Source organism: Balaenoptera physalus (assembly GCF_965194825.1).
Source record: "Balaenoptera physalus genome assembly, contig: HAP1_SCAFFOLD_1260, whole genome shotgun sequence".
NCBI classification, from domain to species: domain Eukaryota; kingdom Metazoa; phylum Chordata; class Mammalia; order Artiodactyla; family Balaenopteridae; genus Balaenoptera; species Balaenoptera physalus.
The window spans coordinates 8,087-152,265 of NW_028125536.1; the positions used below are offsets into that span (position 1 = coordinate 8,087).

At 38.5% G+C, this 144,179-nt stretch overlaps 1 protein-coding gene and 1 long non-coding RNA gene across 4 annotated transcripts in view; one reads left to right on the forward strand and one right to left on the reverse strand.

The window, feature by feature from the left end:
• The window catches only part of LOC309653823 (inactive ubiquitin thioesterase OTULINL-like), a gene marked incomplete at its 5' end in the record, with an annotated part of 10,196 nt that extends 3,170 nt beyond the window's left edge, over positions 1-7,026 (forward strand). The window contains 4 exons of the mRNA XM_082478622.1: positions 1-23; positions 2,251-2,379; positions 3,290-3,559; positions 4,396-7,026. The exon at positions 1-23 is cut by the window's left edge and continues 127 nt beyond it. Of these exons, the coding sequence (XP_082334748.1) occupies positions 1-23; positions 2,251-2,379; positions 3,290-3,559; positions 4,396-4,569 (596 nt within the window). The 3' untranslated portion in view covers positions 4,570-7,026. The remainder of the gene's footprint in view (positions 24-2,250; positions 2,380-3,289; positions 3,560-4,395) is intronic.
• Positions 7,027-9,253: 2,227 nt separating this feature from the next.
• On the reverse strand, positions 9,254-55,319 carry LOC309653822. Of its 3 annotated transcripts, none has more exons than XR_014259533.1 (4): positions 55,138-55,319; positions 46,021-46,124; positions 42,181-42,305; positions 9,254-9,627 (listed from the first exon to the last, which is right to left on the reverse strand). It is a non-coding gene; the product is annotated as an uncharacterized lncRNA (long non-coding RNA). The 3 variants fall into 3 exon arrangements; XR_014259534.1 differs by lacking the exon at positions 9,254-9,627 and adding an exon at positions 41,433-41,978; XR_014259535.1 differs by lacking the exon at positions 9,254-9,627 and having other exon boundaries at positions 41,433-42,305; positions 55,138-55,313.
• Between the last annotated feature and the right edge of the window lie 88,860 nt (positions 55,320-144,179).

Consider the following 144,179-nt stretch of genomic DNA (forward strand, 5'->3'; position numbering starts at 1 on the left):
TGAAAGAGAAAGATATTGTGAAGGTACGTTCTCACACCGGAAGTTCGGGAAAGGCCGCACTGACGGGGACTGCAACACAGGTGCTCGGGGTCTTCTGTGGGTGGCTTTGTGCACAGGGCATCAGGAGACTGAAGGTCCTTTAGCCCAGTCCTCTGTCTCTCATGTCAGTTTGCAAACAAATCATCTCAGAAGGATAGTCGCACTCAACTGTGTTTGTTTTTAATGCCGGCATCTTTTCTTGAGAAGGGCATCTGTCCTTTATAAGTTAGGTGGTCTGCTAAAATTCACTTTTCTACTCTATGGTTATTTGAGTGTTGACAAGCACAGTGTGTAACCTCAACCCCAGAGAATCCCTCGTATCCCTTTTTGTCAGTCCTTCTCTCACCCCCAACCCCAGGCAACCACTGATATGTCTTCCGTCCCTTTAGTTTTGCCTTTTCCAGAATGTCACATAAATGGAATTATTCGGTGTGTAGCCTTTTGAATCTGCCTCTTTCACTTAGCATAATGCATTTGTAGTTCATCCATGTTGTTCCATGGATTTGGAGTTCACTCCTTTTATTGCTGAATGGTGTTCCTTGATATGAATATAACATATTTTGTTTATGCATTCATGAGTTGAAGGACATCTGGATTGCTTCCAGTTTCTTTATTTATTTGGTTGCCCTGGGTCTTACTTGCGGCAGGCGGGCTCCTTAGTTGCAGCTCGCAGGCTTCTTAGTTGTGGCATGTGAACTCTTAGTTGTGGCACGCATGTGGAATCTAGTTCCCCGACCAGGGATCAAACCCGGGCCCGCTGCACTGGGAGCGCGGAGTCTTAACCACTGCGCCACCAGGGAGGTCCCCAGATTGCTTCCAGTTGTTGACAATTATGAATAAGGCTGTTATAAATATTCCCATACAGGATTCTGTATGAATGTAAGTTTTCATTCCTTTTGGGTAAATACCTAGGAGTGAGATAGCTGGGTCACATGATAGGTTTATGTTTAACTTTATAAGAACCTGGCAACTCTTTTCCAAACTGGCTCTGCCATTTTGCCACCAATAACGTATGAGTTCCAGTTGCTCCACGTTCTCAGGTTTATTGTTTTGTTTCTTAGCCATTCTAATAGGGGTGCATTTGTGTCATTGTTTTTTGTTTGCATTCCCCTAATGGGTAATGATATTGAGCATCTTTGCACGTGCTTATTTACCATCAACATTACCTCCTTGGAGAAGTCTCCATTCAGATCTTTTGCCCATTCTTTATTAGGTTGTTTGGGTTTTTTTAATATTGAGTTTTGAGAATTCTTTATATATTCTGAATACGAGTGCTTCATCAGCTATGTCATTTGCAAATATTTTCTCCCAGTCAGTACCTTGTTTTTTTTCATTTTCTTAACAGTGTAAAGCAGCACAGTCTTATGAATAACCTTAATTTTTATTTGAAAGTAGTATGCCTAACCACAGATGTACATTTAAGGATGGAGGAGCAAAGAAATATAAAGTATTTGCATATATGTAACTACACACGGTCTACTTCCTTAACATCTTCCGTTTGGAGCTGTTTTTATTGGTAGTTTGATTGCATCTAGCAGTTAAGTGTATGCTGTGTGCCAGCCCTGCTGCTAGTTGCTGAGGACAGAGAACTTAGCCGAGGCCCTGGGCTCCACAAGCTCGGCTGGGTGGGAAAATGTATCAGACACCCACAGTGGATCAGATTCCTACGTATTCTATAATCTTATTTAGTCCCAACAAGAGTCCTGCAAAATGGCTAGTACTTGCATTGATTTCTGACAAGCGTCATTGTCTCCATTACAGTGGAGATGAGGCTGAGAGGTTACATAACCAGTGCTGGTTGAGCAGTCTCTCAGCAGGCGAGTGACAGAGCCAGGTTTGAACCCCAAAGTGCATCCTTCTACAATCCACATTTCCCTGATGTACTATGTCACTCTAACGGTGCTTGGTTAAAAATAATTTCTAAAGGGAGATACCTAGGAAGTTCGGGAAATGTTTTATCCAAAAAGATTGTTTCTGTAGACGTAATCTTCATTTAGGTTTTCATCAGTTGTGAAACTGTGAATTAAGATGATCCAAATCACTTAATCCACAAATCTAAAACAAGACTATACGTTTTTACTTAACTGTTGTTACAGTCTTTTCAAATGAAGATTTCTGAATGAGATAAGATTATCTCCTGTGACATATTCCAAATTGTGTGTCAGACCTGTTGAGATACTGATCACTGTTGGCATCTACTTCCTTTTCAAGCTTCCTGAAAAACTGCTCTTTTCACAAGGTTGTAATTGGATCCAGCAATACAGTTTTGGTCCTGAGAAGTATACAGGTTCGAATGTGTTTGGAAAATTACGTAAATGTGTGGAATTATTGAAAACACAGGTGAGTCTTTAGGGGGGAAAACTAGGAATGAAAGCATGCATCCCACACGCAGCCCCTTTTCTGCATGTCAGGCATGCCCCTTTATGTCCCGCAAGTAGGAAGTGCAGGCAGAAATAGTCTTCTAGTAACTGACCATTTCCTTTCCTGCTCTTCTTTCTCCTTCCAAGTGATGAACGAGAGCAGTGTTGTTCTACGTGATGATTAGACCTATTATGGGCTAAGAGGGCTTTTGTGGACTGGTCAGAAACCTTAACAATCACGTACCTTTGTTGTTTCCCCAGAAAAATGCGGTGCAAGGTCCAGACAAGGCACTGGGAAATGCCCTTCTGAAATGTGCCTATTAGTAACTTGGGGACTAATTTGACTAAGATTTTTTTCCCTGCACTTAATAAACACAGATTTTAGATCATTGAAATGAATCCTCCTTGGGAAATACCATTTTTGTGCCATGGTTTTCTGATCTGTAAAACTAAAATATGAATAGTCTCAACCCTGTACAGTTATTGTAAGGATTTAATGAGAGAATGCACGTAGATTGCTTTGTACCCCACCCTGGCACACAGTGAGTGGTAAAGAAAGAATACTAATTAGTACTGTTCTTCACTGGAATGTCCTTTGTGTAACCCAACACCCTTAGAGGCAGCTTTAGGAAACTGACTTGTTTAGTATTTTACCTAGTAGGTGGTGCTTTTTTGAAAAACTAGTTTAAATGAAATATTTTGTTATTGTAAAAGTAATAAGTACTTAGGGTTAAAAAAATCAGTGTCAAATGATATAAAATGAAAAGTTAAAGTTCGACTCCCCTCTATTAATCTCTGGTTTGTTTTATAAGTACTTTAAAAATTATGCAACAGTGTATGTATTCACCTTTGCCGTTTAAGTTTCACTTTACATCTGTGTTTGCTTTTAGTGGACTGAATTTAGTGGAATTAAAGATTATCACAAGCGAGGAAGCATGTGCAACGCCCTTTTTTCTGATGCTATCCTGGAGTGTAAACTTTACGAAGCTCTGAAGTTCATCATGCTCTATCAAGTCACTGAGGCTTATGAACAAATGAAGACCACAAATGTCATTCCCAGTCTTTTTCGACTCCTGTTTACCCGGGAAACCTCTTCCGACCCTTTGAGCTTCATGATGAATCACCTGAACTCTGTAGGTGACACGTGTGGACTAGAGCAGGTAAATGGGGCAGAAGAATCGTGTGTGTTTGATGAAGGACGGTGCTGGCAACACCTGAGCACATAGGTGTTTGTTTGTTTGTAGTTTGCTTTCAGCCATGATAAATCCAGCTGCAAAGAGGTGGCGGGTGGGTATGAGTGCCCTCAAATGAGGAAACGAAGAGTGATAAACCTTCCTGCCCGGTGCTGGCTGCTGCGTCTTTGCAGCCCTGTGGCTGGCGGGCGGCAGTGCTGGGAGCGTTCCTGACCTTCCCGCTGCCTCTCGGGCGGTAACAGGCTTTCCCACAACAGAGGTTACCCAGGAGCAAGTCCAGCTGCAAACTGAGGCAACATCTGGGAGAGCATTTGGCTACTTAGTGCAGACAAATAGAAGTTATTGAAATTTTAAAAGAAGTCCAGACAATGCTTTTATTTCCCCATAGAAAAGGGCTTTCGTTTTGCTTTGCTTTGCTTTCCTTTCCTTTCCTAGGAGGTGCTCAAAATCATCTGACATTTTAATAAAAATTGATTTAAAACGATAAAAAAAAAAAAACCGTTCGAAAAACAAACAGTGTAACTTTTACTGTAAGCATTCCTTTATTAGTTTTTTTTTCCAGGCAGCTTTCCCTGTGATTTCTTCACGCTACTCCCCAGAGAGAGAAATTTCTCCGCTTGTCCCCTGCCCTCCGCACCGCGGACGTTCGTCCCCAGCCCCGTGCCCACTCCCTGGTCCATGTGTGGGTCTGTCAGCAAGTACATCGTCATCTCATGAGCTGCAGAAGAATACTCGCCCTCCGCTGGTGAGAGGTGGGAATTTGGAAATGTGTATCTGTGACCTCTCTTTCATCTCTTCCCCAGATTGATATGTTTGTACTTGGATACTCCCTGGAAGTAAAGATAAAAGTGTTCAGACTGTTCAGGTTTAACTCCAGAGACTTTGAAGTCTGCTACCCAGAGGAGTCGCTCAGGGAGTGGCCGGAGGTCTCCCTGCTGACTGAGAATGACCGCCACTATCACATTCCTGTCTTTTAAGTCTGCCTGGACCGGGCACCAGCTCTCGCCGGTGACAGTGGTCACACTTGCAAGTAATGTTTGTTTCTAGAAAAGCAAAGCTAGTATTGCTGCCACTGGAGGAATCGGGACCTCCCTTTCCAGGATTACAGGTACACTGGACGGAGACCCACGTGCCTTCCCTTTGTTTCCAGTGATTTCCTCCAGAGCCCCTGCACTAATGTATTTGTGGGTTGGTGGTTTGACCTTGTTTGTAAAGGCTCTGGTCATTTCACCCACAACAGAGCACAAGGACATTTAGTTTGGGAAGAACAACAACAGGAAGAAAGCGAGAAGAAAACAAGTAGGGGAAAAGGACTAAAGGGAAGGAATTTCTTTGTCTATAATCTTTATGTTCTTTGTTAAGAATCTTATCTTTGACTGATTTTGGATCTTCATAAACATGGCCTTATTTTATAAGCATTACCTTCCCAGGAATATCTATGGTATATTAATTTTCCAGAACCATTTGATTAACTTTAAAATTGTGTGTGTGTGTGTGTGTGTGTGTGTATTTACACTCACACACACATAAACATGTATAATTTTATATATATATATCTAAACACATATGTACACATAGCCACTACTTTGTAATGTTGTACAATTTGTTTTACATCTTTTTTTTTTTTTTACTATCGCATCTGGCTAGTTTAATATGTTTTATATAGATCAGAGATCAGTTCTGTAGATTAAGGCAGCTGAATGACAATCATTGTACTGTCACAAAAATATTAAACGGTGTATTTAATGTGTATTTACATGTGTATTTAATGTGTGTAGGGAGAATCCTGCCTCCTAATCCCCAGAACCTGTAAATATGTCGGGTCAAATGGCAAAGGAGAACAAGGCTGCAGGTGGAATTAAGGGACTAATCCACTGACCTTGAAATAGGGCGAGTAGTCTGGGTTCTGCAGGTGGGCCCAACATAATCACAAGGGTCCTTAAAGTGGAAGAGGGACTTGGGAGAGTGTCAGTCAGAGGGAAATGTGAGGTCTGGAAGGACAGTCAGAGACAGATGCAACACTGCTGGCGTTGGTTACTTACAGCAGATACAGGAAGGAAGTTACTGCAGTTTCAGGAAGGAGCCACAAGCCAAAGAATGTGGGTGGCCTCTGGAAGCTGGAAAAGGCGAGGGAACAGATTCTCCCCTAGAGCCTCCAGAGGGGAACGTGGCCCTGCCAACACTTTGATTGGAGCCCAGTGGAGCCCGTGTCAGGCCTCTAGCCTACAGACCTGTAAGACAATAGATGATATGCTGTTTAAGTCGCTAAGTTTCTGGTAATGTGTTACACAGCAGCAGTAGACAACTAATATACTCAGGCTAACTAGCTTTTGGTCATCTTTATTTTGGAAATACTTTTTCAGTTTATTTTGGTAATCTTTATTTTGGAGGTACTCTGCTCGTCTGTTTTGAGTTTCAACAAATGTTGAATACAAAATAACCTTTAGAATCTTGGCTAATGATCCACTACTTCACGGTTACACACCCCTTCTAAGAACGTCTTAACGTGTTTGACGCTAACGTTTTCTCACATTTCCATATTTTACTGTAAATAAAAAAGAGGTATGTTAAATGCTGTGGTGTATGAAAATAACAATCAGATTCTTCTGTAATGGGGACGATCACCTGTATAAGCTGTACTGCATAAGCCAGTGCTGTGCCTGCCGTCGTTTTGTTCTCCGGGTGAAGAGCTGCAGAGCAGCGAGCTCAGCTCCAGGGGCTGTGCGTTACCTTGACAGGTGCGCGAAGCAGGAGTTCTCACGTGAGCTCTACAGCCCTTTCCTGCTTGGAGGCATCTATGGCTTTGCATCACCCCAGTCATTTAATTGACACTGTTGCAAGTTATCCCCTTGATGTGTTACTGTGACCAAGAAAAAATGAACTCTCCCCTCTGTGTTCACAAGCAGATATGATGACAGCCTGCAGCAGTTCTCCTGAGACTGACACACGTAGAATTGCTGCTCTGGACTCCTGGCTCCACCTGAGCCTGTCCAGGTATGTACCTGGCACGTGTGTGTTCCCACTGGCCTTGCATCTCCTTATCCAGTGCAATGATTTCCACATCAATCCAGGACTGAAAGGAAGAACTTTTTCACAGGGATGGGCAGCCTATAACTCTGTGACATATCAACCCATGATGTTTATCCTTAACTGTGTTGGGGGGATGGGGCAGGGTGGGAAAAGAATTCTTTAAAAAGAGGGGCAAGACCAGATTGTGAAGAACATTTTGATACAATGAAAGTAAAAAATAAAGATGACTTCTCAGTAATTGCTGTGTTTTGGGAAAGCATCAGAACAGAAGATTTTAAGGGAAGAGGTACTGGGTATTTTTATGTTTTTAATTCAGTTGTATAATCGAATGTAACAAACTAATTAAAAGGAACTGCATATAAATTAGCACCACTTTTAAATGCCAACAATAAATTGGAAGTGAATTTCCTGTGTGATGCCAACATTTAATGTCTCTCTAACCTTATAGGGTTCAAATGATGAGAGGAATTTTAGCAAAAATGAAAATGTATGCCCTTGTCCTTTTTTGATGTTAGCATAAGTTTCTCTCTTAAATTTTGGCCATGTGTGTCCACACTGAGGGGTTGTATGAATATTAGTACAAGACTGACTTTTTTATTGTGGTAAAATATACATAATATAAAATTTACCATTTTAACCATTTTTAAATGTTTAGTTCAGTGGCATTAAGTACATTCACATTGTGCAACTATTACCACCATCCATCCTTAGAACTTTTATCTTCAAGACTGACTTTTTTGATAAGCAAGTTTAATTCCCCTGCCTGGTACCTGGATTTCTTTTCCTTTTCACATTATCTTTCTATCGTGCCCTTCTAATCTCAGTATTTCCTCCAGCCTTAAAAGACCCTCAATGTAAAGTCCAACGTGAGGGAGGTTTAGGTGACCAAATGAGTCATGCAAATTATGTTTTGCTTTGTCTCCAAAGTAAAGAAATAACTACAGATGGCTTCTGGTTTCATCCTAGGAACACTATCATTTGAAAGGTCCCCAAGAAACTGTATTAGTTCAGGGCCACCTTAGTGACTTGAATTTCTTGGATGTGGGCCTTCACAGCCCTGAACCAAAGTCATTTCCACCCACGGGGGAGCCAGGGGAAAGCCCCAGGGCCTTCTCTGGTGTACGGGAGAGCCCCAGACAGAGCTAGCATAGGTTCAGCCCAGTCTCCAGGAGAGAAGAGCAGCTCAGATCAGGGGCATTCCTGTTAATTTTCCAGGGACTTTCTGCAGATGAATTTTGGATGGAAATATTTGTTTTTGTTATATATCAGATGATTTTCTCATATTTTAGTGAGATCTAAGAAAGACCATTTTAATTCTGTCCAGGCAGGCCTTGGGGAGGAAGAAAAAAATCTAATTTATGAGTACTCTGAAAATGTTGGGAATCCACATTAAAGAAGGTATATGTTTTTTAACTGATAACTGACTTGATATGTGAAAACCTATACAAATAGGAATAAAGGAATGACTAATTCAGAATTAGTTCTCTTAAATAGCAAGTTTCTAAAGCTGCATGATTCTTTTTATAAGAATGTGTTTCACACTGCTTAAGACTATGTAAATTGTTACTGTGTAAATTTTAAATATATATATTTTTATAGATCTAAAACTTTAATGGTCTATTGGGTTGCTTGTCATAAGTTGAATATTGTTTCATTACCTTAGTATTGACTATACTTAGGTATACTTTTCTCTATAGTCACTCAGTTTCCTTCAAATCCTGTTTGTCACAGTGTTTGTTTTATAGTCAGACACAAAATTAAGTGGGTCCAAATGGTACAATCACTTCTATATTATTTGCTGAAAACAGTTGAGTCGTCCCTCAATTCACTTTGGTTTTAATCCTGTCATACTCCTCTAGGCTAAGAAAATGAAAGCTTATCTGGACTACATTTATGCTTAATATCAACATGGTTTATAAGTGATAGAACAACTACTCACATATTCAATCAGCCCTGGACCAGAAGGCTGTGTAGAACCACCAGAAGTGCATGCTGTCTGTCTGCACTGGAAGACCATAGAATGCGCTTGAGGAAACAAGAGCTCAGCGTGGGATGAGTGTGATTCAAAGCCAGCGTGGATGAGTGGACCACATGTGGGACGATCAAGTTATATTCCTATCCGGTGTCTCTGGAGAAAATACCACTCTCTGTTTTAAAAACAAAAAAACCCAAGTTCTGAATATAATTGATCCATTGGTCCTCATAGTCAACGTCATCAGGTCTCAGATTATTTAAGTCATTTTGCTGCCACCAGTGTCACTTAGTCACTTGGAAAATTTAGTCAAGACAATTTCCTAAAATTTTTTTTAAATGCTCGCTTGAAGTATTTTCAACTTAGTCTAGATGGGTTGTAAAACCCATTTCTGTACAAGTAGTTTACTTAAATAAGGAATGTGTCCTAAGAAGCATTCCTGAGGTACAGAAATATTTTTTCCATTGAAATAGCCTATTCGTAAACAAAGACTATTTTCTTATTTCTAACTTATAAAACCTCAGACGGAACATCTAGACAGAACCATATAGAGGATGGTAGTTAAAACTATCAGCATAGCATTTTACTATTCTGTTTTACTCATCCTCGAGTTTGAAAAGGTGGGGTGAAGGTCAAATCAGTAATGCTAGAAGGCCTCATGGACAACGTATAACTTTACTCCATTGCTCCTTACCATACATCAGCACCTTTATAAGGACAAACACAAAAGCCTGAGACTTTCCTGGCCCCATGTCTTTTTATCACTGTCATCCCCAAAGACAGAATCTGGGAAACAACTTGGGATCTAGTTCACGTACCTTCAAGTCTCGGCTTTTGTCCACTGCTCAGTGTGTACATGGACTTCCTTTGGGTGCTGGCTTCTCTGTTGGACCGAGCTTCATGGGAAGGACACCAGGGCTAGGTGATGAGAAGCAGCTGGTGCAAACTGACAGTGGGGGCGAAGACCTGAAAAGCTGCATGAATGTTCTGGAACTTTCCGTATGTGATTCCAAGTAGACACATTTATGACTCCCTTAAATAAAAAAGGAGCAGAGATGAGGTGATACCTGGTGAAAATGATGTTTATTATAAAATATTCGTATCATTATAGCTAAATAGGAAAGATAAATATATGTTTATATCTCTTATCAGAAGCTACCCTTAGCTATAATTAAGCATGCTGAATAGATTAAAAGAAAAACTCAGCACTGGTGTGTATTTGATCTATGTTTAAATTCATTAGTCAGAAAGTGGTAAATGAGAAATTAATTTTTCCACTTGGCTTATATTTCACAAGATAATAAGAGTGGACACTTCAGTCTGCTTGTGAGGCCAGTTGTATTACTGGTTGCATTTCAGCTGTCCCTCCTGTGTGTCTTTCAAGGTGCTAGCAGACTGGAAGATACTCCATATACTGTACAGGAAAAGGAAATGTCACAGGATTCTCTTTTTAAAGGAGGAAGTAGAGTGGCTTTTTCCCTTTGAAAACTGTGACAGAACAGTGCTTATAAAACTATCCGTGGTGAATCTGTGGTGATGGACCCGTTCTTAAAATTTCCAATTCTTTGCAGACTGGCACTTTTGTAAAATTAAATTAAAATGTTACACTGAGATCAAACTGCTGTAAAAGTTTCTAAACACTTGCTCTCAGTTTCTGTACACATTCTTGCAGAGGGGCAGAAAGAGTTTGCTATGTGGCACTGGTCTGTAGAGCACCCTTTAGTAGCAGTGAAACATGAGTTTCAGGCAAGGATCAATAGCTTCTGTTGTTATCTGGGAGTTTGGGATTTTGCCCAGAATGGGAGGGCAGTGCTTTTGTTTTGTTGTTTTGCTATTGGTCCAACTTTTGTGTAGAATTGTCCAGTACGCGCCTTGCTCAGGGCACCTGACTGAGGAGGTGAATGGGGGCTGGGATCGCTCCTCTGAGTCGTACCCTCTGCTTGGCGGAGGTCCTTGGATCAGCCATCAGATAGTCCCAGTTACATTTGCTGCTTTTTTGAGACGCCTTCCATAGGTTTCTACATTCTCTTAGCGGAAATCAGCAAGAACCTCCTTTTGATTTCAGTTCGTTATGCTTAACAAAAATCTTCATCACATCTATTTCTTTACTGGATTTCAAGCTCCTGTGGGAAGGAGTGTGGGTCTTACATTGTTGTGACTAGAACAGTGCTCATACTAATATCAAATGAATTCCGAATCACAGGTTGATAGTGAAAGCCATGCTCAGCTGTTAACCTTCTTGAAGAAGCAAAGAATCTCATAGTGTGATGATTTTCTTCCTTCTTTTTTATTGATCCAGGACTTGAAGAGACCAAGTTTTTAGATGTAGTCCTGGGGAGAGAAGCTTCCTGAAGTTAATGATACCCCGACATATTCATCCAGTCAGAGAGACCTATGGAATGGCCACAATAGACATAAGAGGTCAAACCGAGTATTGTTAACATTTTATCTCTAGTGAGGTTAAAATTAACCAAGGACATTGAGTTCACCGAGAAACAGCTTCTTAAACAAATATAGCTCATGAAAAAACATTACTTATTGGGGTCACGGACTCCTAAGAATGAACAGAACCTTAATATGTCTGGGGAACACACGTGCCATGTTGCACTGCTGGTGGAAGAGGCCTGACCCCGGCCTGGACTCTGCAGAGCCTCCTGGCAGGTCGCAGGTAGGGTGTAGGGTGGGGCTGGTGTGGCAAACAGGGAAGCAAGGGCATAGCAGCCTGAGACCACCTCAAAGTCAGAAGCAGAAGGACACACCCCTTGGCGTGCACAACTGACGTCAGGAAAAATGAAGGCCTGGAAGCTTATCACCAACACAGAGGAAATAACTTTGGTGGCAAATGGGACAGGAGAGAGTTCTTAAACAACAGGTGGCTTGTAATGGTCTCTTCTCCACCAGACGCATCCATCACGCCTTGGTTCCTGAGGGTCTTCACGCATCTGAAAGGCACACTGTGTTTGTTTGACCCTCACAGGCCGCGTCGATGGTGGCCTGAAGAGGGGGCACGGGCTCAACGTCTGTAATAAGGAAGAGTTTTGAGCAATTCCATGAATTCCAATTCTGTGTGGGATTTTAGTGTGAATGACAAATGTTTATGAGCCCAAGTTACTGTTTTATGATTAATATGAAATATTGCCTGAGCCTAAAAGCCAGTCTTGCCAGAAACGCAAGAAGTATGTTTCTAACATATTTTGGGTTCTGTTCAAGCAGTTAGTTTGTGAGGATAGAAAACCACTTAAGTCAGTTCCATAAGGAGCATCCCACAGACCGACAGGGCAGGAAGTACAGCCAGTCCTCCTGGAAGGCACCTGGGACCTAGAGAGCCAAGAAGTAAAGCTTCCAGCAGCGTCTCTCATGATCCACAGAGAGATGGTCTCATCGCTCAAGATTTCCCCGCCTCACTCTGTACATGATCTCCCTTTCTTTCCCTTCCTCTCTTTGTCTCTCTCCACCTCCATCTCCCACTCTTCATCCTCTGGGCACACAAGGGTGCTCCTGCCACTGAAGGAAGCTGCATCTTAGTTCACCAGTCCGAAATCCTGAGAAGTAGAATCTGATTGGCTCAGCCGACCTACGGTCCTTGAACCACGTGCACAACTCTATCCAATCATCTGTGGCCAGGGCATGGGGCCCGGGTGCCTGCAGCACAGATTCAAAGTTTCTGGGAAGCAGGTGTGTTCAGGGCGTGCCTCAAACCATATCAAATACATGTGGAGTTTTCACAGCTCAGGTGCACACATGAGTGACCTTCAGCGAAGGAAGAAGAATCAGCGTAGTTCAGAGCACCTCGTAATTAAGGTTGGTAATCATCCAATTAGCATCCTCACCAATAGAAAATGTTAGAATTCATCAGAGAAGAACAAAGACAAATGCAGGTGACATCAGAGCTTTAGGGTAAGAGTCACACAAGGTTGCCCTCATGAGGCAGTTTTCTTAGTGGTCGGAGGGAAGATAGGAAGAAAAAAGAGTTACAGGTGTCCGGAGTAATTCCCTTCGTGTGCAGGTTTGTTGCTGTTGATCTGCTTAAATAGCCTAGAAGACACACATGTGCTGTTTCTAAAATGCAGACCGAAGTCCTGCGAGCTTTCCTGCAGCTTTTTGATGGAAAGGGGATTTACAGTTCTGTCCTCTAAACCTCAACTACGTGTGTTTTCAGCCCCATTTTTGGCCTGTGGTTGGCTAGCTCTGTAAAGTGCTCTGGCTCCAGTACTTGAACTTCATGTTGCAAAGGGTAAATTTGGCGTTGTCTGCTTCCTCCAAGTTCCATGACGACTTCCTTAATTTGTTGTTCTCTTTGTGCCCTGGGTAGTAAATTCTTACCGACAGTGGAGATTGGCTCCTGCACTCTTAAGCCTAAGCACCAAGGTTGTCTGGAACCTTATGCACAGTATTCCCAACAGCTCTATCACAGGTTAGTTTAATGTTCACTGTAATGAGGTATTGTTTTCCCTATGCCTCTTATTCCTTCTACAGGATATTATATTTGTTGAGATACAGCCTGGAGCCAGGGAACAGAGCAGAGAACCCAGGCCCTTAGAAGGGTAAACCTGCTGGTTGTTCTCAGCCGTCAGGTTACATTTGTGGCTTTCTAGACACTAAGTAAATAAAAACAACGGGAAATCTTTGGAGAGCCTCATGGTGGATATCAGAAAAGATAGTTTGGTGTTGTATATGAATATTCACTAAATCTATTTCTGGGTCAGCCTGTGTTGGGGACATTAAAATTACCTACATTTCAAAGGTTAACAATGCAACTAAACTAAGCCAATGTAAGTTTAGGCTTAAACATACAGAGAAGAGGAACTATTTCCCACAAGCTAATGGTCGGCAAGACCTAATGGAATGAGTACATGTGTTGAACAATGCTGTAAAAATCACAATAACAAAAGCAGTCAGACTTAAAGCTTCATTTTACTAACCTCAGACACCAAGTTGAATATCCATGTGGGAAGAAGCAAACACCTTATAAATAGATATTGTTGGTGCTAAACCTATACTTACCCCAGCTCAGGGAAAAAGAAGTAAATAGATATGGTGAAATGATTTCAAATGGTTCCAAGCCATCTCCCTTACTTTACTCTTAAACCATCCCCAGATAATGAGATTTTCTAAGTCAGTTATTGTGTTGAACAAAGGACAGTGATGAAAAATAGTAACCAAAGGCATTTTCAAATGAGTGAAACAAGATATGCTTCTTCAAATATGAAGAAATCTCTCAACATAAAACCATTTAACAACTTTTATAAAGTTTAGGAATTAAGCAAAGACATGTGGTAAAGGACAACTGCTTCAAAATTGTAGCAATGCCTCAAAGTTCCTATTTGTAGGCTGATGGTCCTAAGGAGATACATTAGGACCTCGTAGATTAATGCAATCTTCAGTGCCATTTAATCCTAACAGGGACCAGGAAGTTTAGCATTATCTATGTAGCAGGCCAAAAAGCTGCCAAGTCCTTGTATACAGAGAGAATCAAGTATCACACTGAATTACTGACCTGGTAGTTAATGATCCACTATCCGCCAGCCACTTTTCTTTACAGGAGCATTCTAACTGTTTCTCAGCATCCACCCATACGTTTGGTCCCTCTATGCAACTGTAGGCAACCTCAATTCCATGTTCCCTCACAGCAACTCTTTGGTCTCAAGCTGTACCATGTGGAGAGAGGATTTTATGAATCTCTTGCCAAGGATCTTTCAGGTCAAGGTCAAGCCATGGATCTTTCACACTATGCCTTCAAGAGACCAGCATCCAAAGTGACTGTTCAAGAGACCCAGAGGGTCACACCTTAGTAGTAGAGCTAAACTAGCTCAGAATAGAGACTACTCCAGATATACCCTTAAACACTTCAAAAGAAGCCATGAAAGGATCAAACCAATCTGATCTTCCAGGACTTTAACTACCTTCCAGAACAAAACCAACATTCTTTAAAGGAGGATAGCTAAGTTCAGATACTCAATGACCTAACAACTCCATGTTCAGGATCCAAAAAAAATAACTAGACATGCCAAGAATCAGGAAATATGACCCATAACCAGGAGGAGAAAAAGAGTCAATAGAAAAAGACCCACCAATGACAGAGATGGTGGAATTAGTATTCAAAGACAATGAAATAGCTATTACAAACATGCTCAACATGTTTAAGGATCTTTAAATAATATGAATATAATCAGGAGAGATAGTGAAGACATAAAGAACCAATTGGAACTTCTAGAGATGAAAATTAAGATATCTGAAGTGAAAAAATACACTTGGTGGGACTAACTGCAGCTTAGACATGGAAAAAGACCAGTGAACCTGAAGATGTAGCAGTACAAACTATTCAATCTGAAACATTAACTAACTAACTAACTAAATCAGGCCTCAATGACCTGGGGATAATATAGAGTGGTTCATTATATGTTTGACTGGAGTCCCAGAAAAGTGTGTGTTGGCAGGAGGAGAGGAGAGGGAGACAGAAAGATATTTGAAGAAATAATGGCTGGAAAACTTCCAAATTTAATAAAAACTATGAACCCACAGATCTAAGAACCTTAAGGAACCTGAAGTAGCACAAATACACACACACACACACACAATAACATCAAAGCACATCAAAATCAAATTTCTGAAAGACAGTGATAAAGAGAAAATCTTAAAATCAGCCAGAGGAAAAAGGCACATGGTGAACAGAGGAATAAGGATAAGAATGAGGGCAGATTTCAGAAATGATGCAAGTCAGACGACAATGGACATCTTTAAATTGTAGAATGAAAAAAAAAATACTGTCAACATAGAATTCTATATCCAGCAAAAATCTTCTTTAAAATTTTTACCTTAAGGTGAAATAAACACTTATTAAGACAAACAAAAGCTGAGGGGCTTTGCCAGTTAAAATCACTATAAGTATTGTTAGAGGAAGTTCTTTAGATAGAAGAAAAATAAAACCAGATGGAAACTTGGATCTAACAAAGGAATGAGGAGTACAAGAAATGGTAAATATGTGGGTAAATATGAAAGTATTTTTTCATTTTTAAATTTCTTCTATGACTAATTAACTATACAAAGCAAAAATAACAAACATGTTGGGTTCATAACTTATGCAGAAATAAAATGTATGACAACAATAGCACAAAGGATGGAAGGGGAAAATGGAAGTATATTGTTATAAGGTTATTATACAATAGTCAAATATTATTATTTAAAGTAGACTTGGTAAGTTGAGGATATGTATTATAAACATTAGCACAACCACTAAAATCTAAAAGGTAGAGGTATAGCTAAGAAACCAATAGCAGGAAATAAAGGTAAAAAATAAACAGAGAACAGATGGGATAAATAGGGAACAAACATCCAGATGGTAGATTTAATCACAACCATTACATGTAAATGGTTACAAACACTCGAAATAAAAAGAATGAATTAGATCCAGCTGACTGGAGGGAATTCCTGATGCCCTGTGAAGTGGAAAAACAACATACAGAGTTGCTGTTAGCATTTGTTTATCTATGAGTAGTAGGAGGGAGAGGTGAGGGAAAAACAGAAGGAGACTGACAAAATGGAAACATATGCATGATAAAATAACAAGAAGTGTTAAATAGAATCTATGACAGTGTTGTTGATAATAAAAATGTGTTCTGAACATAGACCAGGACTAGAAGATGACACGAACAAGTGAAAACACTGAATTGACCTAGGATGTGATTGTGGTTAATTTCATTCTTAGATTCTCGACCTTCCGTATAGCTTTTATAACAAAATATTAAAATTTAAAAATAAATGTATGAAGTTTGAAGATACAGAAAATCATGACCCAAATTCCTTTTATAGTGAGTGGTTCTTTGACTCTCTAGTTTCGTGGAAGGAAAGTGAGTGAAGACCTTTTGTGCAATAATTCTCCCAAGATAGTTCCAGCCCTGTAAATGCTTTAGCATCTTATCTGGTATTAGCACAGGGCACTGGCTGTTGTTGTAGGTAGTCATTAAACATGGCAAGAAACTCCACCTGAAGCGAGAGTCGGTCAGAGTTCTTTGGTTGCAGGAAGCAGGAACTGGCTTTGGCTGACTTAAAGAAAATCATTGGGAAGACCAGAAAATTAGTCTTGGAATTGAGGCAGCTCCAGAAGGAGGAAGCAGAATTCCAGGGACGGTACATAGCAGCCGCAGTCTGGTTGGGTTGCTTCCACTGGAACTAGTGAATTCCAGTCTTACTTCAAACTTACATCAGTGGCGCAAGTGTCAAAGTCCCAGAAAAAAGCACTGGACTCATCATGTGCTCACTCTCTAGATACACTAGGACCTACTAGGAGGTGCTCAGGACCCTTTAGGATCTTGGTAGCAGGAGGGCTGCTTCCTGTAATCACAGTTCTACCAAAATCACATGCACATAGAGAGGGAAGGCTGTTTCCCCAAAAGAATTCAGGGTGTTCTAAGGAAGGGCTCATGGACACTGGGTGACCAAAACATACCTTTCTTGGTACTGGAAAAAGGAAGAGGAATCATGGGGAAATTTTCACAGGGTTGAGCGTCATACCAAGAATGTGGAGTCTACCTGCAACACAAGATCCCACTGCATTCCTGAGTCTGGGGTCCAAACCGAGGAGGGCAAGGTTTGCAAATGCTTTTGTGCTATGAATCTGTGGGAATTGAATTTATGATCCAAAGCCCAATATAATAGACATGATAAGGCTTGCCTTTAGCCTGAAGGAATTTGATATAGTGGTTTGTGTTGGTGGCTTATTTATAAATATTATATGAATTTTTTCAATATAAATTTCAGTTTCAGTCTCCCATCTCAAGTGCTCCCATAAGTATGTATTAATTATTATGGGTTGGGTTTTTTTTCTGATGGGGCTCTAAAACTGACCGGAAAGAAACCACATTAATACATTTGGGGAAAAGATATTCTAAATATAATAAATGTTGCTGGGTGATATGAAATGATATGGCACGTTTAAATTAAACCTTGAAGAAGAGTATAGGCAGGTGGGCGAGTCAGGAAAATCATTAAGGAAACAAAGCAAACTGTTGAAATTCTGTGCACCACAAAAGAATAGCCATCTTGCAGATGGGCTTATAGTTGAAGAAAGCAATAAATAATCACTGAAGGAGAAAGTAAGGGTTAAATAAAGAATAAATGAAATGGAAATCGGAAATGTTTGCTTTTGAAAACATTTGGACTCAAGATCCATCCCCAGCTTCTCAGAATGATAGGGGCTCCTGTGTGTGCCTGCTCAGAGCGATGCACTTTTCCTCAGAAAGAGAAGTACTATTTACGACGTTTGTGTTAAGAAACTCCAGGGCTCCTACGGAAATGTACTCTGACCTCTTACACAACATTTTTACTTAAGCCAGAGCAAAGGAAATAATGGACGTTGAGAGATCAAATGACTGCCTTCCACTCTGTTCCCTTTAAAGATCAATAATTTTTATGAACTTCTTTTTCTTCTTAAGGAAGCAGCATCTGGCTTCATGGAATTTGGCAGAGTTAAGCATCCTGTTCTAGTTATGTTGATTTTTAAATACAAATAAGATTGGTAAATGGCAGCTAAAGTTGAACCATCTGAGTAAGAATGAGAATAATGAAAGCCAGTGAGACTGAACCATACATTTTTAGTTAGGTCTTTGTAGGTCATCTTTTCCCTCTCCCACCCGCACTCATACAGATGAAAACATGACGTCACATGATTTGACACAATTTTTCTGTTCAAACATTTGTGGGAACTTTCCATATAATTTCATATTTTGAAGTGCTATTTTTTACACAATTCTTTTATAACAGTGTTGTATGAGGTTAGAATTAACATCTACCATACAGATAAAGTCTGTTATGACAGGACTGATCACATGCAAATATGTGTAGGGGACATGTAGCTGCAATTATGTGCTGAAGTTAATCTTTGGACTAAATTTAGAAAGGTGAAGGATTGGATACTTAGCTTTTAATCCTTTCCTCATCTTTAGAAAATGGGCCCATTTCGAGGCCAGGGCCAGGGTTATGTCTTAGAAATTTGCGCCCATGTGAAGCATGCTTAAGAAGATGATTCTTACCATGAAGGCTCTTAACAGAATTAATCTTAAGCCTGAGTATGACCCAGACATTAGTCTGGGCTTCTAGTGTCACAGGATATTACGTGCACCCAGAATAAAGTAAATTGCTTAATAATGCAATGGGATGATTTGCTCAACAATTCAGTAATAAAAATACCTTTCATGAATACAAGTCATATGACTTATTTCACAAATATTGTCTTAGTTTATCATTCATGTATAATTATTCACAAGGTTTAGATAAGAAAATGAAGCTAGTAGAGGCAAGTCACTTGTCTAAGATCTCATGCTGAGTGAGTGCCTGGCACATAATGATATATTTTGCTAAGTGGATTAATGTTGTAGCAGATCCTTTGTCTTCTGGTCAACTGCTTATGAAATGTACAAATGAAGGCAAGCATAGCTGCCATAATATACAGCAGTGTTGAAAAGAAGAAAAGCATAATAGAAATGTCACTTTTAGAAAAGTTTTGCAGGACTTTGGTAGCCTTTTGTAAGCTAGTTTTGAAAAGATGGCAGGCAGGGGAGCTGTCCTTGGTGCTGAACTTGCCATGAGGCGAATAGGTCAGAGGATGGCCTTAACCAGTTTTCCTACATATTTTCTTCTGGGCTTCTATTACCAATGACAATACTATCAATAAAAATTATATTTATAAAAAATTTTCCGTTTTAAATATTTTAAGGACTTTATAATATTTTTAATTATAGCTTTGTTGAGTTATTATTTAAAAAGGTAAATTTAATGCTATAATTCACTAGATTTTAGTATAGTCACAAAGTTGCGGAATTATCACCACTATGTAACTTCAGAATATTTTTATTACTGCCAAAAAAAAAAAAAAAAAAACCCACAGAAACCCCTCTCCTCAGCCTCTGGAACCAGGAATCTACTTCCTGTTTCTATAGATTTGCCTATTCTGGACTTTTCACATAAATGGAATCATACAATATGTGGCCATTTGTAACTTACTTCTTTCACATAGCATACTGTTTTTGAGGACTATCCATGTTGTGATATGTATCAATACTTCATTAAGTTTATTGACAAACAATAATCCATTGTATGAATATACCACATTCTATTCATCAGTTAATGAACATTTAAATTGCTTCTCCTTTTGGGCTATGCTGCTGTGAACATCTATGTACAAGTTTTTTTGTGTGGATATATGTTTTCAGTTCTCTTGTGTGTATACCTAGGAATGGAACTGCTGGGTTATATGATCATTTTAATATTTTGAGGATCTGTCAAACACTTTTCCAAAGCAGTTGCCACCAGCAATGTATGAGTATTCCAAATTTTCCACATCCTTATCAACAACTGTTATTGTCTGTTTTTTTAATATTAGTCATCCTAGTGGGTGTGAAATTGTATCTCATTGTGGTTGACTTGCATTTCTGTAATGACTAATGATGTTGAGCATCTTTTCATGTACTTATTGGACACCTGTCATCTTCTTTGGAGAAATGGCCATTCAAATCTTTTGCACATTTTTAAAAATTTGGGTGGTTTTTCTTTTTATTGTTAAGGTGAAAGAGTTTTTTATATATTCTGGATGCAAATCCTTTATCAAATATATCATTTAGAAATATTTTGCTCACACTGTGGGTTGTCTTTTCACTTTCTTGATAGTGTAAATGACTGTTTTCAACACAGTGATCCTTCTCTGATGAAATATTAGTCAGCCATAAAAAAGAATAAAATAATGCCATTTGTAGCAACATGGATGGACCTAGAGATTATCATACTAAGTGAAACAAGTCAGACAGAGAAAGACAAATATCATATGATGTCACTTATATGTGGAATCTAAAAAACAGTGCAAACAAACTTATTTACAAAACAGAAATGGACTCACTGACATAGAAAACAAACCTATGGTTACCAAAGGGGAAGGGGAGAGGGATAAATTGGGAGTACGGCATTTACAGATGCACACTACCACATATAAAATGGGTAAACAACAAGGATTTACTATATACAGGACAGGGAACTATATACAATATCTTGTAATAACCTATAATGGAAGAGAATTTTAAAAAAGGATATAGATATATATATACATATGTATAATCAAATCACTTTGCTGTACACCTGAAACTAATACAATATTATAAATCAACTATACTTCAATTTAAAAATTGTGGAAAAAGAACAACAGAAATACAAAAAAAAAAAAAAAGAAAAAAAAAATTCCAGCATCTATGCTCTGAGTAGCTCATTATGAAGGAAGGAACTCATTTACAACATAATTGTTGGCAAATATTATATGAAAGAAAAATTTTAGTGGTTCTCTGGTAAAAGGCTTGCTTATAAAACTGGACGATGCAGAATGTGTGGCATCTGTTCCCTGCAGGAGAAGAGGTATGCCTTACTATAACACTGTACTTTTCTCATTGTGTGGAACCTACTCTCCTCTCAATAAAACAAACTCTGCTTGAAAATGATAGCCAGGGGAAAAAATAATGGAAGCATAGAACTGTTTTATATACTAATAAGTATTAAACTCCTGTTTTCAAATTTTATTCTTTGGCAATAAAATATATTCCTCTCACACAATCAGAGAAAGATTAAACTATTTTTTAATTAGAAAATATTTACATCGGCAAGAGCTTTTCCCCCTTATTGGAAAGCAGAATAAGAAAAAGAGTCTAGTGAGTTAACTGAGATCAATTTTATTCCTTTAAAAAGTTTCAAGGTTGAGAGATCAAGATGGTGTAATAGAAGGATGTAGGGCACACCTCCTCCCACAGACACATCAAAAATACATCTACATGTGGAACAATTCCCACAGAGTACCTACTGAATGCTGGCAGAAGATCTCATACAACTAAAACTACAAGAAAAATAACTATTTAACCAGATAGGGTGAAAGAAAAAAAAAAAAAAGGAATTAGGATGGTACCTGTGCCCCTGGGAGGGAGCTGTGAAAGAAGGCTTCCCTCACCCTGGGAACTCCCTTCACCAGTTGGGAGATCATTTGGGACATATAGGGAGCTTCAGAGGCTCACAGGAGAGTGCAGCAACTGGCTTATGGCAGGCAGAACAGAGACAGACCAGGACAGACGGTCCTGGACACCTCACTGCTCTCCCCAGCCCGAGATGTGCATCTGCTGGTGTGTGCAGGATCTTGGTGCTGAAACTCAGGCTTCAGTGGACAGACCTGGGGAGAGGACTGGGGTTGGCTGCAGGGAGATGGCTCGAAGGAGCTGGAGTGTGGTCCAGGTCGCAACTGGGGGTGTGCTCAGGACAGAGCCCAGGTCTGCCATAGCAGCCCCATTGTTAACATGTGCAGGAAGTGAGGGGTAGGGCCCTGACAGAGCAGCCTCATTCTGTGTGTGCCTACAGCAGGCATGGCTCTGCCTCTACAAGCTCTGGGAGCATGCAAGTGCCAGTGGGTTGCCAACACGCAGAGGTGGGGCTGAAGTCTGAGCTGATCCCTGGGTCCATGTGACTTTGAAGCAGGGCTAAAATCTGCAGAGCCATATCCCGACAGCTGTATGACATTGGTGATTTACACCGCCAGGGCCTTTGTAAACTTAGCACCTATTGGACATCCAAGTGGATTACTGGTGCTCCCATGGCTAGGGTGGGTCTAGTGTTAGCAGCTGCAGGCTTTGCAAGTCTAAGCATGCAGAGGTGCAGCTGGGGTATGGGCTGATTCCGTAGCACCAAGGGGTAGAACTATGGTGGGTTGCAGTGCCTGACCAACATATCTGTGCTGGTGGCTTTGTGAGCACGGAGCCTAAGGGACATCCAGGTTGGTTGCCAGAATTCCCACAGCTGAGGTGGGACCAAGGGCAGTATACTTTGTGAGCATGCATGGGTGATAGGCAACCCTAGAGAGCACACTTCCAGGTGGAAAGCTCTTATGAAGGAATACTCAGTGGCTCCTCTTGCAGTGGAAGTACTCCAGTACCACCGACCTCAAACTGCAGCTCAGAAACAGATCTGAGAGCTAATACTTCAACAAATAAGGAGCACACCCTGCCCCTGCTGTGACAACCACAGAGCAAAGAGGAGGCCCCACTCAACATCCAGTGCAGGCTGTCGTCACCACAACACCAATCAAGCCCCCTATGAAGGAGACAACACTCAGCACACACTGAGGAAAGATGTGGAAGGCATCCATACTAAAAACAGTCTTCACACCAAAAATATAAGACTCATGCAGGTTACACAGGGACGCTCCCACACCCTCAAGAACACAGTAGGTAAATTCAGAGTCAGAGAAATATAAGAAAAATGAAGAAGCAGAGGAACCAGTCTCAATTAAAAAAACAAGAGAAATCCCCAGAAAGAACAAACAGTGAAACAGACCTCTCCAGCCTACTGGATCACAAGTTCAAAATGGAGGTAATAAAAATACTGAAGGAATTAAGAAAGTCTATAGATAGAAATGCAGATCACGGTAACAAGGAGCTAGAAACTATAAAGAGGAGTCAAGAAAAATTAGAAAATTCATCTGCTGAGACAAAAGCCAAGCTAAAGGCAATAAATAGCAAACTAGATAATATAGAACAATGAATAAGTGATCTGGAAGATAAAATAATGGAAATCACCCAATGAGAACAGCTGACAGAAAGACAAATGAAAAAAAAAATGAAAGCATTGTGAGACCTATGGGACAATATAAAGCAAGCCAATCTATGCATAATAGTGATCCCAGAAGGAGAAGAAAGAGAAAAGGGGATCAAAAGTGTATTTGCAAAAATTATGGCTGAAAACTTCCCAAACCTAAAGAAGGAAACAGATATCCAGGTACAGGAAGCACAGAGGGTCCAAAACAAGATGAATCCAAACAAACCTACACCAAGACATATTATAATTAAAATGGCAAAAGTTGAAGGTAAAGAGAAGATTCTAAAGGCAGCAAGAGAAAAACAAAGAGTTAGTCACAAGGGAATCCCCATAAGGCTATAAGCTGATTTCTCTACAGAACCATTGCAAGAGAGAAGTGGCAAGATATATTCAAAGTCCTGAAAGGGAAAAACCTGCAACCTAGGATACTCTGCCCAGCAAGATTATCATTTAGAATAGAAGGAGAGATAAAGAATTTCTCAGACAAGCAAAAACTAAAAGAAGGGGAATGTAAAAAAACAATCCCTTTAAAAATCGTATCCAAAAAAATAAAATACTTATGAATAAGCCTGACTGAGGAGGTGAAAACTTATATGCTGAGAACTATAAAACATTAATAAAGGAAACTGAAGATGATTTAAAGAAATGGAAAGATATCCCATGCTCTTGGACTGGAAGAATTAAAATAGTTAAAATGACCATACTACCCAAAGCAATCTACAGATTTAATGCAATCCCTATCAAATTACCCATGACATTTTTCACAGAACTAGAACAAATAATCCTAAAATTTATATGGAACCATAAAAGACCCAGAATTGCCAAAGCAATCCTGAGGAAAAAGAATGAAGTAGGAGGCATAACCCTCCCAGACTTCAGACAATACTACAAAGCTCCAGTAATCAAAACACCATGTTACTGGCACAAAAACAGACATATGGATCAATGGAGCAGAATAGAGAGCCCAGAAATAAACCCACACACCTATGGTCAATTAATCTTCGATAAAGAAGGCAAGAATATACAGTGGAGAAAAGAGTCTCTTCAGTAAGTGGTGCTGGGAAAGCTGGACAGCCGCATGTAAATCAACGAAGTTAGAACACATCCTCACACCATAACAAAAATAAACTCAAAATGACTTAAAGACTTAAATATAAGACAGGGCACTATAAAACTCCTAGAAGAGAACATAGGCAAAACATTCTCTGACATAAATCATAGCAATGTTTTCTTGGTCAGTCTCCCAAGGCAACAGAAATAAAAGCAAAATTAAACAAATGGGACCTAATCAAACTTATAAGCTTTGCACAGCAAAGGAAACCATAAACAAAATGAAAAGTCAACCTACACACTGGCAGAAAATATATGCAAATGATGCAACTGACAAGGGATTAATTTCCAAACTATACAAGCAGATCATACAACTCAACAAAAAAACAAACAACGCAATCAAAAAATGGACAGAAGACCTAAACAGACATTTCTCCAAAGTAGACATATAGACGGCCAAGAGCACATGAAAAGACGTTCAACATCACTAATTATTAGAGAAATGCAAATCAAAATTACGAGATCTTACCTCACACCAGTCAGAATGGCCATCATCTTAAAAGTCTACAAATAACAAATGCTGGAGAGGGTGTGGAGAAAAGGGAATCTTCCTACACTGTTGGTGGGAAAGTAAATTGGTGCAGCCACTATGGAGAACAGTATGGAGGTTCCTTAAAAAACTAAAAATAGAGTTACCATATGATCCAGCAATCCCACTACTAGGTATATATCCAGAAAAGATGAAAACACTAATGTGGAAAGATACACTCACCCCAGTGATCATAGCAGCACTATTTACAACAGCCAAGAAACGGAGGAAACGGAAGTGTCCACTGATGGATGAATGGATAAAGAAGATGTGGTATATATATATATATATATATATATATATATATATATATATATATATATATATACACACACACATATATACACACACACATACACACACACACATACATACACACACACAGATACACAATGGAATATTACTCAGCCATTAAAAAGAATGAAATAATGCCATTTATAGCAACATGGATGGACCTAGAAATGATCATACTAAGTGAAGTAAGCCCAACAGAGAAATACAAATATCATATATCACTTATATGTGGAATCTAAAATATGATACAAATGAACTTATTTTCAAAACAGAAATGGACTCACTGACATAGAAAACAAACATATGGTTACCAAAGGGGAAAGGGGGTGGAAGAGGGATAAAGCAGGAGTTTGGGATTAGCAGATACAAACTACTATATATAAAATAGATAAACAACAAGGATTTATTGTATAGCACAGGGAACTATATCTTGTAATCACCTATAATGGAAAAGACTATGAAAAAGAATATATATATATATATATATATATATATATATATATAAAACTGAATCACTTTGTTACATACCAGGAACTAACACAACATTGTAAATCAACTGTACATCATTAAAAATAAAATAAATTTAATTTTAAAAACTTTCAAATATAGCATTGATCCAATACCTACACTGAGTTGAAAAACATCTTCTACCTCTCATATCCCTGAGCTAAAAATATATTTTCCCTCCATGGGTAGTTTTCCATTATTTGTTTCAGTTAAGGGAATGTTCTTCCTCCTGCTAAAAATCAATAATTGCTATCAATATAATTGTAGAATCATTCAAACATTCAAAGTTTAATATGTTCATAAGGGTAAATGATATTTATTAATATTTATTTTTAAATGCTTATTTTGTTGGACAGAAATGAGAGTTATCTAATAGTTAAATTTACAAACATCTGAAATTCACTATTAATTTATTTAGCTTTCAAAGTGTTTTCCCCTAGTATCTTAAAGTCATTACAGGGCCATCTGAAGTACTTTTTACATTTTATCCAAATAATTCCTATGTACATTTACTTTAAAAAATAAATACATACTGGGAGTCAGAAGACCTGAGTTCTATTTTTGATGTCACTGTGATCTCTAGAAGATAGTAAACTGCTGGTTTAATTTTTCATCTTTTGAGGATGCTATATGAATGATTAAAATTGGCTTTGAACTTTTCTCTGCTGATGTCACCAGAATTACAGTAAAGCAAGAATTTTTTTTTTTTATTTTGCTTTGGGTTTTTTTGATTTTGGTTTTTGTCTTTAACCACTGTTCACTACTGGGTTATGGAGAAGACATAGTCTACAACAAAAATCCTCATATAAGAGTCTTCTCAGTCAAGTCACCACTTCAGTTATTACCCTGCCCTAGATAACGTCAGAAAGATGAGAGCTTTACAAAAACACGGGCTCTGTCAACCTCCACCCTCTCCTTTGTCAAGAATTTCAGAGTGCATGCAGAACTGACAAGCTCACCTGGAGTTCACAAAGCTAAATTCTGGGAAGGACTCACTAGGAATTATTATGACACCTGGGGAACAAAATTTCCTATCACCTGGTGGTCTAGATAATATCACTCTGCTGGGATGTCTCCAAGGGCAACAGTTATAAAGCTCTGGATAATCAGGTAACAATTAGACACTCTGAAATTCTGCCAGAGCTAGCTTCTACTGGAAGAAGAAGAAAATTTAATTTCAATAGAAATTTTTTTTTGCACTTCAAACGAACCAAGCAAATATTTACTTGTTACTAACTCTGTGCCAGGAACCAGGCCAGGTGTGGGGACATAAAGAATGATGGTATAGTCTTTACCCAAAGGAGATCATATTATAATTGAGAGACTAATGGAAAACAAATATTGATAAAGCTGTTTTATTCCTATCTACATTTGGAACCAATATAGGTGGAGAAATTAATTCTCACAGGCAACTGAAGAGTGTAGATGTTATAGTTTAGAAGGTAGGATGGACCAAATCATGAAGAAAGTGGAACGTCACATCAATAATCGTCAATAGGAACAGTCATTTGAATTTTAAAAGAATGACTTGGATGGAAGCATGGAAAATGGAGTGAGATGGAGGAGAGACACCAGGGGCAGGGAGAGCAATGGCAGGGCTTAATGACCAATTGGACACAGGAGGTGAAGAAGGGAGAGGAATTTAATAAAACTGGGACTTTTCTGATAACCTATATAAAATAGCATATTTTGTCATTCACTATCCCTTTACTCTGCTTTATTTTTTTTCCCATAGAGCTTGACACTAACACACACACATGCACACGTGCGTGCACACACACCCCCCTGTGTGTTTTACCTAGTGCCCATTTCACCAGTACAATATAAGATTCATAAGGAAAGGGATTTCGCTGTGTTTACTGTTATATCCCCAGTGCCGACCACCAAAACCTACTTATGAAAGGATGAATTAAATGGCTAACTTAAGAGAATAAGTGACTTGCAATATCATCAACTAGGATAGGAAATATAGAAGGAATGGCAGGTTTGTGAGACTTGTGACAGATTCAGTTTGAGGCATGATGATTTTGAGGTGGAACTTCGAGGTAGAATATATGGTCTGGAACTTGATAGAGAAGATGGGGCTACAGATTGATAGTTGGAGGTCATGGGTGCTCGGGTATCAGTAAAAGAACAAATTTCTAACTGAGGAGACGTGATGTACTGTGTGTGGATCTCAGAGTTTTGTGTGACTTCTGGCCGTCAGAACTATCATCTTAATTATCTGCCTCTGGTTCACAGAATTTGTAGGTATGCTTTACAGATGTTAAGGCCATTGGGAATGCTGTTCCTGTGGCCACACCTAACACATACCTGCCTGGCTATCCCTGTCTACTCTGTCATTGACTCCAGTTTACTTTGGAGGTGACAACTTATATATACATTTTCAATTCTTTGGACAGATTTAATATGGTTGGCTGAGCATGTCTGCTCTCTTCCCATAAGCCACTTGAAATAACTGCTCCATTCCCTAAACACAAAACACACACAAACACACACACATGCATGTGATAAACCTAGAAACTAACAATGAATACAACAGGAATAAGTAATTTGAAAGCTCATAAAAGATGTAATGGCAATGAAGATGTTCTACAGTTCAGTGTTTAAGACTATTTGGCAGGCAGTCATGACATTCCTTATTATTGAGTGTCAACTAGTAGAGGTCATATATTTTTGTTCTTTAAAACAGCAAGGGCATGATGGCCTGTAATAAGTATAACCCATGTCATCTCCCTTCTCATTTCCCAATGTCACTTTAATTAAAAATTACCTGGATGAGATAAGACAGCTCTCAATTTGACTGCCATTCTGCATGTATCTTGAGTTCTCACACTTTTCACAGCAATTTGATGTTTCACATGTTTCATGCGAAAAATAAACTATAGTATAATTTACTCCATTGGTTTTTAAGCAAATCTGAAGGATACAGTGTAGTAACAAGCATTAACAGTTGGATACAGAGTATATCAAATGTAATATTTGTTCTAGGCTAAGACTCATCTGTCAAGGTTCAAATTGGATGAATTATATTATTCAGTTATTAAATACTTTCATTACATTTCATTTAAAATGTAATTATTGTTTCTATGACTTTCAAAATATACTTTCCCAATGACCTTCATTCAGGATTGTGCTCCTTTCAGGAAATGTTGTGACTTTAGGATAGCCACCTCTGTACTTAGATAGAACAGTAGTAGTTCTGAATCAGACACCTCTGACTGTCTTAACTGACTCCTTCCTTCAAAAGACATGGCTGAACTCCTAGACTGTGCCCCCTCCAGCACCACTTTTGCTGCATTTGTCAGACTGGCTGAAGTCTGAGTTAAAGGTCCAGGCTTGGAGTCTCACATGCTGTTTCCCTCCCTAACTTCTGGGTTTGGATGAAATGCTACACCATGCAGAATGGAATCTAGCCTCCTGAGTGGCCACTGAAAGGCTTGATGACACCACACGTGTAATATGGTGAGTTAGCTTTCCATGGGGGTGAACCTTGACTTACAGGAAATAGGAGGCGGGGATGGGGGGTGGGAAGTCAGGCAGGTAGCATCTTCCTACCATGGAATAGTCTGAGATGGAATTCTTTCTTGCAGCCCTTCTGGAAGAGTCCAATGTGCCAAGCAATGACCAGCCTTTTCTTTATCTTTTTTTGAAGTTTTGTATGAAGTGGTAGCCAGCCTGGTTAACACATTATATCACTTTGCCTTGGTTATTTTTCCCCTCACACTCACTGTTTTCAATTTTCACCTCCTGTTATGCGCTGAATTGTGTCCCCTGCCCCAGTCTAAAATTCATAGGTTGAAGCCCTATGACCAATGTGACTGTATTTAGAGACAGGGCCTTTAGGGAGATAAGTAAGGTTAAATGAGATTATAAGGGTGGGTCCCTAATCCAATAAGGTTGGTGGCCTTTTATGATGAGGAAGAACAGAGCAGCCAAGATGGCAAAATAGAAAAACCCTGAGCTTACTTCCTCTCACAAGCACACAAAAATCACAACTATCTGCAGAACAATCATCGATGCAAAAGCCCACCAGAAAAGATCTTCTACAATTAAAGACATAAAGAAGGAACCACGGGACTTCCCTGGTGGTGCAGTGGTTAAGAATCCACCTGCCAGTGCAGGGGACACAGGTCCAAGCCCTGGTCCAGGAAGATCCCAGATGCCGTGGAGCAACTAAGCCCGTGCGCCACAACTACTGAGCCTGCGCTCTAGAGCCCATGAGCCACAACTACTGAAGCCCGCACACCTAGAGCCTGTGCTCCACAACAAGAGAAGCCACCGCAATGAGAAGCCCGCACACTGCAATGAAGAGTAGCCCCTGCTTGCTGTGACTAGAGGAAGCCCGTGCACAGCAACGAAGACCCAATGCAGCCAAAAATAAATAAATAAAACAAAGAAATTTAAAAAAAAAGAAGAAGGAACCACAACGACACAGGTAGGAGGGGTGGACTCACGATATAATTAAATCTCATTCCCTCTGTGTGGGCAACTCACAAACTGGAGAATAATAATATTGCAGAGGTTCTTCAATGGAAGTGAGAGTTCTGAGCCCCATGTCAAGCTCCCCGTGTCAGGTTCAGCACCAGGAAGAGAAGCCCCCAGAGCATTTGGCTTTGAAGGCCAGGGGGGCTTAATTGCAGGAGCCCCACAGGACTGGGGGAAATAGAGACTTCACTCTTAAAGGGGGCATGCAAAATCCCATATGCACTGGGACCCCGGGCTAGGTAATTTGATAGAAGCCTGGGCCAGACCTACCTGCTGGTCTTGGAGAGTTTTCTAGAGAGGCAGGGAGCAGCTATGGCTCACCCTGGGGGCATAGACACTGGTGGCAGACATACTGGGAGACACTCAAACACCTGAACACTGCTGTTGGTGGCTACCATCTTGGTTCATTAATGCCAAGACCTGGCCCCACCCAACAGCCTATAGGCACAAGTGCTGGGACACCTCAGGCCAAATAACTAACTGGGTGGGGACACAGCACTAACCATCAGCAGATAGGCTGCCTTAAGACTTCCTGAGCCCACAGCCATCTCTAGAAATACCCTTAGACATGACCCTGCCCACCAGTGGGCCAAGATCCAACTCCACCCACCAGTGGGCAGGCACTGGCCTTCCTACCAGCAAGCCTGCACTAGCCTCTAGACCAGCTTCACTCAGAGGGCAGACACCAGCAGCAGAAAACTATGATCCCACAGCCTGCAGACTGAGCCTACCAGCAGCAAGCCAGAGCCTACCCTGGAACCAGCTGAACCCCGGCCCTGCCCATTAGCAGGTCAGTGCAATCTCTGGAACATCCTGGACCCCATACACAACTGTGTCAGGAAATTTCCCCCTCCCAACAATCTGAAACAAGCTCTGGGATCCCTAGGCCTGCAGCCAGATTCCAGGAACCAGATCTGCCTGCAAGTAGTTTGGCACTAACTGCAGGATCTGGCTTCACCTGCAAGTGGGTGGGCAACCACCCCAGTCTTTTGGACCCTGACTCTGCCCACCACTGAGCCAACACTAGCCCTGGGGCCACCTAGGGTTCTGCAACCAGCTGCCTTGTAACCAGGCACCACTAAACAGCAGCCAACAGCATCCACAGAAGGCAGGGCCTGGCAACCAACTGGACTAGGGGCCAACCAAACCTACCAGACCGCCCACATAGTCAGCCTAACACAACAGAAGGACCCATGCAGCCCTCTTAGGGGGAACCACCAAGCATATAGCTTGGGTAATGAGATGGGAGTGCACTGCTGGGATGCATAGGACATCTCCTATAAAAGGCCACTTCTCCAAGGTTGAGAAACGTGACTAATCTACCACATATATAAAATACAAATAGCAACTCAGAAAAAATGAGGTGACAGAGGACTATGTTTCAGACAAAGGAATAAGATAAAACCTCAGAAGAAGAACCAAGTGAAGTGGAGATAGGCAATCTACCTGAGAAAGAGTTCAGAGTAATGGGCCCACAGAGCCTACATAGGGAGCACTCCGAGAGCATATAGCTCTGGTGACCAGAGGGGAGTGCACTGCTGAAATGCATAGGACATCTCCTACAAATGGCCACTCATCAAGATTGGGAAAAGTAACCAACCTATAGAAATAAAAACAGAGAATTAGGCAAAATGAGGCAACAGAGAAATATGTTCCAAACAAAGGAATAAGATAAAACCCCAGAAGAAGAACTAAGAGAAATGGAGCTAGGTAATCAACACAATAAAAAGTTCAAAAGTACTGATCATAAAGATGTTCGAGGGACTTCCCTGGTGGTCCAGTGGTTAAAACTCCACACTTCCACTGCAAAGTGCGCATGTTCAATCCCTAGTCAGGGAACTAAGATCCCACATGCTGCATGGCATAGGCAAAAAAAAAAAAAAAAAAAAAAAAAAAACAGAAAGATGCTCGAAGAACTTGGGAGAAGAATAAACAAATACAGTGAGAAGTTTAACAAAAAGGAAAAATAAAGAAAGATGAAATGGAGCTTAAGAATACAATAAGTGAAATAAAAACTACACTAGAAAGAATGAACAGTAGATTAGATGATACAGAGGAATGGATCAACAAACTAAAAGAGAGAGTAGTTGAAATCACTCGAACTGAACAGAAAAAAAGAAAAATGAATAAAAAGAGATGACGACAGCTTAAGAGACCTCTGGTACAATATCAGGCATACTAACATTCATATTATAGGGGTCCCAGAAGGAGAAGAGAGAGAAAGGGGCAGATAACATATTTGAAGACATAACAGCTGAAAACTTCCCTAACCTGGGAAAGGAAACAGACGTTCGGGTCCAGAAATCACAGAGTCCCAAACAGGATCAACTGAAAGAGGACCATACTAAGATACATTGTAATTAAAACGGCAGAAATTAAAGAGAGAATATTAAAAATAGCAAGAGAAAAAACAACAAATTACATACAAGGGAACTCCCCTAAGACTATCAACTGACTTTTCAGCAGAAACTCTGCAGGCCAGAAGGGAGTGATATGATATATTTAAAGTGATGAAACAAAAAACCTATGACCAAGAATACTCTACCCCTCAAGGCTATCATTCAGATTTGAAAGGGAGATCAAAAGTTTTACAAACAAGCAAAAGCTAAAAGAGTTCATCACCTTGAAACAGCCTTACAAGAAATGTTAAAGGGACTTCTCTAAGCAGGAAAGAAAAGGCCACAACTAGAAACATGAAAATTATGAAAGGAAAAATCTCATTGGTAATGACAAATGTACAGTAGTGGTAGTAAATCAATTACTTATAAAGCTAGTAGGAACGTTAAAAGACAAAAGTAGTAAAATCATCTATATCCACAATAAGTAGTTAAGGAATACACAAAACAAAAGGATGTAAAACATGATGTCAAAAACAGTAAACATGAGGACTGGGAGTAAAAATCCCAGGTTTTAAAAATGTGTTTGAACTTGAGAGATTGGCAACTTAAAACAATCAGGTAAATATATAGATTGCTATATATAAACCTCATGGTAACCACAAATCAAAAATCTATAATAATACACACACCAAAAAAAGGGGAAGAAATCCAAACATAACTCTAAAGATAGTCATCAAATCACAAGGAAAGAGAGCAAAAGAAGAAGAAAGGAACAAAAAAGAACTACAAAAATAACCCCCGTACAATTAACAAAATTGCAATAAGTACATACCTATCAATAATCACTTTACATGTAAATGGACTAAATGCTCCAATCAAAAGACAGAGTGGGGCTTCCCTGGTGGCGCAGTGGTTGAGAATCTGCCTGCCAATGCAGGGGACACAGGTTCGAGCCCTGGTCTGGGAAGATCCCACATGCCGTGGAGCAACTAGGTCCATGAGCCACAATTACTGAGCCTGCGTGTCTGGAGCCTGTGCTCTGCAACAAGAGAGGCCGCGAAAGTGAGAGGCCTGCGCACCGCGATGAAGAGTGGCCCCCACTTGCCGTAACTAGAGAAAGCCCTCGCACAGAAACAAAGACCCAACACAGCCATAAATAAATAAATAAAGAAATTAATTAAATTTAAAAATAAAAGAGTGGCTGAATAGATACAAAACAAGACGCAAATATATGCTCTCTACAAGAGATCTAAAGACACACACGAACTGAAAGTGAGGGAATGAAAAAAGCTATTTCATGCAAATGGAAACAAAAAGGAAGCCAGGGTGTAGCAATACTTATTTCAGACAAGATAGATCATAACAAGAGACAAAGAAGGGCATTACAGAATGATAAGGGGATCAATCTAAGAAGAAAATATGATAATTTTAAATATATATGCACCCAACATAAGAGTACCTAAATACATAAACCAAATATTAACAGACATAAAAAGAGAAATTGACAATAACACAGTAATAATGGGGGAATTTAAAACCCTGCTTACATCAATGGACAGATCATCTAGATAAAAAATCAATAAGGAAACACTGACCTAAAACAGCACATTAGACAAAGTGAACTTAACAAGTATACATAGAACATTCCATCCAAAAGCAGCAGAATACACATTCTTTTCAAGTGTCCATGTAATGTTCTCCAGGATAGGTCATATTGTAGGCCACAAAACAAGTCTCAGTAAGTTTAAAAAGATTGACATCCTATCAAGCAACTTTTCTGACCACAACACTGTGAGACTAGAAATCAACTTCAAGAAAAAAGACTGCAAAAGACATAAACATGTGGAGGCTAAATAATACGCTACTAAACAACCAACTTGTCACTGAAGAAACTGAAGATGACACAAACTGATGGAAAGATATATCATGCTCATGGATTGGGAGAATTAATATTGTTAAAAATGACCATACTACCCAAGGCAATCTACAGATTCAATGCAATCCCTATCAAAATACTAATGGCATTTTTCACAGAACTAGAACAAATAATTTAAAAAAATTTCTGGAAACACAAAAGACTCCAAATAGCCAAAACAATATTGAGAAAGAAGAACAAAGCTGGAGAGATCACAATCTCTGGTTTTAAACTATACTACAAAGCTCCAGTAATCCAAACAGCATGGTACTGGCACAAAAACAGACATATAAATTAGTAGAAAAGAAAAGACAGCCCAGAAATGAACCCACAGTTATATGGGCAATTAATCTACAACAAAGGAGGAAAGAATATACAATGGGGAAAAGACAGTTTCTTCAATAAATGGTGTTGGGAAAATTGGTCAGTTACATGCAAAAGAAGCAAACTGGACAACTCACACCATGCACAAAAATAAACTCAAATGCATTAAAGATATAAATGTAAGACCTGTAACCATAAAACTTCTAAAAGTGGGCTTCCCTGGTGGCGCAGTGGTTGAGAGTCTGCCTGCCAATGCAGGGGACACGGGTTCGGGCCCTGGTCTGGGAAGATCCCACATGCCGCTGAGCGGCTGGGCCCGTGGGCCACAGCTACTGAGCCTGCGCGTCTGGAGCCTGTGCTCCGCAACAGGAGAGGCCGCAATAATGAGAGGCCCGCGCACCGCGATGAAGAGTGGCCCCCACTTGCCGCAACTAGAGAAAGCCCTCGCACAGAAACGAAGACCCAACACAGCCATAAATAAATAAATAAATAAATAAAGTGTATAACTTTAAAAAAAAAAAAACTTCTAAAAGAAAAAGTAAGAAGTATACTCTTTGACATTGGTCTTAGTAATATTGTTTTTGAATATGTCTCCACAGGCAAGGGAAACAAAAGCAAAAATAAACAAATGGGACTACATCAAATTAAAAACTTTTCACATAAGGAAACTATCAACTAAATGAAAAGGCCGCCTACTAAATGGGAGAAGAAACTTGCAAATGACATACAGTAAGTCCCCTACATACAAGCCTTCAAGTTTTGAACTTTCAAAGGTGTGAATGTGCGTTCCATCAACATCAGGCATGAGTGAAACTGCAGCTTGCCCTCAGTCTTCTACTGCTGACGATCCTTCAGCTCTACCCTCTCCCACCTCCTCCCCCTCTTCCAGTCAGTAACTCTTCTTGCCTGTTCCCTCGATGCCAGCTGTTGTACTGTACTACTGTACTTTTCAAGGAAACATACTGTAAGATTAAAAATGTTTTCTTTATTTTTTTTGTTTGTTTTTTATGTATTATTTGTGTGAAAGGTACTATAAACCTATTATAGTACAGTACTATATAGCCGATTGTGTTAGTTGGGTACCTAGGCTAATTTTGCTGGACTTACGAACAAATTGGGCTTATGAATGCACTCTCAGAAAGGAACTTGTTTGTAAGCAGGGGACTTACTGTAGCTGATAAGGGGTTGATATCCAAAATATACAAAGAATTCATACAACTCAACATCAAAAAAACAACCCAATTAAAAAATGGACAGAGGATCTGAATAGACATTTTTCCAAAGAAAATATGCAGATGGCCAACAGACACATGAAAAGATGCTCAACATCACTAATCATCAGGGAAATGCAAACCAAAATCACAATGAAATATCCCCTTTATATCTGTCAGAATGACTATTATCAGAAAGACAACAAGTAACAAGTATTGGCAAGGATTGGAAAAAAGAACCCTTGTGCACTGTTGGTAGGAATGTAAATTGGTGTAGCCACTATGGAAAACATTATGGAAATTGCTCAAAAAATTAAAAATAGAACTACCATATGATCCAGTAATTCCACTTCTGGATATTTATCCAAAGCAAATAAAAACAGTAATTAGAAAAGATATATGCAACCCTATGTTCATAGCAGCATCATTTACAATAGCTAAGATATGGAAGCAACCTAAGTGCCCATCAACAGATGAATGGATACACACACACACACACACACACACACACACACACACACACACAGTGGAATATTACTCAGCCATAAAAAGAATGAAACCTTGCCATTTGTGATAACATGGATGGTCTAGAGGGTATTATGCTAAGTGAAATAAGTCAGAGAAAGACAAATTATGATATCACTTACATGTGGAATCTAAAAAACAAAACAAATGAACAAACATAACAGAGTCATAGATACAGAGAACAAACATGTCGTTGCCAAGGGGAGGAGTTGAGGGGGAGATAAGACATAGGTGAGGGGGACTGAGGTACACATTTCTAGTTACAAAATAAATGAGTCATGGGTATGAAATGTACAGTGTGGGGAAAATAGTAAACAATTATGTAATATCTTTGTATGGTGACAGATGGTAACTAGACTTATCGTGGTGATCAATTTGAAATGTATAGAAATATTGATTCACTATGTTATATATCAGGAATTAACATAGTGTTGTAGGTCAATTATACTTCAAAAGCAAACAAACAGACTCATGGAAAAAGAGATCAGATTTGTGGTTACTAGAGGCACGGGTGTGGGTGGGGTATTGGGTGAAGGCAGTCAAAAGTTACAAAACTTCCAGTCATAAGATAAATAAGTACTAGAGATGTAATGTACAACGTGATAAAGATAATTAACACTGCTGTACTATACATATCAAAGGTGTTAAGAGAGTAATCCTAAGAGTTCTCATCATAAGGAAAAAATGTTTTTTCCCTATTTCTTTAATTTTGTGTTTATATGAGATGATGGATACTCATTAAACTTACCATGATAATCATTTCATGATGTATGTAAGTCAAATCACTATGCTGGACACCTAAACTTATACAGTACTCTATGTCATTTATATCTCAATACAACTGGAAAAAAATTAAATTCTAAAAAACTTGTTTGTATTAGTCAATATTGTGTAGGTTAGCATTCTCGAAGTGTGGTCTGGGGACATTTTCCGTGGGTCTATGAGGTCAGTTTCAAAATCAATGATTAAATGCTAAAATGTTATTTGCCTTTTTCATTCTCAATCTCTTATGAGTGTATTGTGGAGTTTTCCAGAATGTGATACTGCAGCTCTTTGAATGCAGAAGCAGACCCCAAAATCCAGCTTTATTCTGCTTAGCGAGACATTAAAGAGATTTGTAAAAACTGAAACAGTGCTACTCTTCTCACAGCTATTTTTTTGTTCTAGAAAATATATTTTTCATTAAGATATTACTATGCTAATGTATAATGGATTCATTTACATATTTTTAAAATTTCTCAGTTTTAATATCTAAAACAGTAAATATCAATATATAGAACCCACATAAACAAAAGCCCACTGAGGTCCTGTTTTAAAATGTTGGCTTTATTATTACTTAGGTATGGTTAGGTCAATAGACCAGGAGATGACTGTCACTAAAGGGAAGTCTGTTCCCAAGAGTAGGAGGCCTGCCATGTCACACAGGGCCGCACAGGGCCACCCGGGAAGCACTAGTCAGTCAGAAGGTTGAAGGAGTGAGGGGAAAGCATGGGTGAGAGCCTTATTGTGGTTTTCGCAGAAAGGAACAGGCAAGGCAGGGTAAGCAGGTTTAGGGTTGGCTAGTTTGAATAATTTCAGCAGGCTCTTAGGTGTAGGGGCTGTCCTAGGGTTTCCTGGATCTGGCCCTGAGGTGACCAGGACAGGTGAGCACAGGCATACCTCGGAGATACTGCTGGTTTGGTTCCAGACTATTGCAATAAAGCAAATGGGGCAATAAGGCAAGTCACACGAATTTTTTGGTTTCCAGTACATATAAACATTATGTTTACACTATGCTGTAGTCTATTAAGTGTGCAATAGCATTATGTCTAAGAAAACAATGTACATATCTTAATTAAAAACTAATGCTGCTGGAAAAATGGCACCAATAGACTTGCTCAATGCAGGTTTTTCACAAGTCTTCAATCTGTAAAAAATGCAGTATCTGTGAAGTGCAGTAAAACAACATATCGCTGTATTGGCCCAAAGTATAAGAGCCCTGTGAGAGCTGGGTAAAGGGGGTGGTAATGGGGGCGGAGGGGTATGGTTTTGGATTGGTTAGCTTGCACATGAAAGGTATATTCACAAGGGGGGAGTTGGTCATCTCTAGGAATTAGCTAGTCCTCAAAGGAGCAGTCTCTCCTGCACTAGCAAGGTCCCAGCTGCCAGAGCATTGAGAAGACAGAAAGTAAAGAAACACAGTCAATACAGGTCCTTAATAGTTTTTAAGAGTGTAAAGAGTGTAGAGATGTTCAGAGACCAAAGAGTTTGAGGACTTCTTGGCTAGGTTATGCACAGTAAAAAAGAAGCCCCAAATCTCAACGTCTTACAGCAAAGAGGGTTGTTCGTTGCTCAAGTGAAGTCTTCACACTTCTGATAGGTGGCATACAGTCATCCCTGGGGATCCTTGGGGGATCTGTTCCAGGACCCCCAAAGGATATCAAGCTCTACGGGTGCTCAAGTCCCTTGTATTAAATGGTGTGGTACAGTCGGCCTTCTGTATCCGAGGACATGGAACCCACAGATGCAGAGGGCCTCCTATACAAAGAATAACAGAACATTTAAAAAAAAGTCATAATTTCAGAACAAAAAATCATTTAAATTGAATTACTTTAGTTTAATGAGAAACTCCCTATATTATCCTTATTTGCTCAACTTTTTATCATGAATTAGTGAGATTTCATCACTACTTAGGAAGAGTTCAGGGACTGGTGCTTGGAAATTTCTGACATCTAGGACAATTATGGATGGAAATGACATGAAGGAGAGGAAAGACCTTACCTTGTTTATATGCTGAAAGGACCCAGCAGAGAGGGGGAAGGCTGAACATACTGGAAAAAGAGACACCTGAGAGAACTCCTGGAGGGGGTGCAAGAGCAAAGGAGGGAGCGGTCTGAAAGAGGAGAGAGAGAGGAACCTCTCCTTCGAAAACTGGTTGGATAGGAGGAGAGGCTTCCCTTGAAGATAAGTTAGTTGAGGGAAGGAGGGAAGCTGCAGGAGTCCACCCCTAACGGCACTGATTTTGTCTATGAATCACAGGTGAGTTTACTGCTGGAGGTGAGCGGGGCAGGGAAGGTGGAGGGTTTAGGCCCATTGCAGGGCCTGGTGAAGGGAGCCGACGAAGCACAAACAACAGGAGATGAAGCAGAACCGAAGGCCCAGCTGAGTTTAGACCTTAAACCGTAACAGCATGAAACACACGGCAGCCTACCTTTCCTAACTCAGCTTCCTAACCCTGGCATTGAGTAGAGGTGGGGTTGGGGTGGGTGTAGGGAACTGATGTTTACTGAAAGGCTGTGTAGGGTGATGGTTAAGGGCACGGCCTTTGAAGTCAGCTGGCCTGAGTCAAAATCCTGTCACTTTCCTATTCAGTAAAATGGGGCCAATAATAGTCTTGTGGTGTTGTTTTACGTGGGTAACAGTGGTTTTGTGGAGTTGTTTCGAGGGCTAAATGACTATATATATGCTGTGGATTTTCTTTCCACATCCCTGCTTCTGGGGGTTAAGGGACCCACCTAGGTTTCCTGATTAGGTGAGTGTAGGACTCTTGAAAAGGGACTGTTGGGCTGCACCCCGCAGGCTTGTAAGCCCAGTGTTTGCCCAGCTTGAAGACCGTAGAAGGACCCCAGAATCAGTGACGGAGACATCAATGGTGTTCATGGATAGGAGGATCTTACCTGTGGGAAGCGAGGTCCGGGCGCGACTCCCCACCCTGTGGGGCAGACAGCGGCCGTCTTCACTACCACGGGGAGAGGGAGGTTACCAGTTACAGGGGGAATTGACGTCAGCGTGGCTCATCGGTTACCAGGGAAACCAGCATGGGAGCCTGCCCCTCACCGCCCCTTTGATGAGCCAGCAAGGTGCGGACGTTCTGATCTAATGAGCGTTCCCAGCTGGGCCGGGGCGAGCATGCAGCCATGTACTGAGGAGGGAAGGTCAGTCAGGTGAGTAGGGGTCGGTGAGGCAGGGACTGGTCAGGCAGGGGACGCACAGCGAGCAAGGGAGCCGCCATCGTGGGGGGCTGACCATACAGGGACAACCCAGCTCCTCCGCCCTCCCTGCCCGTTTCCTTTGAGGCCCCTCCTCCGTGGTCCCCATGATCCTTTCTGCTTGTGGTGGGGAACGGAAGGCAGGTATACCTGGTTCTCCCCTGTTTTGTTTCCAAAGTATACTTTGGCATAATCTCTAGGCCCTACTTTCTTCAGGCCTTTAGTTTTATATCTCAGTTACCTGTTTTAGAAGTAAACTACACCCTGCCTCTCATTTGTGTTTTACTCTAATAATCCTAGCCTACCTAATTCATCCACTTGCCCTCCAGAGAAGGACCTCTGGATCGCAGGGGGAGGTCACATATGTGGAAGAGGCAAAAGATAAAGGCATAAAAATATGTTTTAGGACATCTCTTCTTACCTACTAACTCCCTTAATTCTCCTGTGGGTAGATGTCTTCATCCCCCGAAAATACCCACCGCCGATGCTCAGAGGGGTCAGTAATGTGGGCAGAGTTACTTACGCAGCTGTTTACTGTCAGAGCAATAAAACAATTCTACGCCTGTGCTCTTCCACTTGGCGCTCTGCCCTGCCTCAAACCAAGGGCTGCACTGGTCCCGTGGCGGCCTGAGGGCTGGAGGCCTCGGAGGACTGGGGTGAGGGAGGCGTAGGTGCTGGTGGGAGACTAAAGAGCCTAGGCGAGAAGAGAAAGAGGGGCTCTATGCGCAGAGAAGCGGGGGCTGATGAACAGGGAGAGAAGGAAGACGCGGAGGAGCTGGAATCGCAGTGAAAGGGATGAGCAGGTGGGGAGGGGAAAGGAGGGATGACTTGTGGAACAATGGGAGGTGAAGCTGACGGTTTTACGGGGTTCACTTCCAGGTGATGACGAGTAGCCACAGGACTACTGAAGAGAAGCTGAACACCACTGGTGTGGAGGACACGAAGAAGCGTGAGTTCCAGCTGCTTGAGTGAAAGTTGAAAAACAGATCTGATGTCAGAGTCCTTTCCAGATGCTTGAGGAGTGAGCTTGTGGTTGAAAACAGAGCAGGCAGGGGCCCGGGTAGCAGAGGCCCGGAGCTGGTGCAAGGCACGAGCCTCCCGGGAAGAGGGGCTGCAGAGGTAGAAAGAACCCTGGTTTTTAACTGTAGCACGTGGCAGTTCTCATCCATGACTCTGCATGGTCCTCCCAGCAATCCCATGAGATGCATACGGGGCAGGAAATAGACCTTCTCCGCGAAAACCAGCTGCGAAGCATCGGCACTGGGACGCAGACCACGTCTCCTGACTTGATCCACGCTGTCTGTAGTTTCCCATGAGAGTCCTGATCCTCTGCGTACTATTCACAGTAGGAGATCAACCTCTTAGAGAGAAAACTTATAGTCTCTACATAGAAATGAAAGAACTTTTCTCTAAGTTTTCTTCACCCCAGACTCTATGTTAAAAATCTTCAGGCTGTAAATTGTGAGAAAGAGCTGTTGGACTGTCAGGAATTGGTGCAGGTGAGGTTCTTATGGTGCCATCTAGTGTCCGTGATTGGACTTACAAAACTTTGGCTATAAGTATTCTGAAAAATAATTTATTTAAGGAAATAGCAAGTAACTGATTAATTTTGCAAAAGAATAGACATTAAAACACCTAATATTTTCCTCTCCCTGCCGGGAAGATTTATTAACCTGCCCTCTTGATCACCCCGAGAGCTAGACCAATGCAGTGAATTACTTCATTGCATAACACAGAAATTATGACCTAGTGAAGTCCAAGGTTACCTTATTTTCTTTTCACTATACCAGTTCATCCAAGACCTTAAAGATCATGAAGCTTGGTGCTAGAAGTGTCTGAGGCATTCAGGTCTTCATTCAGTAGAATGATGTATACAGCAGTGCTTCACAAACTATAAAATGTTAAGCAGAAGTATTATATAGAGCTATTATTTCACACATACGATTCCATACCCTTGACACACCTCCCTTCTAAGCCTCATAACATATTTATAAGATAAGAGTTGCTATCTAGACTTTACATCTGAAGAAGCTGAGGCTCAGAGATGTTATATGACTTGCCCAAGGTCATAGAGCTAGTTTTCTCTTTGCTGTACTACATTGCCACTATGACACTGATATAAGGAATTAATATGAATTTATTCAGCAGAAATTTATTAATGCTCACTAGTACCATCCGTTGGGTTAGGAACAAGGTATATAAAGATTTATGACTGTTGGGAACTGAATGTTTGTGTCCAACTAAAATTCGTATGTTGAAGCCCTAGCCCCTAATGTGACATATTTGGAGGTAGGGGCTTTGTGGAAGTAAAGTTAAATGAGGTTATAAGGGTAGGGTCCTGATCCAATAGGATTACGTCCTTAAGGATAGGAAGAGAGACCAGATCCAGATCTTGCTTTCTCTCGGCAGGCACATGCAGCAAGAAGGCAGCTGTCTGCAAGCCAGGAACAGAACTCTCAACAGAACCTGACCATGCTGGCACCCTATCTCACTTTCAGCTCCAGAACTGGGAGAAAATTAATTTCTGTTGTTTAAACCACCCAGTGTATGGTATTTTGTTACGGCAGCCCAGCCCAAGCCAACTAAAACAATGAATATCTACTCCCCCTAAGCTGCTTCCAGCTTTGTTAGGGAAGTCAGTTGTTAGATAAATCACAACCCAACTTGCTGAGATAGATGTATGGACACCTCATATTTCTAAATGATTGCCTTAGAAAGAATCCTGATGAGACTGGTGGTGACAGGCTACCACAGATGTCAGACAGCTCTAAACTCAAATACATTTAAGAGATGACCTCTTACTTAGAGGTACCTTGTCATTAATAAACATGGACTTTCTCTCAGAACCCCGTGTGCCCTCTTTGCGTAGGAGATGGGATGGAGTTGTGGAGCCAGTGACTAAATGTGGCTTTGGGTTCTGGTTCAGGAACAGAACCTGTGGTCCTCAGCTGCTACATCTATCAGATGAGATGGTTTTGACTAGCTGCCATCTGAGGCAGTCATCTGAATCTTTTTGCTCACTTTGTCCCTAGAAGAGTTTTGAAAAACTGTGAAACTGTTTCCACTTTTGAAAGTTGACATCTAAAATTTTCCATTAGAAATGTAGTTTTAAAGAATGTCATTTCCATTATACTATAAATGTTGACATTTTAAAATAAAATCATCACATGACTCTTATGTTTCCAGTACCATCAAAATAACATATTTATTAGAAATTCACTATCATTCATAAAAAAGACTGCCTTTCACATCATTCCTTTTTCTCAATGAAATATTATTTTCACTCCATTCTCCATTCCCAGAATTTTATGTAATGCAGTGTATTTTTATGTTTGAAAGTCTTTTAAAATTAAAATTAAAAATTAAAATTACCTGAAAGTTTTATTATCATAATTATCAGTAGTTAAAATTTGAAACAATATATGATAAATTTTGATAATAATTACACATAATTAGTAAAATTTTATTGGATACATCTCTCAAAATCTATTGATGAATGTTATTTATTGTTAGAAAGAGATACAATTTAATCTAGATTCAATTCCTATTTTGGGGTTTTACAGATATAAGCACTCAGAGACACTGTTCTCATAAATAGATGAAAAGAGTTTTATTATAGTAAAGTCATTCAATTATTTCAACTTCTGAATTGCATGCCAAAAGTATCTCACAGTAATCTCTCATTAAATGTTATTTTAAATCATCAACTTTAGGTTCTCCATCAAATTTGTTGAAAGCAAAGAATTAGAAACCCCCTGAATTACAAAAGGATTGATTATCCAGTCTTTACAGTCAATCTGGGACTACTATAGGACAATCATCTCACTTATAAACACTAATTCTAAGGAAGAGTGCTAAGTAAGGCAGAGAGCCTTGCATGTCACCTGGATGACCTAAGATGCTACCAATGTTTCTTACCTATACTCTGCTTGGTTCTCTCAACACTCTCCCTCAGGAGCAATGCTTTCTTTGAGTAAAATTATCATCACTCTTATAACCACACTCTACATTATATCTGAATGAACATATTGGCCAAACTGCTCCACTGAATACCAAAATACCCACTCTTAAAGAGAAGAAAAGGAAAGACACAAAGCCTGAATGCAAATTTTTGATGCCTTATTTTGGAGACTTCTCTGAAAGCAGAAGTGCCATCCATTAGAAATACAATGTGAGCCATATATGTAATTTAAAATTTGTTTGAAAAGCAAAAAGAAGCAGGTGAAATTAATGTTATATGTAATGCAATATTTCCAAAATATAATCATTTCAACATTCAGTCAATATAAAAAGTTAAAAATGAGGTAGTTTTACATTTTTTTTTTTTTTGGTACTATTCCTTGTAGTATTTTATACAAGCAGCAAATCTTAATTCATACCAGCTACACTTCAGGTGCTCAATATCCACATGTGACTAGTGACTATTGTATTGGGCAACACAGCCCTTGAGAGACACACTGTAGTAAGATTTGGGATGGATAAGAGAGCAGTCTTTTGTTTTTGTAAAGTAAGAACATGGTGAACATAAGCGAAGTGGTCAGAAAGGAAAATAGTCCTATCCATGCCCTCGTACAGCTGTGAAAGGTATCTTTCACCCCAGGGCCTATGCTGCACAGCTGTATGAAGTGGCCCTGGTGTACCTCAAGAGATAGAGGTACCCCACTTTGAAGATCATTATTTTAAGGTGAATTCTAGCTGCCAGGGTCTTTGGAAAATGATGCAATGATAATGAAATTATGCCGCCTTATCTTCTGGAGAAGACCTAGTCAACTATCCTCTAAAATTCTGGAGCAAGTAAAAAGAAAAAATTCATGAGACAATGATTAGCAAAAGATCTAGAAAGCCCTTGTTACTTTGTCAGCAATATCCTGGTATGACTTTTTTAAGTCATACCAAGTATGGTTGACAACCTACCTTATTGCAAGTGGAGAGTTTTTGGTAATAGTAGGGTGATGTTTTCTCCTCTGACTTTGATGGAGACAAGATGAGGTTATATGAAAATCATCAACCTAACATCAGATTACTCTAGGAGGTGAAGATTTCCTATGTTAGGGCACAGAAATGACTAAGAATCTCTTCCTTACCTCTATTTTCTTAGGAAACTTCTACAATTTGTCCCTCTAGCTCTTTCTAAATTCCAGTGTACAGTATGAATGTTGGGCTTCCTTTCCAAAGGAACCCAGATGCTTGTCCTAAAAGGTAAGTATAAAGAAGTACTCTATGATACTGTCTTAGTTGGCTTGGGCTGCCATGACAAAATACCATAGACTGGGTGGCTTAAACAACAGAAATTTATTTTCTCACAGTTCCGGAGATTGGGAAGTACAAGATCAAGGTGCTACCTGATTTGGTTTCTGCTGAGAGCTTTCTTCCTGGCTCTCAGATGGCTGCCTTCTGTGTCCTCCATGGTAGAGAGAGAAGTCTGGTGTCTCTTCCTTTTCTTATAAGGACACCAACCCTGTCAGATTAGGGCCCCACCTTTATGACCTCATTTAACCTTCATCACCTCCTCACAGGTCCTATCTCTAAATGTCTTAGTGAATTCAAGCTGCTGTAACAAACTACCATACACTGGATGGCTTAAACAACAGAAATTTATTTCTTACAGTTCTGGAGACTGGAAGTTCAAGAGCAGGGTGCCAGTACGGTTGAGTTCTGGTAAGGAAAGTTTTCTGATTTGTAGACTGCTGACTTCTCCTTATATCTGCACCTGGCAGAGAGCAGAGAGGAAGAGCAAACTTTCTTGTGACTCTTTTTTAAAAAATTAATAAATGTAATTTATTTTTGGTATTTATAATTTTTTACTGAAATATAATCAACTTACAATGTTTCAGGTGTACAGCAGTGATTCAGTTATATATATATATGTGTATATATATATATATTCTTTTTCAGATTATTTTCCATTATAGGTTACTACAAGATATTGAATATAGTTCCCTGTGCTATACAGTAGTCCTTGTTGTTTATGTATTCTATATATAGTAGTGTGTATCTTTTAATCCCAAATTCCTAATTTATCCATCCCCTCTCCTTTCCCCTTTGGTAAGTGTAAGTCTGTTCTCTGTGTCTGTGAATCCATTTCTGTTTTGTAAATAAGTTCAGTTGTATCATTTTTTAGATTCCATATATAAATGATATCATAGGATATTTGTCTTTCTCTCTCTGACTTACTTCACCTAGTATGATAATCTCTAGGTCCGTGTTGCTACAAACCATATTATTTCATTCTTTTTTATGGCTGAGTAGTATTCCATTGTATAAATATACTACCTCTTCTTCATCCATTCATCTGTCATTGGACATTTAGGTTGCTTCCATGTCTTGGCTATTGTAAATAGTGCTGCTATGAACATTGGGGTGAATGCATTTTTTTGATTTAGAGTTTTCATCTCTTCCAGATATATGCCCAGGAGTGGGATTGCTGGATCACATGGTAACTCTATTTTTAGTTTTTAAGGAACTTCCATACTGTTCTCCACAGTGGCTGCAGTAGTTTATTCCTACCAACAGTGCACAAGGGTTCCCTTTTGTCCACACCCTCTCCAGCATTTATTATTTGTAGACTTTTTGATGATGGCCATTCTGACTGGTGTGAGGTAATACCTCACTGCAGTTTTGATTTGCATTCCTCTAATTATTAGCGATGTTGAGCATCTTTTCATGTGCCTGCTGGCCATCTGTATGTCTTCTTTGGATAAATGTCTGTTTAGGTCTTCTGCCCATTTTTTAAAATAGATTTATTTATTTTTATTTATTTAGTTTTGGCTGTGTTGGGTCTTCGTTGCCGTGTGTGGGCTTTCTCTAGTTGAGGCGAGTGGGGGCTACTCTTCATTGCAGTGCATGTGCTCCTCATTGTGGTGGCTTCTCTTGTTGCAGAGCACGGCTCTAGGTGTGCAGGCTTCAGTATTTGTGGCACTCGGGTTCAGTAGTTGTGGCTCACAGGCTCTAGAGTACAGGTTCAGTAGTTGTGGTACATGGTCTTAGTTGCTCCGCGGCATGTGGGATCTTCCTGGACCAGGGCTTGAACCCATGTCCCCTGCACTGGCAGGCAGATTCTTAACCACTGCATCACTAGGGAAGTCCCTTCTGCCCATTTTTTGATTGGGTTGTTTGTTTTTTGATATTGAGCTGTATGAGCTGTTTGTATATTTTGGAGCTCAATCGCTTGTTGGTTGCATCATTTCCAAATATTTTCTCCCAGTCTGTAGGTTGTCTTTTCATTTTGTTTATGATTTCCTTTGCTGTGAAAAAGCTTTTAAGTTTAATTAGGTCCCATTTGTTTATTTTTGGTTTTGTTTCCATTACTCTAGGAGACAGACCCAAAAATATATTGCTGCGATTTATGTCAAAGAGTGTTATGCTTATATTTTCCTCTAGCAGTTCCTGTACTCCAAAAACTATACGATGAAGATGACACAAACAGATGGAAAGATATACCGTGTTCTTGGATTGGAAGAGTCAATATTGTTGAAATGACCATACTACCCAAAGTAATCTAAAGGTTCAATGCAAACCCTATCAATTTACCAATGGCGTTCTTCACATAACTGGAACAAAAAAATTTTAACTGTGTGTGGAAACAGAAAAGAAACTAAAGAGCCAAAACAATCTTGAGAAAGAAGAACAGAGCTGGAGGAATCACGTGCCCTGACTTCAGACTATACTCTAAAGCTACAGTAATCAAAACAGTATGGTACAAAAAAACAGACACATAGATCAATGGAATAGGATAGAAAGCCCAGAAATAAACCCATGCACTTATGGTCAATTAATCTATGACAACGGAGGCAAGAATATACAATGGAGGAAAGACAGTCTCTTCAATAAATGGTGCTGGGAAAACTGGACAGCTACATGTAAAAGAATGAAATCAGAACATTCTCTAACACCATACACAAAAATAACTCAAAATGGATTAAAGACCTAAATGCAAGACCAGATACTCTTGTGACTCTTATAAGGTACTAATCTCATTCATGAGGACTCCACCCTCCTGACTCATTTGATCCTAATTACCTCCCAATGGCCCCACCTCCTAATACCACCCCATTTGAGTATAGGGTTTCAACACATGAATTTTGGGAGGACACAAATATTCAACTCATATCACCAAATATAGTTACATTGGGGGTTAGGGTCTCAACATATAAATTTGGAGGGGCCATGATTCAGTCCATAGCAGATATTAAGGCACTAAGGGTATGGAATTCCATTTTAGAAGCTCTTCAAATAATTTAAGATAATCAGCTGCCTGAATTATTTGTTTAGGATGAAATTCTGTTTAGCTGGAGGCAAAAGACTCATTTAATATTTTCCAGAATTCCAAGTCTTTTTATAACATCATCCTCTGTCGTCTCCTTATGTATGAAATGGTTTGAATTTCATGATAAAATTTCATGATGACACACTTCTCCCAAGAAAAACTCTTGTGGACAATTTTGGGGGTTTTTAGGTAAACTATTACTAGTGCAAGATATTTTTTAATGAACTATTTCTAATTTTTTCCCTGTAAAGTTATTTCTTCTAGTCTCAGAACTGCAAAGACATAGTAGCTCCCACCCCCAAAGTCCTATTTAAAAATAATGAGCATTCTACAATCAAGAGACATGCTGAAAAGGGGGGGGGGTGTCTTTCAAATAAATACACAGGTATTCCTAGAGTAGTTAATTTTTAAGTGAAACTAGTGATACTTCCTGCCAAGCATGAGTATAGTACATGAACCTGTGAAACTAGAATAAACTAAAAAGTACCTGTGACTACTTTCGAAACTGATGTACGGAATACACTTGTAGTCTATTTTTTATAGCTGTGACATTGGGAAATTCCATAGAGTAAAAATATAGGGTGTTTTAACTTTGCTGTAAAATACGAGTTTTTGGTATTGAAGAGGGAGATATGCATCCAACTTGTACTAAGTTCCTTATAGAGAATTTAAAAAATCAATCATTCCAACAAATAAAAACTGTAATGGCTCAGTAGTATTCTTCATGAACAGTTACTGTAAATAAGGGCTGAAGTATTCAAAGAAAAGGAGCTCAGAATCTTTCATGCATTAACTATTCTAGGCAAGACCATTGAAGAAGTAATATCAGTTTGAGATGGTTCAAAATATGTTACCAAGTCTAAGGACTTACACATTATTATATCACAATTTTACTTTTAGTTATCTAATTTAGGAATGTTTGATTCTAAGAAGAAGCTGGAAACTAACTGGAATTGTCTCTAGCAATGTTATTATATAGGCTTTTACTTAGGCTTATAGATTTTTCTGCTATTTTTTATTCATCTTGACATAACAATAGGCTAACTGTAATTATATCACAGTCCATGGGCTTATGTTTCACAACTCCCTCTTAGAAACTCTGATTTAGTTTGTGACTTATTTAGTTTACACACTTGTTCTCTAATAATTTAGTTCTGTAATGCTGGTTAAAAAATTTTTGGACATTCCCAATATGCACATATACATTAAAAATACACACACATACCTCTGTGTTTATGTACTATGTATACAATAAAACACATACACAATAGCAATTTTAAAGGATTAAAGATGAAATAATTAAATTTAAATCTTTCTATTGAAGTACAAAATAAGAACATGATTTGACATTCTTCCTTATTTTGGAAAGTCTTGGTTTATCATTTTGTGACATGGTGATTTGAGTTTGATTTCTTTCTAATATAATAGACTTTGGGGGGGAATAGTTTTAGATTTATAGAAAAATGGATATGATAGTACAGAGCTCCTATATACCCTGTACCCAATTTCTCCTATTACTAATATCTTACATTAGTATGGTATACTTATTACTTAATGAGCCAATTTTGATCCATTATTGTTAACTAAAGTCCATAGTTTATTCATACTTCTTTTGTTTAACCTAATGTCTTTTTCTGTTCCAGGACCCCATCCAGAATACCACATTACATTTAGCTGTCATGTCTCCTTAGGCTCCTCTTGAGTGATAGTTTCTCAGACTTTTCTTGTTTTTGGTGGCCTTGACAGTTTTGAAGAGAACTGGTGAAGTAATTTTTAGGATGCCCCTCTAATGGAGTTTGCAATTTGTCTGGTGTTCCTCTCATTAGACTGGGGTTATGGGTGTTTGGAAGATCACAGAGGTGCGGTGCCCTTTGCATCCGATCACATCAAGGTTACATACCATCAGTATGATTGATCACTGAGCTCAGGTCGCATTGTAACCTGGCCCATGGGTAAGTATTCATTTCTGCTAAGGTCCGTCAGCAAGCCAAAACTTGTTTCTCACAAGGAGAGTAGTTATCTTCACAGGATGGCAGGGCTTTGCTACAAAATCCTAAAGGTTTGCATTGTGATTCACTTATATGTACTTGCCAAAGACTCCAAATATCTCTATCTGCCACTTCAAGCATCACTGGGTCAACTGAATCATATGACCCAAGTGGAAAAGTAACTTGCACAGCAGCCTGGACCGTTGCAGAGACTTCTCTTCGCTCACTTGGTGTTATGCCTCTTTTTTTTTAACAGTAGGAGGGGCCAGATGTAACAACTTATCCTTCACTTAGAAGTGATATCTTGATATACTCAACTCCAAGGGACCCCTAGAAATTTCACTGAGGTAGAAGGCCTCTGAATTGGGGGGGGGGATTTACTTCCCATCCTCTGACATGCAAATATCTTACCAATATGTGTACAGTAATTGGTACTTCCTGTCTACCAGGACTAATCAGCATATCATCATCAACGTAATAGACCAGTGTGATGTTCTGTGGAAGGGGAAGGGGATTTAGTCTCTGCAGACTAAATCATGACATAGGGCTGGAGGGTTGATATAACCTGTGGTGGGACAGTGAAGGTGTGCTGCTGACCTTGCCAGTTGACTCCTTCCGGTGGTCTTTTTCAACACATATAAAGGAAAAAGCATTTGCCAGATCAATAGCTGCACACCAGGTACTGGGAAATGTGTTGATTTGCTCAAGCAATGAAACCACATCTGGTTTAGCAGTGCAACAGGGATCATTACATAACCGGATTTACAAAAATCCAGTCATGCTCCAAGATCCATCTGTCTTCTGCACATGCCAAATAGGTGAGTTGAAAAGGGATGTGATGCATATCACAACCTTTGCAACTTTCAAGTTCTTGATAGTGGTACTAATCTTTGCAATCCCTCCAAAAATGTGGTATTGTTTTGGTTTACATTTTTATAGGTAGCAACAGTTCTAGTGGCTTCTATTTGTCCTTTCCTACAGTAACAGCCTTCACTCTACAGGTCAGGGGACCATTGTGGGGATCCTGCCAGCTGCTGAGCATGTCCATTTTTTATGCATTCTGGAACTGGGGAAATAACCACAGGATGTGTTCAGAGACCCACTGGGCCTAACATAAGATGAACCTGAGCTAAAATTCCACTGATAATTTGACCTTCACAAGCCCCTACTCTGATAGGTAGATACAGTGATATTTTGGGTTTCCATGAATTAGGTCAAACCCACTGTCTACTAAGCCCCAAAAGTCTGGTTATTTCCTTTCCCCCAATGCACAGTCACTCTTGTTGATGGCTATAGGACCCTGTGGGGTAGGCTGGGGAAAAAATTAACACTATACATTTTTGGCACTGAAGTAGGGTCCTTCCTCAAGAAGACCTGGCCTCCCCTTCATTCAGAGTTCTGGGTATGTAAATTGGCTCAAGCCTGGGAACTGATTGAGGGGCTGTGACTTTCTGTTTTGGTGACACAAGTTAGGGTTTCTGTTCATAGACCTGGAACTCTTCTGCTTATATATTTTTTGGCTGCGCTGTGCAGCTTGTGGGATTTTAGTTCCCTGACTAGGGATTAAACCAGGGCCCTCGGCAGTGAGAGCACTGAGTACCACCAGGGAGTTCCCAGAACTCTTCTGCTTATAAAGACCAAGTAAGAATTTAGTAATTATCCATCTATTTCTTTTCTAGGGACACCATGAGCAACTAGCCGATACCATAGGTCTTTGCGAGTCAGATAATTCTGATAACTGCTTTGGCTCAGCTGTCCGTTACAGCAACCACACTGGTCCCTACCTGCCACCCTGAGATCCCATCATCACCACTGCATTTAAGAATCTGTTTGATGATAACAGATTCCATTGTAAGATACATCTGAATACAGAGAGGAGCAATTGCAGATCTCTTCAAGGTGCTGGGACTCACTTCACAAATTACTTCTCATAGTCATGTTGAAGGGGAATGTCCTCTGGACCCTCCTGAGGTGGGTGAGAAAGTCTTACATGATAAATCAACTCTAAGATTCCCATCTTCCCAAGACTTTGGAGATCTTCCTCTACAGTATCCTAGGCAGTTCTGGCACTTCAACTTCATTTAGTGTAGACACTTTTGGGTGGAAGGAAGTCAGTGATCAATGGTGTTTTTGCCAGTTTCTTCTCACAGTGAGTCCACTGGGCTCTGAAAGCCATCTTGTGGTTATTTTCTTAGTTCCACAGGTACAACTGGAAGAGACATACTCAGCAAACAATCAAACAAACTTAATCTTTTTCTAACCCTTTGAGGTAAAATGTATCTGCTTTGTAGGCTCTTATCAATAAATTCAGCCTGATAGTATTTTACAAGCCTTCATCTTTATCCCTGTATTAGTTTCCTAGGGTGGTTACTGCAAAGTACTACAAACCGAGAGGCTTAAAACAACAGCAATTTATTCTCACAGTTCTTGAGAGGAGATATCTGAACTCAAGTTGTCAGCAGGGCCATGCTTCTCCTGAAGGCTCTTTGGAATAACCTTTGTCTTTTCCTAGCTACCAGCAGCTCCTGGCATTTCTTGGCTTCTAGCTACATCACCCCAATCTCTGCCTCCATCTTCACATATCCTAATTCCTTCTGTGTTTATATATGTCTGCATCCTCTCTTCTTAAATAAGGATACCAGACATTGGATTTAGGACCCACTCTAATCCAGCAGGACCTCATTTTACCTGATTACATCTTCAAAGATTATTTCCAAATAAGGTCACATTGCATTTCCAGTTGGAGAATGAATTTTAGGGGACACTAGTCATCCCACTATAATCCCACACCCTTAACATCCATACAAAATTCGACTGCATATTCTTTTGTATGCTCTGAATTTTTTTAGCATGTGTATTTTACTTTTTCAAATAAAATTAAAGTGGAAAACCCGCCACAGTTCTTTGCCATAAAATGCAAGTATTCTTTCCAGCCAGTTTCTCCCTTTGATGCCCATTACTACATAGTCTCCCTATATTGGTTTCCCTGTCCCTTTTCCAACCTTTTCTCTAACTGCAGACAAAATGACCTTTTAAAATAATCTCCTTCCGATCTTTCAAGGAGGATCAAACACAAGGTTTCCCGTTAGCTGAAGGAGGCTTTTCAAGATCTGGTCTCCAGTACCCTTCTTCCAGGTTCATCTTTCAATAAAACCCCATTATGAACCCATTTTACCCCAGAACCCCTTGTAGGTTTCCGAACTGCCCAAGCCATTCCCTTCCTCCATACTTTGGCCCTGTGCTCTTTGCCCCCTGCACCCATGACTGCTGCTCATCTTTAGCAGCTACTCTGCTATTCCCTCCCTGGACAGGAAACATTTTTGTCTTCTCATCTTTGAAGTCTGTTAATATTTTCCCTTTGCTCTTGCTCCTTCTCAATCAAATTTCCTATTTGGTTTTTTTTTAATAGATTTATTTAATTAATTAATTAATTTATTTTTGCTGCGTTGGGTCTTCGTCGCTGCAGACTTTCCCTAGCTGCGGTGAGCGGGGGCCACTCTTTGTTGTGGTGCATGGACTTCTCACTGCAGCAGCCTCTGTCGTTGCAGAGCATGGGCTCCGGACTTTGGTAGTTATGGCACGAGGGCTCAATAGTTGTGGCTCGCAGGCTCTAGGGCACAGCCTCAGCAGTTGTGGCACGCGGGCTCAGTAGTTGTGGCACACGGGCTCAGTAGTTGTGGCTTGCGGGCTCTAGAGCGCAGCCTCAGCAGTTGTGGCATGCGGGCTCAGTAGCTGTGGCTCGCGGGCTCTAGAGTGCAGGCTCAGCAGTTGTGGCACGTGGGCTCAGTAGTTGTGGCCTGCAGGCTCTAGAGTGCAGGCTCAGTAGTTGTGGCATGTGGGCTCAGTAGTTGTGGCTTGCAGGCTCTTGAGCACAGGCTCAGTAGTTGTGGCTCGCGGGCTCTAGAGCGCAGGCTCAGTAGTTGTGGCTCGTGGGCTCTAGAGTGCAGGCTCAGCAGTTGTGGCAGGCGGCTCAGTAGTTGTGGAGCACGGGCTTAGTTCCTCAGCAGCATGTGGGATCTTCCCAGACCAGGGCTCTAACCCATGTCCCCCGCATTGGCAGACAGATTCCTAACCACTGCGCCACCAGGGAAGCCCCCCAAATTTCCTATTTGAAAGAATGTAGTCCAACAACACACACACACAAGCAGCTACGCTGGCCCACCGGCTGGGTAGGACCGTGTCCCCCTTCTCACGGAGGGGATGGCTGTTAACTCAGCTCTGGAGCGACAAGCGCGGCACCATGCCGAAGGCCAGAGCCCGCCGGGCTCCAGGCTCGGGGCGGGTGGTGACGGCATCGCCCCTGGGAGGCCGGGGAAGCCGCACATCACCCACTCGGACCACATCCCTCGCTCTACAGCCGAGGAAACTCCTCCGGCGGAGGGCGAGGCTCCGAAGCCCAGAGCGACACTGTAAGGCGCCCAAACATGTTAGTGCCCTTCACGCCCCAGGCCGGCCCTCTTCCTCCTCACCGAGGCCGAGTCCCGCCACTTGTCCAGCGCTTTCTCTCTCTCACGCCCGGGTACGCGAGGACGAACAGCTACCGCGAGCCTGAGGTCAATGACCACGCGCGGGGAACTCTGGGGCGGGCCGGCGGCGCGCGGGGGTGGAGCACTCGCCATAGCGCTTCGCGTGGGCGGTCCTCTCGGGCTGCTCGGCCCGCGCAGGCGCATGCGCGTGCGCTTGCGCGTGCGCAGGCGCGTGCGCAGGCGCTGCGCAGGCGCGTGCGCAGGCGCAGGCGCGTGCGCAGGCGCAGGCGCGTGCGCAGGCGCAGCCGCGTGCGCAGGCGCAGCCGCGTGCGCAGGCGCAGGCGCAGGCGCAGGCGCAGGCGCAGGCGCAGGCTCCGCGTCGCAGGACTCCCGGCCGTCGCGGGCCCCGCCCACTCGTCGCGGGTCAGAGGCCGCGGGGCGGGCGGTGGTGACGCGCGCGGAAGCGTCCTGTGCGCCGTCGGTAGCCGGCAGGCAGCAGCGCTGCAGTGGCGGCCACTGCCGGGTGCCCCGACGGGAGGGGCTCCGGATCGCTGGGAGGCGGCCGAACCCCTGCGGCCCCGCCGCCGGCGGAGGCCCCATGAGTCGGGGGACGATGCTTCAGCCCGGAGCGTGGCCGGGGGAGAGCTGTGCTGAGAAGCCGGCGGGGGAGGCGGGGGCCGCGGCGCTGGAGGGCGAGAAAGCGGTGGCCGGGGGGCAGCCGCGAGCCGTGGTGCGGTGCCCGGCTGAGCAGTGAGTGCGGGTCGCGGGGCGGGGACGGCGGGGCGGCGTGGGGCCCCAGGCTCGGCACCCACGGGCGGGCGTGGAGTGGGGTGGGGTGGGCGGAGCAGGAGCCGGCGGAGGGCCCTTCGCCCCCTTGCTTTTAAGTAAGGTCGTCGGTGAAGGCACTTTTGTATCCAATGTGTCCGATGACAAAAGTTTTTCCGGAAGGCGCGTTTTAAAATTCTGGTTATCCAGTACCCTCCCCCGCTTTTATGACATTTCCATAGCTCTAAAGCTAAAGAAATCTCCAGCAACTTGGGAAACAGACTCCAGAAGCATATTATCTTATAACTCACTCCATTAGCGCTTCCCCCCAACCTGTCGCGGGAAGGGACTAAGGTTGTCGCTGTCACAACCCCAGGAAAGCTGAGCCACGCGACCTGTTTGTTCTTGGAAGGCAAGTCTGCGCTTGATGAGCGTCCCACCTGTTGGACAGACTTTGGACGGAGTCTGCCCCAATTCTTTTGCCCGTTAGCTGCTTAACTCGATGTCCCCAACCGCCTTGATTTTCAAATGCGAAAGGCAGTGCTGCTTAGATCAATTCCTTATTGAACTGTAAAGGCGGCTGCGTACATCGGAAGAGTTTATAGTTTCTGCAAGGATTTGGGGGCAGGGGTGGAAGCAGAATATAAACTTGAAGGCTGAAACTTTTCTGCACTTTCAAGTTTTAGTCACATGTAAATGCCTTTGGAATTCCAAAATTGACGAAAGTACTCAGGTAACCAGTTTGACAGAGATCTTAATTGGCCGGAAAGTGTGCTTTTTTCCCCCCCCCATTTCCTAAAAAGGGGTCCTGGGGGAGCTGTTATTGCAGATAATGTATTATAATAATTCTCGCTTGCATGGCTCTTTATCGTGGGCTTTGACCTTCTCATTGAGCACCCAAGCCCCTTGGGATAGTGTTATCCACACTTAATGGGTTAAGATTTAGAGCAGGAGGTCTCAAACTCCTGCCCCCAGGAGCTAGGCAGGTGTCCCATGGGTTCCTGGAGAGCTGAGTCCTATGGGGACAGGGTCCACTAGGTTCCAGCCTATAGAAGATTCCAGATATCCTGACTTTTGTTTGAAATGTCCTGATTTTTATTTTATTTTCAAATTACATCCAGGTGTTTCACTTTTATTTTTTAAAATTTTTTGTCCGTGCCACACGGCTTGCGGGATCTTAGTTCCCCCGCCAGAGATCGTAACCACTGGACTTCCAGGGAATTCCCCTGATTTTTAAATAGTAACCTTTTATTTTATTTTTTAATTGAAACCACTGTGCACGCCCGTGTGTGTGCAGATGTGAGCCCATGTGAGCAGATGTGGCTGCAGTTTTGCTCCCTGGGTTTGAGCCCTACCTGAGACGCTGCAGCGGGTAAAGTTGGGGTGGGCATGGGGGTGGTCTTTGCCTCTGCCCCTTCCCAGCCCGTGCTGGTTCCTGCCTGCAGCTTCCAGGCTGACTGCTGCTACCTCACTTAGGCCCCGGTGGTCTGAGCTGTGCTCCCACCTAGCGGCCCTGGCCCTCAGATGCTGCTTCTCAGCCTCAGCTGTGTCGTGCCCTCCTGGGAGATGCAGAAACTTTGAAGTCCGAACCACGGTCCCCCAAATACACAGAGTTATTTGGCAAGCTTTTCTACTGGAGGTGGTTCCTGGAGTCTGAGCACCTGAGGAAATGGGTCATGGTGCAAAAGGAACACTCTTCCCTGGCGAAAAGGTTTTGTGGCACAGGTGCCTCTTCTCTCTACTGTCAGTAGAATTATGGGCGTGGAGCTGAAGGGAATGTAAACAACCCAGCCTAGGTTTGTCATTTTATCCATTAGGAAACTGAGTTGCAGATTTGATAGGTGCAGCTTGGCCAGGGAGGCACAGGGAGTAGGTTTCAGGGCCAGGTTCCCTGATGCCTGGGTGGGGACCTCCCCCCATGTCTTTCTGGCTTCCTCAGCAAAACTAGGTAGAGGAACATGACATATAATCGTGCAGACTTCACTTTTTTTTTTTTTCTGGAGTAGATATTCCAATTTGCTGTTTATTTACTAGCTTAATTTCTTTTTCTTCCTATTTTTGTTGTCTCTGATGAGCTCATTCTCTTTTAACTCTCATAAGAGAACAAGGGGGAGCCAGGGAAAGGAGGTGAAGATAACTTCAAATATCAGCTTCTGAACATCATATCGTACGTTCTGGGCTTTCCTGTTTATTATATGGGCAGTGGGGCTACTTCTCATTGCACTCTGATATTTTCTTAAGGGCTAGAGAAACTGTACTGCAGCATATAAACATTGCCATTATATAGTTTGCAGTATAATGTGTGCACATCAGTTCTTACATGATGATATATGCAGCCTAATAGTTGAGTGTAGATATAAATAAATAGTGTAATGCCTGAACTAGGTCCTAAAATAGTTTTTGAATCTTGTGCTGTTCTGTCATTGGAGCCAAATCCCTTCTTCCCACCCAGAGAGTTAGGTTTGACGTGCACAGGAATTGAGTAAAATATTTGCATCTGGAAATATGAAACACCATAAAATGCAGATGTTTTGAGATACCCCGCAGAGTCATTTTAATTCATTCAGTGGATAGAAATTACGAATACAAATCACAGCCCAACTTTTGTAGCCATTATATTGTACATTCGGGCTGTGACTCTGAGAGGTGCAGTGAAGGGTAGGGGAAGGGATGGCTCATTTCCTACAGGCTGTACTGTAGGACACCAATTCCTTGTGACTAAGCTCACTGTGTTTTGCAAGGGAGAGAAATAGTGGGGAAGAAAGATGTAAAAATCATATGGATAAGCTACTTCCTAAATCTCTTTCCTTCCTTTCCTTTCTTTCCTTTTTTTCTTAGTTCACTTGAGAGCTGTGGTTGGCTGACATCCCTTGGACAAGCCCTAAGGATGGCTCACAAGATGATTCAGGGTCCCTTTTGAGGAAGTATTAGGTCAGACCAGATTCAGTTGACTTTTTTGGAAATTTCCTCACTCCTCCTATCAGCAGGTCTCCTATACTCCATCCCCTGCTCACCTGACCCACACGGTTGAAACTTATGCTGTGTCACTTCTTCCTCTTAGCTAAGCTAATACTACAGTCCTTGAGGACCAGGATGGTTCTGGGACATGGTTGGTGCAGGCTAGACATGCTTAGGGAATTGAGAAGTGAGACTACTCCATGGTCCTTCTCTGTCTGCCTGACGGTGGGACAGGGTTTGAACCTGGGGTCCACAGGCTGGCTGCGTGTAGAGGGGAGCATGGTGTGTCTGTGTACCCCTCTGAAGTGGAAGGCAAAATTATGCGTGTATGTTTTTCTGGACTTAGGTTCTGAGGAGAGCTGTGGATTCTCAGAAGGGCTGTGAACAACAAGCTGTGAAGCCATTGTCCTCGGGTGTTGCTAAATGTGCTATTGTGCGAATGTGTTTTCCCACCCACCTTAGCAGCCCCGGGGAGCGGGGGGGGCTGTCTTTGATGGGGTAACAGCGACTCCCTCCTGCCCCTTCCCCCTCCTGGGTGTAGAACCTGCTTCAGAGCTGGGATGCCTGAGAAACCTCCTTGTTGAGGGTGTCTGGGTTGTCCCCAGACACCTCTGGGAGTCACGTGGAGTAGCCCGAGCCAGTCATGGAAAGTCCACTTGCAGATCGGAGGTGGAATTTCAGCCTGGGTGCCGGTACTTTCCTGCATTTGATGTGTTGTTCTCTCATCTCTACAACCGCTCAGAGGTGGAGAAAGGCTGGGTTGAGTGGTCTTTGCTTTTCCTGTGCCTGTGTGTTATGGCGCGTGGTGTCACAGTGGTTGACACTTTCAGCAACGCTGCCTGGGCCATTCGTCTTCTAGGACAGGCCAGGTTAAGCATGAACTGCCGCGTTCAAGTCCAGAGAGCTGAGCAGAGTCATACTCAGTTTAGCTTTTTTAGATAACTAAGGGAGGCTTGCTGCAAATGATCCGTACGGGGAGTGGTTAAAGTGCTGTCTGTTAGCTTTGCATCTATGTTAGAGTTCACTTTTTCGTATCATGTGTTTACTTGTATCAGAAATTGAAAAATTGGCTTCACAGAAATGTCTTCTGCTTCACTGAGCCCTGTGTTTTTAGCTTATAGCTTTTGTTTTGGGGAGTAGTGTAATTTTGTCTACGTGTAGTAAGCATTTTAAAATTAAGTTTTCAAACATTTATTGTTATCCAGGTCTTTGAAAAGAGCAAGAGGAAGGTTATAATTTAGTAGACAATGTCATGTAACCTACTCAATGGTATATATTGCCTTAATATTGAGAGTAAAATAATTCATCTCTGAGAGAAAATGGGAGCTTGAAAATACTTTAAAGTAACATTATGCTACTAAACTAATAATTTTCTAAGTAGGAATTATTAGCATTTTGGTTTTAAAATTTAACCTCCATATTGTTCTCCATAGTGGCTGTATCAATTTACATTCCCACCAACAGTGCAAGAGGGTTCCCTTTTCTCCACACCCTCTCCAGCATTTGTTGTTTGTAGATTTTCTGATGATGCCCATTCTAACAGGAGTGAGGTGATACCTCATTGTAGTTTTGATTTGCATTTCTCTAATAATTAGTGACGTTGAGCATCTTTTCATGTGCTTCGTGGCCGTCTGTATCTCTTCTTTGGAGAAATGTCTATTTAGGTCTTCTGCCCATTTTTGGATTGGGGTGTTTGTTTCTTTGATATTGAGCTGAATGAGCTGTTTATATATTTTGGAGATAAATCCTTTGTCCGTTGATGCATTTGCAAATATTTTCTCCCATTCTGAGGGTTGTCTTTTCGTCTTGTTTATGGTTTCCTTTGCTGTGCAAAAGCTTTGAAGTTTCATTAGGTCCCACTTGTTTATTTTTGTTTTTATTTCCATTACTCTAGGAGGCGGATCAAAAAAGATCTTGCTGTGATTTATGTCAAAGAGTGTTCTTCCTATGTTTTCCTCTAAGAGTTTTATAGTGTCCAGTCTTACCTTTAGGTCTCGAATCCATTTTGAGTTTATTTTTGTGTATGGTGTTAGGGAGTATTCTAATTTCATTCTTTTACATGTGGCTGTCCAGTTTTCCCAGCACCGCTTATTGAAGAGACTGTCTTTTCTCCATTGTATATCTTTGCCTCCTTTGTCATAGATTAGTTGACCATAGGTGCGTGGGTTAATCTCTGGGCTTTCTATCTTGTTCCATTGATCTATGTTTCTGTTTTTGTGGCAGTACCATATTGTCTTGATTACTGTAGCTTTGTAGTATAGTCTGAAGTCAGGGAGTCTGATTCCTCCAGCTCCATTTTTTTGCCTCAAGACTGCTTTGGCTATTCGGGGTCTTTTGTGTCTCCATACAAATTTTAAGATGATTTGTTCTAGCTCCGTAAAAAATGCCATTGGTAATTTGATAGGGATTGCATTGAATCTGTAGATTGCTTTGGGTAGTATACTCATTTTCACAATGTTGATTCTTCCAATCCAAGAACATGGTATATCTCTCCATCTGTTGGTATCATCTTTAATTTCTTTCATCAGTGTCTTATAGTTTTCTGCATACAGGTCTTTTGTCTCCCTAGGTAGGTTTATTCCTAGGTATTTTATTCTTTTTGTTGCAATGGTAAATGGGAGTGTTTCCATAATTTCTCTTTCAGATTTGTCATCATTAGTGTATAGGAATGCAAGAGATTTCTGTGCATTAATTTTGTATCCTGCAACTTTACCATATTCATTAATTAGCTCTAGCAGTTTTCTGGTGGCAGTTTTAGGATTCTCTATGTATAGTATCATGTCATCCGCAAACAGTGACAGTTTTACTTCTTCTTTTCCAATTTGTATTCCTTTTATTTCTTTTTCTTCTCTGATTGCCGTGGCTAGGACTTCCAGAACTATGTTGAATAATAGTGGTGAGAGTGGACATCCTTGTCTCGTTCCTGATCTTAGAGGAAATGCTTTCAGTTTTTCACCATTGAGAATGATGTTTGCTGTGGGTTTGTCATATATGGCCTTTATTATGTTGAGGTAGGTTCCCTCTATGCCCACTTTCTGGAGAGTTTTTATCAGAAATGGGTGTTGAATTTTGTCAAAAGCTTTTTCTGCATCTATTGAGATGATCATATGGTTTTTATTCTTCAATTTGTTAATATGGTGTATCACATTGATTGATTTGCGTATATTGAAGAATCCTTGCATCCCTGGGATAAATCCCACTTGATCGTGGTGTATGATCCTTTTAATGTGTTGTTGGATTCTGTTTGCTAGTATTTTGTTGAGGATTTTTGCATCTATATTCATCAGTGATACTGGTCTGTAATTTTCTTTTTTTGTAGTGTCTTTGTCTGGTTTTGGTATCAGGGTGATGGTGGCCTCATAGAATGAGTTTGGGAGTGTTCCTTCCTCTGCAATTTTTTGGAAGAGTTTGAGAAGGATGGGTGTTAGCTCTTCTCTAAATGTTTGATAGAATTCACCTGTGAAGCCATCTGGTCCTGGACTTTTGTTTGTTGGAAGATTTTTAATCACAGTTTCAATTTCATTACTTGTGATTGGTCTGTTCATATTTTCTGTTTCTTCCTGATTCAGTCTTGGAAGGTTATACCTTTCTAAGAATTTGTCCATTTCTTCCAGGTTATCCATTTTATTGGCATAAAGTTGCTTATAGTAGTCTCTTAGGATGCTTTGTATTTCTGCAGTGTCTGTTGTAACTTCTCCTTTTTCATTTCTGATTTGATTGATTTGAGTCCTCTCCCTCTTTTTCTTGATGAGTCTGGCTAATGGCTTATCAATTTTGTTCATCTTCTCAAAGAACCAACTTTTAGTTTTATTGATCTTTGCTATTGTTTTCTTTGTTTCTATTTCATTTATTTCTGCTCTGATCTTTATGATTTCTTTCCTTCTGCTAACTTTGGGTTTTGTTTGTTCTTCTTTCTCTAGTTTCTTTAGGTGTAAGGTTAGATTGTTTACTTGAGATTTTTCTTGTTTCTTTAGGTAGGCTTGTATAGCTATAAACTTCCCTCTTAGAACCGCTTTTGCTGCATCCCATAGGTTTTGGGTGGTCGTGTTTTCATTGTCATTTGTCTCTAGGTATTTTTTGATTTCCTCTTTGATTTCTTCAGTGATCTCTTGGTTATTTAGTAACGTATTGTTTAGCCTCCATGTGTTTGTCTTTTTTACGTTTTTTTCCCTGTAATTCATTTCTAATCTCATAGCGTTGTGGTCAGAAAAGATGCTTGGTATGATTTCAATTTTCTTAAATTTACTGAGGCTTGATTTGTGACCCAAGATGTGATCTATCCTGGAGAATGTTCCGTGCGCACTTGAGAAGAACGTGTAATCTGCTGATTTTGGATGGAATGTCCTATATATATATCAATTAAATCTATCTGGTCTATTGTGTCATTTAAAGCTTCTGTTTCCTTATTTATTTTCATTTTGGATGATCTGTCCATTGGTGTAAGTGAAGTGTTAAAGTCCCCCACTATTATTGTGTTACTGTCGATTTCCTCTTTTATAGCTGTTAGCAGTTGCCTTATGTATTGAGGTGCTCCTATGTTGGGTGCATATATGTTTATAATTGTTATATCTTCTTCTTGGATTGATCCCTGGATCATTATGTAGTGTCCTTCCTTGTCTCTTGTAACATTCTTTATTTTAAAGTCTATTTTATCTGATATGAGTATAGCTACTCCAGCTTTCTTTTGATTTCCATTTGCATGGAATATCTTTTTCCATCCCCTCACTTTCAGTCTGTATGTGTCCCTAGGTCTAAAGTGGGTCTCTTGTAGACAGCATATATATGGGTCTTGTTTTTGTATCCATTCAGCCAGTCTATGTCTTTTGGTTGGGGTGTTTAATCCATTCACGTTTAAGGTAATTATCGATATGTATGTTCCTATGACCATTTTCTTAATTGTTTTGGGTTTGTTTTTGTAGGTCCTTTTCTTCTCTTGTGTTTCCCACTCAGAGAAGTTCCTTTAGCATTTGTTGTAGAGCTGGTTTGGTGGTGCTGAATTCTCTCAGCTTTTGTTTGTCTGTAAAGCTTTTGATTTCTCCATCAAATCTAAATGAGATCCTTGCCGGGTAGAGTAATCTTGGTTGTAGGTTCTTCCCTTTCATCACTTTAAGTATATCATGCCACTCCCTTCTGGCTTGCAGAGTTTCTGCTGAGAAATCAGCTGTTAACCTTATGGGAGTTCCCTTGTATGTTATTTGTCGTTTTTCCCTTGCTGCTTTCAATAATTTTTCTTTGTCTTTAATTTTTGCCACTTTGATTCCTATGTGTCTCGGCGTGTTTCTCCTTGGGTTTATTCTGTATGGGACTCTCTGCGCTTCCTGGACTTGGGTGGCTATCTCCTTTCCCATGTTAGGGAAGTTTTCGACTATAATCTCTTCAAATATTTTCTCTGGTCCTTTCTCTCTCTCTTCTCCTTCTGGGACCCCTATAATGCGAATGTTGTTGCGTTTAATGTTGTCCCAGAGATCTCTTAGGCTATCTTCATTTCTTTTCATTCTTTTTTCTTTAGTCTGTTCCGCAGCAGTGAATTCCACCATTCTGTCTTCCAGGTCACTTATCCGTTCTTCTGCCTCAGTTATTCTGCTATGGATTCCTTCTAGTGTAGTTTTCATTTCAGTTATTGTATTGGTCATCTCTGTTTGTTTGTTCTTTAATTCTTCTAGGTCTTTGTTAATCATTTCTTGCATCTTCTCAATCTTTGCCTCCATTCTTATTCCGAGGTCCTGGATCATCTTCACTATCATTATTCTGAATTCTTTCTCTGGAAGGTTGCCTATCTCTACTTCATTTAGTTGTTTTTCTGGGGTTTTTTCTTGTTCCTTCATCTGGTACATAGCCCTCTGCCTTTTCATCTTCTCTCTCTTTCTGTAACTGTGGTTTTTGGTCCACAGGCTGCAGGATTGTAGTTTTTCTTGCTTCTGTTGCCTGCCCTCTGGTGGTTGAGGCTATCTAAGAGGCTTGATGGGAGGCTCTGGTGGTGGGATAAGTCTTAAGACTTATTGATATTCACTCTATCTCTGATTCCCAAACAACAATAGGAGGATTTCAAGATTTCATTTTGCAGCATGATTTTTGTATTTAGTTTCTGTAAACTCCAAAAATCTTATGCTTGAAGAAAAAATATTTTTTCTCCAGGGTCTGGTGGAGACTTGTGCAACTGGACAATGTCATGACAAATGACTGTTAAGTGGACTAGTTTCTGCAACCCTTTTTCATCTTCAAAGCACTCAGCAAAATCTGCTTTATTTTAGTGTTATTAAAGGACTTCAGAAAACATTTCAGAAGAGCTGAAAATAACACCTGTCAAGCTGAATTGGGGGATGGGGATATCTGGATAGATTCTCTAGACAGATGATCCTGAAGAAGTTGTCTGTGCTGGAGCCCTGGAATCCTCAGAGTTCACAGAGGTGACTCACCAGTCCTTCCTAGTGAAAGCTAACAGTTTATGCCTGACAGAGACCACTGTAGTAGCCTCTCTCACAAGGGCAACAGGTGACCACCTTTCCTCGAGAGATTCATTTCTTCTCCCGTGGGTCACAGGCTGGGAATTAACATTAAATTGCAACCTAATCCAACTGGAATGTGTTGATAAGAAAGAGCATACACACTTATAGAGGAGATATAAGAATTAGCTTATATTAGCAGGAGTTGAAGGAATGACCCAGGGATTGCACTTTGGGGGTACTTGCTGAGTAGGCCAGAATATAAGACTGCATAAGCAAGAATTCTCAGGACATGAGGATTTAACACTCAGGCAAGGGCCCCAGAAAATAGAGCTATCTCAACACTCTAGAAGAATGAAGAAAGAAATGTCCCATGTTGAGCAACAGACATAGCTGAGTTGCCATGACAGAATAAAGAGGCTACAGGAAGAGAGAAAGCTGGATAGAATAAATTACGTGAGTCCAGAAAACCTACCAGAGGAGAGGTTTTCAGGAGGAGCCAGAATACATACCATTCGCCAGGGCCATCCAAACTGCATTGATGAGCGGCATCGGCAACACAACAGGTTAAGTGGTAGCGCTCTTCCGTAAGGCTGAGTTGATGACAAGGGAGGCAGTAACAAACTTGGAATTGTTAATCTATGGATCTCAAAATAACAGGAGTGACCTCCAATGTCAGAAAAGCAGCTAAGGTTCATGTGACCTAAAGGTGGTGGTAAAGATAGTGAGCATAGTGTTCCAAAGGGCAAAAGAGACAGGCAGCCAGCTTGGGTGCTGTTAACGTCTTACAGCAAGAAAATGGCACGCATGGCGGAGCAGAAAGAGAACAGTAGTCACTCCAGTAAAAAGTCATAATTCTCTACTCAGTTTCTGGAACTGTGTCTATTTGAAGATCCATAGCTCATTTATTGGTGAAGAGCCAGATAGCTAGAACAAAGGGTTTTTTGCAACAATGCAGTCAGTACATATGACAAGGATTTCTTCAGTTCTTCCGCAGAGAGACATATGGCCTTTTCCTTAGGTGACAGTAAATTAAGGAGAGAGCTACAGTTTGATTCTGAAGGCTGTCTGCTGGCAGAATTCCCTTAAGAGGCTAATTAGCTATGGCCCACCCATATTATAGAGGGTAATCCGTTTTACTCAAAGTTTACCGATTTAAAGGTTAATCTCATCTAAAAAATACCCTCACAGAAACATCTAGAATAATATTTGACCAAATATCTGGTTGCCGTGGCCTAACTAAATTGATACAGAGAAGTAACTATTCCTTTATGTAATATTTTTTCTGTCTTCATTTTCTCCTTCCTCTTCTCTCTGTTCTCTTCTTTCTCCTTCTCCTTCTTCTTAATATCCTTATGCCTTTGTTTGTGTAGAAAGGAGATTAAGAGGTAATAACCAAGAAAGATACATGCAAACACTAATCAACTGCATTCTTATGGTAACCTATAAAGATCAAACTGTGAGAAATCATGATTATTATAAAATAGTGTTATTAATCATGACACAGAGGTTTTGTGTGAAATGAATATTTTGATTTTATATTTTTCACATGCTGATTCTTAATTTACTTCCCAATTAACTTACAAAGTTTTTCAGTTTTTGACGGCAACGATGATTTTTTTTTAAAAAAGTGTTACTCATAGTTTTCCTGACAGCAATATGCAAGAAAAATGCTATGTTTGATAAGTCTGAAACTTACTTAAAAGATTGCGATCTTTACTTCTGTGTTCTCTGTTAAATGTCAGCTATGTTTGGCCATTTACTTAGAGCTAAAATGAGTAGTCAGTTAACCTGATAAGATATAATTCACAGTGCATTTTTCAAGATGATCTGAGGGAGAGTCAGGTGAGGTCCCCAAAGCAAGTTGTGCATTCCATCCTGTTGTTTCATATACTGAGAACTGTTGTTTCGTGAAGAAAAATTCAATCTACGCTTTTTATTATTTAGTTTTCTTGTTATGTAAAGACATGCAATAATATTTAGAAAGGGCTAATTTCTACTTCATGCACTTCTTTGGAAAAGAAGAAGTATGGAATGACAAAACCCTAAACTTTTAGCTAGTTGGCATAACTTACTGATGGGAAAATCTTGATACATTCATTTAACTAAGAAGTATTTTTTGTGTATACTAACTATATCAGGTCAGGCACTGTGCTATACAATGAAATTATTATGGTAAATATAAGGTACATTGTGTGCTTCCTCTTAAAGCTTGTAGACTATGGAAAAGAGATAGAAATAAAAATGTCAAAACCATTATTATAGAATGGGAAGTACGGGGTGTTATTCCCTGGGCCCCTAATTAAGAGTCAGGGAGCTTGATTTATTCAAGTATAGTGGAATATTTAGAAGACAGGAAGAAGTATTCCTGTATCAATTGGTAGAGCAGTCACTAGTATTTTTGTGTCTAGGAGAAAATGCAAACTATCTTTTGGATTACCATTCTTTTTCAGACTTTTCCATGGCCTGGCCCCTTCTCAGTGATGCTGACTGAAAGGGATTAGGGATCTTTTTGCCCCAGAAAAAGTTACAACAGTGGTGGCAATAGCTAGAACAGATAGTGTTGCATCCTGTTGCAGATACTCCTTGAGAGGAGGGGATGATGTTATCACAGATTATGAACCTGGTATCTTCTCTTTGGACGAAAAACATGATTAGAGCCTCTTTCTAGATTGTCCAGAATGAAGTCCACTCACATTAAAGGCTCCAAAGACCTCAGAGGGGAACTCACGAGGAAGCAAGAGGGCCTCTTTATTTGAGATCCAGAAATATCTCCAGGACCTGTTGGTTTGTCTAGATTATTCCTCTGTGGTTATGTTTTGAGTCTTTGCAGCACCAGCCACCCAGGCACAGTGGCAGACCCCCAAAACAGAGACTGGATGTGACTGTGCATAAGAGTTCTAGCCTTGGACAATAAGCGTGAGCCTTTGTGGGACCCTAGAGAATCTTTCCAGGAATATGACTCACTGGATGAATCATCAAAATAGAGACCAAGATTCACTAGAGTGTGCTAGACATTTTTTTTCCAGTTAAGGTTTATTGGAACTCTGTGGTCTAATTTACAATGCTCCAATCTTCCAGCAGTCAAGGAAAATTTTTGCAACTGATATTTTTGTAATTTGGAGCTTCCGGCAAAGGGAGGCAGCTTCCATCCAGACGTGCCCCTTGGGGTTTTGGACTCCCTGGGGTTTTAATGACCCTGACATAACTAGTCGGTACGTTGCTTTTATTTTTTGTTTTGTTTCTGTTGTTTTGGTTGTTGTTTTGTTTTGAAGACAAGGTGTTAGAAACCACAAACACTTTTTTGTTTAATTTTTGTTGAAAGAGGGTAAGATTTAACTGGGTTGGAGATATACACTATCCATTGGGGTGGGAAAAATTACTTTAAAGTTTTTTAATATAATGTATATAGATATACATATGTATAGATATATAGACACATACATACTACTGTATTTGAGGGAGATCTGATTATTGTTATAGTAACCTCTAAATACCTGATCAAGTATTTCAAAATGATTTGCTCAGTGGTCTGTTTAAAATTGTAATTTGAGTTTTTCTTTATAATGAAAATTCCCTGTAAATATTTCCCCTATGTCTGTATTTAGAAAGTGTTATTTCTGAAAATTAATTATACACGAGTAGACCTGTATGTTTATGTTACCTGAAAGATTGATTATAGTAGGTCTATCTATACATTAGACTAAGCATTGAGGGGATGAATATCCTTGTCTGAAGTTTCCAAATCACATCAAAGAAATAGAGCAAAAAATATATATGTAATTAACAATGATACAAAAATATTGGTCACTTTTTACATTTCATAAAGAATCATGGCTACAGATGATTTTAAAGTATTATTACTATTTTTAATTTCAGGCAGTTTTTTTTTTTTATTGGAGTATAGTTAATTTACAGTGTTGTGTGAGTTACAAGTGTAGCAAAGTAACATTTTTTTTGTAATACAGTTTATTACAAAATATTGAGTATCGTTCTTTGTACTATACATAGGTCCTTGTTGTTTATCTATCTTATATATATATAGTAGTATGTATATGTTACTCCCAACTTCATAATTTATTCCTCCCCCCCACATTTCCCCTTTGGTAACCATAAGTTTGTTTTCCCCTTTGGTAACCATAAGTTTGTTTTCTTTATCTGTTAGTTGGTTTCTGTTTGGTAAATAAGTTCATGTGTATCATTTTTTCTTTTTTTAAGTTCCACACTCTAGTAATATCATATGGTATTTGTCTTTCTCTGTCTGACTTAACTTCACTTAGTATGATTAACTCTAGTTCCATCCATGTTGCTGAAAATGGCATTATTTCATCTTTTTCATGTCTGAGTAGTGTTCCGTTTTATATATATATATATATATATATATATATACACACATATATATATACATATATACATATATACGTATATACATATACATATATATATACATATATACATATATACACACATATATATTTATATATATATATATATATATATATATACACACACACATATATATATATACCACATCTTCTTTGTCCATTCATCTGTCGATAGATATTCAGGTTGCTTCCATGTCCTGGCTATTGTAAATAGTGCTGCAGTGAACACTGGGGTGCATGCATCTTTTTGAATTATGGTTTTCTCTAGATATGTGCTCAGAAGTGGGATTGCTGGATCATATGGTAGTTCTATTTTTAGTTGTTTAAGGAACCTCCATACTGTTCTGCATAGTGGCTGTACCATTTTACATTCCCACCAACCGTGTAAGAGGGTTCCCTTTTCTCCACGCCCTCTCCAGCATTTATTGTTTGTAGACCTTTTGATTATGGCCATTCTCACTGGTGCGAGGTGGTTCCTCATTGTAGTTTTGATTTACCTTTCTCTAATAATTAGCGATTTGAGCATCCTTTCATGTGCCTGTTGGCCATCTCTATGTCTTCTTGGGAGAAATGTCTATTTAGATCTCCTGCAATTTTTTTCATTGAGTTTTTCTTTTTATATTGAGCTGTGTGAGCTGTTTGTATATTTTAGAGTTTAATCCCTCATGGGTTACATCGTTTGCAAATATTTTCTCCCATTCTGTAGGCTTTTTTCGTTTTGTTTATGGTTTCCTTTGCTGCGCAAAAGATTTTCAGTTTAACTAAGTCCCATTTGTTAATTTTTGTTTCCATTTTCATTGCTCTAGGAGGTGGTTCCAAAAAGATTTTGCTACAATTTATGTCAAAGTGTCTTCTGCCTATGTTTTCCTCTAGGAGTTTTATAGTATCCACTCTTACATTTAGGTCTTTAACTCATTTTAAGATTATTTTTGCGTATGATGTTAAAGAATGTTCAATTTCATTCTTTTACATGTAGCTGTCCAGTTTTCCCAGCACCAGTTATTGAAGAGGCTGTCTTTTCTCTACTGCGTATTCTTGCCTTTGTTGTCATAGATTAATTGACCATAGGTGGTTGGGTCTACTTCGGGGCTCTCTTTCCTGTTCCATTGATCTATATTTCTGTTTTGTGCCAGTACCATGTTGTTTTCATGACTGTAACTTTGTAGTATGGTCTGAAGTCAGGAAGTCTGTTACCTCCAGCTCCGTTTTTCTTTCTTAAAGTTGGTGTGGCTAATAGGGGTCTTTGTGTTTTCATACAAATTAAAAAATTTTTTGTTCTAGTTGTGTGAAAAATGCCATTGGTCATTTGATAGGGATTGCGTCGAATCTGTGGATTGTCTTGGGTTATATGATCATTTTAACAATATTGATTCTTCCAGTCCAAGAACATGGTATATCATCCAACTGTTTGTGTCATGTTTAATTTCTTTAATCAGCATCTTATGGTGTTCAGAGTACAGTTCTTTTGTCTCCTTAGGTAAGTTTGTTCTTAGGTATTTTATTTCTTTTGATGTGATGGTAAATAGGATTGTTTCCTTAATTTTTCTTTCTGATCTTTTGTTGGCTTTAAGTGGGCTTTAAGGCTTCAGTTCCCCCCTATACTCCTGGTCCAACCACACACCTGGGGGGGCCTTCAGGCAGATTTTTTTAAAGCTATTTGAATGTATATTCAAGGGCAGCAACAAATCTCTCATCCTTGGATTTAATACATCTTTTTATTGCATTATAGATGAATTTACTTTACAAGATAGTTACTTACCTTTGCTCTGATAGATTCACCAGTTCTTTTATAATAAGTTTGGTTCAGCTCAGCATCTAAATTCTACAAAATTAGTCTTGCTCATTTCCATTTAGATGAGCGCCTGATTAAAGTACAATGGCACTCTGACTTCTTAATATAAACCTTTACATTTTTTTATAGGAAAGTTTTACACAGTTTAACACAATAAAATTTGATGCCATTCAAGCACTATATATTTGTCTTAGTTCATGTTTTCATTATGATGTGCTTGAGTTCTAAGGTTTGTGTAAGTGTATAAAGATTTCTAGTAACATTTTCCCCAGAATAGTATTTTAATTTTTATAAGGAACTTGAAAATTAATAGTTAGTATATGAGGAGAAACATGTGAAGAATAAAGAGGTGAATAAAGATGAAAAATTAAAAATTGAGGATAATAATGAGGATGTGAACTAAAACACTGGCTGCATTGTCTTCTATGAATAATTTTCCAGACTTTACTGAGTATATCCATGTTTTCTCATTCTTCTCAAACATTGGAAGGGCTTTCTTTCTTTTAAATCTCTCAGTAATTATTCTTGTTATCCTCTACTAGTGACTTATGAAAGAAATTTCTCCTGCCGTTACTTGATTTTCTCTGTTTCCTTAATCTCTTCCTGTGTATTGGATCATCACATCAACATTCAAATATGCTCTAGAATCTCTTACCTCAAATAGAAAAAAAAAAAAAAAAGACAGTAAAAATATTAGTTAGATCTCTGAAATAAATGTCTGGTCCAGAAAATAACTTAATGATATGAATTCTGGCACAGACATCACCTTCTTAAGTCCAGAGAAATGTCTTTCTTTTATTTTTTCCTCCTCTAACACATTACTGTGCATTGTCTTATTGGAACAAGCTACTAAATCTCTCCAACCCTTCAACGTGTCATTGAATTCATATTCTGCAACTTCCTGTCCCAATAATGTTAATCTCACCATTTCTTTTATCCCTTGTTTGATTATCTAGAAAGTAAAGATAATATCTGTAGCAGACATAAGTGGTTGCCTACCTCACTTTCAATCTCCCTACTTGGTTATTTTGTTCATGTTTTTAATTCTCTCCCATAGGACTCACTGTTAAATCCTGCGTACTCTAAGCTGATCATTAAAATCTTATTCTCTTTGCCAGTGATAGATGTAGGGATGATTACGAAACTTTGATCCTACCCTAAAGATAAAAAATATATTTTAATCATGGTTAAATTTGTATTCATCTTCATTTACATTTGGAGAAGTCTGCTGGAAAGAGTCTGGGGAAAGTTTCCCCTTTAAAAAAGAAAACTCACACAAGAAGAGTTACCCACATTTTCTACTACACGTTCTCATGCTTACACACAGAGTCATAACCATTTTACTCTCATGAAGGGAGGAAGGCTGAGAACAAAGGTGCTGAGGAGGGCAGGTCAGAAAATAACGAAAAGAGCTGGGTTCTTGATGACATCATTCAGCCACTGAATTAAACAACCCTGGGGGTGCCTGACCTTTAGAGTCTTTGCTATATGAGGTAATAAATTTTTCTTACTGAATTGGGATTTTCTATTTTTTTCAGGCAAAAGAATCTTATATAGTGTAGTACTTACCCACAAGTCTGGTGAGATGATTTAATAAGTTAATTCACATATACCACATAGCAGAGAGCTTGGGACATAAAATACTTAAAAATGGAAATTATTACAATTGAATTTTCCCCTCTTCCTCTCCTTCTTCTCCTTCTTCTTCTCATAGTATTAGTATTAGTAATAATTAGTACTGTTTTATTTTACGATTTCATGCGGTCTAAGTAAATTTAATTTCCCCAATAGCAGTACCATGCATCTTTATGAAAGAAAACAAGAAACACTATCAAGCAATTAGATAAACACATAACATTTTCTGTAGTTTAAGAATCATCTTTTGGCTTACAAGATTTTCAAATGTAGGGGATTTTAAATGCCTCCTCCGTTCTTCATTACCTGCTGAGTTATCCATGACCTAAATATATGCCTCATCCTTATATTTTTACCATTAGACTCATATGCCTCCTTCAGGGGTGATGCATTCTACTCAATAATGACAGATAATGATATAAAATTTAAGCAAATAGTAATGTTATAAATGGACCTTAATCATTTCAAATCTTATGTTTCTCACTCAGAAAGGACCAAGCTTTCCAAAATAGTAGTGGACCAGATGGAAGAAATGTAATATTCAAAGGCAAATCTATATACGTTACTTCAGATATATCAAGTAAAGGTAAAAATGGATATTTGTTTCTGAAGAGAGATGAAACACCTTGCTAATTTTCATTAAGTACTTAGTCTTAATGAATTTCACTTAAATCATACGTAATTTTTAAATAGATCTTTATTGGAGTATAGTTGCTTCACAATGCTGTGTTAGTTTCTGCTGTACAACAAAGTGAATCAGCCATATGCATACACGTGTCCCCATATCCCTCTTGAGCCTCCCTCCCATCCTCCCTATCCCACCCCTCTAGGTCATCGCAAAGCACCGAGCTGATCTCCCTGTGCTGTGCTGCTTCTTCCCACTAGCAAACTGTTTTACATTTGGTAGTGTATGTATGTCAATGCTACTCTCAGTTTGCCCCAGCTTTCCCTTCCACCCCAATATCCTCAAGTCCATTCTCTATGTCTACATCTTTATTCCTGCCCTGCCACTAGGTTCATCAGTACCATTTTTTTTTTTTTAGATTGCATATATGGAATCTATTCCATATATGCGTTAGCATACGTATTTGTTTTTCTTTTTCTGACTTACTTCACTCTGTATGACAGACTCTAGGTCCATCCACCTCACTACAAATAACTCAGTTTCGTTTCTTTTTATGACTGAGTAATACGCCATTGTCTATAGGTGCCACATCTTCTTTATCCATCTAGGTTAGTTCTATGTCCTGGTTATTGTAAATAGTGCTGCAGTGAACACTGTGGTACATGTCTCTTTTTTGAATTATGCTTTTCTCAGGGTATATGCCCAGTAGTGGGATTGCTGGGTCATATGGTAGTTCTATTTTTAGTTTTTTAAGGAACCTCCACACTGTTCTCCATAGTTGTATCAACTTACATTCCCACCAACAGTGCAGGAGGGTTCCCTTTTCACCACACCCTTTCCAGCATTTATTGTTTCTAGATTTTTTGATAATGGCCATTCTGACCGGTGTGAGGTATCACCTCACTGTAGTTTTGACTTGCATTTCTCTAATAATTAGTGATGTTGAGCATCTTTTCGTGTGCCTCTTGGCCATCTGTATGTCTTCTGGGACCTAATTAAACTTAAAAGCTTTTGCACAGCAAAGGAAACCATAAATAAGATGAAAAGACAACCCTCAGAATGGGAGAAAATATTTGCCAATGAAACAATAGATAAAGGATCAATCTCCTAAATATACAAACAGCTCGTGCAGCTCAATATCAAAAAAAACAAACAATCCAATTAAAAAATGGGCGGAAGACGTAAATAGACATTTCACCAAAGACATAAGTAATTTTTTGATTGACTTGAATGCCGGCTTTATATTCAGAGTGGTCAAGTTCAAATAATTTTTGGGAGAACTGAGCACACATGCAACAAAATGTGAGGACATTAATCGAAATTTAAGGACTATAAACTTTCCAAATAACTCTAACATAAAATCAGTGAAAAAATTTAAGCAATATATAATACTGACATAACTGTTGCTTCAGTCTTCTTGTAAATTAAATAGAAATAACACCGATAAGTAAATTTTCTTATATGGGTTTAATAAAAAATGGTTCTTGAAAACTAAAAAAGAGAAAAATTAAGTACATAATTACATTGGAGTCAAAGTACATTTTATTGTTGTTGTTGTGATAACAGTTGCTAATTTTCAACAATACAGGAATTGTTGCCTAACTATAGTTTTCTTTGTTCCAAATAGATTTTTCAAAGTAAAAATATGACATAAATTTTGCCCATAAGATGATTAGACAAAACTGGCATTGGGATGGAAAGTCATGTGTTTCAAGACCCTTCACACCAAGAGATATTTAGGCATTATTACTTAGATTAATTGAGCTTTTATTAAAGCTAATTTTCTAGTATTCACACTTCAAAATACAGATGGAAATAAAATATATAGTTCTCAGTTTGGCAGGAGTGTACTATACAATTTATAATAAAGTTGATTTATATTAATTGCTAGAAAATTTATGGGCAACAGATTTATTTTAATGGAGTCATTTATGGTCCTAATTTGTTTTATTGATATTAGGATCCGGACATCTTGCTGTTTTAAAAAGATACTCAAGCACAGGGAGATCAGCTCCGTGCTTTGTGACCACCTAGAGGGGTGGGATAGGGACGGGGGAAGGGAGAGGCAAGAGGGAGGGCATCTGGGGCTATATGTATATGTATAGCTGATTCACTTTGATATACAGCAGAAACTAACACAACACTGTAAAGGAATTATACTCCAATAAAGATGTTAAAAAAAAAAAGTTAACAAACAGCAAATTAAAAATGGATGATTTTTTTAATCCATTTACAATTAATTAAATAGTACATTTTGTTTTCTTTTCTTTTTTCTCCTTATGATTGTTGTTTTTCATTGTCGCCCCTATGTCCTTATGCTAATAAATAAAGTTGGTTTCTGCTAAATACAGTATTGAAAATCAAGAAGGAAATACACTATTCTCTTATTCTCCTTTAATTTGAAAATATGTGTATTGGCACCACTATACTGCTTTCAGTTAACGTTAATTTGTGTGTACTTTACATTTTTTTATCAGTCTTGCTAAGGGTTTCTCTTAGTTTCCTGTTGCTGCTGTACCAAATTAACACAATCTTAGTGACTTAAAACACCACAAATTGATTATTTTACAGTTCTGGAGATCACAGTTCAAAATAGGTCTAGCTAAGCTACAGTTAAAATGTTTACAGGACCCCATTCCTTCTGCACATTCTGGGAATCCAGTTTCTTGCCTTTCTCAGCTTCTAGAGGCTCTCCCCAATCCTCAGCTACTGGCCCCCTTCCATACTTACAGCCTGAAATGAAATCATTCTCACTTTGCTTCCACTGTCACATCTCCTTTTCTGACTCCGACACTTCTGCTTCCCTCGTCTACTCTTTTTCAAAATAAGGACCTTTGTGATTACACTGGCTCACCAGGGTAATTCAGGAAACGCTATGGAGATCCTGACTTAACTGCATCTGCAATGTCTCTTTGCCATGTAAGGGAACATATTCCCAGGTTCTGGGAAATAACACTTATACAACTTGGGAGGGGGTATTATTCTACTACTACAGAGTTTATCAATTTTATTAAACTTTCAAAGATTAACGCTTATGGCTTTGTTATTTTTCTCTATTTTATATCTTTGATCTTTGTTCTCATCATTCTACTTTTTATCCTTCTTCTTCCTCTGGGTTTTAAATTTCCCCTTTTCCTTTTTAGAATCTTGAGATGGAGGCTTAGCTGATTGATTTTTTAAACTTTCATATTTAAATGATAAAGTATAGCCAAAGACTGTTTTGCCTCAATCATATAAGTTTTGATAAGGTACATTTCTATTTCCATACTGTCAATAATATATTTTAAATTCCCATTGCATTTTTTTAAACAAGTGTTCATTTAGACACGTACTGCTAATTCTCAAACACATAAGATTATCTCATTATTCTTCGTGAAAGCATTTATTCATTTATGTATGTTCACAGAACATATGATCCTTTGTGACTTATTGAGACTTGTTTTATAGCCCCAAAGACTATGTATTTTAGCTGCCAGATGTAGTATTCTATAAATTTCTGTTAGGTAAGTTAGATAATAATATAGTTTAAAACTTTTATATCTAGAAGAGATACAGCAGAGGAGAAGGGGTTGAGAGGTGGGCAAAATGGGTAAAAGGGATCGACTCTGTGGTGATGGATGATAACTACACTTTTGATGATGATCCCGTTGTGTATTGAATTACAGTGTTGCACACCGGAAACTTTTATAATGGTATACATCAATTTTACTTCAATAAAAAATAAAGCTTTTATAGCATTACTGATTTTTTTGTTTTTAATTATGCGAAAATCCTGTTTGAAATAGCTGTGGTTCATTGTATATTTTTCTGTAACTCCTGTTAATTCTGTCAGTGTTTTAAATGTATGTTGCTTTGTGTTATTACTGGTTATTTTCTAAATTCAGCTTTTTAATCTTTACCTTTTCAAAGTGACTTAAATTATGCCAATTAGCCATTATTGTAAGTAAAATACCATGTATTGTTGTTTTGTCCTTTGTACTTTAGTTGTCACTCATTCTCCTTCTATTATGTGTTATGTATCCACAGTGTAGTTTTTTCTTTAAAGAGTTAGTAACTATTTAATATATTTTATAAATATTATTTTATAGTTAAATTCACAATTTCCCTTTCCGGTGCTCTTCGTTTCTTCCTGCAGATACGTACATCAGTAAATTTGTGCTCATTTTTGTTTGTTTGTTTTGGTTTGGTTTGGTTTTCTTTGTCTTATCTGAAGAGCTATCAACAGTATTCCTTGCAGTCTGGTTCAGCTAGCAACAAATTCTGCCTGTTCTTGTTTATTTGAAAATTTCATTATTTAACCTTAATTTTGGGACAAAATTATTAGTAGAGATAAAGTTTGGGGGTTACACATTTTTCCTATAATTTCATTAAATATATGATTTTATTATCTCTGGCTTCACTTGTTTCTGATGATGTTAGCTCTCATTCTTCTTATTGTTGTGCCAGAATATAATGTATCTTTTTATTTTCTGGTTAAATATTATTTTCATTTATGATGTTTGACTATGATGTGACTTTCTTTGAATGTATTCTATTTGTGTCTTGCAGAATTTTTTAAAAATAAGTTTTTGTTTTTAGAAAACATTTTAGATTTATAGAAAAATTGAAAGGGTAATACAGACAGTTCCCATATACCCAGCCCCGAGTTACATTCTGCACCCATCCTGGATTCCCCTGACCTCTTAAATGATTTTTTAAAATTTGTTTATATTAATATTTACTATTTGAGCTGTAAAGCTCTATGGAATTTTACAAATGCTTAGTGTCATGTATCTGCAATGAAAGTATACAGCATTGTTTTGAAACTCTGAACATATTCCCTGTGTTTCATCATCATTTCTAGCCCTTCTTTAATCTACTGGCCATTACTGATTTACCATGCCTATAGGTTCTGTCATTTCCAGATGTCATATAAGTGGAATAATTCAGTATGTAGACTTTTGCTACTGGCTTCTTTCATTTTACCCTATACATTTAATATTCATCCATATCCTTTCATGGCATTTTAGTTCATTTATTTTTCTTCATTGAAGAATATTGCACTGTTTGAATGTACCACACTTTGTTTATCCATTCATCTATTTCTCTCTTGATTGTCTTTGTCCCTTGTGAAATACCAGTTGACTGCATTTCTGTGCCTCTCCTTCTGGGCTGTTTCTATGGTTTAATTGATCTATGTGTCTATTCTTGAGCCAATATCATGCTCTCTTGATTACTGTAGCTTTATAGTAATTCTTGAAATCAGGAATTGTTAGCACTACAGCTATGCTGTTAATCTTCTATTATTGTTTTGGCTGTTTTAGGTCTTTCTCCTTTCCACATTAACTTGATATTAGTGTGTCAATATCAAGAAAAGAGCTCACTGGAATTTTGATTGGAATTGCATGGAATATATAGATACAGTTAAGAAGAATAAACATCTTAATAATATTGATTTTTCCAGTCAGTATACACAGAATAACTCTTGATTTGTTTAATCTTTGGTTTCTTTTATCAGCATTTTATAGTTTTGCACATATAGTTCCTATACATATTTTGTTAGATTTATATTTAAGTACTTCATTTTTATGGTACAATATATATGGTATGTTTTTTTTTTGTTTTTAATATTAACTAGAAATTTATTTTATTTATTTTTGGCTGTGGTGGGTTTTTGTTTCTGTGCGAGGGCTTTCTCTAGTTGCGGCAAGCGGGGGCCACTCTTCATCGCGGTGCGCGGGCCTCTCACTGTCGCGGCCTCTCTTGTTGCAGGGCACAGGCTCCAGACGCGCAGGCTCAGTAGTTGTGGCTCACGGGCCCAGTTGCTCCGCGGCACGCGGGATCTTCCCAGACCAGGGCTCGAACCCGTGTCCCCTGCATTGGCAGGCAGATTCTCAACCACTGCACCACCAGGGAAGCCCAACATGGTATGTTTTAATTTCAAATTTCATTGACGTATTAAATGTATGTGTGTTTATGTTTATATGTACGGTATATATACAAAATACATATATATGTATGTATAGCATATACACAAAAATATATACTAAACCATGAATCCTGTGACCTTGTTATGGTCCTTTATTATTTCCATAATTTTCCAAAATTATATTTTTCTGCAGAGACAGTCATTTCATCTGCAAGTATAGACAGCTTTATTTAATCCTTTCCAAGCCAAATACTTTCTCTTTTTTTTTTTTTTTCTTGTTTTAAAGTACTAGCTAAAAATCTCAGTAAAACGGAGAGTAGGAAGAGTAAAAGAGAATATCTTTCCTTTTTTCTGGATTTTAGTGAGAAAGTTTTCAACTTCTTAACATGATATATAAATATTTTTATGTCACGTAATGCTTGTGTCTGGTTTTGGTATTATGGTAATGCTGACCTCATAGAATGAGTTTCCTCAGCTTCTGTTTTCTGGAAGAGATTGTGGTAATTGGCACCCTTTCTTTTGATTTGGTAAAATTCACCGGTGACTATCTGAACTGAAGGTTTCTTTTTTGGAAGGTTTTTGATTATTGATACAATTTTTTTTTTAATAGATATGGGCCTGATCAGATTACCTGTCTCTCCTTGTGCAAGTTTTAAGCATTTGTGTCTGTGAAGAAATCATTCTGTTTCATCTAAATTATAGAGTTCTGCTTGTTGTTCTTTACTGCCTTTTTAACATTCATGAAACAGGTCAGGATGACGTCTCTTTAATTTCTGATACTGGTAATTATTTTTTCTTTTCTTTTCTTTTCCTGTTAACCTGGCTAGAGGTTTATCAGTTTTGCTGGTCTTTTCAAAGAAGTTTTTGGTTTCATTGATTTTCTCTAGTAAAGTTTTCTGTTTCAATAACTTATGCTCACATATGTATTATTTCTTTTTACTTTCTGTTTACACTAATATTAAATTGTTCTTCATTCTCTAGTTTCCTGAGGTGGAGCTCAGATTACTGATTATAGATCTTTCTTCTTTCTGAATATATGCACTTAATTTTCCTCTCAGCACTGCTTTCTCTGTATCTACAATTTTTTTAAAATTTTTAATTCTATATAATTGCTTTTTAAAATTCCTCTTGAGACTTTTCTCTGTGATCCACATGAGCTTGAGAAAAATGTATCTTTTATTGTTGTTGAGTGGAGTAGTCTATAAATGCCAATTATATTAGTTTGATTGCTATTACTGTCCAGGTCAAGTCTATCCTTACTGATTCTGTACCTACTTGATCTATCAGTTTTTGCTTCACATATATTGAAAGCTTGATGTCAGATTCCACAACTTTAGGAGTTTTATGTCTTTTTGGAGAATTGATACTTTTATTAATATGTAATGTCCCACCTTTTCCTTGGTATTTTTAATTAAAAAAAAAAATTTTTTTAACATCTTTATTGGAGTATAATTGCTCTACAATGTTGTGTTAGTTTCTGCTGTATAACAAAGTGAATCAGCTATATGTATACATATATCCCCGTATCTCCTCCCTCTTGCATCTCCCTCCCACCCTCCCTATCCCACCCCTCTAGGTGGTCACAAAGCACCGAGCTGATCTCCCTGTGCTATGCGGCTGCTTCCCACCAGCTATCTATTTTACATTTGGTAGTGTATGTATGTCCATGACACTCTCTCACTTCGTCTCAGCTTACCCCCACTGGAATGGTTTTGACCCAGAAAGAATGTCACCAATAAACAGTCTCAGTATGAAACAAGATAGAGAACAACCCCTCAGGGAGCTGACTGTAAGGCTGGAGGCAAGGCCCCTCCTACACTTTTCTTCACTCCCACATGGAGCAAAAGACTCAGTTATGTGTTTATTCCAAATCTTGTAAAGCAGCACTGGCTGTAGGGGCTAACCCTGCCCTTTGTTTCCAGGTGTCCCAAGCTGATTCTTAAATCAGCTTTGTTGAAATTAATATGCCTACTCCAAAGTTTTTAGTTTAGTATTAACTTCATATGCCTTTCTTATTCCCTTTACATTTTTTGAATTATTGGAATTTATTTTTAGAATAGTTTTGAGCTTGCAGAAAAATTGAGCAGAATGTTCAGAGTTCCCATATACTCCCCCTCCCACTCCTTCCCTTGCCCTCATTATTAACATCTTGCCTTGGTGTGGTAAGCATGTTAAAATTGAACCTACATTGATACATTGTTATAAAATAAAGTCAGTTATTTTAAGGGCTCACATTCTTTGTGATCTACAGTTCTGTGGGTTTTGTCAAAGGCATGATGTTATGTACCCACCATTACCACCACATCATGTGGAATAGTTTTACTGCCCTAAAAATCCTGTCTGCTCTAGCTGTTCATCCTTCCCTCCTCCCCTCCCCAATCCCTGGCAGATTGTTCTTTTTTTCACTGTGAATGTGATAAATTCCAGATTTTCTCCAAATATATTATGGCAGATTATACTCCAACACGTGGAAGGGAAGTATTATCACAGTAGTTTTTTTTCAAATATAATCAGACTGGGTTTATGCCTCTCCTACAAAGATTGATCATAATAAAGTATATTGTCTCTAACACTTGTTCACCTGAGTTTGGATTATATAAGAACTACTGAAATAGGCCACCAATCTTCCAACTCTTGTGCTAGAAAGAGCCTCTTTTTTTTTTTTTTTTTTTTGTCGAAACCATACTAGCCTCTAATGAATTCAGCCAATTAAAGGAACTAAAGGTTTCTTTTCTCATTGTTCCTATGATCTATATACTCTGTGTGCCTACAAGATGCCAGTATTAAGAGTTCATTCCTTGCATATTCTCTGTCCATCACCACTGCCCTATGCTATGAGGAAGTGCTTCTTCTCCACCCCTCACTTGGGTTACAGAAGGATTAGTCTGTATAACCACTTACTCTAGGCTAAGTGAGGTCTTTGAGTGCCTCATAAGGCCTCTTTAGCCATAGTTCTTGATGCTCTGGACTTATTGGCATGTTCATAGGAGTTTTTGTGGAAATGTAGTTACCTGGAAGTGCTGAGGTGTCTGTTCGCTTGTTTGAAACTTGAGTAACGTAAACACCTTGTTCTTCTGCTTAATCCCCAAGGATTGACATGGGGATGGTTCAATTTCTCCCTTTAGTATATTCAGTAGACTAACGCAGCAATGTGCTGTGTTCTCCTTCAATAGTCCTTGTTGCTCCCATTTACTACCCACATGGTAAGAAAGCTGTCCTACATGTTTACCTCAAACTTACATGGAGAAATTTGAGAAGAGTCAATTAGTAGAACCATCCATAATGCCAACTACTAGTAAGGGTCTATAGAGGCAAACATAGATACATATATCCATATCTGTCTGTCTGTCTATCTATCTATCTATCTATCTATCTATATCTCCTCTGGAAATTTTTTTCCGTGATACATTAGTTGGTGGGAACGAATTTTTCATAGAATATGTAAAGGCCATTCTGTGTGTACATGTTTGTATATATTTCATAATTTTCCATGTATATGTAGATAGAAATCTACACACCAAAGTTCTACTTCATTTATGTAATTATTAAGGTTATTTTTATAATGAAATGTTAAGATTTCAAAGAATTTTTATCTCCTAATTTTCTCCCAAATATTAATTTAATTACATAGGGGAACATGTCATCTAAATTCCTAAATAGTTATATCAATATTGATGCTAATTTTCAACGCTTTTTTCATCAAGTGTATATATTAATAAGATGTGTGAAATTTTTTAATTCTAGTGATAGCTTTAGGTATAGATTTTTTTTTGATTTCTATGTGTGTGGTGTGTTTTATTATATATTAGTCTCTTAAATCAAATAGAAAACAAAAAGTGGAGCTACAAACCAAAGTTACAACAGTATTAGCTTTTCTCATCACCCGTCTATCTACTTTTGCCAGAGGTCTTTATTTCTTCATAAGGCTTTGAGCTACTGTGCAGGGTCCTTGACTCCAACCTGAAGAACTCCCTGTGGCAGGCGGGTCTGGTGGTTAAGAACTCTCTCAACTCTTGATTAACTGGGAATGTCTTGATTTCTCCCTCATTTTCGAAGGAAAGTTTTGCTAGATATAGGATTCTTGGTTGACGGTTTCTTTCCTTCAACACTTGAAGTACATTGAGCCATGCCATCTGGCCTCCGAGGCTCCTGATGAGAAATCTGCTCATGACCTTCCTGGCAAATCTTCTCTCAGCTTCATAGAACTTTCATAATGTACCTTATCGTGTCTTATGCAGCAGAACATTTTGTATAGTATCGTGAAGTCAGTTAAGTTGCAACATTATTTTGAGACCAGAATTTAAGGAAAAGGAATTGAATATTTCAAGTGTAGAGATTATGAGGTCTTTAAAATTATTACAGATTTTCAAACGAGAAATAAAAAGGCCACTGAAGTATCCTACAGATTTTAATTTATAACAAAGTGAATACCAATGTCTAATAACACACGTAAAGAAAAATTTCTTTGGGATCCTTTTTCCTAAGTGTAAAGGGGCCTTGAACTCAAGAAGTGAGAAAACCCCTGTGGTTTACCCCCAGCTGTGATGCGTCCATTTCTTGCTCTGACCTCAGAGTGCACCACTGTGATGTACTTCACAGAGCCCTGTAAAAGGGGCAGCTGGGCCCAGGTTTTTGGTCCTTAGAGCCCAGGAAGCTGCTTTTGGTGACCTGACGGCCTTGGACCTACAGTTAGCTTGTTTTTTCCTTGTTGCTGCCATTTTGTTGATTTGTTTTTCTCTTTTCTCTACTCTTTTTTATTTTTCTCATTTTTCTTTCTTCTTTGCCTTCTTCTCATTTTTCTCTCTTTATCATTTCTTTTAGTTTTAAATTTTTTCTTCTCCATTTTTTGGTGTGTCTTTTCCATTTCTTCTGCTTTCTTTTCTTCCTTTGTTCTTTTTCTCATTTGTATCTTAATTTTAGTTAGTATTGCTAGATTAGTACAGTTAGCATAGTCAGTACTGTTGGTATAGTTAGCATAGCTGGTGTAGTTAATACTTGATTAGCATAGTTAGTGTAGTTAGTGCTAGTTAGCGCCGTTGGTACAGTTAGCGTAGTTAGCGTTGTTAGTAGAGACAGCACACTTAGCACTGTTAGTACAGTTAGCATTGTTAGTTAGCGTAGTTAGCGTTGCTAGGTAGTGCTGTCAGTCAGTGTAGTTAGCAGGTCACCACGATGCAGGGCCTCACAGCCAACTCTGCTGACAAGGAGGCTCATATTGATGGCTTTGAGATCCTCCGCACCATTGGTGAAGGCACCTTCGGTAAAGTGAAGTTGGCGCGGCACATTCTGACCGGGACACAGGTGGCTCTCAAGGTGGTTAAGAAAAGGCGTCAGAGCGTCGCAAGTGTCCAGGCACTTTTCCGGGAAGTGTGCGGTATGAAGCTCCTGAATCACCCCAATATTGTAAAACTGCTGGGGGCGATTAACACAGAGGAGGCATTTATTCTGGTGATGGAGTACCTCAGTGGGGGGGACATGTACCACTATTTGAAGATCCATGGCCGTATGACAGAGGCGGAGGCCCGAGGCCCGTTCCGGCAGCTGCTCTCCGCCCTGCAGCACTGCCACCAGAGGGGCATCGTGCATCGGGACCTGAAGCCACTGAACCTCCTCTTTGATTCGAACATGAATATCAAACTTGCAGACTTTGGCCTCAGCAACAAGTGTGATGACTCTGGACAAATGGACACAATCTGCGGCACACCCCCTTACTGTGCCCCGGAAATCTTCCTGGGGCAGAGCTACAGCGGCCCTGCGGTGGACGTGTGGAGCCTGGGAGTAGTGCTCTACGCCATGGTAACTGGGTCCCGGCCCTTTGTGGGAAAAGACTTCCAGGAGCTGCGGAAGCAAGTCCTACAAGGGAAATACCACATCCCACCTTATCTGTCTTTGGAGATAAGGGATCTATTACAAAAAATGATTGCCCTCAACCCCAGTGACAGAGGCACCTTACCTGACCTCATGAGGCATGCTTGGTTAAACATGGGCCAGAAGGAGCCACTCCAGCCACCCTGTGAAGAGGACCTGAAGGTGACAACGGTGACGACTCCGGGCTTGACTTGCGACCAGATCCAGGATGCTGGAACAGGCAGTGTGAGCGCCGAGAAACCCCAGGTAGGGGCCTCCATCGTAACTGTGAGGCCCTTCTGTCGCGGGGACCTCAGCGGCAGTGAACTCGAGCCTTCTCCAAGCCCTGTGGTGTCCCCCCTGAAAAGCAGGTGGCTCTACCAGGGAGAAAACGTGCAGCTGCAGGAAGACCAGCAGGCGGGGCAGAAGACCGGTGAGTCTGCCTGTCCCCCACCCAGCCTGCAGTCGAGGACTGCCACCCCCAGCCCAGCCCCCCAGTGTGACACTGGGACATCCCCCTCCACCAGCAGCAGGATTGGAGCCCCAGAGGGAACCAGCTGCCCCCCGGGTGTGTCCAACACTGGAGGGTCCTCCCACACTGGGCAGCCTGAGAGTGTGTCCTCATCCACTCCCTCTGGCCAGAGCCAGAAAAAGCAAGGGGTGGCTAGGAGAATCTGGAACTTTGTTTTGAAACATCTTTGTTGCAAGCTGCCCAGCATGAGGCGTCATAATAAAGTGAGCCCATGTGAACCCCATGCATGACCGAGGCAGGAAGGTCAGGCCGCCACGCTCCCTGGGGCCCGGTGCAGGGGAAGATGAGGGTGTTCTCTGCGCGGCCTTCAGAAGCATCGTATCCAAGACCCTGGCCAGCTCAGAGGATGGTCCGGAGCAGCCCGGGCGACCGAAGGCGAGGCCACCGTGGCTGCAGGTCTGCCCCTCAACCCCCACCTGGGTGAAACTTCAGAGACTGGACTGTCATTCCTGGGTCACGTCTCCCCTCCCCCACTCTTCTGTCTTCCGTGTTGGTGGGGGAGGGGGATAGTTCTTGTTCCAAGGACTCCTTGGTTCTTCCAATTCTAGTTAATAAACTTGATGCTCGGGCTTCCCTGGTGGCGCAGTGGTTGAGAATCTGCCCGCCAATGCAGGGGACACGGGTTCGAGCCCTGGTCTGGGAAGATCCCATGTGCCGCGGAGCAGCTGGGCCCGTGAGCCACAATTACTGAGCCTGTGCATCTGGAGCCTGTGCTCCGCAACAAGAGAGGCCGCGACAGTGAGAGGCCCGCGCACCGCGATGAAGAGTGGCCCCCGCTTGCCACAACTAGAGAAAGCCCTAGCACAGAAACTAAGACCCAACACAGCCATAAATAAATAAATAAATAAATACTTTAAAACAAAAAAAACTTGATGCTCCAGAAAGACGTATCACACCCTGCTTTGCATCTGCTGTGATGTATAGTGCTCAAGGAGACACCTAGAAAGACAGAAGCTGAGAGATTGGGGTGTGGATGCAAAAATAGAGTTACTAGGAATGGGAGAAGTACAATTTAAACTCAATTAGTGGGGCGCACACTTCCACTCCAGCACAACGCAGTGCTTTACATGTTTACATGGCCCCAAGGTATTATAGGACACATTCCCATTAGCTCTGTTGCTTCTGGGCCGTGCTCAGGAACTAGGTCAATACAGATGCTCCTGGGTGGGGATCCAGCGTCCACGTTGCTCAGTTCCATCCTTTTCCATAAGCCCGAGCTCACCCCCAGCCTCCTCCCCACAAACAGGTGGAGGTCGGCTCACGACTCTCACAATCCTCAGGTTCTTCCAACCTGCTTTTATCCTTGGGGAAAACCAGCCCGTTGTTGGCTTGTCTTTCCCAAAGTTATCATCCTCTTTATTTCTAACGTGGAACACCTACCTCTTTATTCAATTTCAGATTTTATAAAATACTGGAAAAGTCTTTGGCTTTAAGCTGCTTTTTTCTGCTTTCCTACAACAAATGTCCATTGAGAAAGAAAACAGAAAATCATTACCTAATTGAAATTGTAGGAGCAAATATATGTAGAAAAAATATATATACCTTAATACTGTCCCATTTGTATAGGTATTTCTGATCAGTGCCATTTGTATAGCTTCACTATTAATTGTCAATTCCTTTGGGGTAACCTGGAGTCCCTACTGAAATGCAAACATTCTCTGAGAAAACAGCACTGCTATTACCACTTAACTATGCTTTAAGGTAAATTAATTTGTCAGCTTTGTTGGTCTGGCCACTGACAGTCACTAGACTGCAGCTCGTTAAGATTGGTTATAAAATGTGTTTTGCTGGAGGGCGGGGGAGAGGAAGTTTCTGAGCCCAGTTGATATTCTCAGACGAATTCACAGTGTGGTCTTGGGGGCTGTTCCTGTCTCTGGAATAGAAGCGGCCAGAGAGTGAAGAATTACAAGAACATTTACTTCCTTCATTTCCTCTTTAGTTCTAAATACATCTCAATTTCCAAAAATAAAAGGCTATGTAATATATTTCCAGTTTTTCTTTATTAATAGGATCAGTAAATAATTAATAAAAGCAAATTAAAAGTGAACTTGTCACAAAGGGAACAATCCTTTGTCTGACATTAGTGAACAGCCTGGTTTTTAATATAAAATATTTTATAAAGGCAAATTATGCTGAGTTGCACTCAGGGTAATTAACTTTTCAGATGCAGTAGCTTTAAACTATTTATGTTGCTTGAAAATAATCACTTGTAAGCAATTTGTTTCAATTTTATAAACTAGGGCCAGTTATTATAGGTATTACAGAAGCAGTAATTGCTATTCAGCAGGGTGACGCTTTGCTCTGTCCTCTCAGCGACTCCTGGTTGGAGATACGGGGGCCCAGGACGACGGTAGGGAATTTGTAGCTGCTTTGCTTTTAACATCATTGTGTGAAGGCTGCAAGAGACTAGCTTATAAACTATGAGAGTCAGGCAAAGAGTTTGAACCTACACTATAAAATCCTGTAGTTCTACCCTCTTTACAATATCTGGCAAATCATTCATTTCACTAGGTTTATAGAGAGCCATTTAGTAAAATGAAATGGGTATCCTATGGGTAAAGATTTAATGTCTAGTGCAATCTAGGGCATTATAGTGCTACCTTCCAGCTCTTCTCTCCCAGTGTCTTATACTGGAGGTAGTGATGTGCACATATCTATTCATAGTTCCTCATTCCAATGAACTGTAAGGTCTTGAAATTGAAGGCATGACTTAGCAAAACTTTTTTCAAGGAGCAGGCACACAGCATATGAGTGCTGATTACATTTCATAATTAAATTCGGTTTTTTTTCTAATATAAACATTGAATTTCTCCTTAGCTGTCATACTAAGAAGACCTTGCAACTCACAAGATTTGACAAATAACTCACCTCTTTGATTACATGTTTATTTGCATATTACTTTTTACCTGATATGAGAAAGAACACAGCTAAATACAGTTGTACTGGGAGTTTTGTACACATGTGGAGGGATGAAAGAGAAAGGGTGTCGCTAACAATGGATTCTGACAGCAAGAGGGAGGCAGGAGGTCCTTAAGGACAATCCCTATTATTAGTTAGTGGTGGAGCTGAGGGGGGTCTGTATTCCAGTGATGTTTGTTTTTGTTCTGTTTTTATCCTCATAATTGTGTATCTGAGCAGCAACCCCCTGATTGGTTTTGTATTGGTTATTAATTATTTACTAATTACTAATTATTAATACAACCTCTGTATATATTTTGTAAAATTTATCTATATTTTATAAAACATATTTTATGTTATTTATTAGATAAAACTTTTTGTAATCTTGTAAAAAACATTAGCAAGGGTTAAAATGATCATCCAATTTTTTTTCTCTATAGTAAATATAACAGGGACTTTTGGAAGAAAGAACCATTTTAATGTGTGTAATCTTCCTAAACTGTATATGTGGGAATCCATATGAAAATGCCAGGCTGGCCAAACTTACTAGATACATAAATACATACTCGTTAAAATGTTGAATGATGGTTCAAAATCATGGCTCAGTTTGGAACCATGACTAGAAAGAGCTAGGAGAATGGCAGTTAGATAAATACTTAGTATTTCTAAAGGGATGTGGGACACAGTACCTCTTAAACATGGCATGCCCAAGAGTCACATGAAAAGGAATTGTAGTAAAGGGGTTTTGACTTTTCAGTTCTCATTCAAGATTATAAACCAACTCTGGAATCATATGTGAACCATACCTAATCCTTGCTTGTTGCTCAACCTATTGTGTCTCACTCTGAGAAGCAGATTTCAGAGGGACAAAGGGAAAGAAGTTTGCAACACTAGGCCTATGAATTAAGCCCTGCTTAGTTCTCCTCTTTGATTTTACTGTGTACTGATATAGTATACGTCAAAGCATTTTATATAATCTGCACACCAAATAATTCACACTGAAATGTAGTTATGGCACTAAAAATATCTTGCCAAAAGCCATTCTCCACAGAAGAGGAGTGAATGTGTGTTCCCAAACTTAACTTAAAGTGATAACCTTATAAAATCCTTTGAATATCGGATGTGACTGGTGTGTAAACTAGATAGTGTCCTATTCAAAGATGCTTCAGGGTGTTTCCTGAAATAGATGTACTTATTTGGATTGGCTGTATTTTCTGTCACTCCCTGTCTGAATTACAGGAAGCGCTTCATCGTTAGGTGACCTGATTTGACCCCAGTTCCTCTCCCACAACTTCTCTATATGGTAGCCAGAATTGTCATTAACAAACAGAAGTTCAGTCTTTCTAAATTAGCTCCCATTTCACTCTGAATATAAACCAAACTCTTCAAAATGACTTAAAAGCCCCACATGATTACCCCTCCCTTAGTTCTCAGACATCTCACATCACTGAGATGCAGCGGGAGCTCCGGTTCACCTTCTGCTTCTCCGGTGACACTAGCTTCATAGCTTTCTCCAAACATACCAGACAAGTTCCGCATTTAGGATTTTGCTCTGACTCTGAATGGGTCAATTTTCCCCAGATATCTTCATGGGTGAAGTCCCTCACTTCTTCAAATTTTTGGCTCAACTATCTCCAAAAGGAGGTCTACCCATACCTAAGTAGCCTAAGTAAAAGTATAATCCACCCCCAGGCCCCGCCTACAATTGAAAACCCTTTCCTTGTTCTTTCATTCCATAAGGCTCATTGCCTTTTAATGTAAAATATCATTTATGTGTCCATGTTTATCATTATCTGCTGCCCCATCGCTTCTAGAATATAAGCTCCACAAAGGCAGGCATCTTTGTTTGATTCACTAAAGTATCTTTGGAAAGTGAAATAAAACCTGGCTCATTGTGGGCCATCAATACATTTTTTTTTTTAAGTTGAATTAAGTGAAAAGGAGACAGGAACAAATCATGTTTTGGCCTACATGTAAATGATAGCATTAAATTGTCAATTGTCCTTGGAAACAATTGGAGAAAAGTTAGAAAATCTTTTTTTTCCCCCCTTTAAAAATCAGCAAATTGTATAGAATTGAGAATTTACCTTGGAGCAATTTAGAATCCATGTGTTGTTTGAATTTTGACTAAGCAATGTCTTTAAGTTCACCAAATTAATCAAGCAAACAAACCTGAGTCTAAATGCAGACTTCCTTACGAAGTACATATTAAATGATCTTACAAGTATAGGAGGGAACTGCTCCCAGGAGTGGGGTTGACCGGTGTCAGAAGCTAATAAAGGTTTGAATATTAAAATAAATAGAATTAAATTAAATTCAGCATTAATGATCATGAACAATGAAGTAAGTTTCCAATGCTATATATCAGAAAGACCTTCATAAGAAAAAATGTCATTTGATTAGTTTCAATAAGCTTTATTATGCTCAACAAATCAAGGGATGATCTACTTAATTTTTCATATTAAAAGTTTGTAATTTTCATCTAGTTTAATGTTCACAGGCTTTCAGAATTTTTGTTCACTTGATATTTTTTAATTAAATCCTTAGGTTGTGAAGTTTTTCCCTTAAAGTAAAATCTTCCTTGCATTTTACAAATAAAAGTTACCTGTTGCAATATTCAAATAACATATATTATGCCTCTGCTCCATCAGCATATTGACAGATTTGCTGCTGAGACATAATGGGTTGTTCTCTTGGTTAAGTCTTAAACTATACTGAGTATTACATATGAAAAACTGCAAGTAGTGATTTGATAGAATGTCCTCACCTTCTTTTTCCTGTCCTTTATGTTTCATTATGAGGAATTGAAATATAACCCTAAGCAAGACCCCGTTGCAAAATCATTCCTTTCCCTTTTGAGTAATGATTTTCTGGTAGTGAAAATGTGAAATAATGAAAAGGTTAGAATATGCTTTAATTCATTCTTGCAAAGGTTATGATTACATCATTATTTGGGTCAAAATCAAATCATTGCTTCCATTCTTCATATGTTAGACAGATTAGTGTCAGATAAGTACAGCATAGTATTTGTGTCAACACTTAAGGATAATATGTTATTGTAAACCTTTATTAATCTTAATGACTTTCAAATGTACCTCGTGCTTGAATATTTATTTCTTTAAATGTCAACTCACCTTTTAAGCTATTGCTCATGTAAAACAAAAAGCAATCTACCTAGACTCAGGAAATGTTTCTCATGTGGCTGTTTAAACATAGCAACCAGGATGTAAAGAGTTTGAAAATCAATTACATGCTTTCAGAATCTAATCAGCAACACTTGATTGGAAGTATCAACCCACAAGTACGGAAAAAGGAAATCGCTTCAATAAACGTCACTGATATTTCCTAGCATTTTGTACTTCGGTACCAACAGGAAACTAAGAAATGTTGCTAGGATGTTAGCGTCAAATGTTTCAGCCTTCATGACCATTCATTTTAAATATATTTAATTCATTCAAACAAGTAAGGATTAGCGTCATAGTAAACTGTCACCAGTCTATGAATAAGCAAGTACACCTATGTCTCTTACCCCCCTGGGACAATTACACCCTCTACATGGGTCTGTATTATTATCTCTGAAACTTTCCAGTTGCATTACTGTCACCCATGTGCTTGAAAATCCAGGTTTACTGTCAAACCATAATAATACAAAGAGATTTAATCTTTTGAACTGTAAAATATATTAAATCTAATAATAGGCATGAAGAAAAAAATCCACACCACATGTCAATTAAAACTTCCTAATTTGAACATATGTATGGTACATTTCTATTAAATTTTTGTTTTTTTCTCAAAGGATTATTATGTTCTGTATACTTAAATCTAAAATGTTGCTATCTCACAGTCTTAATAAATAATACTCTATGGCTCCTTATTAACTTTAAATGATTTTTAAATTTTAAAACTGATTAAATGTTTAATTTTATTTTTATTACTATTTTTTATCCTGGAGGGACACTTGAGAAACTGGTCAAGTCTCAGAAAATCTCTATGTTAAAAAAAAAAATCTCTATAGAACACTATACATAAGAATGATTAGTAATTGTAGATATCATAGCCTGCAAATAATTTTCAGTGATCTTTTAATTAGACAACATTTTCCTCTAGGTCTGTTTATTTTGGCCAATGCATAAATTCTAGTTTTATATTTAGTTTTCTCTTCTCTTCCCACAAAGAACACCGACTCTAATGAAAATTATTAATGTAGGAATAGGAAATTGCAGCTTCTTCCTCCCTTTTTTCGTTAAAAAAGCTCTGCTCGATACTGTTTCTTTATCTAACTAGGCCTAAATATAACAAATTACTACTATACGATATTCTAGTGAGGTATGTTTTCTGGCATATAACATGTAAAATAGTAGGGCTTTTTGGCTTGATGTAGTTCAGTGATTTAAGTTGAATAAAGAAAAGGTGGATATATTTTCTGGAAAAATAAATATATAAAAAGCAGATACTAGAGGGGAGTTAACACTTAGAAACAGAGAAAACCACAGGGTAAAAGGTGAGTTTCTCATTTGTTTTGCTTTTAGCCTGAGACTACTCCAGAGTTACATCTGACAGGGAGGCTAAAGCTTCAATAGAAATCAGCCTCATTCTTGTGGAGAACTAGAAGACAGAGTTCAGGGCAGTCATAGCTTCTGGAATCTGAAGGTGAAAATGGCAGAAAGTACAGAGTTAGGGAGGAGAAGCCCCAAACTCTGTGTATAAATTTTACCCAAATATCTGACTGACCCCTGAACCAGACAAGCATGGGACTGACTTCAAAAAAGCCAGCTACAGCTCAAAGAAGAGAACGTAAATTTAGCTGCCTCCCATTTCAAAGCAACCATTCAAAGCAAATGGATTTCAAAGCAACCATTTTAACTACTCATCACAATATTCTTCTTCTTCTCTCCAAGTCACATTTTGAGGCTGAGAAGATTCAGAGAAAGGAACCCTTCTTAATCATATACTTGTATTTAAAGGAAGGGGGAAAAAACTGCACAATTTTGTTGGTCAGATCTTCCAGTTGGCTTACAAGTCGTCTTTTTTTTTTTTTTTTCACACACACACAGTATATTTTATTTTTACAAGAGATAAATAGACTGACACCAAGCATTGTACATGGATGACCACAACAAAAGCAACAATGATTGCAATTACCCTACATGAAACACACTCATACTATGTCATAATATTGACGTTCAGTCCAGTAATCCTCCACTGTAACAGCTCCTTTACTTTGCAGTGAAAATTGATTTGTATATTCTTTGCCTCTGAGTCCTTGTGGGATTTTTTTTTTTTTTTAAATTCAGACAGAAAATCACAAAAATTATACTCATCCTCATCAGTTCACTCAGTCCCATGTAATTAATTGTTTTTTTTCATCTTGATCTTTTGTTAGCACTTTTATGTGTTCATCAGTTTTTCATCAGAGTTCTGAAAATGCTTATTCATTCAGTTCAGCAGTACAGTCAGTGACCAGAAACCTGCACTTGTCAGAGTCTTTTCCATGAATTTCTTGAAGATGAAACCCTTTTATAGGAACATATTTGCAAAATCATCAGAGTACACCCAGAACTGTCTGTAAATGACAAAAGACTTAAAAATGACCACAGTAAAAGATTTGATGAAAGTTCATAATAATGCAGTTGACAAGAAAATTAGTTATTTCTGAGATATACATTTTAAAGTAATAACTAGGATTATGACTTATAACATTATACCAGAACATATAAGATTTTTAGAAGTTTCATGTAATGTCTGGAACATTTATATTAACATATTTCCATACATATTTCCATACAAATACAAATATAAGATTTTTAGAAATTTCATGTAATGTCTGGAACATTTATATTAACATATTTCCATACATATTTCCATACAAATACAAATATAAGATTTTTAGAAATTTCATGTAATGTCTGAAACATTTATATTAACATATTTCCATACAAATAACCCAATGAAAGTTTAGTATTAGTTGTATTGTTTGTTTTTTTAAACTGCAGGTTCTTATTAGGCATCAATTTTATACACATCAGTGTATACATGTCAATCCCAATCGCCCAATTCAGCACACCACCATCCCCACCTCACCGCAGTTTTCCCCCCTTGGCGTCCATATGTCCATTCTCTACATCTGTGTCTCAACTTCTGCCCTGCAAACTGGCTCATCTGTACCACTTTTCTAGGTTCCACATACATGCATTAATATATGATATTTGTTTTTCTCTTTTTGACTTACTTCACTCTGTATGACAGTCTCTAGATCCATCCACGTCTCAACAAATGACTCAATTTTGTTCCTTTTTATGGCTGAGTAATATTCCATTGTATATATGTACCACAACTTCTTTATCCATTCGTCTGTTGATGGGCATTTAGGTTGCTTCCATGACCTGGCTATTGTAAATAGTGCTGCAATGAACATTCGGGTGCATGTGTCTTTTTGAATTACGGTTTTCTCTGGGTACATGCCCAGTAGTGGGATTGCTGGGTCATATGGTAATTCTATGTTTAGCTTTTTAAGGAACCTCCATATTGTTCTCCATAGGGCCTGTATCAATTTACATTCCCACCAACAGTGCAAGAGGGTTCCCTTTTCTCCACACCCTCTCCAGCATTTGTTGTTTGTAGATTTTCTGATGATGCCCATTCTAACAGGAGTGAGGTGATACCTCATTGTAGTTTTGATTTGCATTTCTCTAATAATTAGTGACGTTGAGCATCTTTTCATGTGCTTCGTGGCCGTCTGTATGTCTTCTTTGGAGAAATGTCTATTTAGGTCTTCTGCCCATTTTTGGATTGGGGTGTTTGTTTCTTTGATATTGAGCTGAATGAGCTGTTTATATATTTTGGAGATTAATCCTTTGTCCGTTGATGCATTTGCAAATATTTTCTCCCATTCTGAGGGTTGTCTTTTCGTCTTGTTTATGGTTTCCTTTGCTGTGCAAAAGCTTTGAAGTTTCATTAGGTCCCACTTGTTTATTTTTGTTTTTATTTCCATTACTCTAGGAGGCGGATCAAAAAAGATCTTGCTGTGATTTATGTCAAAGAGTGTTCTTCCTATGTTTTCCTCTAAGAGTTTTATAGTGTCCAGTCTTACCTTTAGGTCTCGAATCCATTTTGAGTTTATTTTTGTGTATGGTGTTAGGGAGTATTCTAATTTCATTCTTTTACATGTGGCTGTCCAGTTTTCCCAGCACCGCTTATTGAAGAGACTGTCTTTTCTCCATTGTATATCTTTGCCTCCTTTGTCATAGATTAGTTGACCATAGGTGCGTGGGTTAATCTCTGGGCTTTCTATCTTGTTCCATTGATCTATGTTTCTGTTTTTGTGGCAGTACCATATTGTCTTGATTACTGTAGCTTTGTAGTATAGTCTGAAGTCAGGGAGTCTGATTCCTCCAGCTCCATTTTTTTGCCTCAAGACTGCTTTGGCTATTCGGGGTCTTTTGTGTCTCCATACAAATTTTAAGATGATTTGTTCTAGCTCCGTAAAAAATGCCATTGGTAATTTGATAGGGATTGCATTGAATCTGTAGATTGCTTTGGGTAGTATACTCATTTTCACAATGTTGATTCTTCCAATCCAAGAACATGGTATATCTCTCCATCTGTTGGTATCATCTTTAATTTCTTTCATCAGTGTCTTATAGTTTTCTGCATACAGGTCTTTTGTCTCCCTAGGTAGGTTTATTCCTAGGTATTTTATTCTTTTTGTTGCAATGGTAAATGGGAGTGTTTCCATAATTTCTCTTTCAGATTTGTCATCATTAGTGTATAGGAATGCAAGAGATTTCTGTGCATTAATTTTGTATCCTGCAACTTTACCATATTCATTAATTAGCTCTAGCAGTTTTCTGGTGGCAGTTTTAGGATTCTCTATGTATAGTATCATGTCATCCGCAAACAGTGACAGTTTTACTTCTTCTTTTCCAATTTGTATTCCTTTTATTTCTTTTTCTTCTCTGATTGCCGTGGCTAGGACTTCCAGAACTATGTTGAATAATAGTGGTGAGAGTGGACATCCTTGTCTCGTTCCTGATCTTAGAGGAAATGCTTTCAGTTTTTCACCATTGAGAATGATGTTTGCTGTGGGTTTGTCATATATGGCCTTTATTATGTTGAGGTAGGTTCCCTCTATGCCCACTTTCTGGAGAGTTTTTATCAGAAATGGGTGTTGAATTTTGTCAAAAGCTTTTTCTGCATCTATTGAGATGATCATATGGTTTTTATTCTTCAATTTGTTAATATGGTGTATCACATTGATTGATTTGCGTATATTGAAGAATCCTTGCATCCCTGGGATAAATCCCACTTGATCGTGGTGTATGATCCTTTTAATGTGTTGTTGGATTCTGTTTGCTAGTATTTTGTTGAGGATTTTTGCATCTATATTCATCAGTGATACTGGTCTGTAATTTTCTTTTTTTGTAGTGTCTTTGTCTGGTTTTGGTATCAGGGTGATGGTGGCCTCATAGAATGAGTTTGGGAGTGTTCCTTCCTCTGCAATTTTTTGGAAGAGTTTGAGAAGGATGGGTGTTAGCTCTTCTCTAAATGTTTGATAGAATTCACCTGTGAAGCCATCTGGTCCTGGACTTTTGTTTGTTGGAAGATTTTTAATCACAGTTTCAATTTCATTACTTGTGATTGGTCTGTTCATATTTTCTGTTTCTTCCTGATTCAGTCTTGGAAGGTTATACCTTTCTAAGAATTTGTCCATTTCTTCCAGGTTGTCCACTTTATTGGCATAAAGTTGCTTGTAGTAGTCTCTTAGGATGCTTTGTATTTCTGCAGTGTCTGTTGTAACTTCTCCTTTTTCATTTCGGATTTGATTGATTTGAGTCCTCTCCCTCTTTTTCTTGATGAGTCTGGCTAATGGCTTATCAATTTTGTTTATCTTCTCAAAGAACCAACTTTTAGTTTTATTGATCTTTGCTATTGTTTTCTTTGTTTCTATTTCATTTATTTCTGCTCTGATCTTTATGATTTCTTTCCTTCTGCTAACTTTGGGTTTTGTTTGTTCTTCTTTCTCTAGTTTCTTTAGGTGTAAGGTTAGATTGTTTACTTGAGATTTTTCTTGTTTCTTTAGGTAGGCTTGTATAGCTATAAACTTCCCTCTTAGAACCGCTTTTGCTGCATCCCATAGGTTTTGGGTGGTCGTGTTTTCATTGTCATTTGTCTCTAGGTATTTTTTGATTTCCTCTTTGATTTCTTCAGTGATCTCTTGGTTATTTAGTAACGTATTGTTTAGCCTCCATGTGTTTGTCTTTTTTACGTTTTTTTCCCTGTAATTCATTTCTAATCTCATAGCGTTGTGGTCAGAAAAGATGCTTGGTATGATTTCAATTTTCTTAAATTTACTGAGGCTTGATTTGTGACCCAAGATGTGATCTATCCTGGAGAATGTTCCGTGCGCACTTGAGAAGAACGTGTAATCTGCTGATTTTGGATGGAATGTCCTATATATATATATCAATTAAATCTATCTGGTCTATTGTGTCATTTAAAGCTTCTGTTTCCTTATTTATTTTCATTTTGGATGATCTGTCCATTGGTGTAAGTGAAGTGTTAAAGTCCCCCACTATTATTGTGTCACTGTCGATTTCCTCTTTTATAGCTGTTAGCAGTTGCCTTATGTATTGAGGTGCTCCTATGTTGGGTGCATATATGTTTATAATTGTTATATCTTCTTCTTGGATTGATCCCTGGATCATTATGTAGTGTCCTTCCTTGTCTCTTGTAACATTCTTTATTTTAAAGTCTATTTTATCTGATATGAGTATAGCTACCCCAGCTTTCTTTTGATTTCCATTTGCATGGAATATCTTTTTCCATCCCCTCACTTTCAGTCTGTATGTGTCCCTAGGTCTAAAGTGGGTCTCTTGTAGACAGCATATATATGGGTCTTGTTTTTGTATCCATTCAGCCAGTCTATGTCTTTTGGTTGGGGTGTTTAATCCATTCACGTTTAAGGTAATTATCGATATGTATGTTCCTATGACCATTTTCTTAATTGTTTTGGGTTTGTTTTTGTAGGTCCTTTTCTTCTCTTGTGTTTCCCACTCAGAGAAGTTCCTTTAGCATTTGTTGTAGAGCTGGTTTGGTGGTGCTGAATTCTCTCAGCTTTTGTTTGTCTGTAAAGCTTTTGATTTCTCCATCAAATCTAAATGAGATCCTTGCTGGGTAGAGTAATCTTGGTTGTAGGTTCTTCCCTTTCATCACTTTAAGTATATCATGCCACTCCCTTCTGGCTTGCAGAGTTTCTGCTGAGAAATCAGCTGTTAACCTTATGGGAGTTCCCTTGTATGTTATTTGTCGTTTTTCCCTTGCTGCTTTCAATAATTTTTCTTTGTCTTTAATTTTTGCCACTTTGATTCCTATGTGTCTCGGCGTGTTTCTCCTTGGGTTTATTCTGTATGGGACTCTCTGCGCTTCCTGGACTTGGGTGGCTATCTCCTTTCCCATGTTAGGGAAGTTTTCGACTATAATCTCTTCAAATATTTTCTCTGGTCCTTTCTCTCTCTCTTCTCCTTCTGGGACCCCTATAATGCGAATGTTGTTGCGTTTAATGTTGTCCCAGAGATCTCTTAGGCTATCTTCATTTCTTTTCATTCTTTTTTCTTTAGTCTGTTCCGCAGCAGTGAATTCCACCATTCTGTCTTCCAGGTCACTTATCCGTTCTTCTGCCTCAGTTATTCTGCTATGGATTCCTTCTAGTGTAGTTTTCATTTCAGTTATTGTATTGGTCATCTCTGTTTGTTTGTTCTTTAATTCTTCTAGGTCTTTGTTAATCATTTCTTGCATCTTCTCAATCTTTGCCTCCATTCTTATTCCGAGGTCCTGGATCATCTTCACTATCATTATTCTGAATTCTTTCTCTGGAAGGTTGCCTATCTCTACTTCATTTAGTTGTTTTTCTGGGGTTTTTTCTTGTTCCTTCATCTGGTACATAGCCCTCTGCCTTTTCATCTTCTCTCTCTTTCTGTAACTGTGGTTTTTGGTCCACAGGCTGCAGGATTGTAGTTTTTCTTGCTTCTGTTGCCTGCCCTCTGGTGGTTGAGGCTATCTAAGAGGCTTGATGGGAGGCTCTGGTGGTGGGATAAGTCTTAAGACTTATTGATATTCACTCTATCTCTGATTCCCAAACAACAATAGGAGGATTTCAAGATTTCATTTTGCAGCATGATTTTTGTATTTAGTTTCTGTAAACTCCAAAAATCTTATGCTTGAAGAAAAAATATTTTTTCTCCAGGGTCTGGTGGAGACTTGTGCAACTGGATAATGTCATGACAAATGACTGTTAAGTGGACTAGTTTCTGCAACCCTTTTTCATCTTCAAAGCACTCAGCAAAATCTGCTTTATTTTAGTGTTATTAAAGGACTTCAGAAAACATTTCAGAAGAGCTGAAAATAACACCTGTCAAGCTGAATTGGGGGATGGGGATATCTGGATAGATTCTCTAGACAGATGATCCTGAAGAAGTTGTCTGTGCTGGAGCCCTGGAATCCTCAGAGTTCACAGAGGTGACTCACCAGTCCTTCCTAGTGAAAGCTAACAGTTTATGCCTGACAGAGACCACTGTAGTAGCCTCTCTCACAAGGGCAACAGGTGACCACCTTTCCTCGAGAGATTCATTTCTTCTCCCGTGGGTCACAGGCTGGGAATTAACATTAAATTGCAACCTAATCCAACTGGAATGTGTTGATAAGAAAGAGCATACACACTTATAGAGGAGATATAAGAATTAGCTTATATTAGCAGGAGTTGAAGGAATGACCCAGGGATTGCACTTTGGGGGTACTTGCTGAGTAGGCCAGAATATAAGACTGCATAAGCAAGAATTCTCAGGACATGAGGATTTAACACTCAGGCAAGGGCCCCAGAAAATAGAGCTATCTCAACACTCTAGAAGAATGAAGAAAGAAATGTCCCATGTTGAGCAACAGACATAGCTGAGTTGCCATGACAGAATAAAGAGGCTACAGGAAGAGAGAAAGCTGGATAGAATAAATTACGTGAGTCCAGAAAACCTACCAGAGGAGAGGTTTTCAGGAGGAGCCAGAATACATACCATTCGCCAGGGCCATCCAAACTGCATTGATGAGCGGCATCGGCAACACAACAGGTTAAGTGGTAGCGCTCTTCCGTAAGGCTGAGTTGATGACAAGGGAGGCAGTAACAAACTTGGAATTGTTAATCTATGGATCTCAAAATAACAGGAGTGACCTCCAATGTCAGAAAAGCAGCTAAGGTTCATGTGACCTAAAGGTGGTGGTAAAGATAGTGAGCATAGTGTTCCAAAGGGCAAAAGAGACAGGCAGCCAGCTTGGGTGCTGTTAACGTCTTACAGCAAGAAAATGGCACGCATGGCGGAGCAGAAAGAGAACAGTAGTCACTCCAGTAAAAAGTCATAATTCTCTACTCAGTTTCTGGAACTGTGTCTATTTGAAGATCCATAGCTCATTTATTGGTGAAGAGCCAGATAGCTAGAACAAAGGGTTTTTTGCAACAATGCAGTCAGTACATATGACAAGGATTTCTTCAGTTCTTCCGCAGAGAGACATATGGCCTTTTCCTTAGGTGACAGTAAATTAAGGAGAGAGCTACAGTTTGATTCTGAAGGCTGTCTGCTGGCAGAATTCCCTTAAGAGGCTAATTAGCTATGGCCCACCCATATTATAGAGGGTAATCCGTTTTACTCAAAGTTTACCGATTTAAAGGTTAATCTCATCTAAAAAATACCCTCACAGAAACATCTAGAATAATATTTGACCAAATATCTGGTTGCCGTGGCCTAACTAAATTGATACAGAGAAGTAACTATTCCTTTATGTAATATTTTTTCTGTCTTCATTTTCTCCTTCCTCTTCTCTCTGTTCTCTTCTTTCTCCTTCTCCTTCTTCTTAATATCCTTATGCCTTTGTTTGTGTAGAAAGGAGATTAAGAGGTAATAACCAAGAAAGATACATGCAAACACTAATCAACTGCATTCTTATGGTAACCTATAAAGATCAAACTGTGAGAAATCATGATTATTATAAAATAGTGTTATTAATCATGACACAGAGGTTTTGTGTGAAATGAATATTTTGATTTTATATTTTTCACATGCTGATTCTTAATTTACTTCCCAATTAACTTACAAAGTTTTTCAGTTTTTGACGGCAACGATGATTTTTTTTTAAAAAAGTGTTACTCATAGTTTTCCTGACAGCAATATGCAAGAAAAATGCTATGTTTGATAAGTCTGAAACTTACTTAAAAGATTGCAATCTTTACTTCTGTGTTCTCTGTTAAATGTCAGCTATGTTTGGCCATTTACTTAGAGCTAAAATGAGTAGTCAGTTAACCTGATAAGATATAATTCACAGTGCATTTTTCAAGATGATCTGAGGGAGAGTCAGGTGAGGTCCCCAAAGCAAGTTGTGCATTCCATCCTGTTGTTTCATATACTGAGAACTGTTGTTTCGTGAAGAAAAATTCAATCTACGCTTTTTATTATTTAGTTTTCTTGTTATGTAAAGACATGCAATAATATTTAGAAAGGGCTAATTTCTACTTCATGCACTTCTTTGGAAAAGAAGAAGTATGGAATGACAAAACCCTAAACTTTTAGCTAGTTGGCATAACTTACTGATGGGAAAATCTTGATACATTCATTTAACTAAGAAGTATTTTTTGTGTATACTAACTATATCAGGTCAGGCACTGTGCTATACAATGAAATTATTATGGTAAATATAAGGTACATTGTGTGCTTCCTCTTAAAGCTTGTAGACTATGGAAAAGAGATAGAAATAAAAATGTCAAAACCATTATTATAGAATGGGAAGTACGGGGTGTTATTCCCTGGGCCCCTAATTAAGAGTCAGGGAGCTTGATTTATTCAAGTATAGTGGAATATTTAGAAGACAGGAAGAAGTATTCCTGTATCAATTGGTAGAGCAGTCACTAGTATTTTTGTGTCTAGGAGAAAATGCAAACTATCTTTTGGATTACCATTCTTTTTCAGACTTTTCCATGGCCTGGCCCCTTCTCAGTGATGCTGACTGAAAGGGATTAGGGATCTTTTTGCCCCAGAAAAAGTTACAACAGTGGTGGCAATAGCTAGAACAGATAGTGTTGCATCCTGTTGCAGATACTCCTTGAGAGGAGGGGATGATGTTATCACAGATTATGAACCTGGTATCTTCTCTTTGGACGAAAAACATGATTAGAGCCTCTTTCTAGATTGTCCAGAATGAAGTCCACTCACATTAAAGGCTCCAAAGACCTCAGAGGGGAACTCACGAGGAAGCAAGAGGGCCTCTTTATTTGAGATCCAGAAATATCTCCAGGACCTGTTGGTTTGTCTAGATTATTCCTCTGTGGTTATGTTTTGAGTCTTTGCAGCACCAGCCACCCAGGCACAGTGGCAGACCCCCAAAACAGAGACTGGATGTGACTGTGCATAAGAGTTCTAGCCTTGGACAATAAGCGTGAGCCTTTGTGGGACCCTAGAGAATCTTTCCAGGAATATGACTCACTAGATGAATCATCAAAATAGAGACCAAGATTCACTAGAGTGTGCTAGACATTTTTTTTCCAGTTAAGGTTTATTGGAACTCTGTGGTCTAATTTACAATGCTCCAATCTTCCAGCAGTCAAGGAAAATTTTTGCAACTGATATTTTTGTAATTTGGAGCTTCCGGCAAAGGGAGGCAGCTTCCATCCAGACGTGCCCCTTGGGGTTTTGGACTCCCTGGGGTTTTAATGACCCTGACATAACTAGTCGGTACGTTGCTTTTATTTTTTGTTTTGTTTCTGTTGTTTTGGTTGTTGTTTTGTTTTGAAGACAAGGTGTTAGAAACCACAAACACTTTTTTGTTTAATTTTTGTTGAAAGAGGGTAAGATTTAACTGGGTTGGAGATATACACTATCCATTGGGGTGGGAAAAATTACTTTAAAGTTTTTTAATATAATATATATAGATATATATATGTATAGATATATAGACACATACATACTACTGTATTTGAGGGAGATCTGATTATTGTTATAGTAACCTCTAAATACCTGATCAAGTATTTCAAAATGATTTGCTCAGTGGTCTGTTTAAAATTGTAATTTGAGTTTTTCTTTATAATGAAAATTCCCTGTAAATATTTCCCCTATGTCTGTATTTAGAAAGTGTTATTTTTGAAAATTAATTATACACGAGTAGACCTGTATGTTTATGTTACCTGAAAGATTGATTATAGTAGGTCTATCTATACATTAGACTAAGCATTGAGGGGATGAATATCCTTGTCTGAAGTTTCCAAATCACATCAAAGAAATAGAGCAAAAAATATATATGTAATTAACAATGATACAAAAATATTGGTCACTTTTTACATTTCATAAAGAATCATGGCTACAGATGATTTTAAAGTATTATTACTATTTTTAATTTCAGGCAGTTTTTTTTTTATTGGAGTATAGTTAATTTACAATGTTGTGTGAGTTACAAGTGTAGCAAAGTAACATATTTTTTGTAATACAGTTTATTACAAAATATTGAGTATCGTTCTTTGTACTATACATAGGTCCTTGTTGTTTATCTATCTTATATATAGTAGTATGTATATGTTACTCCCAACTTCATAATTTATTCCTCCCCCCCACATTTCCCCTTTGGTAACCATAAGTTTGTTTTCCCCTTTGGTAACCATAAGTTTGTTTTCTTTATCTGTGAGTTGGTTTCTGTTTGGTAAATAAGTTCATGTGTATCATTTTTTCTTTTTTTAAGTTCCACACTCTAGTAATATCATATGGTATTTGGCTTTCTCTGTCTGACTTAACTTCACTTAGTATGATTAACTCTAGTTCCATCCATGTTGCTGAAAATGGCATTATTTCATCTTTTTCATGTCTGAGTAGTGTTCCGTTTTATATATATATATATATATATATGTATATATATGTATATATATATACATATATATATACATATATACATATATACACACACATATATATATATATATATATATATATATATATATACACACATATATATATATACCACATCTTCTTTGTCCATTCATCTGTCGATAGATATTCAGGCTGCTTCCATGTCCTGGCTATTGTAAATAGTGCTGCAGTGAACACTGGGGTGCATGCATCTTTTTGAATTATGGTTTTCTCTAGATATGTGCTCAGAAGTGGGATTGCTGGATCATATGGTAGTTCTGTTTTTAGTTGTTTAAGGAACCTCCATACTGTTCTGCATAGTGGCTGTACCATTTTACATTCCCACCAACCGTGTAAGAGGGTTCCCTTTTCTCCACGCCCTCTCCAGCATTTATTGTTTGTAGACCTTTTGATTATGGCCATTCTCACTGGTGCGAGGTGGTTCCTCATTGTAGTTTTGATTTACCTTTCTCTAATAATTAGCGATTTGAGCATCCTTTCATGTGCCTGTTGGCCATCTCTATGTCTTCTTGGGAGAAATGTCTATTTAGGTCTTCTGCAATTTTTTTCATTGAGTTTTTCTTTTTCTATTGAGCTGTGTGAGCTGTTTGTATATTTTAGAGTTTAATCCCTCATGGGTTACATCGTTTGCAAATATTTTCTCCCATTCTGTAGGCTTTTTTCGTTTTGTTTATGGTTTCCTTTGCTGCGCAAAAGATTTTCAGTTTAACTAAGTCCCATTTGTTAATTTTTGTTTCCATTTTCATTGCTCTAGGAGGTGGTTCCAAAAAGATTTTGCTACAATTTATGTCAAAGTGTCTTCTGCCTATGTTTTCCTCTAGGAGTTTTATAGTATCCACTCTTACATTTAGGTCTTTAACTCATTTTAAGATTATTTTTGCGTATGATGTTAAAGAATGTTCAATTTCATTCTTTTACATGTAGCTGTCCAGTTTTCCCAGCACCAGTTATTGAAGAGGCTGTCTTTTCTCTACTGCGTATTCTTGCCTTTGTTGTCATAGATTAATTGACCATAGGTGGTTGGGTCTACTTCGGGGCTCTCTTTCCTGTTCCATTGATCTATATTTCTGTTTTGTGCCAGTACCATGTTGTTTTCATGACTGTAACTTTGTAGTATGGTCTGAAGTCAGGAAGTCTGTTACCTCCAGCTCCGTTTTTCTTTCTTAAAGTTGGTGTGGCTAATAGGGGTCTTTGTGTTTTCATACAAATTAAAAAATTTTTTGTTCTAGTTCTGTGAAAAATGCCATTGGTCATTTGATAGGGATTGCGTCGAATCTGTGGATTGTCTTGGGTTATATGATCATTTTAACAATATTGATTCTTCCAGTCCAAGAACATGGTATATCATCCAACTGTTTGTGTCATGTTTAATTTCTTTAATCAGCATCTTATGGTGTTCAGAGTACAGTTCTTTTGTCTCCTTAGGTAAGTTTGTTCTTAGGTATTTTATTTCTTTTGATGTGATGGTAAATAGGATTGTTTCCTTAATTTTTCTTTCTGATCTTTTGTTGGCTTTAAGTGGGCTTTAAGGCTTCAGTTCCCCCCTATACTCCTGGTCCAACCACACACCTGGGGGGGGCCTTCAGGCAGATTTTTTTAAAGCTATTTGAATGTATATTCAAGGGCAGCAACAAATCTCTCATCCTTGGATTTAATACATCTTTTTATTGCATTATAGATGAATTTACTTTACAAGATAGTTACTTACCTTTGCTCTGATAGATTCACCAGTTCTTTTATAATAAGTTTGGTTCAGCTCAGCATCTAAATTCTACAAAATTAGTCTTGCTCATTTCCATTTAGATGAGCGCCTGATTAAAGTACAATGGCACTCTGACTTCTTAATATAAACCTTTACATTTTTTTATAGGAAAGTTTTACACAGTTTAACACAATAAAATTTGATGCCATTCAAGCACTATATATTTGTCTTAGTTCATGTTTTCATTATGATGTGCTTGAGTTCTAAGGTTTGTGTAAGTGTATAAAGATTTCTAGTAACATTTTCCCCAGAATAGTATTTTAATTTTTATAAGGAACTTGAAAATTAATAGTTAGTATATGAGGAGAAACATGTGAAGAATAAAGAGGTGAATAAAGATGAAAAATTAAAAATTGAGGATAATAATGAGGATGTGAACTAAAACACTGGCTGCATTGTCTTCTATGAATAATTTTCCAGACTTTACTGAGTATATCCATGTTTTCTCATTCTTCTCAAACATTGGAAGGGCTTTCTTTCTTTTAAATCTCTCAGTAATTATTCTTGTTATCCTCTACTAGTGACTTAGGAAAGAAATTTCTCCTGCCGTTACTTGATTTTCTCTGTTTCCTTAATCTCTTCCTGTGTATTGGATCATCACATCAACATTCAAATATGCTCTAGAATCTCTTACCTCAAATAGAAAAAAAAAAACAAGACAGTAAAAATATTAGTTAGATCTCTGAAATAAATGTCTGGTCCAGAAAATAACTTAATGATATGAATTCTGGCACAGACATCACCTTCTTAAGTCCAGAGAAATGTCTTTCTTTTATTTTTTCCTCCTCTAACACATTACTGTGCATTGTCTTATTGGAACAAGCTACTAAATCTCTCCAACCCTTCAACGTGTCATTGAATTCATATTCTGCAACTTCCTGTCCCAATAATGTTAATCTCACCATTTCTTTTATCCCTTGTTTGATTATCTAGAAAGTAAAGATAATATCTGTAGCAGACATAAGTGGTTGCCTACCTCACTTTCAATCTCCCTACTTGGTTATTTTGTTCATGTTTTTAATTCTCTCCCATAGGACTCACTGTTAAATCCTGCGTACTCTAAGCTGATCATTAAAATCTTATTCTCTTTGCCAGTGATAGATGTAGGGATGATTACGAAACTTTGATCCTACCCTAAAGATAAAAAATATATTTTAATCATGGTTAAATTTGTATTCATCTTCATTTACATTTGGAGAAGTCTGCTGGAAAGAGTCTGGGGAAAGTTTCCCCTTTAAAAAAGAAAACTCACACAAGAAGAGTTACCCACATTTTCTACTACACGTTCTCATGCTTACACACAGAGTCATACCCATTTTACTCTCATGAAGGGAGGAAGGCTGAGAACAAAGGTGCTGAGGAGGGCGGGTCAGAAAATAACGAAAAGAGCTGGGTTCTTGATGACATCATTCAGCCACTGAATTAAACAACCCTGGGGGTGCCTGACCTTTAGAGTCTTTGCTATATGAGGTAATAAATTTTTCTTACTGAATTGGGATTTTCTATTTTTTTCAGGCAAAAGAATCTTATATAGTGTAGTACTTACCCACAAGTCTGGTGAGATGATTTAATAAGTTAATTCACATATACCACATAGCAGAGAGCTTGGGACATAAAATACTTAAAAATGGAAATTATTGCAATTGAATTTTCCCCTCTTCCTCTCCTTCTTCTCCTTCTTCTTCTCATAGTATTAGTATTAGTAATAATTAGTACTGTTTTATTTTACGATTTCATGCGGTCTAAGTAAATTTAATTTCCCCAATAGCAGTACCATGCATCTTTATGAAAGAAAACAAGAAACACTATCAAGCAATTAGATAAACACATAACATTTTCTGTAGTTTAAGAATCATCTTTTGGCTTACAAGATTTTCAAATGTAGGGGATTTTAAATGCCTCCTCCATTCTTCATTACCTGCTGAGTTATCCATGACCTAAATATATGCCTCATCCTTATATTTTTACCATTAGACTCATATGCCTCCTTCAGGGGTGATGCATTCTACTCAATAATGACAGATAATGATATAAAATTTAAGCAAATAGTAATGTTATAAATGGACCTTAATCATTTCAAATCTTATGTTTCTCACTCAGAAAGGACCAAGCTTTCCAAAATAGTAGTGGACCAGATGGAAGAAATGTAATATTCAAAGGCAAATCTATATACGTTACTTCAGATATATCAAGTAAAGGTAAAAATGGATATTTGTTTCTGAAGAGAGATGAAACACCTTGCTAATTTTCATTAAGTACTTAGTCTTAATGAATTTCACTTAAATCATACGTAATTTTTAAATAGATCTTTATTGGAGTATAGTTGCTTCACAATGCTGTGTTAGTTTCTGCTGTACAACAAAGTGAATCAGCCATATGCATACACGTGTCCCCATATCCCTCTTGAGCCTCCCTCCCATCCTCCCTATCCCACCCCTCTAGGTCATCGCAAAGCACCGAGCTGATCTCCCTGTGCTGTGCTGCTTCTTCCCACTAGCAAACTGTTTTACATTTGGTAGTGTATGTATGTCAATGCTACTCTCAGTTCGCCCCAGCTTTCCCTTCCACCCCAATATCCTCAAGTCCATTCTCTATGTCTACATCTTTATTCCTGCCCTGCCACTAGGTTCATCAGTACCATTTTTTTTTTTTTAGATTGCATATATGGAATCTATTCCATATATGCGTTAGCATACGTATTTGTTTTTCTTTTTCTGACTTACTTCACTCTGTATGACAGACTCTAGGTCCATCCACCTCACTACAAATAACTCAGTTTCGTTTCTTTTTATGACTGAGTAATACTCCATTGTCTATAGGTGCCACATCTTCTTTATCCATCTAGGTTAGTTCTATGTCCTGGTTATTGTAAATAGTGCTGCAGTGAACACTGTGGTACATGTCTCTTTTTTGAATTATGCTTTTCTCAGGGTATATGCCCAGTAGTGGGATTGCTGGGTCATATGGTAGTTCTATTTTTAGTTTTTTAAGGAACCTCCACACTGTTCTCCATAGTTGTATCAACTTACATTCCCACCAACAGTGCAGGAGGGTTCCCTTTTCACCACACCCTTTCCAGCATTTATTGTTTCTAGATTTTTTGATAATGGCCATTCTGACCGGTGTGAGGTATCACCTCACTGTAGTTTTGACTTGCATTTCTCTAATAATTAGTGATGTTGAGCATCTTTTCGTGTGCCTCTTGGCCATCTGTATGTCTTCTGGAACCTAATTAAACTTAAAAGCTTTTGCACAGCAAAGGAAACCATAAATAAGATGAAAAGACAACCCTCAGAATGGGAGAAAATATTTGCCAATGAAACAATAGATAAAGGATCAATCTCCTAAATATACAAACAGCTCGTGCAGCTCAATATCAAAAAAAACAAACAATCCAATTAAAAAATGGGCGGAAGACGTAAATAGACATTTCACCAAAGACATAAGTAATTTTTTGATCGACTTGAATGCCAGCTTTATATTCAGAGTGGTCAAGTTCAAATAATTTTTGGGAGAACTGAGCACACATGCAACAAAATGTGAGGACATTAATCGAAATTTAAGGACTATAAACTTTCCAAATAACTCTAACATAAAATCAGTGAAAAAATTTAAGCAATATATAATACTGACATAACTGTTGCTTCAGTCTTCTTGTAAATTAAATAGAAATAACACCGATAAGTAAATTTTCTTATATGGGTTTAATAAAAAATGGTTCTTGAAAACTAAAAAAGAGAAAAATTAAGTACATAATTACATTGGAGTCAAAGTACATTTTATTGTTGTTGTTGTGATAACAGTTGCTAATTTTCAACAATACAGGAATTGTTGCCTAACTATAGTTTTCTTTGTTCCAAATAGATTTTTCAAAGTAAAAATATGACATAAATTTTGCCCATAAGATGATTAGACAAAACTGGCATTGGGATGGAAAGTCATGTGTTTCAAGACCCTTCACACCAAGAGATATTTAGGCATTATTACTTAGATTAATTGAGCTTTTATTAAAGCTAATTTTCTAGTATTCACACTTCAAAATACAGATGGAAATAAAATATATAGTTCTCAGTTTGGCAGGAGTGTACTATACAATTTATAATAAAGTTGATTTATATTAATTGCTAGAAAATTTATGGGCAACAGATTTATTTTAATGGAGTCATTTATGGTCCTAATTTGTTTTATTGATATTAGGATCCGGACATCTTGCTGTTTTAAAAAGATACTCAAGCACAGGGAGATCAGCTCCGTGCTTTGTGACCACCTAGAGGGGTGGGATAGGGACGGGGGAAGGGAGAGGCAAGAGGGAGGGCATCTGGGGCTATATGTATATGTATAGCTGATTCACTTTGATATACAGCAGAAACTAACACAACACTGTAAAGGAATTATACTCCAATAAAGATGTTAAAAAAAAAAAGTTAACAAACAGCAAATTAAAAATGGATGATTTTTTTAATCCATTTACAATTAATTAAATAGTACATTTTGTTTTCTTTTCTTTTTTCTCCTTATGATTGTTGTTTTTCATTGTCGCCCCTATGTCCTTATGCTAATAAATAAAGTTGGTTTCTGCTAAATACAGTATTGAAAATCAAGAAGGAAATACACTATTCTCTTATTCTCCTTTAATTTGAAAATATGTGTATTGGCACCACTATACTGCTTTCAGTTAACGTTAATTTGTGTGTACTTTACATTTTTTTATCAGTCTTGCTAAGGGTTTCTCTTAGTTTCCTGTTGCTGCTGTACCAAATTAACACAATCTTAGTGACTTAAAACACCACAAATTGATTATTTTACTGTTCTGGAGATCACAGTTCAAAATAGGTCTAACTAAGCTACAGTTAAAATGTTTACAGGACCCCATTCCTTCTGCACATTCTGGGAATCCAGTTTCTTGCCTTTCTCAGCTTCTAGAGGCTCTCCCCAATCCTCAGCTACTGGCCCCCTTCCATACTTACAGCCTGAAATGAAATCATTCTCACTTTGCTTCCACTGTCACATCTCCTTTTCTGACTCCGACACTTCTGCTTCCCTCGTCTACTCTTTTTCAAAATAAGGACCTTTGTGATTACACTGGCTCACCAGGGTAATTCAGGAAACGCTATGGAGATCCTGACTTAACTGCATCTGCAATGTCTCTTTGCCATGTAAGGGAACATATTCCCAGGTTCTGGGAAATAACACTTATACAACTTGGGAGGGGGTATTATTCTACTACTACAGAGTTTATCAATTTTATTAAACTTTCAAAGATTAACGCTTATGGCTTTGTTATTTTTCTCTATTTTATATCTTTGATCTTTGTTCTCATCATTCTACTTTTTATCCTTCTTCTTCCTCTGGGTTTTAAATTTCCCCTTTTCCTTTTTAGAATCTTGAGATGGAGGCTTAGCTGATTGATTTTTTAAACTTTCATATTTAAATGATAAAGTATAGCCAAAGACTGTTTTGCCTCAATCATATAAGTTTTGATAAGGTACATTTCTATTTCCATACTGTCAATAATATATTTTAAATTCCCATTGCATTTTTTTAAACAAGTGTTCATTTAGACACGTACTGCTAATTCTCAAACACATAAGATTATCTCATTATTCTTCGCGAAAGCATTTATTCATTTATGTATGTTCACAGAACATATGATCCTTTGTGACTTATTGAGACTTGTTTTATAGCCCCAAAGACTATGTATTTTAGCTGCCAGATGTAGTATTCTATAAATTTCTGTTAGGTAAGTTAGATAATAATATAGTTTAAAACTTTTATATCTAGAAGAGATACAGCAGAGGAGAAGGGGTTGAGAGGTGGGCAAAATGGGTAAAAGGGATCGACTCTGTGGTGATGGATGATAACTACACTTTTGATGATGATCCCGTTGTGTATTGAATTACAGTGTTGCACACCGGAAACTTTTATAATGGTATACATCAATTTTACTTCAATAAAAAATAAAGCTTTTATAGCATTACTGATTGTTTTGTTTTTAATTATGAGAAAATCCTATTTGAAATAGCTGTGGTTCATTGTATATTTTTCTGTAACTCCTGTTAATTCTGTCAGTGTTTTAAATGTATGTTGCTTTGTGTTATTACTGGTTATTTTCTAAATTCAGCTTTTTAATCTTTACCTTTTCAAAGTGACTTAAATTATGCCAATTAGCCATTATTGTAAGTAAAATACCATGTATTGTTGTTTTGTCCTTTGTACTTTAGTTGTCACTCATTCTCCTTCTATTATGTGTTATGTATCCACAGTGTAGTTTTTTTCTTTAAAGAGTTAGTAACTATTTAATATATTTTATAAATATTATTTTATAGTTAAATTCACAATTTCCCTTTCCGGTGCTCTTCGTTTCTTCCTGCAGATACGTACATCAGTAAATTTGTGCTCATTTTTGTTTGTTTGTTTTGGTTTGGTTTGGTTTTCTTTGTCTTATCTGAAGAGCTATCAACAGTATTCCTTGCAGTCTGGTTCAGCTAGCAACAAATTCTGCCTGTTCTTGTTTATTTGAAAATTTCATTATTTAACCTTAATTTTGGGACAAAATTATTAGTAGAGATAAAGTTTGGGGGTTACACATTTTTCCTATAATTTCATTAAATATATGATTTTATTATCTCTGGCTTCACTTGTTTCTGATGATGTTAGCTCTCATTCTTCTTATTGTTGTGCCAGAATATAATGTATCTTTTTATTTTCTGGTTAAATATTATTTTCATTTATGATGTTTGACTATGATGTGACTTTCTTTGAATGTATTCTATTTGTGTCTTGCAGAATTTTTTAAAAATAAGTTTTTGTTTTTAGAAAACATTTTAGATTTATAGAAAAATTGAAAGGGTAATACAGACAGTTCCCATATACCCAGCCCCGAGTTACATTCTGCACCCATCCTGGATTCCCCTGACCTCTTAAATGATTTTTTAAAATTTGTTTATATTAATATTTACTATTTGAGCTGTAAAGCTCTATGGAATTTTACAAATGCTTAGTGTCATGTATCTGCAATGAAAGTATACAGCATTGTTTTGAAACTCTGAACATATTCCCTGTGTTTCATCATCATTTCTAGCCCTTCTTTAATCTACTGGCCATTACTGATTTACCATGCCTATAGGTTCTGTCATTTCCAGATGTCATATAAGTGGAATAATTCAGTATGTAGACTTTTGCTACTGGCTTCTTTCATTTTACCCTATACATTTAATATTCATCCATATCCTTTCATGGCATTTTAGTTCATTTATTTTTCTTCATTGAAGAATATTGCACTGTTTGAATGTACCACACTTTGTTTATCCATTCATCTATTTCTCTCTTGATTGTCTTTGTCCCTTGTGAAATACCAGTTGACTGCATTTCTGTGCCTCTCCTTCTGGGCTGTTTCTATGGTTTAATTGATCTATGTGTCTATTCTTGAGCCAATATCATGCTCTCTTGATTACTGTAGCTTTATAGTAATTCTTGAAATCAGGAATTGTTAGCACTACAGCTATGCTGTTAATCTTCTATTATTGTTTTGGCTGTTTTAGGTCTTTCTCCTTTCCACATTAACTTGATATTAGTGTGTCAATATCAAGAAAAGAGCTCACTGGAATTTTGATTGGAATTGCATGGAATATATAGATACAGTTAAGAAGAATAAACATCTTAATAATATTGATTTTTCCAGTCAGTATACACAGAATAACTCTTGATTTATTTAATCTTTGGTTTCTTTTATCAGCATTTTATAGTTTTGCACATATAGTTCCTATACATATTTTGTTAGATTTATATTTAAGTACTTCATTTTTATGGTACAATATACATGGTATGTTTTTTTTTTGTTTTTAATATTAACTAGAAATTTATTTTATTTATTTTTGGCTGTGGTGGGTTTTTGTTTCTGTGCGAGGGCTTTCTCTAGTTGCGGCAAGCGGGGGCCACTCTTCATCGCGGTGCGCGGGCCTCTCACTGTCGCGGCCTCTCTTGTTGCAGGGCACAGGCTCCAGACGCGCAGGCTCAGTAATTGTGGCTCACGGGCCCAGTTGCTCCGCGGCACGTGGGATCTTCCCAGACCAGGGCTCGAACCCGTGTCCCCTGCATTGGCAGGCAGATTCTCAACCACTGCACCACCAGGGAAGCCCAACATGGTATGTTTTAATTTCAAATTTCATTGACGTATTAAATGTATGTGTGTTTATATTTATATGTACGGTATATATACAAAATACATATATATGTATGTATAGCATATACACAAAAATATATACTAAACCATGAATCCTGTGACCTTGTTATGGTCCTTTATTATTTCCATAATTTTCCAAAATTATATTTTTCTGCAGAGACAGTCATGTCATCTGCAAGTATAGACAGCTTTATTTAATCCTTTCCAAGCCAAATACTTTCTCTTTGTTTTTTTTTTTTCTTGTTTTAAAGTACTAGCTAAAAATCTCACTAAAACGGAGAGTAGGAAGAGTAAAAGAGAATATCTTTCCTTTTTTCTGGATTTTAGTGAGAAAGTTTTCAACTTCTTAACATGATATATAAATATTTTTATGTCACGTAATGCTTGTGTCTGGTTTTGGTATTATGGTAATGCTGACCTCATAGAATGAGTTTCCTCAGCTTCTGTTTTCTGGAAGAGATTGTGGTAATTGGCACCCTTTCTTTTGATTTGGTAAAATTCACCGGTGACTATCTGAACTGAAGGTTTCTTTTTTGGAAGGTTTTTGATTATTGATACAATTTTTTTTTTAATAGATATGGGCCTGATCAGATTACCTGTCTCTCCTTGTGTAAGTTTTAAGCATTTGTGTCTGTGAAGAAATCATTCTGTTTCATCTAAATTATAGAGTTCTGCTTGTTGTTCTTTACTGCCTTTTTAACATTCATGAAACAGGTCAGGATGACGTCTCTTTAATTTCTGATACTGGTAATTATTTTTTCTTTTCTTTTCTTTTTCTGTTAACCTGGCTAGAGGTTTATCAGTTTTGCTGGTCTTTTCAAAGAAGTTTTTGGTTTCATTGATTTTCTCTACTAAAGTTTTCTGTTTCAATAACTTATGCTCACATATGTATTATTTCTTTTTACTTTCTGTTTACACTAATATTAAATTGTTCTTCATTCTCTAGTTTCCTGAGGTGGAGCTCAGATTACTGATTATAGATCTTTCTTCTTTCTGAATATATGCACTTAATTTTCCTCTCAGCACTGCTTTCTCTGTATCTACAATTTTTTTAAAATTTTTAATTCTATATAATTGCTTTTTAAAATTCCTCTTGAGACTTTTCTCTGTGATCCACATGAGCTTGAGAAAAATGTATCTTTTATTGTTGTTGAGTGGAGTAGTCTATAAATGCCAATTATATTAGTTTGATTGCTATTACTGTCCAGGTCAAGTCTATCCTTACTGATTCTGTACCTACTTGATCTATCAGTTTTTGCTTCACATATATTGAAAGCTTGATGTCAGATTCCACAACTTTAGGAGTTTTATGTCTTTTTGGAGAATTGATACTTTTATTAATATGTAATGTCCCACCTTTTCCTTGGTATTTTTAATTAAAAAAAATTTTTTTTAACATCTTTATTGGAGTATAATTGCTCTACAATGTTGTGTTAGTTTCTGCTGTATAACAAAGTGAATCAGCTATATGTATACATATATCCCCGTATCTCCTCCCTCTTGCATCTCCCTCCCACCCTCCCTATCCCACCCCTCTAGGTGGTCACAAAGCACCGAGCTGATCTCCCTGTGCTATGCGGCTGCTTCCCACCAGCTATCTATTTTACATTTGGTAGTGTATGTATGTCCATGACACTCTCTCACTTCGTCTCAGCTTACCCCCACTGGAATGGTTTTGACCCAGAAAGAATGTCACCAATAAACAGTCTCACTATGAAACAAGATAGAGAACAACCCCTCAGGGAGCTGACTGTAAGGCTGGAGGCAAGGCCCCTCCTACACTTTTCTTCACTCCCACATGGAGCAAAAGACTCAGTTATGTGTTTATTCCAAATCTTGTAAAGCAGCACTGGCTGTAGGGGCTAACCCTGCTCTTTGTTTCCAGGTGTCCCAAGCTGATTCTTAAATCAGCTTTGTTGAAATTAATATGCCTACTCCAAAGTTTTTAGTTTAGTATTAACTTCATATGCCTTTCTTATTCCCTTTACATTTTTTGAATTATTGGAATTTATTTTTAGAATAGTTTTGAGCTTGCAGAAAAATTGAGCAGAATGTTCAGAGTTCCCATATACTCCCCCTCCCACTCCTTCCCTTGCCCTCATTATTAACATCTTGCCTTGGTGTGGTAAGCATGTTAAAATTGAACCTACATTGATACATTGTTATAAAATAAAGTCAGTTATTTTAAGGGCTCACATTCTTTGTGATCTACAGTTCTGTGGGTTTTGTCAAAGGCATGATGTTATGTACCCACCATTACCACCACATCATGTGGAATAGTTTTACTGCCCTAAAAATCCTGTCTGCTCTAGCTGTTCATCCTTCCCTCCTCCCCTCCCCAATCCCTGGCAGATTGTTCTTTTTTTCACTGTGAATGTGATAAATTCCAGATTTTCTCCAAATATATTATGGCAGATTATACTCCAACACGTGGAAGGGAAGTATTATCACAGTAGTTTTTTTTCAAATATAATCAGACTGGGTTTATGCCTCTCCTACAAAGATTGATCATAATAAAGTATATTGTCTCTAACACTTGTTCACCTGAGTTTGGATTATATAAGAACTACTGAAATAGGCCACCAATCTTCCAACTCTTGTGCTAGAAAGAGCCTCTTTTTTTTTTTTTTTTTTTTTTGTCGAAACCATACTAGCCTCTAATGAATTCAGCCAATTAAAGGAACTAAAGGTTTCTTTTCTCATTGTTCCTATGATCTATATACTCTGTGTGCCTACAAGATGCCAGTATTAAGAGTTCATTCCTTGCATATTCTCTGTCCATCACCACTGCCCTATGCTATGAGGAAGTGCTTCTTCTCCACCCCTCACTTGGGTTACAGAAGGATTAGTCTGTATAACCACTTACTCTAGGCTAAGTGAGGTCTTTGAGTGCCTCATAAGGCCTCTTTAGCCATAGTTCTTGATGCTCTGGACTTATTGGCATGTTCATAGGAGTTTTTGTGGAAATGTAGTTACCTGGAAGTGCTGAGGTGTCTGTTCGCTTGTTTGAAACTTGAGTAACGTAAACACCTTGTTCTTCTGCTTAATCCCCAAGGATTGACATGGGGATGGTTCAATTTCTCCTTTTAGTATATTCAGTAGACTAACGCAGCAATGTGCTGTGTTCTCCTTCAATAGTCCTTGTTGCTCCCATTTACTACCCACATGGTAAGAAAGCTGTCCTACATGTTTATCTCAAACTTACATGGAGAAATTTGAGAAGAGTCAATTAGTAGAACCATCCATAATGCCAACTACTAGTAAGGGTCTATAGAGGCAAACATAGATACATATATCCATATCTGTCTGTCTGTCTATCTATCTATCTATCTATCTATCTATCTATATCTCCTCTGGAAATTTTTTTCCGTGATACATTAGTTGGTGGGAACGAATTTTTCATAGAATATGTAAAGGCCATTCTGTGTGTACATGTTTGTATATATTTCATAATTTTCCATGTATATGTAGATAGAAATCTACACACCAAAGTTCTACTTCATTTATGTAATTATTAAGGTTATTTTTATAATGAAATGTTAAGATTTCAAAGAATTTTTATCTCCTAATTTTCTCCCAAATATTAATTTAATTACATAGGGGAACATGTCATCTAAATTCCTAAATAGTTATATCAATATTGATGCTAATTTTCAACGCTTTTTTCATCAAGTGTATATATTAATAAGATGTGTGAAATTTTTTAATTCTAGTGATAGCTTTAGGTATAGATTTTTTTTTGATTTCTATGTGTGTGGTGTGTTTTATTATATATTAGTCTCTTAAATCAAATAGAAAACAAAAAGTGGAGCTACAAACCAAAGTTACAACAGTATTAGCTTTTCTCATCGCCTGTCTATCTACTTTTGCCAGAGGTCTTTATTTCTTCATAAGGCTTTGAGCTACTGTGCAGGGTCCTTGACTCCAACCTGAAGAACTCCCTGTGGCAGGCGGGTCTGGTGGTTAAGAACTCTCTCAACTCTTGATTAACTGGGAATGTCTTGATTTCTCCCTCATTTTCGAAGGAAAGTTTTGCTAGATATAGGATTCTTGGTTGACGGTTTCTTTCCTTCAACACTTGAAGTACATTGAGCCATGCCATCTGGCCTCCGAGGCTCCTGATGAGAAATCTGCTCATGACCTTCCTGGCAAATCTTCTCTCAGCTTCATAGAACTTTCATAATGTACCTTATCGTGTCTTATGCAGCAGAACATTTTGTATAGTATCGTGAAGTCAGTTAAGTTGCAACATTATTTTGAGACCAGAATTTAAGGAAAAGGAATTGAATATTTCAAGTGTAGAGATTATGAGGTCTTTAAAATTATTACAGATTTTCAAACGAGAAATAAAAAGGCCACTGAAGTATCCTACAGATTTTAATTTATAACAAAGTGAATACCAATGTCTAATAACACACGTAAAGAAAAATTTCTTTGGGATCCTTTTTCCTAAGTGTAAAGGGGCCTTGAACTCAAGAAGTGAGAAAACCCCTGTGGTTTACCCCCAGCTGTGATGCGTCCATTTCTTGCTCTGACCTCAGAGTGCACCACTGTGATGTACTTCACAGAGCCCTGTAAAAGGGGCAGCTGGGCCCAGGTTTTTGGTCCTTAGAGCCCAGGAAGCTGCTTTTGGTGACCTGACGGCCTTGGACCTACAGTTAGCTTGTTTTTTCCTTGTTGCTGCCATTTTGTTGATTTGTTTTTCTCTTTTCTCTACTCTTTTTTATTTTTCTCATTTTTCTTTCTTCTTTGCCTTCTTCTCATTTTTCTCTCTTTATCATTTCTTTTAGTTTTAAATTTTTTCTTCTCCATTTTTTGGTGTTTCTTTTCCATTTCTTCTGCTTTCTTTTCTTCCTTTGTTCTTTTTCTCATTTGTATCTTAATTTTAGTTAGTATTGCTAGATTAGTACAGTTAGCATAGTCAGTACTGTTGGTATAGTTAGCATAGCTGGTGTAGTTAATACTTGATTAGCATAGTTAGTGTAGTTAGTGCTAGTTAGCGCCGTTGGTACAGTTAGCGTAGTTAGCGTTGTTAGTAGAGACAGCACACTTAGCACTGTTAGTACAGTTAGCATTGTTAGTTAGCGTAGTTAGCGTTGCTAGGTAGTGCTGTCAGTCAGTGTAGTTAGCAGGTCACCACGATGCAGGGCCTCACAGCCAACTCTGCTGACAAGGAGGCTCATATTGATGGCTTTGAGATCCTCCGCACCATTGGTGAAGGCACCTTCGGTAAAGTGAAGTTGGCGCGGCACATTCTGACCGGGACACAGGTGGCTCTCAAGGTGGTTAAGAAAAGGCGTCAGAGCGTCGCAAGTGTCCAGGCACTTTTCCGGGAAGTGTGCGGTATGAAGCTCCTGAATCACCCCAATATTGTAAAACTGCTGGGGGCGATTAACACAGAGGAGGCATTTATTCTGGTGATGGAGTACCTCAGTGGGGGGGACATGTACCACTATTTGAAGATCCATGGCCGTATGACAGAGGCGGAGGCCCGAGGCCCGTTCCGGCAGCTGCTCTCCGCCCTGCAGCACTGCCACCAGAGGGGCATCGTGCATCGGGACCTGAAGCCACTGAACCTCCTCTTTGATTCGAACATGAATATCAAACTTGCAGACTTTGGCCTCAGCAACAAGTGTGATGACTCTGGACAAATGGACACAATCTGCGGCACACCCCCTTACTGTGCCCCGGAAATCTTCCTGGGGCAGAGCTACAGCGGCCCTGCGGTGGACGTGTGGAGCCTGGGAGTAGTGCTCTACGCCATGGTAACTGGGTCCCGGCCCTTTGTGGGAAAAGACTTCCAGGAGCTGCGGAAGCAAGTCCTACAAGGGAAATACCACATCCCACCTTATCTGTCTTTGGAGATAAGGGATCTATTACAAAAAATGATTGCCCTCAACCCCAGTGACAGAGGCACCTTACCTGACCTCATGAGGCATGCTTGGTTAAACATGGGCCAGAAGGAGCCACTCCAGCCACCCTGTGAAGAGGACCTGAAGGTGACAACGGTGACGACTCCGGGCTTGACTTGCGACCAGATCCAGGATGCTGGAACAGGCAGTGTGAGCGCCGAGAAACCCCAGGTAGGGGCCTCCATCGTAACTGTGAGGCCCTTCTGTCGCGGGGACCTCAGCGGCAGTGAACTCGAGCCTTCTCCAAGCCCTGTGGTGTCCCCCCTGAAAAGCAGGTGGCTCTACCAGGGAGAAAACGTGCAGCTGCAGGAAGACCAGCAGGCGGGGCAGAAGACCGGTGAGTCTGCCTGTCCCCCACCCAGCCTGCAGTCGAGGACTGCCACCCCCAGCCCAGCCCCCCAGTGTGGCACTGGGACATCCCCCTCCACCAGCAGCAGGATTGGAGCCCCAGAGGGAACCAGCTGCCCCCCGGGTGTGTCCAACACTGGAGGGTCCTCCCACACTGGGCAGCCTGAGAGTGTGTCCTCATCCACTCCCTCTGGCCACAGCCAGAAAAAGCAAGGGGTGGCTAGGAGAATCTGGAACTTTGTTTTGAAACATCTTTGTTGCAAGCTGCCCAGCATGAGGCGTCATAATAAAGTGAGCCCATGTGAACCCCATGCATGACCGAGGCAGGAAGGTCAGGCCGCCACGCTCCCTGGGGCCCGGTGCAGGGGAAGATGAGGGTGTTCTCTGCGCGACCTTCAGAAGCATCGTATCCAAGACCCTGGCCAGCTCAGAGGATGGTCCGGAGCAGCCCGGGCGACCGAAGGCGAGGCCACCGTGGCTGCAGGTCTGCCCCTCAACCCCCACCTGGGTGAAACTTCAGAGACTGGACTGTCATTCCTGGGTCACGTCTCCCCTCCCCCACTCTTCTGTCTTCCGTGTTGGTGGGGGAGGGGGATAGTTCTTGTTCCAAGGACTCCTTGGTTCTTCCAATTCTAGTTAATAAACTTGATGCTCGGGCTTCCCTGGTGGCGCAGTGGTTGAGAATCTGCCCGCCAATGCAGGGGACACGGGTTCGAGCCCTGGTCTGGGAAGATCCCATGTGCCGCGGAGCAGCTGGGCCCGTGAGCCACAATTACTGAGCCTGTGCATCTGGAGCCTGTGCTCCGCAACAAGAGAGGCCGCGACAGTGAGAGGCCCGCGCACCGCGATGAAGAGTGGCCCCCGCTTGCCACAACTAGAGAAAGCCCTAGCACAGAAACTAAGACCCAACACAGCCATAAATAAAGAAATAAATAAATACTTTAAAAAAAAAAAACAAAAAAAACTTGATGCTCCAGAAAGATGTATCACACCCTGCTTTGCATCTGCTGTGATGTATAGTGCTCAGGGAGACACCTAGAAAGACAGAAGCTGAGAGATTGGAGTGTGGATGAAAAATAGAGTTACTAGGAATGGGAGATGTACAATTTAAACTCAATTAGTGGGGCGCACACTTCCACTCCAGCACAACGCAGTGCTTTACATGTTTACATGGCCCCAAGGTATTATAGGACACATTCCCATTAGCTCTGTTGCTTCTGGGCCGTGCTCAGGAACTAGGTCAATACAGATGCTCCTGGGTGGGGATCCAGCGTCCACGTTGCTCAGTTCCATCCTTTTCCATAAGCCCGAGCTCACCCCCAGCCTCCTCCCCACAAACAGGTGGAGGTCGGCTCACGACTCTCACAATCCTCAGGTTCTTCCAACCTGCTTTCATCCTTGGGGAAAACCAGCCCGTTGTTGGCTTGTCTTTCCCAAAGTTATCATCCTCTTTATTTCTAACGTGGAACACCTACCTCTTTATTCAATTTCAGATTTTATAAAATACTGGAAAAGTCTTTGGCTTTAAGCTGCTTTTTTCTGCTTTCCTACAACAAATGTCCATTGAGAAAGAAAACAGAAAATCATTACCTAATTGAAATTGTAGGAGCAAATATATGTAGAAAAAATATATATACCTTAATACTGTCCCATTTGTATAGGTATTTCTGATCAGTGCCATTTGTATAGCTTCACTATTAATTGTCAATTCCTTTGGGGTAACCTGGAGTCCCTACTGAAATGCAAACATTCTCTGAGAAAACAGCACTGCTATTACCACTTAACTATGCTTTAAGGTAAATTAATTTGTCAGCTTTGTTGGTCTGACCACTGACAGTCACTAGACTGCAGCTCGTTAAGATTGGTTATAAAATGTGTTTTGCTGGAGGGCGGGGGAGAGGAAGTTTCTGAGCCCAGTTGATATTCTCAGACGAATTCACAGTGTGGTCTTGGGGGCTGTTCCTGTCTCTGGAATAGAAGCGGCCAGAGAGTGAAGAATTACAAGAACATTTACTTCCTTCATTTCCTCTTTAGTTCTAAATACATCTCAATTTCCAAAAATAAAAGGCTATGTAATATATTTCCAGTTTTTCTTTATTAATAGGATCAGTAAATAATTAATAAAAGCAAATTAAAAGTGAACTTGTCACAAAGGGAACAATCCTTTGTCTGACATTAGTGAACAGCCTGGTTTTTAATATAAAATATTTTATAAAGGCAAATTATGCTGAGTTGCACTCAGGGTAATTAACTTTTCAGATGCAGTAGCTTTAAACTATTTATGTTGCTTGAAAATAATCACTTGTAAGCAATTTGTTTCAATTTTATAAACTAGGGCCAGTTATTATAGGTATTACAGAAGCAGTAATTGCTATTCAGCAGGGTGACGCTTTGCTCTGTCCTCTCAGCGACTCCTGGTTGGAGATACGGGGGCCCAGGACGACGGTAGGGAATTTGTAGCTGCTTTGCTTTTAACATCATTGTGTGAAGGCTGCAAGAGACTAGCTTATAAACTATGAGAGTCAGGCAAAGAGTTTGAACCTACACTATAAAATCCTGTAGTTCTACCCTCTTTACAATATCTGGCAAATCATTCATTTCACTAGGTTTATAGAGAGCCATTCAGTAAAATGAAATGGGTATCCTATGGGTAAAGATTTAATGTCTAGTGCAATCTAGGGCATTATAGTGCTACCTTCCAGCTCTTCTCTCCCAGTGTCTTATACTGGAGGTAGTGATGTGCACATATCTATTCATAGTTCCTCATTCCAATGAACTGTAAGGTCTTGAAATTGAAGGCATGACTTAGCAAAACTTTTTTCAAGGAGCAGGCACACAGCATATGAGTGCTGATTACATTTCATAATTAAATTCGTTTTTTTTTCTAATATAAACATTGAATTTCTCCTTAGCTGTCATACTAAGAAGACCTTGCAACTCACAAGATTTGACAAATAACTCACCTCTTTGATTACATGTTTATTTGCATATTACTTTTTACCTGATATGAGAAAGAACACAGCTAAATACAGTTGTACTGGGAGTTTTGTACACATGTGGAGGGATGAAAGAGAAAGGGTGTCGCTAACAATGGATTCTGACAGCAAGAGGGAGGCAGGAGGTCCTTAAGGACAATCCCTATTATTAGTTAGTGGTGGAGCTGAGGGGGGTCTGTATTCCAGTGATGTTTGTTTTTGTTCTGTTTTTATCCTCATAATTGTGTATCTGAGCAGCAACCCCCTGATTGGTTTTGTATTGGTTATTAATTATTTACTAATTACTAATTATTAATACAACCTCTGTATATATTTTGTAAAATTTATCTATATTTTATAAAACATATTTTATGTTATTTATTAGATAAAACTTTTTGTAATCTTGTAAAAAACATTAGCAAGGGTTAAAATGATCATCCAATTTTTTTTCTCTATAGTAAATATAACAGGGACTTTTGGAAGAAAGAACCATTTTAATGTGTGTAATCTTCCTAAACTGTATATGTGGGAATCCATATGAAAATGCCAGGCTGGCCAAACTTACTAGATACATAAATACATACTCGTTAAAATGTTGAATGATGGTTCAAAATCATGGCTCAGTTTGGAACCATGACTAGAAAGAGCTAGGAGAATGGCAGTTAGATAAATACTTAGTATTTCTAAAGGGATGTGGGACACAGTACCTCTTAAACATGGCATGCCCAAGAGTCACATGAAAAGGAATTGTAGTAAAGGGGTTTTGACTTTTCAGTTCTCATTCAAGATTATAAACCAACTCTGGAATCATATGTGAACCATACCTAATCCTTGCTTGTTGCTCAACCTATTGTGTCTCACTCTGAGAAGCAGATTTCAGAGGGACAAAGGGAAAGAAGTTTGCAACACTAGGCCTATGAATTAAGCCCTGCTTAGTTCTCCTCTTTGATTTTACTGTGTACTGATATAGTATACGTCAAAGCATTTTATATAATCTGCACACCAAATAATTCACACTGAAATGTAGTTATGGCACTAAAAGTATCTTGCCAAAAGCCATTCTCCACAGAAGAGGAGTGAATGTGTGTTCCCAAACTTAACTTAAAGTGATAACCTTATAAAATCCTTTGAATATCGGATGTGACTGGTGTGTAAACTAGATAGTGTCCTATTCAAAGATGCTTCAGGGTGTTTCCTGAAATAGATGTACTTATTTGGATTGGCTGTATTTTCTGTCACTCCCTGTCTGAATTACAGGAAGCGCTTGATCGTTAGGTGACCTGATTTGACCCCAGTTCCTCTCCCACAACTTCTCTATATGGTAGCCAGAATTGTCATTAACAAACAGAAGTTCAGTCTTTCTAAATTAGCTCCCATTTCACTCTGAATATAAACCAAACTCTTCAAAATGACTTAAAAGCCCCACATGATTACCCCTCCCTTAGTTCTCAGACATCTCACATCACTGAGATGCAGCGGGAGCTCCGGTTCACCTTCTGCTTCTCCGGTGACACTAGCTTCATAGCTTTCTCCAAACATACCAGACAAGTTCCGCATTTAGGATTTTGCTCTGACTCTGAATGGGTCAATTTTCCCCAGATATCTTCATGGGTGAAGTCCCTCACTTCTTCAAATTTTTGGCTCAACTATCACCAAAAGGAGGTCTACCCATACCTAAGTAGCCTAAGTAAAAGTATAATCCACCCCCAGGCCCCGCCTACAATTGAAAACCCTTTCCTTGTTCTTTCATTCCATAAGGCTCATTGCCTTTTAATGTAAAATATCATTTATGTGTCCATGTTTATCATTATCTGCTGCCCCATCGCTTCTAGAATATAAGCTCCACAAAGGCAGGCATCTTTGTTTGATTCACTAAAGTATCTTTGGAAAGTGAAATAAAACCTGGCTCATTGTGGGCCATCAATACATTTTTTTTTTTAAGTTGAATTAAGTGAAAAGGAGACAGGAACAAATCATGTTTTGGCCTACATGTAAATGATAGCATTAAATTGTCAATTGTCCTTGGAAACAATTGGAGAAAAGTTAGAAAATCTTTTTTTTCCCCCCTTTAAAAATCAGCAAATTGTATAGAATTGAGAATTTACCTTGGAGCAATTTAGAATCCATGTGTTGTTTGAATTTTGACTAAGCAATGTCTTTAAGTTCACCAAATTAATCAAGCAAACAAACCTGAGTCTAAATGCAGACTTCCTTACGAAGTACATATTAAATGACCTTACAAGTATAGGAGGGAACTGCTCCCAGGAGTGGGGTTGACCGGTGTCAGAAGCTAATAAAGGTTTGAATATTAAAATAAATAGAATTAAATTAAATTCAGCATTAATGATCATGAACAATGAAGTAAGTTTCCAATGCTATATATCAGAAAGACCTTCATAAGAAAAAATGTCATTTGATTAGTTTCAATAAGCTTTATTATGCTCAACAAATCAAGGGATGATCTACTTAATTTTTCATATTAAAAGTTTGTAATTTTCATCTAGTTTAATGTTCACAGGCTTTCAGAACTTTTGTTCACTTGATATTTTTTAATTAAATCCTTAGGTTGTGAAGTTTTTCCCTTAAAGTAAAATCTTCCTTGCATTTTACAAATAAAAGTTACCTGTTGCAATATTCAAATAACATATATTATGCCTCTGCTCCATCAGCATATTGACAGATTTGCTGCTGAGACATAATGGGTTGTTCTCTTGGTTAAGTCTTAAACTATACTGAGTATTACATATGAAAAACTGCGAGTAGTGATTTGATAGAATGTCCTCACCTTCTTTTTCCTGTCCTTTATGTTTCATTATGAGGAATTGAAATATAACCCTAAGCAAGACCCCGTTGCAAAATCATTCCTTTCCCTTTTGAGTAATGATTTTCTGGTAGTAAAAATGTGAAATAATGAAAAGGTTAGAATATGCTTTAATTCATTCTTGCAAAGGTTATGATTACATCATTATTTGGGTCAAAATCAAATCATTGCTTCCATTCTTCATATGTTAGACAGATTAGTGTCAGATAAGTACAGCATAGTATTTGTGTCAACACTTAAGGATAATATGTTATTGTAAACCTTTATTAATCTTAATGACTTTCAAATGTACCTCGTGCTTGAATATTTATTTCTTTAAATGTCAACTCACCTTTTAAGCTATTGCTCATGTAAAACAAAAAGCAATCTACCTAGACTCAGGAAATGTTTCTCATGTGGCTGTTTAAACATAGCAACCAGGATGTAAAGAGTTTGAAAATCAATTACATGCTTTCAGAATCTAATCAGCAACACTTGATTGGAAGTATCAACCCACAAGTACAGAAAAAGGAAATCGCTTCAATAAACGTCACTGATATTTCCTAGCATTTTGTACTTCGGTACCAACAGGAAACTAAGAAATGTTGCTAGGATGTTAGCGTCAAATGTTTCAGCCTTCATGACCATTCATTTTAAATATATTTAATTCATTCAAACAAGTAAGGATTAGCGTCATAGTAAACTGTCACCAGTCTATGAATAAGCAAGTACACCTATGTCTCTTACCCCCCTGGGACAATTACACCCTCTACATGGGTCTGTATTATTATCTCTGAAACTTTCCAGTTGCATTACTGTCACCCATGTGCTTGAAAATCCAGGTTTACTGTCAAACCATAATAATACAAAGAGATTTAATCTTTTGAACTGTAAACTATATTAAATCTAATAATAGGCATGAAGAAAAAAATCCACACCACATGTCAATTAAAACTTCCTAATTTGAACATATGTATGGTACATTTCTATTAAATTTTTGTTTGTTTTCTCAAAGGATTATTATGTTCTGTATACTTAAATCTAAAATGTTGCTATCTCACAGTCTTAATAAATAATACTCTATGGCTCCTTATTAACTTTAAATGATTTTTAAATTTTAAAACTGATTAAATGTTTAATTTTATTTTTATTACTATTTTTTATCCTGGAGGGACACTTGAGAAACTGGTCAAGTCTCAGAAAATCTCTATGTTAAAAAAAAAAAATCTCTATAGAACACTATACATAAGAATGATTAGTAATTGTAGATATCATAGCCTGCAAATAATTTTCAGTGATCTTTTAATTAGACAACATTTTCCTCTAGGTCTGTTTATTTTGGCCAATGCATAAATTCTAGTTTTATATTTAGTTTTCTCTTCTCTTCCCACAAAGAACACCGACTCTAATGAAAATTATTAATGTAGGAATAGGAAATTGCAGCTTCTTCCTCCCTTTTTTCGTTAAAAAAGCTCTGCTCGATACTGTTTCTTTATCTAACTAGGCCTAGATATAACAAATTACTACTATACGATATTCTAGTGAGGTATGTTTTCTGGCATATAACATGTAAAATAGTAGGGCTTTTTGGCTTGATGTAGTTCAGTGATTTAAGTTGAATAAAGAAAAGGTGGATATATTTTCTGGAAAAATAAATATATAAAAAGCAGATACTAGAGGGGAGTTAACACTTAGAAACAGAGAAAACCACAGGGTAAAAGGTGAGTTTCTCATTTGTTTTGCTTTTAGCCTGAGACTACTCCAGAGTTACATCTGACAGGGAGGCTAAAGCTTCAATAGAAATCAGCCTCATTCTCGTGGAGAACTAGAAGACAGAGTTCAGGGCAGTCATAGCTTCTGGAATCTGAAGGTGAAAATGGCAGAAAGTACAGAGTTAGGGAGGAGAAGCCCCAAACTCTGTGTATAAATTTTACCCAAATATCTGACTGACCCCTGAACCAGACAAGCATGGGACTGACTTCAAAAAAGCCAGCTACAGCTCAAAGAAGAGAACGTAAATTTAGCTGCCTCCCATTTCAAAGCAACCATTCAAAGCAAATGGATTTCAAAGCAACCATTTTAACTACTCATCACAGTATTCTTCTTCTTCTCTCCAAGTCACATTTTGAGGCTGAGAAGATTCAGAGAAAGGAACCCTTCTTAATCATATACTTGTATTTAAAGGAAGGGGGAAAAAACTGCACAATTTTGTTGGTCAGATCTTCCAGTTGGCTTACAAGTCGTCTTTTTTTTTTTTTTTTTCACACACACACAGTATATTTTATTTTTACAAGAGATAAATAGACTGACACCAAGCATTGTACATGGATGACCACAACAAAAGCAACAATGATTGCAATTACCCTACATGAAACACACTCATACTATGTCATAATATTGACGTTCAGTCCAGTAATCCTCCACTGTAACAGCTCCTTTACTTTGCAGTGAAAATTGATTTGTATATTCTTTGCCTCTGAGTCCTTGTGGGATTTTTTTTTTTTTTTAAATTCAGACAGAAAGTCACAAAAATTATACTCATCCTCATCAGTTCACTCAGTCCCATGTAATTAATTGTTTTTTTTCATCTTGATCTTTTGTTAGCACTTTTACGTGTTCATCAGTTTTTCATCAGAGTTCTGAAAATGCTTATTCATTCAGTTCAGCAGTACAGTCAGTGACCAGAAACCTGCACTTGTCAGAGTCTTTTCCATGAATTTCTTGAAGATGAAACCCTTTTATAGGAACATATTTGCAAAATCATCAGAGTACACCCAGAACTGTCTGTAAATGACAAAAGACTTAAAAATGACCAGAGTAAAAGATTTGATGAAAGTTCATAATAATGCAGTTGACAAGAAAATTAGTTATTTCTGAGATATACATTTTAAAGTAATAACTAGGATTATGACTTATAACATTATACCAGAACATATAAGATTTTTAGAAGTTTCATGTAATGTCTGGAACATTTATATTAACATATTTCCATACATATTTCCATACAAATACAAATATAAGATTTTTAGAAATTTCATGTAATGTCTGGAACATTTATATTAACATATTTCCATACATATTTCCATACAAATACAAATATAAGATTTTTAGAAATTTCATGTAATGTCTGAAACATTTATATTAACATATTTCCATACAAATAACCCAATGAAAGTTTAGTATTAGTTGTATTGTTTGTTTTTTTATACTGCAGGTTCTTATTAGGCATCAATTTTATACACATCAGTGTATACATGTCAATCCCAATCGCCCAATTCAGCACACCACCATCCCCACCTCACCGCAGTTTTCCCCCCTTGGCGTCCATATGTCCATTCTCTACATCTGTGTCTCAACTTCTGCCCTGCAAACTGGCTCATCTGTACCACTTTTCTAGGTTCCACATACATGCATTAATATATGATATTTGTTTTTCTCTTTTTGACTTACTTCACTCTGTATGACAGTCTCTAGATCCATCCATGTCTCAACAAATGACTCAATTTTGTTCCTTTTTATGGCTGAGTAATATTCCATTGTATATATGTACCACAACTTCTTTATCCATTCGTCTGTTGATGGGCATTTAGGTTGCTTCCATGACCTGGCTATTGTAAATAGTGCTGCAATGAACATTCGGGTGCATGTGTCCTTTTGAATTACGGTTTTCTCTGGGTATATGCCCAGTAGTGGGATTGCTGGGTCATATGGTAATTCTATGTTTAGCTTTTTAAGGAACCTCCATATTGTTCTCCAGAGTGGCTGTATCAATTTACATTCCCACCAACAGTGCAAGAGGGTTCCCTTTTCTCCACACCCTCTCCAGCATTTGTTGTTTGTAGATTTTCTGATGATGCCCATTCTAACAGGAGTGAGGTGATACCTCATTGTAGTTTTGATTTGCATTTCTCTAATAATTAGTGATGTTGAGCAGCTTTTCATGTGCTTCGTGGCCGTCTGTATGTCTTCTTTGGAGAAATGTCTATTTAGGTCTTCTGCCCATTTTTGGATTGGGGTGTTTGTTTCTTTGATATTGAGCTGAATGAGCTGTTTATATATTTTGGAGATTAATCCTTTGTCCGTTGATGCATTTGCAAATATTTTCTCCCATTCTGAGGGTTGTCTTTTCGTCTTGTTTATGGTTTCCTTTGCTGTGCAAAAGCTTTGAAGTTTCATTAGGTCCCACTTGTTTATTTTTGTTTTTATTTCCATTACTCTAGGAGGCGGATCAAAAAAGATCTTGCTGTGATTTATGTCAAAGAGTGTTCTTCCTATGTTTTCCTCTAAGAGTTTTATAGTGTCCAGTCTTACATTTAGGTCTCGAATCCATTTTGAGTTTATTTTTGTGTATGGTGTTAGGGAGTATTCTAATTTCATTCTTTTACATGTAGCTGTCCAGTTTTCCCAGCACCGCTTATTGAAGAGACTGTCTTTTCTCCATTGTATATCTTTGCCTCCTTTGTCATAGATTAGTTGACCATAGGTGCGTGGGTTAATCTCTGGGCTTTCTATCTTGTTCCATTGATCTATGTTTCTGTTTTTGTGCCAGTACCATATTGTCTTGATTACTGTAGCTTTGTAGTATAGTCTGAAGTCAGGGAGTCTGATTCCTCCAGCTCCATTTTTTTGCCTCAAGACTGCTTTGGCTATTCGGGGTCTTTTGTGTCTCCATACAAATTTTAAGATGATTTGTTCTAGCTCCGTAAAAAATGCCATTGGTAATTTGATAGGGATTGCATTGAATCTGTAGATTGCTTTGGGTAGTATACTCATTTTCACAATGTTGATTCTTCCAATCCAAGAACATGGTATATCTCTCCATCTGTTGGTATCATCTTTAATTTCTTTCATCAGTGTCTTATAGTTTTCTGCATACAGGTCTTTTGTCTCCCTAGGTAGGTTTATTCCTAGGTATTTTATTCTTTTTGTTGCAATGGTAAATGGGAGTGTTTCCATAATTTCTCTTTCAGATTTGTCATCATTAGTGTATAGGAATGCAAGAGATTTCTGTGCATTAATTTTGTATCCTGCAACTTTACCATATTCATTAATTAGCTCTAGCAGTTTTCTGGTGGCAGTTTTAGGATTCTCTATGTATAGTATCATGTCATCCGCAAACAGTGACAGTTTTACTTCTTCTTTTCCAATTTGTATTCCTTTTATTTCTTTTTCTTCTCTGATTGCCGTGGCTAGGACTTCCAGAACTATGTTGAATAATAGTGGTGAGAGTGGACATCCTTGTCTCGTTCCTGATCTTAGAGGAAATGCTTTCAGTTTTTCACCATTGAGAATGATGTTTGCTGTGGGTTTGTCATATATGGCCTTTATTATGTTGAGGTAGGTTCCCTCTATGCCCACTTTCTGGAGAGTTTTTATCAGAAATGGGTGTTGAATTTTGTCAAAAGCTTTTTCTGCATCTATTGAGATGATCATATGGTTTTTATTCTTCAGTTTGTTAATATGGTGTATCACAATGATTGATTTGCGTATATTGAAGAATCCTTGCATCCCTGGGATAAATCCCACTTGATCGTGGTGTATGATCCTTTTAATGTGTTGTTGGATTCTGGTTGCTAGTATTTTGTTGAGGATTTTTGCATCTATGTTCATCAGTGATATTGGTCTGTAATTTTCTTTTTTTGTAGTGTCTTTGTCTGGTTTTGGTATCAGGGTGATGGTGGCCTCATAGAATGAGTTTGGGAGTGTTCCTTCCTCTGCAATTTTTTGGAAGAGTTTGAGAAGGATGGGTGTTAGCTCTTCTCTAAATGTTTGATAGAATTCACCTGTGAAGCCATCTGGTCCTGGACTTTTGTTTGTTGGAAGATTTTTAATCACAGTTTCAATTTCATTACTTGTGATTGGTCTGTTCATATTTTCTGTTTCTTCCTGATTCAGTCTTGGAAGGTTATACCTTTCTAAGAATTTGTCCATTTCTTCCAGGTTGTCCATTTTATTGGCATAAAGTTGCTTATAGTAGTCTCTTAGGATGCTTTGTATTTCTGCAGTGTCTGTTGTAACTTCTCCTTTTTCATTTCTGATTTGATTGATTTGAGTCCTCTCCCTCTTTTTCTTGATGAGTCTGGCTAATGGCTTATCAATTTTGTTTATCTTCTCAAAGAACCAACTTTTAGTTTTATTGATCTTTGCTATTGTTTTCTTTGTTTCTATCTCATTTATTTCTGCTCTGATCTTTATGATTTCTTTCCTTCTGCTAACTTTGGGTTTTGTTTGTTCTTCTTTCTCTAGTTTCTTTAGGTGTAAGGTTAGATTGTTTACTTGAGATTTTTCTTGTTTCTTTAGGTAGGCTTGTATAGCTATAAACTTCCCTCTTAGAACCGCTTTTGCTGCATCCCATAGGTTTTGGGTCGTCGTGTTTTCATTGTCATTTGTCTCTAGGTATTTTCTTATTTCCTCTTTGATTTCTTCAGTGATCTTTTGGTTATTTAGTAACGTATTGTTTAGCCTCCATGTGTTTGTCTTTTTTACGTTTTTTTCCCTGTAATTCATTTCTAATCTCATAGCGTTGTGGTCAGAAAAGATGCTTGGTATGATTTCAATTTTCTTAAATTTACTGAGGCTTGATTTGTGACCCAAGATGTGATCTATCCTGGAGAATGTTCCGTGCGCACTTGAGAAGAATGTGTAATCTGCTGTTTTTGGATGGAATGTCCTATATATATCAATTAAATCTATCTGGTCTATTGTGTCATTTAAAGCTTCTGTTTCCTTATTTATTTTCATTTTGGATGATCTGTCCATTGGTGTAAGTGAAGTGTTAAAGTCCCCCACTATTATTGTGTTACTGTCGATTTCCTCTTTTATAGCTGTTAGCAGTTGCCTTATGTATTGAGGTGCTCCTATGTTGGGTGCATATATATTTATAATTGTTATATCTTCTTCTTGGATTGATCCCTGGATCATTATGTAGTGTCCTTCCTTGCCTCTTTTAACATTCTTTATTTTAAAGTCTATTTTATCTGATATGAGTATAGCTACTCCAGCTTTCTTTTGATTTCCATTTGCATGGAATATCTTTTTCCATCCCCTCACTTTCAGTCTGTATGTGTCCCTAGGTCTAAAGTGGGTCTCTTGTAGACAGCATATATATGGGTCTTGTTTTTGTATCCATTCAGCCAGTCTATGTCTTTTGGTTGGGGTGTTTAATCCATTCACGTTTAAGGTAATTATAGATATGTATGTTCCTATGACCATTTTCTTAATTGTTTTGGGTTTGTTTTTGTAGGTCCTTTTCTTCTCTTGTGTTTCCCACTCAGAGAAGTTCCTTTACCATTTGTTGTAGAGCTGGTTTGGTGGTGCTGAATTCTCTCAGCTTTTGTTTGTCTGTAAAGCTTTTGATTTCTCCATCAAATCTAAATGAGATCCTTGCCGGGTAGAGTAATCTTGGTTGTAGGTTCTTCCCTTTCATCACTTTAAGTATATCATGCCACTCCCTTCTGGCTTGCAGAGTTTCTGCTGAGAAATCAGCTGTTAACCTTATGGGAGTTCCCTTGTATGTTATTTGTCGTTTTTCCCTTGCTGCTTTCAATAATTTTTCTTTGTCTTTAATTTTTGCCACTTTGATTCCTATGTGTCTCGGCGTGTTTCTCCTTGGGTTTATTCTGTATGGGACTCTCTGCGCTTCCTGGACTTGGGTGGCTATTTCCTTTCCCATGTTAGGGAAGTTTTCGACTATAATCTCTTCAAATATTTTCTCTGGTCCTTTCTCTCTCTCTTCTCCTTCTGGGACCCCTATAATGCGAATGTTGTTGCGTTTAATGTTGTCCCAGAGATCTCTTAGGCTGTCTTCATTTCTTTTCATTCTTTTTTCTTTAGTCTGTTCCGCAGCAGTGAATTCCACCATTCTGTCTTCCAGGTCACTTATCCGTTCTTCTGCCTCAGTTATTCTGCTATGGATTCCTTCTAGTGTAGTTTTCATTTCAGTTATTGTATTGGTCATCTCTGTTTGTTTGTTCTTTAATTCTTCTAGGTCTTTGTTAATCATTTCTTGCATCTTCTCAATCTTTGCCTCCATTCTTATTCCGAGGTCCTGGATCATCTTCACTATCATTATTCTGAATTCTTTCTCTGGAAGGTTGCCTATCTCTACTTCATTTAGTTGTTTTTCTGGGGTTTTTTCTTGTTCCTTCATCTGGTACATAGCCCTCTGCCTTTTCATCTTCTCTCTCTTTCTGTAACTGTGGTTTTTGGTCCACAGGCTGCAGGATTGTAGTTTTTCTTGCTTCTGTTGCCTGCCCTCTGGTGGTTGAGGCTATCTAAGAGGCTTGATGGGAGGCTCTGGTGGTGGGATAAGTCTTAAGACTTATTGATATTCACTCTATCTCTGATTCCCAAACAACAATAGGAGGATTTCAAGATTTCATTTTGCAGCATGATTTTTGTATTTAGTTTCTGTAAACTCCAAAAATCTTATGCTTGAAGAAAAAATATTTTTTCTCCAGGGTCTGGTGGAGACTTGTGCAACTGGATAATGTCATGACAAATGACTGTTAAGTGGACTAGTTTCTGCAACCCTTTTTCATCTTCAAAGCACTCAGCAAAATCTGCTTTATTTTAGTGTTATTAAAGGACTTCAGAAAACATTTCAGAAGAGCTGAAAATAACACCTGTCAAGCTGAATTGGGGGATGGGGATATCTGGATAGATTCTCTAGACAGATGATCCTGAAGAAGTTGTCTGTGCTGGAGCCCTGGAATCCTCAGAGTTCACAGAGGTGACTCACCAGTCCTTCCTAGTGAAAGCTAACAGTTTATGCCTGACAGAGACCACTGTAGTAGCCTCTCTCACAAGGGCAACAGGTGACCACCTTTCCTCGAGAGATTCATTTCTTCTCCCGTGGGTCACAGGCTGGGAATTAACATTAAATTGCAACCTAATCCAACTGGAATGTGTTGATAAGAAAGAGCATACACACTTATAGAGGAGATATAAGAATTAGCTTATATTAGCAGGAGTTGAAGGAATGACCCAGGGATTGCACTTTGGGGGTACTTGCTGAGTAGGCCAGAATATAAGACTGCATAAGCAAGAATTCTCAGGACATGAGGATTTAACACTCAGGCAAGGGCCCCAGAAAATAGAGCTATCTCAACACTCTAGAAGAATGAAGAAAGAAATGTCCCATGTTGAGCAACAGACATAGCTGAGTTGCCATGACAGAATAAAGAGGCTACAGGAAGAGAGAAAGCTGGATAGAATAAATTACGTGAGTCCAGAAAACCTACCAGAGGAGAGGTTTTCAGGAGGAGCCAGAATACATACCATTCGCCAGGGCCATCCAAACTGCATTGATGAGCGGCATCGGCAACACAACAGGTTAAGTGGTAGCGCTCTTCCGTAAGGCTGAGTTGATGACAAGGGAGGCAGTAACAAACTTGGAATTGTTAATCTATGGATCTCAAAATAACAGGAGTGACCTCCAATGTCAGAAAAGCAGCTAAGGTTCATGTGACCTAAAGGTGGTGGTAAAGATAGTGAGCATAGTGTTCCAAAGGGCAAAAGAGACAGGCAGCCAGCTTGGGTGCTGTTAACGTCTTACAGCAAGAAAATGGCACGCATGGCGGAGCAGAAAGAGAACAGTAGTCACTCCAGTAAAAAGTCATAATTCTCTACTCAGTTTCTGGAACTGTGTCTATTTGAAGATCCATAGCTCATTTATTGGTGAAGAGCCAGATAGCTAGAACAAAGGGTTTTTTGCAACAATGCAGTCAGTACATATGACAAGGATTTCTTCAGTTCTTCCGCAGAGAGACATATGGCCTTTTCCTTAGGTGACAGTAAATTAAGGAGAGAGCTACAGTTTGATTCTGAAGGCTGTCTGCTGGCAGAATTCCCTTAAGAGGCTAATTAGCTATGGCCCACCCATATTATAGAGGGTAATCCGTTTTACTCAAAGTTTACCGATTTAAAGGTTAATCTCATCTAAAAAATACCCTCACAGAAACATCTAGAATAATATTTGACCAAATATCTGGTTGCCGTGGCCTAACTAAATTGATACAGAAAAGTAACTATTCCTTTATGTAATATTTTTTCTGTCTTCATTTTCTCCTTCCTCTTCTCTCTGTTCTCTTCTTTCTCCTTCTCCTTCTTCTTAATATCCTTATGCCTTTGTTTGTGTAGAAAGGAGATTAAGAGGTAATAACCAAGAAAGATACATGCAAACACTAATCAACTGCATTCTTATGGTAACCTATAAAGATCAAACTGTGAGAAATCATGATTATTTTAAAATAGTGTTATTAATCATGACACAGAGGTTTTGTGTGAAATGAATATTTTGATTTTATATTTTTCATATGCTGATTCTTAATTTACTTCCCAATTAACTTACAAAGTTTTTCAGTTTTTGACGGCAACGATGATTTTTTTTTAAAAAAGTGTTACTCATAGTTTTCCTGACAGCAATATGCAAGAAAAATGCTATGTTTGATAAGTCTGAAACTTACTTAAAAGATTGCAATCTTTACTTCTGTGTTCTCTGTTAAATGTCAGCTATGTTTGGCCATTTACTTAGAGCTAAAATGAGTAGTCAGTTAACCTGATAAGATATAATTCACAGTGCATTTTTCAAGATGATCTGAGGGAGAGTCAGGTGAGGTCCCCAAAGCAAGTTGTGCTGTGCATTCCATCCTGTTGTTTCATATACTGAGAACTGTTGTTTCGTGAAGAAAAATTCAATCTACGCTTTTTATTATTTAGTTTTCTTGTTATGTAAAGACATGCAATAATATTTAGAAAGGGCTAATTTCTACTTCATGCACTTCTTTGGAAAAGAAGAAGTATGGAATGACAAAACCCTAAACTTTTAGCTAGTTGGCATAACTTACTGATGGGAAAATCTTGATACATTCATTTAACTAAGAAGTATTTTTTGTGTATACTAACTATATCAGGTCAGGCACTGTGCTATACAATGAAATTATTATGGTAAATATAAGGTACATTGTGTGCTTCCTCTTAAAGCTTGTAGACTATGGAAAAGAGATAGAAATAAAAATGTCAAAACCATTATTATAGAATGGGAAGTACGGGGTGTTATTCCCTGGGCCCCTAATTAACAGTCAGGGAGCTTGATTTATTCAAGTATAGTGGAATATTTAGAAGACAGGAAGAAGTATTCCTGTATCAATTGGTAGAGCAGTCACTAGTATTTTTGTGTCTAGGAGAAAATGCAAACTATCTTTTGGATTACCATTCTTTTTCAGACTTTTCCATGGCCTGGCCCCTTCTCAGTGATGCTGACTGAAAGGGATTAGGGATCTTTTTGCCCCAGAAAAAGTTACAACAGTGGTGGCAATAGCTAGAACAGATAGTGTTGCATCCTGTTGCAGATACTCCTTGAGAGGAGGGGATGATGTTATCACAGATTATGAACCTGGTATCTTCTCTTTGGACGAAAAACATGATTAGAACCTCTTTCTAGATTGTCCAGAATGAAGTCCACTCACATTAAAGGCTCCAAAGACCTCAGAGGGGAACTCACGAGGAAGCAAGAGGGCCTCTTTATTTGAGATGCAGAAATATCTCCAGGACCTGTTGGTTTGTCTAGATTATTCCTCTGTGGTTATGTTTTGAGTCTTTGCAGCACCAGCCACCCAGGCACAGTGGCAGACCCCCAAAACAGAGACTGGATGTGACTGTGCATAAGAGTTCTAGCCTTGGACAATAAGCGTGAGCCTTTGTGGGACCCTAGAGAATCTTTCCAGGAATATGACTCACTGGATGAATCATCAAAATAGAGACCAAGATTCACTAGAGTGTGCTAGACATTTTTTTTCCAGTTAAGGTTTATTGGAACTCTGTGGTCTAATTTACAATGCTCCAATCTTCCAGCAGTCAAGGAAAATTTTTGCAACTGATATTTTTGTAATTTGGAGCTTCCGGCAAAGGGAGGCAGCTTCCATCCAGACGTGCCCCTTGGGGTTTTGGACTCCCTGGGGTTTTAATGACCCTGACATAACTAGTAGGTACGTTGCTTTTATTTTTTTGTTTTGTTTCTGTTGTTTTGGTTGTTGTTTTGTTTTGAAGACAAGGTGTTAGAAACCACAAACACTTTTTTGTTTAATTTTTGTTGAAAGAGGGTAAGATTTAACTGGGTTGGAGATATACACTATCCATTGGGGTGGGAAAAATTACTTTAAAGTTTTTTAATATAATATATATAGATATATATATGTATAGATATATAGACACATACATACTACTGTATTTGAGGGAGATCTGATTATTGTTATAGTAACCTCTAAATACCTGATCAAGTATTTCAAAATGATTTGCTCAGTGGTCTGTTTAAAATTGTAATTTGAGTTTTTCTTTATAATGAAAATTCCCTGTAAATATTTCCCCTATGTCTGTATTTAGAAAGTGTTATTTTTGAAAATTAATTATACACGAGTAGACCTGTATGTTTATGTTACCTGAAAGATTGATTATAGTAGGTCTATCTATACATTAGACTAAGCATTGAGGGGATGAATATCCTTGTCTGAAGTTTCCAAATCACATCAAAGAAATAGAGCAAAAAATATATATGTAATTAACAATGATACAAAAATATTGGTCACTTTTTACATATCATAAAGAATCATGGCTACAGATGATTTTAAAGTATTATTACTATTTTTAATTTCAGGCAGTTTTTTTTTATTGGAGTATAGTTAATTTACAGTGTTGTGTGAGTTACAAGTGTAGCAAAGTAACATTTTTTTTGTAATACAGTTTATTACAAAATATTGAGTATCGTTCTTTGTACTATACATAGGTCCTTGTTGTTTATCTATCTTATATATAGTAGTATGTATATGTTACTCCCAACTTCATAATTTATTCCTCCCCCCCACATTTCCCCTTTGGTAACCATAAGTTTGTTTTCCCCTTTGGTAACCATAAGTTTGTTTTCTTTATCTGTGAGTTGGTTTCTGTTTGGTAAATAAGTTCCTGTGTATCATTTTTTCTTTTTTAGTTCCACACTCTAGTAATATCATATGGTATTTGTCTTTCTCTGTCTGACTTAACTTCACTTAGTATGATTAACTCTAGTTCCATCCATGTTGCTGAAAATGGCATTATTTCATCTTTTTCATGTCTGAGTAGTGTTCCGTTTTATATATATATATATATATATATATATATATATATACATATATACATATATATATATATATGTGTATATATATATATATGTATATATATATATATACACATATATATATATACCACATCTTCTTTGTCCATTCATCTGTCAATAGATATTCAGGCTGCTTCCATGTCCTGGCTATTGTAAATAGTGCTGCAGTGAACACTGGGGTGCATGCATCTTTTTGAATTATGGTTTTCTCTAGATATGTGCTCAGAAGTGGGATTGCTGGATCATATGGTAGGTCTATTTTTAGTTGTTTAAGGAACCTCCATACTGTTCTGCATAGTGGCTGTACCATTTTACATTCCCACCAACCATGTAAGAGGGTTCCCTTTTCTCCACGCCCTCTCCAGCATTTATTGTTTGTAGACCTTTTGATTATGGCCATTCTCACTGGTGCGAGGTGGTTCCTCATTGTAGTTTTTTTTTTTTTTTTTTTTTTTTTTAGTTGTTTTGTTTGTTTTTTTATACTGCAGGTTCTTATTAGGCATCAATTTTATACATATCAGTGTATACATGTCAATCCCAATCGCCCAATTCAGCACACCACCATCCCCACCTCACCGCAGTTTTCCCCCCTTGGTGTCCATATGTCCATTCTCTACATCTGTGTCTCAACTTCTGCCCTGCAAACTGGCTCATCTGTACCATTTTTCTAGGTTCCACATACATGCATTAATATATGATATTTGTTTTTCTCTTTCTGACTTACTTCACTCTGTATGACAGCCTCTAGATCCATCCATGTCTCAACAAATGACTCAATTTCGTTCCTTTTTATGGCTGAGTAATATTCCATTGTATATATGTACCACATCTTCTTTAACCATTCGTCTGTTGATGGGCATTTAGGTTGCTTCCATGACCTGGCTATTGTAAATAGTGCTGCAATGAACATTCGGGTGCATGTGTCTTTTTGAATTACGGTTTTCTCTGGGTATATGCCCAGTAGTGGGATTGCTGGGTCATATGGTAATTCTATTTTTAGTTTTTTAAGGAACCTCCATATTGTTCTCCAGAGTGGCTGTATCAATTTACATTCCCACCAACAGTGCAAGAGGGTTCCCTTTTCTCCACACCCTCTCCAGCATTTGTTGTTTGTAGATTTTCTGATGATCCTCATTCTAACAGGAGTGAGGTGATACCTCATTGTAGTTTTGATTTGCATTTCTCTAATAATTAGTGATGTTGAGCAGCTTTTCATGTGCTTCGTGGCCGTCTGTATGTCTTCTTTGGAGAAATGTCTATTTAGGTCTTCTGCCCATTTTTGGATTGGGGTGTTTGTTTCTTTGATATTGAGCTGAATGAGCTGTTTATATATTTTGGAGATTAATCCTTTGTCCGTTGATTCATTTGCAAATATTTTCTCCCATTCTGAGGGTTGTCTTTTCGTCTTGTTTATGGTTTCCTTTGCTGTGCAAAAGCTTTGAAGTTTCATTAGGTCCCACTTGTTTATTTTTGTTTTTATTTCCATTACTCTAGGAGGTGGATCAAAAAAGATCTTGCTGTGATTTATGTCAAAGAGTGTTCTTCCTATGTTTTCCTCTAAGAGTTTTATAGTGTCCAGTCTTATATTTAGGTCTCGAATCCATTTTGAGTTTATTTTTGTGTATGGTGTTAGGGAGTATTCTAATTTCATTCTTTTACATGTAGCTGTCCAGTTTTCCCAGCACCACTTATTGAAGAGACTGTCTTTTCTCCATTGTATATCTTTGCCTCCTTTGTCATAGATTAGTTGACCATAGGTGCGTGGGTTAATCTCTGGGCTTTCTATCTTGTTCCATTGATCTATGTTTCTGTTTTTGTGCCAGTACCATATTGTCTTGATTACTGTAGCTTTGTAGTATAGTCTGAAGTCAGGGAGTCTGATTCCTCCAGCTCCATTTTTTTGCCTCAAGACTGCTTTGGCTATTCGGGGTCTTTTGTGTCTCCATACAAATTTTAAGATGATTTGTTCTAGCTCCGTAAAAAATGCCATTGGTAATTTGATAGGGATTGCATTGAATCTGTAGATTGCTTTGGGTAGTATACTCATTTTCACAATGTTGATTCTTCCAATCCAAGAACATGGTATATCTCTCCATCTGTTGGTATCATCTTTAATTTCTTTCATCAGTGTCTTATAGTTTTCTGCATACAGGTCTTTTGTCTCCCTAGGTAGGTTTATTCCTAGGTATTTTATTCTTTTTGTTGCAATGGTAAATGGGAGTGCTTCCATAATTTCTCTTTCAGATTTTTCATCATTAGTGTATAGGAATGCAAGAGATTTCTGTGCATTAATTTTGTATCCTGCAACTTTACCATATTCATTAATTAGCTCTAGCAGTTTTCTGGTGGCAGTTTTAGGATTCTCTATGTATAGTATCATGTCATCCGCAAACAGTGACAGTTTTACTTCCTCTTTTCCAATTCGTATTCCTTTTATTTCTTTTTCTTCTCTGATTGCCGTGGCTAGGACTTCCAGAACTATGTTGAATAATAGTGGTGAGAGTGGACATCCTTGTCTCATTCCTGATCTTAGAGGAAATGCTTTCAGTTTTTCACCATTGAGAATGATGTTTGCTGTGGGTTTGTCATATATGGCCTTTATTATGTTGAGGTAGGTTCCCTCTATGCCCACTTTCTGGAGAGTTTTTATCAGAAATGGGTGTTGAATTTTGTCAAAAGCTTTTTCTGCATCTATTGAGATGATCATATGGTTTTTATTCTTCAGTTTGTTAATATGGTGTATCACAATGATTGATTTGCGTATATTGAAGAATCCTTGCATCCCTGGGATAAATCCCACTTGATCGTGGTGTATGATCCTTTTAATGTGTTGTTGGATTCTGTGTGCTAGTATTTTGTTGAGGATTTTTGCATCTATGTTCATCAGTGATATTGGTCTGTAATTTTCTTTTTTTGTAGTGTCTTTGTCTGGTTTTGGTATCAGGGTGATGGTGGCCTCATAGAATGAGTTTGGGAGTGTTCCTTCCTCTGCAATTTTTTGGAAGAGTTTGAGAAGGATGGGTGTTAGCTCTTCTCTAAATGTTTGATAGAATTCACCTGTGAAGCCATCTGGTCCTGGACTTTTGTTTGTTGGAAGATTTTTAATCACAGTTTCAATTTCATTACTTGTGATTGGTCTGTTCATATTTTCTGTTTCTTCCTGATTCAGTCTTGGAAGGTTATACCTTTCTAAGAATTTGTCCATTTCTTCCAGGTTGTCCATTTTATTGGCATAAAGTTGCTTATAGTAGTCTCTTAGGATGTTTTGTATTTCTGCAGTGTCTGTTGTAACTTCTCCTTTTTCATTTCTGATTTGATTGATTTGAGTCCTCTCCCTCTTTTTCTTGATGAGTCTGGCTAATGGCTTATCAATTTTGTTTATCTTCTCAAAGAACCAACTTTTAGTTTTATTGATCTTTGCTATTGTTTTCTTTGTTTCTATCTCATTTATTTCTGCTCTGATCTTTATGATTTCTTTCCTTCTGCTAACTTTGGGTTTTGTTTGTTCTTCTTTCTCTAGTTTCTTTAGGTGTAAGGTTAGATTGTTTACTTGAGATTTTTCTTGTTTCTTTAGGTAGGCTTGTATAGCTATAAACTTCCCTCTTAGAACCGCTTTTGCTGCATCCCATAGGTTTTGGGTCGTCGTGTTTTCATTGTCATTTGTCTCTAGGTATTTTCTTATTTCCTCTTTGATTTCTTCAGTGATCTTTTGGTTATTTAGTAACGTATTGTTTAGCCTCCATGTGTTTGTCTTTTTTACGTTTTTTTCCCTGTAATTCATTTCTAATCTCATAGCGTTGTGGTCAGAAAAGATGCTTGGTATGATTTCAATTTTCTTAAATTTACTGAGGCTTGATTTGTGACCCAAGATGTGATCTATCCTGGAGAATGTTCCGTGCGCACTTGAGAAGAATGTGTAATCTGCTGTTTTTGGATGGAATGTCCTATATATATCAATTAAATCTATCTGGTCTATTGTGTCATTTAAAGCTTCTGTTTCCTTATTTATTTTCATTTTGGATGATCTGTCCATTGGTGTAAGTGAAGTGTTAAAGTCCCCCACTATTATTGTGTTACTGTCGATTTCCTCTTTTATAGCTGTTAGCAGTTGCCTTATGTATTGAGGTGCTCCTATGTTGGGTGCATATATATTTATAATTGTTATATCTTCTTCTTGGATTGAT